At 38.9% G+C, this 144,179-nt stretch overlaps 1 protein-coding gene across 3 annotated transcripts; it reads left to right on the top strand.

Annotated features, from left to right (window-relative positions):
• Positions 1-37,041: 37,041 nt before the first annotated feature.
• On the top strand, positions 37,042-136,750 carry wwc2.S (WW and C2 domain containing 2 S homeolog). 3 transcript variants are annotated; one of them, XM_018243193.2, is made up of 23 exons: positions 37,044-37,655; positions 79,326-79,435; positions 88,575-88,778; positions 90,499-90,575; positions 91,349-91,428; positions 95,673-95,802; positions 95,934-96,080; positions 99,295-99,368; positions 102,183-102,425; positions 106,014-106,103; positions 111,341-111,936; positions 116,485-116,608; positions 116,938-117,009; positions 117,101-117,184; positions 120,457-120,649; positions 121,780-121,938; positions 123,107-123,219; positions 123,489-123,684; positions 125,765-125,929; positions 131,694-131,786; positions 132,489-132,731; positions 134,361-134,488; positions 135,933-136,750. In XM_018243193.2, the coding sequence occupies exons 1-23, from the start codon at positions 37,528-37,530 to the stop codon at positions 135,997-135,999; spliced, it is 3,516 nt and encodes a 1,171-aa protein (XP_018098682.1). In that variant the 5' UTR covers positions 37,044-37,527; the 3' UTR covers positions 136,000-136,750. The 3 variants fall into 3 exon arrangements, with proteins under 3 accessions (XP_018098683.1, XP_018098682.1, XP_041435444.1); XM_041579510.1 differs by lacking the exon at positions 37,044-37,655 and adding an exon at positions 76,733-76,791; XM_018243194.2 differs by lacking the exons at positions 134,361-134,488; positions 135,933-136,750 and adding an exon at positions 133,821-133,938 and having other exon boundaries at positions 37,042-37,655.
• The last annotated feature ends 7,429 nt before the right edge of the window (positions 136,751-144,179 follow it).

Here is a 144,179-nt window from a genome sequence, read left to right as displayed (position 1 = left end):
GACACTGGGAAAAAACCCGGTGGGGTGTCGGGGCTCGCGGTAGAATAGAAGATCTGTGCATGCGCACTAGCCCAATGAAGCACGCCGGAGCGGCAGAGGGGGGCCTTGGGGCAGTAGCCACGGTGGGCCCCAAGCCTCCCAGTCCGACCCTGGGCACAAGGTATGGTGCCTGTCAATTTCACTTCACTATCACTCTTGCGTTTAGGTTAATTTGAATAGGACGGGTACCTAAAAGTCTTATGGACGTCTTTATTAGTAATGTTGGTGCAAATGTCTGAAACACATGTCCAGTGAATCATAATAAAGACAGAAGAGATTCTCTAATTCCTAGACATGAGCCCATCCTTAAACAAATGTGCCATGCCCCTCAAATTAGTTTTAAAAAATTGTTTACACATAAATCTTTAATAGTTCGGACTTCTGAAGGCAATCCCACCTTAAAAAAAGAAAAGTTGCCAGCGTTTTTAGTGCATTTCCGGCATACAGAATATGATGTCACTGAAATTAGATTGAGGAGGATGTAGCTACATCTTATCAGTTCGCCTGGTCTGAGGCAGCAAAGGAAACAGGTGAAAGGGGTAACATTCAGTAAAATTCGCATCTTAGTGAATTTGCGGAAAAACGAGCGAAAAGTCACCTGGCGATAGGATGCGAACGAACACTAACAATGGTCCTGTTCGCTAAGGAATTGTTCTCTGCGCCTGTTAGTATATTGGTGATGTCCCTGCGGATGGGATTTCTGACGAAATTTCGCTAGCGTCAGCCAATTTACACTTTAGTGAATGTGCCCCTTTGTTTAAACCTGGAACTGAATTAGGATAATAGGAGAATAGCTTTTTTCTCCTCAAATGGAATCTCATCCATAAATTGTCATGTGATAATCCATAAAAATGTTTTCTCGTCGATTTGAATCTGGCCCTATGTTTTATTCCCTTGTCTGCAAAGTAGCTACAACTCCCAAACTCATAAAATCGTACTGGCATCAGTTTAAAGGAGTTTACTTTTAGTATAGTGTAGAGAGTGATATGCTGAGATAATTTGCAATTGGTTTTCATTTTTTATTTTATGTGGTTTTTGAGTTATTTAGCTTTTTATTCAGCAACTCTCTAGTTTGCAGTTTAAGCAATCTGGTTGCTAGCGTCCAAATTACCCTAGCAACCATGCACTGATTTGAATAAGAGACTGGAATATGAATAGGAGAGGCCTGAGTGGAAAGATGAGCAGTCAAAAGTAGCAATAACAATACATTTGTAGCCTTATGGAGCAGTTGTTTTAAGATGGAGTCAGTGGCCCACAGAAGAAGAAGGCAAATAATTAAAATCTGTAATAAAAAAAAAAATTGGTCATTCTATAATATACTAAGGGGCAGATTTATCAAGGGTCGAATTTCGAAGTAAAAAATACTTCGAAATTCGACCATCTTTGAATATCGAAGTTGAAGGAATTTTCACTGAGTTTGGCAATTGAACGATTTTAGCGTACGATCGAATGATTTTACTTCGATGTGTGAAGACTTAGAAAATGGTTGTAGAAGGTCCCCATAGGCTAACATAGCACTTTGGCAGGTTAAAATTTGGCAAAGTATTGAAGTCAAAGTTTTTTTTAAAGAGACAGAACTGCGATTATCGAATATTCGAACATTCAAATGATTTTTACTTTGAATCGAAGTTGAAGTAAATTCGAAGTTGTAGTATCCTATTCAATGGTCGAAGTATCCAAAAAAGGGTTGCATTTGGCAGCACTGCAAACAAACGGGTGCTCCTGGTAACCCTTATATTTCCCCAGTATCACTGTACAGTGAGACCTCCTCATTACAAGATATTAACATTATGGGGGTTATTTATTATGTCCATATGCCAAAAACGCAAAAAAAAATCGGATTTTTTTTGTGAAAAAAAATTAAAAAAATTTCAGGATTTATTATACCCCAAAAATGTAAAAAGTCTGTATCTGAAAATCCGGCATCTCAGACCTACAGAGGTTGTATATAGGTCAATAGGAGAAGTCCAGAAGATATACTGATCTGCGCTGGGTTTAGTGCAACAATCCGAAGATTTCATGGTTTTCAGGCAAAAATCAGATTTTCCAAAAAATTCGTATGATTCAAAATTTCGTATTATTTTCACAATTTTTTCGAGTTTTTTCCCCAAACTGAAATTTTTCAGGAAAATTTATTGATAAATAAGGGGAAATAACTAGATGCAGATTTGGTCAGAGCATATTTCAGAAAATAAGATAAGATGAGATAAATTCGGATTTTGATAAATAACCCCCTATATAGTACAAAACTGCATGCTATGAGGAACACGTCTTGCATTATATTATACCTATTAAAACAGTCAGTGTAAGTCAGAATTATAGATAAGGATTTGGCAGTTTGTAGAAAAGTTTATGAGACTTGTATCTAATCTTTATTTAAAAACAGTATATGTCAAATAAATGTGCTATTGCTGCTTATTAACTACTGAAAGAAGAAATAACCTGCTATAAAATCACAATGGCTTACCTGATATAAACCCCTGCTATTTTCCATTACTGAGCATAAAGGACAGTTAATTCCCCATGGTGAAAACTGTTAAAGGTGAAATTGAACAAGTTCTCCGAGTCCATGCCTAATGCAGTAATTAAAACTCCTTGAATACCCGAACAGTTAACTTCTACAACCACCAAGGATCTCTATAAAATGAAATAGATTTCAGTAGTCATAAAAAAAACACAGTATGAAGTCATATACTGCAATACGCTGAATATCTTTACGTATTTTATGTGTTGGGCACTGTACAGGTATAGGATCCCTTATCCGGAAACCCGATATCCAGAAAGCTCCGAATTACGGAATGGCTGTCTCCCATAGACTCCATTTTATCCAAATAATCCAAATTTTTAAAAATGATTTTCTTTTTCTCTGTAATAATAAAACAGTAGCTTGTATTTGATCCCAACTAAGATATAATTAATCCTTATTGGAAGCAAAACCAGCCTATTGGGTTTATTTAACGTTTAAATTAATTTCTAGTAGACTTAAGGCATGAAGACCCAAATTATGGAAAGATCCGTTATCCGGAAAACCCCAGGTCCAGAGCATTCTGGATAACAGGTCCCATACCTGTACTGACAGTTTCTTTGCCATAAACTTGCTATTCATCTATGAACCATAACTCCGTATTATCAATAACATATGAGCGTGGATCTGTCTACTAAGCACAAAGCAGTAACGTTTACAAAGATGGCTGCATAATAGAGGGAAAGTAGGCACTCAATAAAAGAAGCATACACAGTAAGTCAGCAAGGTTGATAAAAGATAAAAAACCATCAGGAGGCCAGCTGGAAATTCATGTTTATATAGGATCAAATCAATTCTTGCCTAACCCCAAAAATTGTAATCAAAAGCTCTCTCTTAAGTACATCTGGCTGGTGCATTGATAAAGTCATACAGACAAGGAAAGCTGTCTTGTCTATACAGATAAATACCATCAAGCTATGAAACCTTAGGTATTCCCCTAATTCTCTACGGTGGTCCGACAAATTATACACTCAGGACAATGTCTTTACCAGCAACCGTACCATCTCCAGCCACTTGTCCCTATCAATCATCCTTATCTTACTTCTCCTCTTTCCAAAGCAGTGTGTTTGATCATTGTATGCGTTTCAGCAAAGTTAAAGATGGGCAGTAAAATGTCACGGATTTCATGATTCTCCCTTAGGAAAGTGGCAATTAATTTCAGTTTTGTGTCACTGTTGCACTGGAACTTTTGTGAAAGCTGACAGGCAAAGTCAGAAAAATCTGCTAAAAAATCTGAGAATTTATTAGTGTCCTAATGCCGAACAGCCCATACGTTGCATGTCAACCAATGACAAATGTTTAAATCTCTGTGCCATTCACTATGGAAGTCTCTGTCTTATTTTAAACCTTTGAATTTAATTCTTATCCTGGTTGTTCAGCTGTTTGGCATTCCATGGACACCTTTTCTTTTCTTGAATGTCTTCAGTTTCCGTAGTATATTTCACATTTATGGTTCTTATGGTGCAATCAGTGTACTCTCCTCTCAGGGTTCTGAATGAACAGCTTCTTTGCTCACTTATAAGCCCATATTAGACTAATGTATATACAGTACATATATACTGTATATATAGAACAGGGAATCTCTCTCACATAGGTTACTTTTTACACCATAATCAAATGGGAAGTTTGAGTCCTATTATAAATGTAGTCGACTGTGGCAAAAACAGTTTTTCCTCCTACACATTAGTTGTGCCTTTACTTTTTTCTACTACTGCTTCTTTCAGCCATTAAACCCTTGAATCATCTGCCTTTTTAATATAGAATAGGTTCCAAAAACGTAAATCAATGATCCAATCATTGATCCATAGGTCAACGATCAACTCAACTTGGTCAGGCATGACTGTTGGAGACCTTACCTAATAAGTGGATCTGGTGTTTGGCCAGCTTGAAACAAGAGACTCTTTGATCTGTACAGAGCCCCCTCTCAATTATATTTCTTGCACAATTTATTAATAATTTTATCCAAGGCTGCAAGTTTCTGGCCTCTGCAGCCTTAATTTTTTACCGGCATGTTTTCATTTTCTAAACATACCTTCTTGGCTTCTCAAAGGAACAAAAACACATTGCTCCCCTTGCATACTTGATTCTAAATGCTAATATTTATTCTTGCAGGCCGTTTAATAATTGTATAATTGGGATCTAAATGCTTATATTTCTTCCTGCAGGCCATTTAATAATTGTGTCCCAGCTCTGCAAAGTTGTTTATGTTCCTGCTTTATTTTACAGGGCTTAGAAGATCATATAATAAATATGTTAAACTTCTCTATCTGTGAATTAAAAACAGAAATCTGCCATTTAATATCTTTGTGCATAATGTATTCCATTTCAAACATCAGTTGTTTTACAATGAGTTTGTCCAAATGACCACTAGATGGAAGCATTGAGTGGTAAAAGGTTTTATAGAAAACAGATCAGAATCCTTTTCATCTGAGCTGAAAATCAAATAGGTAGAATATATGTAATAGGTGTAAAATTACTGAAACACAAATAAAGCTTACCTAGATACCTAAAAGCATGCAAACTGATTTAACCTGTTAAATAGAGCTTACAATCTAGAGCAGTGGTCCCCAACTTTTTTATCCGTATGTAAAGAAAGTTGGAGAGCAACTTAAGCCTGCAGACAGTTCCTGGGGGTGCCACATTTGGACTGTGATTGACTATTAGTAGCCACTGGGAGCAACGGCAAAGGGGTCGGAGGGCAACTTGTTGCTCATGAGCCACTGGTTGGGTATCACTGATCTAGAGAGTGCTGAAAATCATTCTCATTTTCTGATTGCATTGTACTAAAGCATATACTTATCATTCGATGAACATTGAAATTTCAGTAAAATTTGAAGGAGGGAAAAATATGCAAGAATATTAAAAATAAGAATGGGAATATTGACAACAGTATGATAGTGTTTAAGGCTCTACTACCCAAGAATTCTCTGCTTTCTAATAGGATGTCTGGCACTGGGTGGGTTTCATCATTGACTATGGACAGTTACCGTATTTGGGGCAGGTAAATAATAACTGCAGCAGATGTAGTAAAAGGACATTTTCTTCTGTCTTGCCTGAAGTACTGTATTAATCATGCAACAACATTCCATTAAATCTTTTGCTTCCATTGGATCAACAGGAACAGTGTACAGCTTTCCAATAAAAATGGAAATTGGGTTCAGTGGTTGCAGCACAAGCTTCTTCTTCTTTCTTTTTTTTAAATAATTTAACAATTTTTTTTTTTACAAATTCACTCTTTTGTAACTCCACTATACTGTATGGCTATCTTTAAAGTTACTATTGCAGAATATTGCAGGGAGTCCGTCAGTTATAAAACAGCATACAATCTGTATACAGTCCTATCTTTCAGATTTGTTATCCAGAAAGTTCTGAAATACAGGAAGGCTGTCTCCAATTGTAATGAAATATATATTTTTTTAATTATTTCTTCTCTATAATAATAAAACAGTAGCTTGTATTTGTCTCAACGAAGATATCATTAAACCTTTTTGGAGGCAAAACAATCCTATTGGGTTAATGTAATATTTTAGGGGCACATTTACTATTGGTCGAATATCGAGGGTTAATTAACCCTCAAAGTAAAATCCTTCGACTTCGAATATCAAAGTCGAAGGATTTACCGCAAATGTTTCGATCGAACGATTAAATCCTTCAAATCAAATGATTCAAAGGATTTTAATCCATCGATCAAAGGATTTTCCTTCGATCAAAAAAAGCTTAGAAAGCTTATGGGAAAGGTCCCCATAGGCTAACATTGGTGCACGGTATGGTCAAATAGTCAAATGATTTTTAGTTTGAATCGTTCAATTCGAAGCCGTAGTCGAAGGTCAAAGTAGCCAATTCGATGGTCGAAGTAGCCAAAAAAACTTCGAAATTCGAAGTGTTTTTCATTCTAATCCTTCACTCGATCTTAGTTAATGTGCCCCCTAATGTTTTTTTTAGTAGTCTAAAGGATTAGAGATCCAAATTAAGGAAATAACTCTTATCTGGCAAACCCCAGATCCCAAGCATTCTGGATAACAGGTCCCATACCTGTATAATCAAGGCTAATAAGTAGAGTGCACTTGAAGTGTTCTTTGTTACAGTTGGTTCCCTGTGCAGCTGTGTAAGTCAGACCCCGACTAAAGGCTAGTATTGCTTAATAACACACAACAGGAGGCTGCTGCAACATACTCAAACAAGTCCAGTTCTTGGCAGCTAGCTCCCTGTTTGGCTCAAAACTGACCATTTTGCTCTCTGACATCATCCCCTGGAATTAAAAGGCCCACCGCCTGCTGTCTATTCAAGCACTGCAAACTGGAAATGGAAATAGAAGCAATTATCCCATTCTGAACATATTACCTGATGTTTCCCCTTACAATGACAACTAGGATATCTTTTTTTTTTTCCATTTTTTTGTCCAGTAGCTTTCCTGCAGGAATTTACCTGATTTCTGGGCTCTCTGACAATAGCAACTAGTGGGTTGTATAAATGGCAGAACGGTGAATGAAAAAGGACCACACTAGCTTTCTTTTCAATTGTGTTTATTAGTATTTCCAAATAAACAGCATGAGCAAAAAGAACAACAAAAATTGACATTAAATCCAGTCCGTTAACAGAGTAGAGGAAAAGATAATAATATGTCAAACGAATGAAAATAAACATCAAATGATGTCTTTGAACAAAAATACTTCAGAAAAATATATCAATACAAAATGGAAATAAAAATAAATAAGAATAAAAACATTCTCTCTATCTGCCCAATAAAACAAGTAATTATAACATAAGTGGAAAAGATTAGCACATAACCCATTAGTTATTTATTGAAACTTTTCAATAATAACCTTATCCTCAGATTCCAATAAGTTTTCCCTAAAATCAATGTTACAATATATAAAACGTATTGCTTCATCAACGCAGAGAGACCTAAGATAGGACAAGATGACTTTCAAATCCGGGGGGTTTTCCTGAATCCAAAACAAAAAAATTGCTTTACGGGTAGCAGCAAGGGCCATGAATATAAAGTGTTTATACTTATTCTAATGTGTCATCTTGTGAGAGAAACCAGCAGAGGGAGTCGCCTGAGAGTCAAGTAATGCCAATTCAGGAGACAACTTAAGATCAATGTCTAGTTTATCTTTTAAAAAAATTACCAATTTTACGCCATAACTCTGAAATAAAAGGACACTCCCACATACAATGAAATAAAGAAGCATAGTTTGATTTACATTTAGGACAATCCGGGACTATAATACCTTCAGAAGTCTAAAATCTAAAGGGGCAGATTTATCAAGGGTCTAAGTGAATTCGAGGGAATTTTCAAAGTAAAAAAATTCTAAATTCAAAGAAATTTTTTGGATACTTCCACCATCGAATAGGATACCTCGACTTCGACTTCGAATTGATACGAAGTAAAATCGTTCGAATATTCGACCATTCAATAATCGAAGTACTGTCTCTTTAAAAAAAACTTAGACTTCAATACTTCGCCAAATTTAACCTGCCGAAGTGCTATGTTAGCCTATGGGGACCTTCTAGGGCAGTCTTCAACGTTTTTTGAAGTCGAAGAATCGTTCGATCGATGGATGAAATCCTTCGAATCGTTTGATTCGAAGGATTTCGAACTTTTTTTGGTCGAAGGATAATCCTTCGATCGTTGGATTAAAATCCTTTGAATCGTTTGATTCAAAGGATTTAATCGATCCTTCGATTGTTCGATCAAAGTATTTGCACAAAATCCTTCGACTTCGATATTCGAAGTCGAAGGATTTTCATTCCCCAGTCGAATATCAAGGGTTAATTAACCCTCGATATTTGACCCTTGATGAATTTGCCCCTAAGTAAGGGGTGTAAATTATCAGGATAAGACCTGAGACAAAAGTCAGTGATATACAGGGGCCCTCCACCAATGAGGCGAGTTGATCCACTCACCTCAGGCGGCAGCGCCCCCAGCTCTTCTAGTGCAGAGAGCGCAATTGCACTCTTTGCACTAGCGTCGTGCAGCGCCCCCACCCCCTCCTGGGTAAAAAATGTGAGCAATGTGAGGAGGGGTGGGAGCGGCAACGGAAGGCCGCCTCAGGTGACATAAAGGCGTGGATCGGTGCTGGTGATATAAGATATTCTATTAAAAGCAGGTTCCTTTTTAATATTCAGAATCCCATTACAAAGAGGAAGTTGGTCAATAGTTGGCCAATAGCAATATTCCTCCTAAACCACATAAGGACCACACTATCAACTGTCACATTCAGTCTGCTTTATGGTTGCTGGTTGATTTAAAGGTGAAATTCCTCTTTGATTTTTGGTGTAAAGCTCTAGGACTTTAGGTGGAGAACTTAATTGGATGTAGTAACTTATTGCAACAAACTAGAAGGTTGCTTTTGTAGACCAACTATCATTGGTACATTAGTCTCTGTGCTTGTGAAGGTGATAGTGAAATGCAATTATGCACAATGGTTAGGTTTAAGTAATAGAATTTCCGCACAGTTCAAGCTTTTTAAACATTGTATAAATTGATCCAGTGGAAGACGATCTACAGTTCAATGAATTTCAGCCTCAGGGGGAAAAACTTTTTGCCAATCCTGAAATGATTTGCTAATCATGACATACCTTTTGCATAATATTGGCTATTTTTGCAAATTAGGTTTTTTTTTTGTTAGAGCATCACGTTTTCTAAAATCAAATGTTCAGGCATCTAATCTCGTTTTTCTGCTTTTCTTCTGCTGCCTTTCGTCTAACTTCCAACTTCTTAATAGCATAGTCAGGCAAGGAACAAGATGGATTATCCTTAAATTTTTCTTGTAGAGATTCAATTTCTTTGCAGACCTTAATTAACTGGCAGCCTCTATATTTAATGAGAATGGCCATTAAACGATTCGGACATTGATCAAGTGATTCTTGTAATTCTGCAGTATTCAGTGTAATACTCTTTTGTCTGTGAGCTGATTGTATTAGACACCACCAAGAAGTTCCATGACCATATGAAGCCAGAAAGCTGCAGTCCAAACATTCATAGCCAGGTCATAAAAATCCAAGGTTGAGTATCAATATCCTCATATTTTACAACAGGGGGGGAATAAATTGCTTGTGTACTGTTATAAATGGATATATCAAGTGGATTCTCTACATTCCGCATGAAAATGAATATGGGCAAGTACAGAAAAAGAAAACAGTACCACAAATTTATAACAAAAGAAGTGCAGGAAGTAAGAACTTTTCTTATACAATAGTAACATAATAATATATTTTTCTGAAAGCAGGGGAATATTTTTCACTATTAAAAATCTAACGAAAGAAATCAATTAAATGAAGATTAATATAACCGAATGGTTATACCGAGAGTCAACAATAATTACCTTCACTCATTTTAAATGAATATCTCATGGAAACCTATTCCATCATTCAAAGATCTAATTAACTTCACTTGTGTTAAATAGACTTTTGTCCCCTAATTGTCAGATAAAATGTAGAGGTAATTATTGATAAAAAAACATGCGTGCCATATATATTGAGGGAATACAGGGTTATGGAAGTTGAGCCAGGGACTGGTCCAATTGCCATTTTGGAGTCAGGAAGGAATTTTTTGCCTTCCTCTGGATCAACTAGTAGTTAGGCAGGTTAAAATAGAGTTAAAAAGGCTGAACTTGATGGATATGTGTGTAGTAAATTACTATGTTACTATTTATATTACTAGTGTTAATATTCATATAAATTGAGGTACAGTTGCCTTAAAAATAGTACTAGAAGAAGGTTTTGTTCTACCAGGTGTTGACATCACAGGCACTTGCCAAAGTCTTTTTAGAAAAGGGGGTGCAATTCTCTGAAAATCTCTATTGCTGTTTATAGCAATTGTATTGTCTTCTCCTATTGTCAGCGTCTTCTTTCTTCTCGTGGCTGAGCATGCGAGGTAGCGCAAAAGGCAAACTTTAACAAAAAAACTGGCTATTTTATTCAACTGCACATGCGTCTTCCATGGGAAATTTGAAAAAAGAAGATGTAGGAAGGCAATTGTTCAGTGATGCTCGTGGAATAACCCTGGGCCGGTGCAGTTTTCTGCTGATAGGAGCAGCGGCCTAGTGTTTCAGGTAAGTAGATTCAATCTCTTAGGGGTGCCTAACTTTTGGCACCAAAAGTAAAAATGTCTGATTGGAAGGACCCGGAACACGGGGATCCCTACACCTATTACCACCCCCCATTCACAGTCATGATGGCGCATACCTCTTCTCTCCACCGCACCTATCTTGTAGTCTTCATTGCAGATGTGGTTGGGAGGGGAGGCCAGGGAAAAGCACAAATGTTCAAGGTGGGTCTGGGTCATTTAGGCCTACTGGGCTTTTTACCAATGTCCTGCTGGCCCTGTCTGACCCTGAAGGAGTGAGAAGAGCCTCTAAAAATCTGGTAACAATGCTTTGTTTTGGTGTGTACTGTATGTATAGTATTTAGTAGTAACAAGCATATATATATATTTTTATATATATATATATATATATAGATATATATATAGATATATATATATATATATATATGTCCAAAAGTCCGCATTAAGAAATAAATTAATTAATTTAAGCTATTTGAGCTACAGACTGATGTTTTAGCCCCAGACAAGGCCTTTCTTAAAGTAAGTCCTGTGAGTGCGGATTATGTTGGACGCATTGAGATTAATTTGATGATCTTGCACCCAGGCACATTAATGACTTTTTCAAGAGTGCCAGTATCACAGTGTATATATATATATAAAACCTATAGGGCACTCTAATGTGAATTAGAAAACTGGATTGAAATAGGTCTGCTTCCGATATTAATTATTCCTCCTTGCAGAAGAACTGGGTCTCAAAGGGTATAGCTTAGTGAGTCCCATCCACAATGGGTTGGGAGAAAGGCAAGAACACTGAGGAGCAGCAAGGTGTATGGCTAATGTAGGTGTTTTATGCAATGTTTTATCCAACACAGCAATTACGCAAGGTCAATAAATATGTATACAAACCTTATAAAACTAAGACCTGGGTGCTCAAGTGCCAAGTCCCTCACACTAAAACTGGACAGACGTCAAACATACAACAGTTACTTCTAATCTGAAATACAGGCTGGAACTAGCCAAATGATGTTGGTTGCTCAGGTGCAGCAGCCCTGAGCCCATAGGAAGGGGAGAGATCCAATACATCAAACGTGTGATCTTGCACCCAGGCACATTAATGACTTTTTCAAGAGTGCGAGTATCACCGAGTATTATATATATGTAAAACCTATAGGGCACTCTAATGTGAATTAGGTTACGCTTTGCCAGACCACTTACCAAGTTAAAGTGGACCTGTCACCCAGACACAAAAATCTGTATAATAAAAGTCCTTTTCAAATTAAACATGAAATCCAATTTCTATTTTTTATTAAAGCATTCATAGCTGTTGTAAGCTCATTTAAACATCTCAGCTGTCAATCAAATATTGTCTGCCCTTCCTCTATGCCATGGGCATAGAGGCGGGGCAGGCAATTACTTTCACTTTCCATTCAGCACTTCCTAGATGTCATTGCTCTCACCACATATCCCTGTTCTCTTTAACATGAAATTGTTTAGCCAGTGCATGGAAATGGACAGCGGGTCCCCCATTCTGATGCACAAACAAGATTCTGAGATGACACAAAGCTTTCCTTAAAAACAGTGTCCACAAAATGGCTCCTGCCTGCTTGCTATCATTTTGAATTCCCAGACTGAAGGAAACAAGATTCAAATAATTTATATAGTGTAATTAAAGTTCATTTTGCTTGACTAATGTGATAAAATAGGATTTTGAATAATTTTTTTGGGTGACGGGTCCCCTTTAATGGTTAAAAGACAAAATATTTATTGGAACATTTAAAACCATATTTAAATGCTTCAGGCGTTTTGTGTCCTGCAAATCTTTGTAAGCATAAAAAAACAAATAAAAGCTCTGGGTTATAAAGGGAAGTGGACCCAAACCACGCCCCTTTCTCCAATCACATCACACAAAAGAATTAACCCTAAACTTTCATAGAATTAGGCAGTCCCAACACCTTACCTTGAAAAAGATCTTTTTTTTACATCTTCCCCAAAGAAGATAGCAAACACATTTATTTATCATAAAGTACAGGTATGGGATCCATAATCCAGAAAACATGTTATCCAAAAAGCTCAGCATATGGATTTTTGTCCAAACAAACCATATTTTTGAAAATGATTTCCTTTTTCTCTGTAATAATAAAACAGTACCTTGTACTTGATCCAAACTAAGATATAATTAACCCTTCTTGAAGGCAAAAATAGTGTATTGGGTTTATTTAATGCTTACATGATTTTCTAGTAGACGTAAGGTATGAAGATCCAAATTACGGAAAGATATGTTATTCGGAAACCCCTATGTTCCATGCATTCTGGATAACAGGTCCCATGGCTGTAGTGATATTCAGCGTTTGTTATGTAACTCCTCTTGGACTCTTAGGGGCAAATTTATGAAAGGGTGAAGTGGCTAATGCTAGCGAAAATTTGTCAGCGTGACGTCATTTTGTCACTTTGCCGATTTACTAACGGGTGCTGTCGTAAATTTGCTAGCGAAGTAGACATTATCTAGCAGGCGAAGTTGCGCTCTGGTGAAGGGACGTAACTACGCTAATTCACTAAGTTGCAGATTTTACTGAACGTTACCTCTTGCTCCAGACTTTACTTCGCCAGCTCAGACCAGGCGAAGTGCAATAGAGTAGATAGGAGTTTGTCAAAAAAAAAGTTGAACATTTTTCTAAGTCCCAAAAAACGCTGGCGATTTTTACTTTTTACTGGGTGATAGGCTGAAAAAGATCGAAAAAATTTTTGGGGTTCCCTACTTCCCCCTCACATTTGGCACCTAAATTATATAGTGGGCACATGTGTAGTACAATATAATACCTCTATTAAATTTTATTAAGTTTCCCTGGCCTTGTGTAGTGAAATGTAGTTGCTGCAACAGACACGTCCATTGTACTTTAACTGCATGCCGTACTAATTAGGCATCGCTAGCGTAACTTCGGACTGCTCATTGTATTATCGCTAGCGCAATTTCGCAAACATTCGGTTACCTGTGCACAATTTCGAATCTTCGAGAATTTGCGTAGCCCTGGTGAAACTACGCCTAGCAAAGTGTGGCATAGGGCGGCAAAGCCGTCGCTAGCGCATTTTAGGTGTATAGTGAATTTGCCCCTTAGTCATCAAGGTGGATGTATATTTAGTACTGCTGAAAATTGTCCACATCAGTTTTTTATGTGTTTTCATAGAGTGAAATCAAATGAAATTGGTTCACTATAAACTATATATAAGACTACATAAAGGACAGCCATGCAAATTGGTCAGGAAAACTTGTTTAGGCTTTTACTGTTGAAGATTTTTGAGAAAACTGTATATGTTGTAGCACTGCTTTTATATCTAGTTGTTCTTCGCAAGTAAATGGCTTTAGTAACATAACACTACACTCCTGGCATGCCTCATATGCTGCTGAGTCAGAAACCTCTTCACTGCATATGCCATTATACTGATACTCTATTTCACTTGTCAGTTTCATGGAGATAAGTTGGGCATAAATTTCAGAACTATGAAATGTTTCATTGCATTGAATTACATTTGGTTGAATGCCTTAAATACAGCTCTGTAGTAGAACATAGTTAGTAAATCACTGTTAGGGGTTTTATACACTGAAGTTAGCGTTAAATTCAGTATACACAATGAAGTTATAATAGAACACAATAACGTTTATGTATTCGGCCTCAATAAAAACTAAAAATGCCAGCTGGGTCACCTGTATTGAAAGTATTATATTTCATATTTATTCTTCCTATAGATTTATTGGGGCTATGTGGTGCAGTATTTCTACTGACATTTTAACTGGTGTAGTAGAATAAATTATATTATATATATATATATATATTTTTACTGATTCTTCTGTTAAAGAACTATAGAAGATCCTGCAAATGTTGGGGGAAGCAGAAGTTCTCCACTAACTCAAAGGAAATTTATTTTTAGGGATGCACCAAATCCAGGATTTGGTTCGGGATTCGGCCAGGATTTGGCCTTTTTCAGCAGGATTCGGATTCAGCCGTATCCTTCTGCCCGGCTGAACCATATCCTAATTTGCATATGCAAATTTGGTTCTTAAAGGGGCAGTATATCCCTTGTTCAGAATAAGTTCAATTAATAGTGCTTATTCTGAACATATTTGATCTTAGTCATGGATAATTTTGAGCTTAAAGGGATCCTCCTGCAGAAGTATCAGGGAGCTGCTATCTTGTTACCTACCCATTGTTCTGTTGCTGGGCTGCTGGGGGTAAGAGAGGAGGGTGATATCACTCCACCTGCAGTGCAGCAGTAAAGAGTGACTGAAGTTTATCGGCACACATGGTTTAGGGCACCTGTGAAACGGTCATCATGTTTAGCCCCATGCCAAATTTGAAAAAATCTTTTTGCTCTTTTAAAAAATGGATTTCAGTGCAGAATTCTGCTGGAGCAAAACTATTAAGTGATGTGGATCAACAGTTCTAAGGTCTGGTGGTGTGACCTATTTGGAAGGAGAGCACGTTATTCCGCCACTTTCCATTAATTTCTATGGAATTTTGAAAGGCGTATTTATCAAAGGATGAACTTTCACTTTCACCCCATTGATAAATACTCTTTTAAAAATTACATAGAACTGAATGAAGAGTGGCAGAATTTCATTCTAGGGGACTGTGGCGACCTCTAACTTCAATCCTTGATAAATATACCCCTTAGAAAGAAACCTGAATGTTTCAGAGTGCAGGAGCCACTCTGTATCCTGTGCACCTCAGAGAGGGGAAAATATGAATGTGTGATTGTGAAACGAAGATGAAATTTATTCCTGTGAATTATGTGTAAATTATGTTGGGAAAAGCATTGTGAAATAAACCTGTGTTTGCCTGAAGACTGCCTACCATTGCTAAATTACCCCAAAATTATGTGTACAGGCAGCCAGCTTGTCACAATATATATTTTCACTTATATCAATAAACTGAATTTCAAATTGGAATTGGATTGGAAACTATACCCCCTCGAAAAGGTGGAGGTGATCAACAATTGATAAGGGGTTGTTCACCATCAAACACTTTATTCAGTTCAGTTGGTTTCAGATAGTTCATCATAAATAAAGACTTTTTCCAATTACTTTCTATTTTATATTTGTGACCGTGTATCTAATATTGAATTGTAAAGTTTCATTTTTCACCTTCTAAAGTAGGTTTATATATTTGTGACCGTGTATCTAATATTGAATTGTAAAGTTTCATTTTTCACCTTCTAAAGTAGGTTGGGGGGGGCACCAACTCTCTAACTGTTCTAAATTGATTCATTAGTTGATACGTTTGTTATCTTTGTCCCTGTTGAGCAGAATCCCTGAGTTTCATTAAAGGCAGCTGTTAGAATTGATACAAGTAACTGCTTTGGCCACATTTTATTTATTTTGTAATGAAACTACAGGTCTATTTGTTTCTAATTTGTTTTGTTAAATTTTTTTTGTTTATACAAAAGAATCTTTGAAATTTCTTCACATGTAATTTTCTTTCTCTTGGAAATATATGTATTTTATTTTGTTAAGTCATTGTATTTTATTGAAACTTCAATAAAAAGAATTTTAAAAGAAGAAAAGAAAAAAAAAAAAAAGAATTGATACAATAGTTGGTAATATACCACAGATGCTGCTGAGAAATGTATCAACTAATTGTATCAACTAAATATAGCAAATTGTAACAGTTCAGATGCTCCTGGATCACTGAGCTAGAGTCATGCGCGGTTCCATTTTTTGGAACCCGTACCCGACCCATACTCGCAACCTGCAATCCGCAACCCGCATTTTTACCCGCTTGGACCCACTACCTGACCTGACCCACAAGTACCCGCAACCTGGACCCGCGACCAGCTGACCATTAAGAATCAGGAAGTGCTGTCACTGTAAACCAAAAGTGACATAATCGGAAGTATGCATGGTCAGAAAAAAAGGAGTAAACCAGGAAGTGCTGTCATTGTAAACTGGAAGTGACATCATCGGAAGTAGACATGATCAGAAAAAAAGGAGTAAAAATCCCTATTGAGAAGACCCGCGGACCGACCCGCTACCGGCAATCCCACAGAACCGCAGACCCGCGTCTATACCCGCACCCAGAACTTCTACCCACAACCCGCAGGGTTTTTGTGGGTAACCCGCTGGTACCCAACTTGCTGCAGGACTCTACACTGAGCTGCCAGACTGAAACACTGGAGACATTAAAAATTTCTTCCCTCACTAGAGCCCTCTCACGATAAAACAAACCAACTAAAAAAGTGACTAAATAGACTCAACCCAGGACACAGATATCATTTATACCAACCAATTGAATTTCAAATTGTATTAAAAAAAATGACATCATTACTGCTACTTATTGCCCTCTTTGAAATGCATAACAAGCCATATAAAAATCCATCCTAAAATGTGTTATATGTAGACAAAACAATAATAAAGTCTACATTTAATTAGCAATTTTATCATAACTGTTTATAGAGTGGCATAAATATAGGAAAATCAATATATCAGTCAAACAAAACTGTACCAAATAAAATGACCAGCTTTGATGCATTTCATTCTGGGCCCAGTACGAAGCTATGAACCTGAAATATTAGACTGATGTAAAATTGAAAATGAAATGTGTAAGTCTGAACGCTGTGTGACATATAACTGACACCAAGGAGACGTTAGTTAAAAAAAACATAATTATTATGAATATCAAGATTATAGAATATCATCGATGCTCATGCACATAATGCAATAATCATATAACTATTCTCCATATTGTATTACTGTACAAATAAATTACAAAATGTGATTCATGCATACAATTGGTAATAAGATATAGCAATATAATTGAAACTTCATCAAATCATACCTTAAGCTGCAACGTCTTGTTCAGCTACGATGCTTCTTAATCAAGCTAAATCTTCAAGCTATAAAATGTAATATGAAGGAAAACTTGGAGGAATTCTTCTTAAAGGAGAACCAAACCCTTGCTAATAAAAAAACCCTACCCTACATAGACCCCCTTCCCTGCTCCCCCCAGCCTAGGTGCTACCTTTGGTAAATGCCACCAACTCTTTACTTACCCCTCGGTGCAGATTCAGGGCATCAGATTTCACAGGCACCATCTTCTTCTCTTCGGTAATCATCGGGTCTGTTTCTGGCGCCTCAGCGTGACTTTCGGTGCATGTGCAGTTGTCGTGAAACAGAAGATCGCTCCAACTGCACATGCGCCATTACACTGCTCTCTTCCCGAAGATTACTGAAGAGAAGACGATGTCGCCCATAAACTCTGATGCCCTGAATCTGCACCAAGGGGTAAGTAAAGAGTTAGGCACACTCTTTGCAGAAAGAGTGGACCATTTCTCTATTGCAGGACTTGCAGAAAAGGTTATGTTGAAGTGCTCACATCTTGAAGTAAATGGGAGTTGCAGTCGTTGACATTTTGCCAGTGTATAAAAACCCAACTGCATCAGATCTTCGTAGAGTACAAATTATATCAGAGACATACTGTACGAAAATGAGTATTCATTTCAGCCAGTTTTTGAGATATAACTGTTCTACAATTGAAATTTACGACGACCAGTCTATGGAGGGTATTCTGTATTACTAAGTCAGCATACTTGAAAGCTGACCCGCGTCTATACCTGCACCCAGAACTTCTACCCGCAACCCATAGGGTAAGAGTGCACTTTTAAACACTATTTTGGATTCGGCCGAACCCACAAATCCTTTGAGAAAGATTCGGCCGAATACCGAACCGAATTCAAACCCTAATTTGCATATGCAAATTAGGGCTGGGAAGGGGACACCATTTTTTACTTCCTTGTTTTCTGACAAAAAGTCACGCAATTTCGAACCGAATTCGAACCCTAATTTGCATATGCAAATTAGGGCTGGGAAGGGGACACCATTTTTTACTTCCTTGTTTTCTGACAAAAAGTCACGCGATTTCCCTCCCCAACCCTAATTTGCATATGCAAATTAGGATTCGGTTCGGCTGGGCAGAAGGATTCGGCCGAATCCGAATCCTGCTGAAAAAGGCTGAATCCTGGCCGAATCCCAAACTGAATCCTGGATTCGGTGCATCCCTACAAAAAATTGCTCTAAACTAAAAGCAGGTAGACCCTAGAATGACCCATATTCTTTGTGTAATCCATGTTGCAGATAACCATGATAAAATAATGCCATGCAAAGATCCTTAAGCATATCACAATTATCTATATTAATTACAATTCTGTACTTGCATCTAATTAATATGTAGTTTCAATAACATGGTGCTGCAAAAAAATAAATAAAAAGCCTAGTCCTTGTGGGAGAATTTGATGTATTTAAGATTAAAGGCAGGTCCAAACACTCAGATCTTGAGAACAATACAACTGTATAACAACTTGATTTTCATGGGTTTTGTGTCCCTTCACGCTTTCATTAAAACAAAGTCACTTTGGCTGCAAATTTAATGGTCCTTGCCATAATTTGTTTAATCAAGTCTGCTAATTTCCTTGGAAAACCTCAGCCACAAATCACCATCTTGCTGAGCAAAGAGACCAAGGAACCTATAAAGAATGTGATGAAAATGCATATGTTTCACAATGGGATCATTTTATTTGCCAAGCCATGAAGATTAAGTGACTTTTCTGGTATTGAAGCTTGCCTTTGGATTGAAATAAAATTTGATTAGGAAAAAGTGTGATTTGAATTAGCATTTAAGTTTTGATTCTTCAGCAGACTGTCTCATTCTTCACCTATGTCTGGCCAACACTGAAAATCTATCCGGCATTGCCATCTGTAAAAGAGAATTTGCCATTTATCTTATAGAATATTTCTAGTTTGTAAATAATTCCAATTAACATACATATAGGGATAGTGATACAACATTGAGATGTTTCTAATTCAATTAAACTTGTTTCTTAAAGGGATTCTATCATGATTTTTATGGTGTCATTTTTATTTCTAAATTGCGCTGTTTACATTACAAAATATTCCATTTTTATAGTTGTTATATTGGTGTGTAGGCAGCCATCGCAGGTAATTTAGCACAAGTCAAGAGGGCACCTGGTAAACTGAGAACACGTCTTGACTTGTGTTCGATTTCAAAATTAAATATAAAAAACTGATTTCAGTGAAGAATTCAGCAAATGCAATAAATGTCACAAAACAGTATTGAAGTTGATTAGTAAAACAAATGCCCCATATATTTTGTATCAACATGTTTAGTATATAGAAAACCAAGCCAGACCAGTGTACCAGGTACATGTGTGGTGACATTAAAGTGAAGTTGAAGTTATGAAAGAAATTGATAGTGTAAACGCATATAATCATGAACAAACACAGGCAAAATTTGTTGTAGTCCTGCCACCGCCTGGTTGCTGTGGGCTTCAGGGCCCCCTAGAGAGGAGAAACTACTATGAGCTGTAATATGTATAAAGCCTAAACCCTTAACACTTACACCTACGGCAATAAGATTTGAGCCACCAAATATTTTGGTACGTTATTTTTTTGGTTCTCAAATTGCCTTTATTATTATATTTCTGTATTTATCTGAAAGAAGTCACAATTGTTATTGTTATCCATAAAACTCACATGAAATGTAATGTATATTGTCCAAGCTCTATATCAAGTATGTGTTAACTAGGTCTGGACTTTCAATTTATCTGATGTGTCTCTTACCTTCTGGCTTCTGGGAAAACCTGATTATCTATATTTCTGTAATTGCTGCAAGAATATATGATATAACCTTGTGAAAAGTAACAGTTTTGAAGAAGCCGTGACTAATTCATTAAAGAGATGGCTTTGCACACACCTTAAAGGGATACTGTCATGGGAAAACATGTTTTTTTTTAAAAGAGCAAACAGACCTTTTTATATTCAATTTTGAAATCTGACATGGGGCTAGACATATTGTCAGTTTCCCAGCTGTCATGTGACTTGTGCCTGCACTTTAGGATGGAACTACTTTCTGGCAGGCTGTTATTTCTCCTACTTCATGTAACTGAATCAGTCTCTGTGGGACTTGGCTTTTACTTTTGAGTGTTGTTTTTAAATCTACCGGGGAGCTGTTATCTTGTGTTAGAGAGCTACTATCTGGTTACTTTCCCATTGTTCTTTTGTTAGGCTGCTGGAGGGGGGTGATATCACTCCAACTTTCAGTATAGCAGTAAAGAGTGATTAAAGTGAGTGAAGCACAAGTCACATGACTGGGGGCAGCTGGGAAACTGACAATTTATCTAGCCCCCTGTCAGATTTCAAAATTGAATATAAAAAAAACTGTTTGCTCTTTTGAAAAATGGATTTCAGTTGAGAATTCTGCTGGAGTAGCACTATTAACTGATGCATTTTGAAAAAAACATGTATCCCTTTAATCACAATGGATTCACATGGTGCGTGAGAAAAACTTTAATTACAATAGTTTTAACAGTCAGTTTAATATAATGAATTTGTCCTTAATGAAATAGTTGAAAAAAAATCTAATTTATCTATCTCATGGACTATAGTACAATTAATTATCATGTATGAATTTGTTAAAATTTGTGGTTACTAAATTAATTATGCCCTTTATGAATCTGATTATGTATTGTATTGATGAATTGTATACAAATTTCTAAACTGGATATGAACTGATTTGATCATAATTTATCTGTATTTTAATTGATTAAAGTGATCTCAAGTCAATAATAACAAATGAATTATTTGGGAAAATCTACTGAGTGTGAGTGAAGAGACACTTTCTCTAAAGGCATACTGTCATGGGAAAAAAATGTTTTTCAAAATGAATCAGTTAATAGTGCTACTCCAGCAGAATTCTGCACTGAAATCCATTTCTCAAAAGAGCAAACAGATTTTTTTATATTCAATTTTGAAATCTGACATGGGGCTAGACATATTGTCAATTTCCCAGCTGCCCCAAGTCATTTGACTTGTGCTCTGATAAACTTCAATCACTCTTTACTGCTGTACTGCAAGTTGGAGTGATATCACCCCCCTTCCTTTTCTCCCCCAGCAGCCAAACAAGAGAACAATAGGAAGGTAACCAGATAGCAGCTCCCTAACATAAGATAACAGCTGCCTGGTAGATCTAAGAACAACACTCAATAGTAAAAGCCCATGTCTCACTGAGATACATTCAGTTACATTAAAAAGGAAAAACAGCAGCCTGCAAGAAAGCATTTCTCTCCTAAAGTGCAGGCACAAGTCACATGACCAGGGGCAGTTGGGAAATCGACAAAATGTCTAGCACCATGTCAAATTTCTAAATTGAATATAAAAAAATCAGTTTGCTCTTTTGAGAAATGGATTTCAGTGCAGAATTCTGCTGGAGTAGCACTATTAACTGATGCGTTTTGAAAAAAACATGTTTTCCGATGTAACAGTAGTTTTGAAAAGTCAGACACAGCTGAGGTCAAGGGTAAAACATAAGCCAAAACAGGTTCAGGGCAGGCAGGCAGGCAAAAAACAAGCAATATGAGGAAACAACTTAGTGAAGGGCATTTGGCAAACACTGAACAGTGTGAAATAGAAGAACATAAAAACCAAAATAATTGATTTCACAGAGAAACTTAGAAAGCAGAGAGCTACATATTTGGTGGCATTACAAATGTTTATCTACTTTAAGTTAATGCCTAAACTGGAATTAGGGAAAGGGCAGCTCCAGAACAACCCCAAAAACTTTCTGATGTAATTTCACAATGTTTTTTTAATAATTTTATAAATTAAAGTGGACCTGTCACCCAGACACAAAAATCTGTATAATAAAAGTCCTTTTCAAAGTAAACATGAAATCCAATTTCTATTTTTTATTAAAGCATTTATAGCTGTTGTAAGCTCATTTAAAAATCTCAGCTGTCAATCAAATATTGTCTGCCCCTCCTCTATGCCAGTGGCATAGAGGCGGGGCAGACAATTACTTTCACTTTCTATTCAGCACTTCCTAGATGTCACTGCTCTCCCCACATTCCCCCATTCTCTTAACCATTTAATTGTGTAACCAGGGCATGGAAATGGACATTGGGTCCCCCATTCTGGTGCACAAACAAGATTCTGAGATGACACAAGGCTTGTCTTAATAACAGTGTCCACAAAATGGCTGCTGCCTGCTTGCTATAATTTTGAAATCCCAGACTGAAGGAAACAAGATTCAAATCATTTATACAGTGTAATTAAAGTTCATTTTGCTTGACTAATGTGATAAAATAGGATTTTGAATAATTTCTTTGGGTGACGGGTCCCCTTTAATTGTCTGACTAAGGGAATCCCTTCTGTGACTTGAGAGTTCAGTGAAACATCCTTTTCTACTACACTGACTAATTGCATTTCATGTGTATGCCTCTGTGTCACTTATTCTCAGGGTTGCAAATTAGCTGAGGCTCCAGTCTACATCGTGACTGAAAGTAAAACATAAGGAAATAGCAGGTCGGGCAGCCAGCAACATTCTAGGGAGTCTGATTAGTCAACTAACTTAGGATAAAGTTGTAGCTTGGGAGACCAAACAAAGTGTAGCACACAGGATAGGGGAGAAGCAAAGTCAAATGGATCTGGGTCGGGGGCCAGCAATGTTCTAGGGAGACTTATTAGCCAATTAAGGGTAAAGTTGTAGACTAAATTTGGAAAACTGTGTGTTATGACTTACCAGGAGGTATTAAGGGTTGAGAGCCTCACACAGTTCTTAAACACGCTTGAGGTTTGTACAGGGAGCTAGGGAAGATTAAGAGTAGCTTGTGAGGCCAAACAAGGTGTAGCACAAAGGACAGAGCCTCACACAGTCCTCAAACTCACTTGAGGTACTTGAGGTTAGTACAGGGAGAAAGAGAAAATTAAGAGTAGCTTGTGGGGCCAAACAAGGTGTAGCACACCGGATAGGGGAGAAGCAAAGTCAAATGGATCTGGGTTGGAATGGCCAGCAACTTTCTAGGGAGACTTATTAGCTAACTAACTAAGGATAAAGTTGTAGGCTAAATTGGGAAAACTTTATTTCATGACTTACCAGGAGGTATTAAGTATTGAGGTTAAGTATTGGGAGCATAGAATATTAAGAGTAGTTTGTGGGGCCAAACAAGGTGTAGTACACAGGTTAGGGGAGAAGCTAAGTGAAATGGATCTGGGTCGGTGGGCAGCAAATGTTTTTTAGTGAGGTACCAGTCCAAAGTCAGAAGCGGAGACATGTTAGTCAGGCACATTTCAAAACCAGGTAAACAAACAACTCCGGTGCAGGCTATGCTCCCAGGTAAGACCAAGCTAACCAGGCAAGAATTTAAAATTGAAATTGTCAAAATGGATTTAAAGAGCATAAGAATTTGTGCCTTGTATCATGATGGGTCAAATGTTGTGCTAGCGAGTTGCCATCACAGGCAATGAACTGTAAGTATGCTTATACTTTTTAATGTATATGTTGTTTACCTATAAGATTGACTGTTTTTTCATTTACAAGACATAAGTGTCAGGCTGTGCTCTGACTTTGTCTTTCTGGTTCTTCGCCCTCTTCATCCTGTGTAGTCCAGTCCTTATCTTCGCCCTCTCGTTCCTGTTCCCCTCTGCACCTGTTCCAGTCTGACTCTTTACATGTTCCCTAGGCACATACAGCTCCTGCCTTAAGGACTCACCCTTCCTTCATCAGTCTCCACAGCGCCCCCTACCTAATCCTTGACAATAGGGGCAGATTTATTAAAGGGCAAATTGTCGCCAACGACTGCTTCGCACACATGTCCGGAAATCCATTATCCAAAAAGTTCAGAATTACAGAAAGGCCATCTCCTGTAGACCAAATTTTTAAAAATGATTTCCTTTTCCTCTGTAATAATAAAACAGTAACTTGAACTTGATCCAAACTAATGTACTGAATCTTTATTGGAAGCAAAACCATCCTATTGGGTTTACCAAGGGGTCTGTTTACTAAAGTGCGTTAAAAATATTCGCACAAAATATAGACAGAATTTTCGCCAAATATGTTATCGCCAGTTTACTAACCTGCGGTAAATATAAATTTGCAAATTTTCTTGCGCAAGAATAATTGTTCGCCAGTTATCGCATTCACTGAAAATAACGATACGTACACATTAACGCCTGGTTTACTAAACAGCGAAATGTGCTAAAGACAAAATTAACACCAGAATATTCGCAAACTTTTACCGCCACCTATGTAGTGGCGTAAAAGTATTTTTTTCACCAGAAAATTCTCAAGGGGCAGGAAATATCCCATAATACTTTTTTTTTTACCCATCATGGGTGAGATCTGTAGCTATTGCTGACAGGATGTTTTGGCTTCTGCTTCTATCTGTTGCAACAGCAGCAGTTTCAGCTCAGAGTCGTATTATTGGCAGCGGGCATCACAGTCCAAGGATTCGTCAGCCTCTACACTTTTTTGGTTTCATTGTGATTGGCTACATTAAACTGTGCATTTCTATAAAGCAAAGAGATTGACTGGTATGATTTCTTGTTCCTATGATTCTATTGGCAGAAGGGTTTATATGATGCAGACATGTTTGATTGGTGTTACTCTGGTAATGTTGTTGGATGGTATAATCATCAGTTAATAAAGTTTATGAGTTTTGAAGATGCATTTCTGGCCATAAATGTCACAGTAAAAATTGCCATAATAACCGCCATAAAACAAGACTATTTTATAGCATAAATATTCGCAAAAACGTAATTTTTCGCCAGAAAATTCGCAACTCGCTAAAATTACCGCTAACGTAAGCTGGTTCCTTAACGTAGTTACCGCAAGTGATCGCAATGACTTCTGAGCGCATCGCTGTTTAGTAAACTTAGTCGCTGCGAATATTCTGGCGTAAAAATATTCTCAGTGATAACATGCGGAAACTTAAAGTCAGATTTACCGCACTTTAGTAAACGGACCCCCAAATGTTTAATGGATTTTCTAGTTAACATAAGGTATGAAGATCCAAATTATAGAAAGATCTGTTATCCGGAAAACCCCAGTTCCCGAGCATTCTGGATAACAGGTCCCATACAGTACCTGTATAAGAAAACCTTTACAACCAAATTTGTTATTGTTGTGCACCTATGTTCTTGTCCCAATAATAATACATTGCAAATCCTTTCACAGCTTAGTGCAGTAATATTATTGTTTTCTTTGATATGCACAAATCCATCCTACAACTAATAATAAATCTGCTACTTAGGGTTCTAAAAGTTATTCTCCTACAAAACACGTTTTACAAGACTGCCCTAAAGCAACAGCTGAAACCCAAAAAGTATACATTTCCCAGAAGCAGACAATATAAATGTATTTAAATCTTCATCTTTAATGAAATTTGTGTTCTTTCAAAGGTCGCTAGAAACATGCAAAAAGTTGTACAGCCCAGAATCTTACATACAGCAGATGAGCTCACAGTAATGGGAGCTCCAAATCAACAGTGAAGCCTCATAACTGTCTCCATATCAGACACAATGTTCAGCAGGAAAAGTAACCCACTAAGTTTTCATTTACAAAAAGTTACACATACTCAATTCAGCATATTCTACTCAGCTACTGCCACTGCATTAGTACCCCCCCTCTCACTTCCAGTAGTTACACTAGTGGTGCAAGGTGCAAAGTACAAGGCAGACAGATACAAGGGGGTAAATTTACTAAGCGGTGAAAATTCGCCTGTGACGGCTTCACACCCATCGCAACACTTCGCCAGGAGAAAATTCGCTGGGACAATGCTAATTTACTAAAATGCGAAGTTTCATCCTGCCCTACGGACGCTGGCGAAATTTTGCTAGCGTTACTTCGGCAATGCGAGCAAATCAAATCAAAGATGCTCTAGCGTTCAATTCTGCCTAGAGCAAATTCCTGAGGTCTTGCGCTCAGGCTAATTTGCATACAGCGGGAAATTTAAAGTTGAATGGACGTCTTTATGTTACATGTTGCATCTAATACATAACATTGACACTGATAACTAGACATGTCCAGGGAACCTTAATAAATTCAATAGTTGTTTTAATGTCCTACACATGGACCCACTGTTCCATATGTTAGAAAATGTATAAGGGAAACCGGTTACACACAAAAAAAATTTTTTAGGACTTTTGCAGCCTATCACCCTGAAAAAAGGAAAAGATGCCAGCATTTTTGGAACTTATATGTTTTTCCAGTCACAAAATATGATGTAAGTAACTGAAGATTGAGGAAGTTCTATGCACTCCATTGCACTACGCCTGGTCTGAGCTGGGGAAGGCAAGTCTGGCGAAAGAGGTAACGTGCAAATCACCGATAGCATCTATTTCCTTCGCTAGCGAAGTGACGCCTGTGGCAGTAAATCGGCAATGTCCCTGCTGGCAGTAATGCTGGCGAATCATCACCAGCGTTAGTCAATTTGCACCTTTGTAAAGGAGGAGGTATTTCAGCTGTATATTGCTTCTGCACATGCAACTGACTTTCATTTAATGAATCGAATGCTTACACTGTTTCCCAACCCTATATCTTTGCCTAAACTTGCACCTGATTTACTAATGTAGACGTTTTTCCAGCTGCAAGTTCCTAGGCAGCCATCTTTTAATGGGCAACGGTCAATTCAATGAAATGTGTTGTCCTGCCTATTTTATGAGTAGTATCAATACAACAGCCTTTGTTACAACCAGTGCAATTTGTGACAGCTCTTGCATGACAAGCTTATGCTATGACAGGGCTGTTCAACTGGCGGTCTGCATGTGGCCCGCGGCCCCCCCCCTTCTGTGGCCCCCCACATGCTGTGTTTGCTTATCATATGTAAATTTAAAAGGTATCACTACAGAGATTAACTGATGAAGTGCCCAGCTATGGGGCATGAAACGCGTTAGAATTGCACACCCCCCACTGTAACTCCTTTTAATGTGCGAATAAAAGCCGATATTTGATGATAACTGTGCCTGGATTCCTGAATTTTTGGTCAGCGCTTGACAGCGACTTGTGGTTTGTGGATTGGAAGCATTAGCCGGTGTGGAGTGACCGGCCTATCGCGAGAGCTGCGACCTAGCAGGAAGGCATGTCGGTCCGGACGAGCTCCGCCATTGACGCTCCGTGAGTAAAGTGTTGAGAGATTAACTGGCCCCTGCATTGTTTAAACCTTAAATTCAGACTAATCCCCTGTATTGTTCACACCTGTAATCCTCCTGCATTGTTCACCCTTGTGACACCTCTATTGTTTATATCCTAAAGGCCTGTACTCAGCGCCGGATTTCTTTGTGGGCCGCCCCTAGGCAGCGCGGTCCGACCAGGCGGCCGCGCGTTCCTAGCGCCTGCCTACACATCCCCTTCCCAAAAAACGCCGGCGCAGCTGGTGTAATTGAATGGGGACGCACACGTCCCCATAATGCGGCTGGGCGGCATGCCGCCCCTATTTTTTGCCGCCCTAGGCCCGGGCCTATGCGGCCTTGCCGCAGATCCGGGCCTGCCTGTACTGTTCACACCTGAGACCCAGACTGAAACTGCCCACATTGTTCACCTGTCCACACCTTATTCAAAATGCTAATGGGGCACCAGCACTGTGTCACTGTATGTAGTACATATTAGAATGATAGCTTTCCCTGTCTCCTGCTCTGTTCTGCCTTCCCTCCCTGTGTGTGCCATTCTCTGCTTGTGTACTCAGTGCTGCTTGTGTGTGCTTTTCTCTGCTTGCCCAGTGCTGCTTGTGTGTGCAATTCTCTGCTTGCCCAGTGCTGCTTGTGTGTGCCACTCTCTGCTTGCCCAGTGCTGCTTGTATGTGCCACTCTTTGCTTAGTCAGTGCTGTTTGTGTGTGCCATTCTCTGCTTACACAGTGCTGCTTGTGTGTGCCATTCTCTGCTTGCCCGGTGCTGCTTGTGTGTGCCACTCTCTGCTTGCCCAGTGCTGCTTGTGTGTGCCACTCTCTGCTTGCCCAGTGCTGCTTGTATGTGCCACTCTTTGCTTAGCCAGTGCTGCTTGTGTGTGCCATTCTTTGCTTGCCCAGTGCTGCTTGTGTGTGCCATTCTCTGCTTGCTCAGTGCTGCTTGTGTGTGCCATTCTCTGCTTGCCCAGTGCTGCTTGTGTGTGCCATTCTCCGCTTGCCCAGTGCTGCCTATGTGTGCCATTCTCTGCTTGCCCAGTGCTGCTTGTGTGTGCCATTCTCTGCTTGCCCTACGCTACCTGTGGAATGTAAGCCTGTTAGAGGTTTGTTCTTGGGGTTATTAGCATTTGGAAATTGTTGTTAAGGGCCCCTAAGGTGTTTAATCATGTGTTGGGGGGTTGGTGTATTATCCACAGGGGAGGATGAGGCATATGGATTTAAGGGTATGTTTTAACATGACTTCAATTTTTCACAAATGAGTGATGAGGGATTTCCCTGCAGTGAGCACCAGCCATTTGGTTTTTTGGTGTGCTACCACCGTTAATGTGGATATGATCTTAAAAGTTCTTGTGGTAATATGGGTGTGGTTTATCGTGGGTGTGGTTTAAAAGGGGCAGTGGCCAACACTGACTTCTATAATCAGCCCTCCACCACATAAACCAGTAAAATTTTGGCCCTCGGTACCAGAGAAGTTGGACAGCACTGTGCTATGACATTAATAATATATTCAGCATGGTTGAGCTTTGGATGACACCCGGCTAGGTGCTATTAATGTAGTGTGGTGTACCAAAGGCCTGAGTGGAAGACAAATTCTTGAAAATCTATTGGTGTCATGGAGTTTTGTGGTTAAAGCCTTTAATTTGCAAGCCATATTGAGCAGGGCCCTCTTTATATCTTGTATAGGTTTTTAGTTGTATATTTACATGTGTAGATCTGTATGTTTAATGTATTCACTTATATATTGCATAGTGCTGTGAAATATGTTAGTGCTATTTAAATATGTGCTTTATAAATGGTTAATATGTATAGTGACAATTCTCTGCATGTAGCAATGTTGTATAATTTTTTAATCCATAGCTGAATATTTTTCTTCTGACATTTTGCTAGAACTCTAGGGGAAACTCACTTAGAAACAACACCTGTTACTGGTATTTCAAGCAACGGTATCTTGTTTTATGTGCAAATGCTGCAAATAACGACCCCAGAATAGAGAATTTGCCTTTCACCTCTGAAGTGGATGTCATCATTAAGGCATGCTGTGTGCTCAAAAAGAACTTTGTTTAAAAAAAACTAGAATGGAATTTGTAATACAAAGAAATAAGCTGATATTGTGCTGAATATCATGCCCTTTGCTTAGAAAGTTATATGAAATGCCATTAGTATTTTAATTTTATGCTGTATGGTGCAGTCTACATGAATCCTGTTAAATTGAAAACATTTCAGAAGGGGAATAACCCCTTTAAACTTTCAAAAATCTTGCCCACCACAGATGTCAGGCCTAAACACTAAGTGCCAGGCTGAGAATACAACTCTTTAAATATTGGAAATTCATAAGCTTTTCTGCAGTCCATACTTGAGGAAAGAGAGTGTGAAAAAACTCAGAAAAAGTGCCCAGGCTAAAACTTTCTTGTCTTTTGCCCCTCTCATGAATTTAAATGCCGGTCACCATTGATTTTTAGCCAGAAACTAGCCACAAACTAGTCATAAACAGTGACAAGTACTATACATTAGACAGTAATATTCTGAAACAATTTACAATTGGTCTTTTTTGGTATTTATGGATCTTTTTTTATCTTCTTGATCAACTCTCCAGTTTGGTGTTCCAGCAACTATCTGATTGCTAGGGTCTAAATTATCCTAATAATCAGGCAGTAGTTTGAATGAGAAACTGAAATATGAATAGGAGAGGCCTGACTAGAAAGTCATAATAAGTAACTAACAATAGTTTTTTGGTTGCTGGGATCAGTGACCCCCTGTTTGAAAGCTGGAAACAGTCTGAATAAAAAGGAAAATTTATCAAAAACTATACAAAAAAAATGAAGACCAATTAAAAAGTTGCTAAGAATTGGTCATTCTATAACATACTAAAAGGATGAACTACCCCTCTGAAGTAAATGCTAGGCTTCACAAAGTGGTATTGGGCCTTTTCAAGCGGCTGCAGTAGAAAAGAAACATTAGGCAGTGTAAAAAAGGCATAATAATTCGTAAAAAACGGTGTAAAAATGGCTTCATTTTTTTACATGCTTTTTCTTCCACTGGAACTTACTTACAAAGGTCTGAAGCAATGTGAAAAAAAGACGGCAAATTTGGCATTCGCATGGCGTAAAAAACACACCTTCATAAATTCTCCAGTTAGTTTACACAGTTTTTTACACAATTTTTTCTACAAAGTTTGTTTTACATAGAATAATGAATAGGCCCCTAGGTGTGTCATAGTTGTCTTTCCCATTTTTAACCAGGATAATGATTCTTTAAGGGGGTTATACACAGGAGTTTGTAACTGTGTTCCTGTGTGGTGGCTTTTTGTTCAATTCAGCTCAAAGGAACGCGGTAGCGTGTGAAGTCCAGTTTTATCAGCATTCAGAGTTTAAATGGCACCAGTATAGACCCCATAAAGAAGACTCAGGTCAGTTAACTCTTGCTTTCCCATGCAGTGGAATGCAATAGAATCCTATTACACCTAGATGCACCTACTATCACTCCTCTATACTTGCACTGTGTGCCAAAGTGTGTCAGAATGCCTGTTGCACGTATGTACTGTAAGCGAATTTGGTGCAAGGTGCAAAATACTTTGATACAATGGATTTATACCTGCTTTAAAGGAGAAGGAAACCCCCTGGGCGCAAAAATCCCTCCCCCCTCCCCTGTGTTGCCCCCCCCACCCTCCCTCCTCCACCCTGGCCTTACTGTCCCCCCGGGCAAATGCCCCTAACTTGTTACTCACCTCTCTGCACAGGTCCTGTCCACGGAGTTCACAGGCGCCATCTTCTCCCAAGCAGTCTTCTTCCTGGATTAATCGGCATCTTCTGGCGCATGCGCAGTAGGAGCATTTACCGGTACGGATCTACTGCGCATGCGCTGAATGTCACAAAGTGAAATCGGAAAACTTGACTTTTGGTGCATGCGCAGTAGATCCATACCGTAAATGCTCCTACTGCGCATGCGCCAAAAACGCAGATCAAAGCAGGAAGAAGACCGCTTGGGAGAAGATGGCGCCTGTGAACTCCGTGGACAGGACCCGCGCAGTGGGGTGAGTAACAAGTTAGGGGCATTTACCCGGGGGGACAGGTAGGCCAGGGGGGAGGAGGGGGGGCAACACAGGGGAGGGGGGAGGGTTTTTGCTTTATTGATGCTCTGACATGCCTCCATTCCAACGTTACCAACTAACATTCTTATCTAAGACGCCTGAAAAAAGGTTTTTTTAAAAAAAAAGCTTGTCATCTGCCACTCATGTGGCAAGCTCAACTGTGTATCAGAACTTCACATTTACACCATTCCCAGTCCAGCATAAAAGAGAATATGTGGGAATGGAAACACTAGTGTGAGCATTAATAATACATAAGGGAAGCACTTATTTTTAAAAAAACGCTTCTCAAGAGCATATAGTGGTTCTTTCAGAGGGCACTTTTTTCTTCTAAAAATGTGTACGTGAATCACTACAGCCTTTCAAATGTCGGTCACACCAACCGTGGCCTTAGTGCTTTTAAGGACATATTTATTATGTTGTGTAAAACGAGATTATTTGAATTCAAAAACAAATTCAAATAGTGTATTTTTGCATTCCTAGTATATATATATATATATATATATATATATATATATATATATATATATATATATACACATACACACACACTGTCCATTTTATCTGGAAGCATGCTCTGCCTTTATCACATCACAGTAATTTCAACTTAATCATTTAATTCATCAGCAGGTGGCAGTTTGCATACTATTTTGGTCAGAGGCGTAGATAATAGTGTAGGGACCCATAGGATTAAATCCCCTTCTGACTCTGGGACCTCCCCTACAGCAGGCGTCCTCCACTCTTTTTTTACCCATGAGCCACATTCAAATGTGAAAAGAGTTGGGGAGCAACACAAGCATGAAAAAAGTTCTATGGGGTGCCAAATAAGGGCTATGAATGGATATTTGGTAACCCAGCAGGGCCGGAACTAGGGGTAGGCAGAGTAGGCACGTGCCTAGGGCGCAAAGCTGGGGGGGCGCCAGGCACGCACCTCCTCTGTCGCCTACCCCCAGTCCGGTGCCCGACTCTTTGTGGTCTTTACTTCTTCTTGCGCTCCTGCGCATGCACCCGAATGTATTTCTCTGCAATTTGCGCATGCGCACATTCGCGCAATTCGCGCATGCGCAGAAGCGCAAACTAAGTAAAAACTACCGATCTTCTTGCGCACGCGAGTGCCACCTTGCGCATGCGCACTTGGGCTAAGCCGGCGACGCGTCCGTCGGCTTGCCTTGGGCGCCTGTGCGGCGCGGCCAGGCCCTGAACCCCATGTGGACTGGCAGCCTTCAGGAGGCTCTGATTTGCCATAAAACTAGTTTTTATGCAACTAACACTTGTTACATGAAGTTCAAACAGTTTGGGGCCTTTTTCTGATGTTTTATAGACGATATCTTCTTTATCTGGTTAGGCACAGAGGAAATGTTGAATATGTTTGTGAATGAGTTAAATGGGTTGCAAACACCGATAAGAATTCACACTAAGAAATTAATCTCCTGGATGTAACAGTGTATAAAACAGTTGAGGCTTTGCAAACATGCATATACACTAAACCAACAGATAGAAACACTCGGCTTCACTACAAGAGTCATCATCCAAAACAATTGCTCAAATAGTTGCCTAAATCGCACATGTTGCGTGTCATACGCATAGACAGTGACATGAGAAAGAGGAAAGAAGATTTAGATCTAATGGGAAGAAAGTTCTTAGAAAGGGGCTATCCCCGGGATTTGATCATGGATACCATCAAGTGGACAGGACACAGGTGTGTAGAGAGAAAAAGATTGAGAAAAGGGAAAACGCACTTAAAGAGAACAAAGAAATGTATTATGTCAGCCAGTACAATGTTAATAGCAATAAAGTAAGGCAAACTGTGCTTAGACATTTGGACATTATACAAACAGATGACCAGATGATGAAGAAGGTCCCCAGACGGCCACGTTTTAGTTACTCACGGGCAAGGAATTTGAAGGAACAGTTAAGCCCTTCAGATTCAGTGGATAAATATTCTAAAGAGAGACAGGAGCATTTTTTGAGCCCGCGCCCAGGGGTATACAGGTGTAAAGGATGTGTGATGTGTAGTAGCCTGATTCTAGGCACACACTTCACAAACCCACAAACTGGGAAAAAGTATAAGATCAGGCACAGGATGACATGTGAGACAAAAATGGTGGTCTACATTATTAAATGCCCCTGTGGACTATTGTACTGTGGTAAAACTGTAAGGCAATTAAAAGAAAGGATAAGTATGCATAGGTCGAGCATCCGGGCAGCCCTAAATCCAGATAGAGAGATCAAAAGCAGTAAAGGCAAAAAGCACCAAGACATCGCACAGCAACCAGTGGCCAAGCATTGGGCAGAGGCTAAGCACACTGCCTCTGCATTTAGGTGCATGCCAAGAGATCTGATAAAGCCACACTACAGGGGTGGCGATTTTGAAAATGAATTACTAAAGAAGGAAACATTCTTGATTCATGAACTGGATAGTGTGGCCTGAATAGTAAAAATGGGTATGGTTGCTTTTTGGTATAGAATAGAAGGAAAACGAGGTAATTAAACTTTCCAGAAATATCTGACAAATTGAAATAATTTAGACAATATAGAAGACATATAGAGAAATGAAAGGACATTAATGAGAATGTCTTTTATTGTAACATTGTAATAGATTCTTATAATGTATTTTGTATCTTTTTAGGAGGAAACATGCACAAAGATTTTATGAAACATTTTTATTGACACAATGATACACTATTGACACAATGATAGCATTCAGTGAGTATGCATCTAATTGCACTTTGAAGGAAATTTTTCCTTTTTTAATATATTTAAAGCACTATGTTAAATGCAAGCATTTTTTGATTGGCTATGTATCACATGCACTATGATGTTTCAAACTATTTAAGGCTGATTTGCACAGTATATGAATATCCTTGAGAAAGGTCCCAGAGTGGACCGAAACTTTGGAATACTATAACGTGTGCATAAATAAAACACTATTAAAACACAGAAAAATGGGAGTGCTGATCCAGGAATGAATTGTTTCCAAGATTTATATGTATTCTGAAAATTGATCGTGCACCCCGATTTAAAGGAAGGATCGAGTGCGGACGCTTAAGGAAAGTATATATATATATATATATATATATATATATATATATATATATATATATACAAAATAGTGATTGGCCAGAGATCTATGTAAACGCTTCTATATACTGTATACATTTATGCAAGCTGCAGTTAATATATAAATAACCCATATTGTGGTCTATTTGTCCTAAATATTAATTGCAACTTAAATAGCCTAATAAGTGGATCAGCTGCTAAAATAAAATGTAAGCAAGAAAGGAAAACTGTGAAATGTATTGTGTGTTATTATGAACTGCTTTTCATGCTAAGGAGAGTTGTTAAGTTGTTAGTCTTAGTCGACCAGCAGCCTGGATGACAAAGATGGGACCATCTAGCTCAGAACTTTTTTTTCTAAGCACAATGTACTAGCTCTGTCTATAATGGGTACCTAGGTGGAACTGTTGCCTAAAGTTGGCCTGTATGCAATTTATTCTGATTTCTGTGGATGCAGAAGTGCCACCTGCTTTCTTCTCAAATTCACTGCTGATTTGGGGTTATGCTAGGTACTTTGGGAGTACAGCTGAAGAGCAGGTGTAATGTGTAGTGTGATTATATCTGCTAATTTATCCAAATAATAGAAGAAGAAAATAAATAAATAAATAAATATTTATACGACTGAATGTGGCTCGTGTAAAAAAAAAAAAAAAAAAAAGGTTGGGGTCCCAAAGGGTCCATTGTAACCAATATGTTGGGTTTGGTAAGCCAATACTGAAATTCAGGCTAAAATAGGGGGGGTACAATGGGAAAACATGATACAGGTAAAACGCTTTGAGGTTCAACTTCTTGTTTAACCTGCACTTTGTGCTTGAACTTTAGGTGTGCTGTTTATCAGAATGCAGCAATGAACATGTTAAGGACTACGGCTCAATTACTTGCCTTTAACTGGCACATTTTATTCTTTATGAAACAACAAAGATATCATAACAAACATGAAGAGGATCAAGAAATTGGTGCATTACCATAGAAGGAGTGCCATTATCACCAACTACAGCACAACAGGGCAAATATTTAAGGCTATTGGCATGGGTGTCTGCAGAAGGGGGCAGTTGGCCCACCCAGACTTCTCCAGCTAGTCCAAAAAATTCTTTGTAAATGTAATTCCCAACAAAACAAAATGTGTAATTTTGATATATTCTGCATTGTCATGAGAAGGTTCATCTTCAGTGGGATGCTAGTATGCTACCCTATGTGATATTAACTTACTTCCCCCCTCCCCCGGAAAATGGCTACTGGGGGACACTGGGAAGAAATGGGGAGGGGGGAGGCGACCCATAACCGCTCCCCTTCTGAAACCTTGTGTTCTGCCCCCTGACCCTCCAGTCTGATGCTGTGAACCTGTGTATATAAAGTACCATCCTTTTCCAGACGATAGCATTTTATTCATACGAATTACCTCCAAATATTGATAAGAGGTAAAGAGGGTCCTGCTCAATGCTACAGCGCACTGCACAAATTGTGTCATGAACTGACAGCCTTTATGTTTACGGGGTAGTTACGTTTAAGGGGGTGCTAATGTGAGGGGGCCTGTGCTGTTTGTGCCTGTGACTGTATCTGTGTGTGACTGTATGTCTGTCTGTGAGTGTGTCTGTGTGACTGTCAGTGTGTGACTGTATGTCTGTCTGTGAGTGTGACTGTGTGCGTGACTGTATGTCTGTCTGAGGGTGTTTGTGTGAGTGTGACTGTGTGTGTGAGTGTCTGTGTGTGTGACTATATGTCTGTCTGAGTGTGACTGTGTGTGTGTCTGTGAGTGTGACTGTGTGTGAGTGTCTGTCTGTGAATGTGTCTGTGCCTGTCTGTGTGTGACTGTGTGAGTGTGTGCCTGTCTGTGTGTGTGTCCGTGTGTGTGACTGTATGTCTGTCTGTGTTTGCGTGAGTGTGACTGTGTATGTCTGTTTGAGTGTGTGTGACTGTGTGTGTGTCTGTATGCCTGTCTGTGTGTGAGTGTGACTGTGTCTGTCTGTGTGAGTGTCCGTGTGTGTGACTGTATGTCTGTCTGTGTTTGTGTGACTGTGTATGTCTGTTTGAGTGTGACTGTGTATGTCTGTTTGAGTGTGACTGTGTGTGTCTGTGAGTGTGACTGTGTGTGTGTCTGTATGCCTGTCTGTGTGTGTGTGACTGTGTGTGTCTGTGTGACTGTCTGGGTGTGAGTGTGTCTGGCTGTGCGAGTGTGTGCCTGTCTCTGTGTGTGACTGTATGTCTGTCTGAGTGTGTTTGTGTGACTGTGTGTGAGTGTGACTGTGTGTATGTCTGTGTGTGAGTGTGTGACTGTATGTCTGTCTGTGAGTGTGTCTGTGTGAGTGTGTCCGTGTGTGTCTGTGAGTGTGAATGTGTGTGTGTCTGGCTGTGTGTGAGTGTGACTGTGTGTGTTATAGCCGGAGTTGGCCGGCAGGCTGGGGGCAGAGCCGAGGTTGCGGGAGGCGGAGGGTTAAGCATGAGGAATGCGGGAGAGTGGAATGTGCATGTAGATGAGACGGATGCTAATCTCATGCTAATGAGTCTCTGGCTGGGAACAGGCCGAGGTTATTGGCTTCCCCGGATCTTAATCCAGACGACTCCTTGCGATCTCCAGCCGTGGAGCCGAGTTGGCCAGACCCCCACGCTTCATGCAGCCGGACGCTCATCGCGACATGCTGACTGGCGAGCCCGCGGAATCCCTGCCTACGGTGCGAGCTCTTAGATAAAGGCCGGCGGGGTTGTGCTGCTGCTGCAAGGGTGGGCTTTCCTGCTTTTATCCCCTCCATAAAGACATCGCTAGCTCCCCTCCCAGCCCTGTTCTGTACTTATGGAGGAGCTGGCAGAGGCTGATCATGCCTAGGGACGGGAATGGGCAGCTGCCTTTACCGGATGGCTGGGAAGAAGCGACGGATTACGACGGCAAAGTCTTTTATATTGATCACAACACCAAACAGACCAGTTGGATTGACCCAAGGGACAGGTATGTGGCGGCTCAGTCCCCCCTCGAATCCATTTGTAACACCCCCTTTGGAATGAACAGTCCTACTTTCCCTCTTCCTCCTCCCTGCAGAGTTGGGGATTAGTCTATGTGGCGTCTTCTCCCGGGGGGTTGACTGGTGCAGACCTCACACTCACTCACACAAAGTTGTGCTGTAAGTTGTGGTATAATCAATATTATTATATAGTTGCCAGTTGTGTAGTATGTGTGTTTCTGGAAGGGGGAGGGAGTTTGGGGAGGAGGAGAGCTGTGAGGGAAGGGGGGAGGCCTATAAGTGGCAGTCACTTTGGGTAATGAGGGTGGGGGGAGGAGCCAGCTCAGGAATGTTGGGCTCTGCAAGGAGGAAAGAAAGAAAAAAAAAAAAAGAGAAAAAATGTGGTGAAGCAAGAGTGAGGCTTAACCCTGAGGGGGTGGGGCATGGGACTTTTTTTTTTTTTTTTTGCCATACTAAAGAGGCCGCTAACTTTTTCCCACACTCTCCCCATTATTATTGATCTAAAGTGGAAAACACAGACTGCTTCCTAATAGCAACTGTACAGGTAGTTGCAGTCATGTATTACCTATTGGCTGCTGAACTACAAACCCCAGGGACAAAGCAGGATAGTAACCAGTAACTTCCCAGTGGGTAAATCCTGCAATGGTTAAACTGTGTCTGCAAGAACATACATTACATTCCACTGACTTGCTTTTGGGGGTGAAGAATGGCTGACCCATATTCAGACCCATATGCCCACAATATCGTCTTACTTTCCCTCCTCCTTGTGCAGTGTAAAGTACTTGTGGGCATGACGTGGTTAAGAGCTGTGTTTCATTATCCTGGGGGACAGGGAAGTACAATGGCTTACAGTGATAAAGTTCCTCATCATGGAAACCAGGGCATTTGTAAAAGAAGCCTTTGGTTGTGGTATGTGAGGCGCTGGCAGCTAAATAATGGCTCCTTCCTTCAGTGGCTGCTTATTGGCCCTAAGCTGTTTGGTGCTATCAATGCCTGGAATGTGTTTTGTCACTGCATGGGTACAAATACCGGTGGTGCAGGAATTTGCAGCTTCTCTCTTGTATCAGGGAGAGGAGTACGCGTGCCACAAGATTCAGTGTGAGAGCCATTGCTTACAGTGAGCTTGTACTCATTAGTTTGTCACTGAAAGTTCTGTATTTTTTGTTAGTTATGCTGTGTTTTTGGACAGTTAAAGGGATCCTGTCATCAGAAAACATGTTTTTTTCAAAACGCAGTTAATAGTGCTACTCCAGTAGGATTCTGCACTGAAATCCATTCCTCAAAAGAGCAAACAGATTTTTTTATATTCAATTTTGAAATCTGACATGGGGCTAGACATGTTGTCAATTTCCCAGCTGTCCCTGGTCATGTGACTTGTGCCTGCACTTTAGGAGAGAAATGCTTTCTGGCAGGCTGCTGTTTTTCCTTCTCAATGTAACTGAATGTGTCTCAGTGAGAAATGGGTTTTTACTATTGAGTGTTGTTCTTAGATCTACCAGGCAGCTGTTATCTTGTGTTAAGCTGGCCATAGACGCAATGATCCGATCGTACGAATCAACGTACGATCGGACTTTCCCATCTCCCGACCCTCCACTAACCATTCAGATCAAAGTCTTTACCATTCCGATCAAATAAGAACAGATCACCCAATGTTCTGCCCCTGACAGCAATCGTACGATACTTATGTCTGACAACAATAGTGACAGTCTCCCTCTGAAAATCGTACGATCGGCAATACACGCAGAGATATTATCGGCAGCCGACAGAAATTTTCTAACCTGTCCGATCGACCAAACGACCGATCTCCGACGGACGAAAAATGTCGGGACTCTCCACACATGGTCCGAAAATCGTACGAATCCACGATTCGTACGATCGGATCTTTGCGTCTATGGCCAGCTTTAGGGAGCTGTTATCTGGTTACCTTCCCATTGTTCTTTTGTTTGGCTGCTGGGGGGGGGGGAAGGGAGGGGGTGATATCACTCCAACTGGCAGTACAGAGCACAAGTCACATGACTTGGGGCAGCTGGGAAATTGACAATATGTCTAGCCCCATGTCAGATTTCAAAATTGTATATAAAAAAATCTGTTTGCTCTTTTGAGAAATGGATTTCAGTGCAGAATTCTGCTGGATCAGCACTATTAACTGATTCATTTTGAAAAAATGTTTTATTCCCATAACAGTATCCCTTTAAGGCTTGGAGTTAAATTGAGGGCCGCAAGCAATGGCAAAAGTCTGCCCGTACCTTAAAAGGAGGTTAGAATTTCATATAGCAAAGATATACACCTTTTTTGTTCTCTAGCTATTGTTGTATTATATCTCTCCGCATCTCCTGCTGGCAGTGTTGGTAGCTGTAGTTCAACAGCAGCCAGGGGTGTCACAGGGTACACAACCCCGATGAATATGCTGAAAGCTAAGAAGTGCAACACAATATTATATGATCCTTGTACTTTTAACTAAGTTTGCCCTCACAGGTTTACTAACTGGTCCATTAAAAGTTTAAACATGAATGGTTGACTGGTAACTGTCCTGGTGCAATTTAGCATATCTTTTAGTAAATCAGCCCTTGTTTGTTTGATGGGTAGTTTTGGAATATTTAATAAATGTGTTTTTATTTTTTTTTCCCTCTGAATTTTCTCAAACTAGCATTTATTTTTCAAATGTATGTTGATCAGTGCTCCCCAAAGCATGGAATTGACGGCTCTAGGGGTAACCAGTGCAATGGAAAGGGGGTAGCACCCACATGGGCCAGCAAGGTGATGTGAATGGTTATTTACTGTTTTAAATGCAAAATACACTGCCCTGGTTTCCTATATATATTTGATGTACACAAATTCTAAACTTAAATGGCTTTATAAGGAAAAGTCGTTGCAATTGAAAGCAGTATTTGTTTACCTTGCATGGTTTGTCATTGTTTCAAGAGTTAGAACCAGCAGTGCACAGATGCTATCAACAGGTGAAAGTTACCTGCAGGCAATAACATTAAGTTTGTTGGACTTCCCAGTGTGGTGTCTCAGGTATGATTCTAACTTACTATATGCAACAACTATGAGCACATTACAGAATGTTCTTTGCTTACTAAACCTTTAGGGTGAAGACACATGGAGTTACTAGTACAGGTAGCAGCTACTTGTTGTGGCTGCAGAATGCCAAAAAACACCCTGTCATAGACAATACTGAGGATTGCTCCTGCCAAAACACACGTAGGGGCACATTAACTAAGCTCGAGTGAAGGATTATAATGAAAAAAACTTTGAATTTCGAAGGTTTTTTTTGGCTACTTCGACCATCGAATTGGCTACTTCGACCTTCGAATCGAACGATTCAAACTAAAAATCGTTTGACTATTTAACCATTTGATAGTCAAAGTACTGTCTTTTTAAAAAAACTTCGACTACCTACTTCGCCACCTAAAACCTACTGAGCACCAATGTTAGCCCATGGGGACCTTCCCCATAAGCTTTCTAAGCAATTTCTGATTGATAGAAGGAAAATCGTTGGATTGAAATCCTTCGAATTGTTTGATTCGCAGGATTTAATTGTTCGATCGAACGATTTTTCTTTCGATCGTTCGATTGAAGTAAATTCGATAAATCCTTCAACTTCGATAGTCGAAGGATTTTACTTCGATGGTCGAATATCGAGGGTTAATTAACCCTCGATATTCGACCCTTAGTAAATGTGCCCCGTAGTGTCTTATCAAAGTCAGTTATCACCATTGTAGCTGTGACAAGTAGCTTCTACTAGTAGTTCTGTGTGTCTTCACCCTTATAGTCTGTGTAATTGTCCGTTGTACAGTATCTCCTTTCACCAGTGTTTCAAATGAAGTAGATTTGAAAACAACTTGCTGAAACTTTGTATATCCGTCTTGTTTTATGATTCATTCATTTCTGCCTTCTAATCTGCATCAGTGTAATGAAAATAGCCACATGAAGAAGAAACCGTTCTAATACCAGCTTTCAGTATGAGTTGTAAAGACTTTGAAAATGCTTTCAGTTGAAGAACATTCAGTTCTTTATATATAGGATTTTTATTACCTAAAGCAGGTCATACATGGGCCTAATAGAAGCTGCTGACTCGGATCATCTTGACAGTGTTGGCAGCATATTGGCTGTATGCCTGGCCAATTTATATCTGGTAGGTTTAAAAATCCAGATGGTAAGGTCCTCATATGATGGCGTCTATGTTGGCCCTCAGTATGATGGTTGGCTCCTGGTCCCCAGCGTGTGTATGGTCTAATTGTTTGAGATCCCACATTAGCAGATCTTAATATGTATGGCCAGCTTAAGAAGTAAAAACTGATCTGAATAGAATTGTTTAGGTTCAAGTTTGTTGTCTAACATTTCTGTCTAACATTTCTTAAGGCCACCCTGCAACTCACAGTAATGTCAAAGATACATGAAAATGTTGGTGCATTTCTGAATAATCTAGTACCGCAAATAATCATTCACAAAACATCTCAATTAAATGTTTACACTTTTACAATGCTTTGATGTTTCTTCTCTGAAATATCAGTTTTGCTGTTACATGTTAGACCAGCATCTATTTACATATCTAATAAATACACCTTGTGTTGGAAAATGTAAGGATATTATAAATTACAGAAGAGTTCCATGGTCTTAAATGGTATGAGGCTGCTGTCATGGATCATGGAACTCCATTCTTACATCTAATATCCTTATGCTGTAAAGTACAGAATTAGTTATTTATTATAATACCCAGGGTCAGTGAATTGTGTGACACTAGTTACATCACAAAGCACGGTCTGCAAGGCTCTATATTACAGTATATTTATGGTCCTTATATAGGAAATAATAAACCCCTATTTTATAAAGAATATTATAAGTCATCTAGAAGTTTCATGGCTATACTCCGGGCTACGTGTTTTCTTATACAGGTCATAAAACTTTATCATGACTTCTTATATCCTCATATTTTACAATTGCAGGTACAACATTTTTTTTTTTTGTAAGTTAAGTTTCAATGAGTCAGTAAGCACACATTTTAATTGTGAATGGAATTTACAATGTGTTCATGGCTGTTGTTCATTATAATGATCTAATGACCATTATTTGTTTCGGTTTTTCATTTTCTATGTGTTCTGCTGTAACATTCCTAGAAATATATGGGTTAAAGGAGTTCAATACTTGGGAGAATTAGTTATCTGATACTGTAGTTTCCTGTGCACTCCTCACTTCCCAATCCGGAAATCTGTAGCATAATGTATAAAGTTGGAATGGAATGCCGATAAGTGTTGGTAAGGTCAGATATAAGTTTTTTTTTCTCCCAGTTTTGGAATTACGCCCCACCTGAGATCACTCATGCATGCTTTTGAGTCAGTAATAAAGATGTAAATATTACCAACTTGGAGAATACTTGCCCCTCACTAGGTGGCTACCTTCTGTTATTTTGGAGCATGCTGGGAGATGTAGTTTATTAACAGCAGGAGAGGGTAATGGCTGTTATCATAAGTGCCTCTTATAACAGCCCACATCCTAGAGTACCTCATTGGTAGGACACACTTTGGTGCATTACTGGTAGTATTAGCACTAAAAGAAATGCAACTGACTCTATTTGACACACTGTTCCACTGTAAAAAAGATAATAACAATAATTGCTTACAATTTGCTCTATTAAGCTGATGTCGTTAATACGTTTCTTAGTTTCCATAAAAAAAACTGTTCCCTAGGGCTAGTTTCTAAAAAGTAGCACTAGCAGAGTTTACTTTTATGCTTGCTCATGTGCTGCTCTGTTTTCGGCCCGCTTATTATATTACAGAGACAGAAGCTCTCTCAGTAATTGGTTACATGTCAATCATTTATTTATCATGGTGGCAAAGGAAGAATAATTTAAGGAGCGTGTGCCTAGAAATAGGCTTTTTAAAATCTATTCTAAACACTGCATGTATGTATGTGTGTGCTTAAGCTATTAAATAATATCTTGGTACTTAAATGTAGTAATAATGATCATAATAATATTGTCACTGCTTAGGGACAGACCTTGACAGTATTGGAGCTAAAGGTGAACTAGCCTTTAGCATACTTCACAATGGTCCTGTTGGTTTTTTGGGACGGTCCCACATTGTGGACCTGAAAAGGAGACATATGCGGTTGTGTTTGCAAAGGTCATGGGGTATTCAGGTGTAACTGGCCATAGTGAGGGGTGTCTTCTTCTTTGTCCCTCATTTGATGCTTCAAATGTTGTGAGATTATGTCTTGCATACCTCCCAACATTTTGAAAATGGAAGGGACAAAAGTTTTACCGTGTGTAGCGTGTCGAAATTGTTTGACAACGCCCATTTTATGGCTACCCCCCCAATTACCGTGTCCATTTTACAAAATTTGTCAGGTTATGGAAAATTTGGACACATTTCTGGGGGGTTTAGGTTTTATGTTTTATTACAGTTTTGCTAATGAAGGTGAATTTGCCACTAAAGCTGCAAGTCACAGTTTCCCCAAGAGACCACTTTTCTTAAATAGTTATAATTTAAGATAAGCAAAGAAACAAATGTAACAAATGTATCTAAGTGTGCCTGCCTGTATTCTGGGCTCTCTGCCAAAAGCCAATTAAGTTTTGGAAACTTTGTATCTTTTTCTGGCTATTCAGTGCAGGAGATCAAACAGAAAGTCAGGACAATTCAGTAACAATCTGGAACTGCAGACTGAGCTGTCAAAATCAGGACTGTCTCACAAAAACAGGACAGTTGGAAGGTATGGCCTTGGATGTAGAAAGTGCTAAATGATCTCTGTTCATGGTGGACAAAAAATATGGTTTTTGGGAATGACTCTAAGGGCAAAGACACACGCTGCTATTTCGGGAGATTAGTCGTCCAGCGAAAAATCGATTCTTCTTCGGGCGACTAATCTCCCAGAACTGCCTTCCCGTCTGCGATTTACATTCTAGCTGGCAGGAAGGCAGTTTGTGGAGATTAGTCGCCCAAAGAAGAAGCGTTTTGTCGATGGGCGACTAATCTCCCGAAATAGCAGCGTGTGCCTTCTGGTACTCTGGCCAGGCTGACCCTGGAAATGTGACCCGCACCTTATGAAATGCTGACAGCCATTCATTATTCATGCACTCCCTTTGATGGCTTAGAACTGTAGTTCAATAATATTAAAACTACTGCAAACTCTTTAAAGAGTACAGAAAACCCTTGGGGGTAAAGCCTCTAACTTTAAGTTAAATTAAAGCTATAAGAAATTTTGAATGGCGTCAAGAAACCCCTAGCCCACGGAGAAAACTTCTAGCTTTCAGATAAATGCAAAATGAAATGAACATCGTTTTCTATGGGGTTTGATTTCCACTGCTGCTACTGTTTCAGGCAAAACATTCTTTTCAACTACAAACAACATTTTGCACCTGATCAAATATTTAGTTATTTCAGGAATTTGGCCATGTAAAATCTGACCTTGTTTTTATTTTACTTCAAGTTCAACTTGCCCAAATGCAAAACTGTACGATACTGCTTGATTTCAGCATACAAACTGATTTATAAAGAAGTGGAAAGGAGTAGCAGTCCTACTGTCTGAGTCTACCACTACCCTCACAAATTTGGAAAGGCCATTTTCCAATTTCTGCTTTACAGCTCAGCTACTGTATATGTTAATATATAAGCAGCTCTCGTGGGGCCATTCCTCCTCAGATAGCAGTTAGTCAGATAGAAAACTGACCTGCTAGTGCTTCATCCCAGAATATGGATGGTGGAGGAGGTAGTCCCTTCAGATTCGTTTCAGTTTGAGAGGGGAGAAGTCCCTATGGATTTGGTTCAATTTCACTCATTAGCGCCAATGACTATGTGGTTGGCCATATCAGGCAAATATTCAACACATCAGTCAAATAATACTTGTGTATTCCCTATTATGCACATTTGTGGGAAGGCTTAGTCACATCAGTGGGAAGGATTCACAGACCCAAGTTTCTCTTTGTAGAAAATTACTTTCTTTCAAAACTGCTTTGTCAGTGCTACATCTGACATTATACTAAAGGACACCTATTGCTTGAAACGATTTCCCCCACCATTCTGTATGGAGGAAACAGTAGAGAAATGCACCCCAGCCCAGTCCTGTGTTGGCCCTCACTAGCTTTCACCTCCCAGGGCTGAAGGCCATGCCGAGCGAATGTCCCAGACTAGGAACCCAGTACGGGCCACCACTGTAATAGCCTTAGAGGTATACTTTTTAACTATTGTTGTACTATTGTTTCTCGCTGCAGTGGTGGAAATAATTTTTATGTGATAGGTCCTTAAATTGTTTCCTGATAACATTTTCCCCAGTGTGTTCATATGATAAATTTAGATTGTTATGGTCCCCATAGACGCAAAGATTTTTCTTGCCAAACGACCGATTTTAGCGAAGTCCGACCAATCCTTCGAAATTATTGTGTGGTTAGTGGAATTCTAACCATCGTACATCTTACGATTTTTCGGCCGACGTCTGTCAGAAAATTGATCAGCCAGTTTAAAAAATCTTTATTGGTCCCAGTGCAATCTATCTATGTTTGCAGGGACAAGCAGGCAGCTACCTTTTGTTTTCATGGCAATATCATCTGAAACTGTCTTTTTAGTTGATGGACAATTCGTACGATCCTTTCGAGATAATCGTGGTCTCACGATGACAATCAGATCTTTTAAAAATCTTTACATCTATGGCCAGCTTAAGCTCCACAGGGGTAGAGACTAATGTGCCTAATTAAATTATTTGTAGATCTCTGCAGAACATTTTTGATAGATCTGGACCTGTCAATCATTCCTAATGGGGGCATAGTCTGAACATAACAGGGCTTCGCTAGGGCATTTCAGCTCAAAACAATGTGTTTCCTGGGAATGCCTTGGCCAAAAATCTTCCATGTAGATGTGAGTAAAGAGTAATCACTCTTGCTACTAGGGCCATCTTAATTGCAAGATGATCTTAAGGGTCAGTCCACACAAGCAGATTCGGGGCGATTTAGTCGTCTGGCGACTAATCGTCTCTTCTTCTGGCCGACAATCTCCCCAAACTGCCTTTGTGTGTCTTCAAGTCTGCTATAATGAAAAGTCGCCTCTGCTAAAGCACATTCGACTCTTTGTTTTTCGAAGTCGCCCGAAGTTTTCTCATGAGGCAACTTCGGTCGACTTCAGAAAACGAAGTGTCGGGTGTGCTTTAGTGCCTGGCGACTTTTCAATATAGCGGACGGGAAGACATGCAAAGGCAGTTCAGCATTGACACCCCGAGAAGAAGAGGTGATTAGTCGCAAGGCAACTAAATCTCCCTGAATCTGCTCATGTGGACTGACCCTTAGAAAGATCTGACGCATAAATGAGTGATAACTCTATATTTATGCTTGGGTTTTTATTGCTATAACCCACCAGGCACATGTACAAGCATATAATTTCTTTTGATCTTATGAGAAAAAGGGAAAAGCCACAAAGTGTGTGAAGTTCCTACATTCTTAGATTTCCAGCACAAAGGTTGTCATCTTCCACAAAAGCAGTGCACTAGTGCACCGTCAGCAGAACACTCATTATCTGCATGTTACAAGTGGCCCTAACCTTTATATTGTGCAGTGGTTGGAAAACCTCAAGTACACTTGTTTTTACTGATTAATAGAAAAGTGACACTTTTACCCGTGTTCATATTCCTGGTTTTCCCCTTTGTTATCTCAGATAGATAACCGTTAAAAACACATTCCCCTGTTTCACAAGCTTCTTAAGGTATAGAAACTCACTGAAAGTCCTGACATGTCTCTTCTCAGTGAGAATAAACTCCTGGGAACAACACAAGCCCTATTAAAAAAGACTTTGGCATGGACATGTGATAAGTCTTTTCTTTCTAGGTAAAAATGTTAAAATCATGTTCACTTTCACCAAAAAAAAAACAAAAAACAAGGGAAAGTTGTGTGTGTATATGGATATATATATATATATATATATATATTCGGCCGAACCCCCGGAATCCGTCACAAAAGATTCGGCCTAATACCGAACTGGATCCGAATCCTAATTTGCATATGCAAATTAGGGATGGGAAGGGGAAAAATGTTTTACTTCCTTGTCACGCAATTTCCCTCGCCGCCCCTAATTTGCTTATGCAAATTAGGATTCGGTTCGGCCAGGAAGAAGGATTCGGCCAAATCCGAATCTTGCTGAAAAAGGCCGAATCCCGAACCGAATCCTGCATTCGGTGCATCCTTAATAAATAAATAAATATATATATGTATATATATATATATATATATATATATATATATATATATATATATATATATTTTTTTTTTTTTACAGGCAGTCCCTGGGTTACATATGAGATGGGGTCTATAGGTTCGTTCTTAAGTTGAATTTGTATATAAGTTGACACATATACATTTACTTATTAAAGGAATAGTTCAGTGTGAAAATAAAAACTGGGTAAATAGATAGTCTGTGCAAAATAAAAAATGTTTCTAATATAGTTAGTTAGCCAAAAATGTAATGTATGCGGGCTGGAGTGAACAGATGCCTAATAAAACAGTAAGAATCCAACTTCCTGCTTTTCAGCTCTATAACTCTGAGCTAGTCAGCGACTTGAAGGGGGGCCACATTGGACATTTCTGTTCATTGAGTTTGTAATTGATCCTCAGCATTCAGCTCAGATTCAAAAGCAACAGTTATGACTCATTTGGCTACCCCTCAAGTCTCTGATTGGTTACTGCCTGGTAACCAGGGTAACCAGTCAGTGTAAACAAAGAGAGCTGAAAAGCAGTTCTGACTGATATGTTACACATCAAATCACGCCAGCCTTTATACATTACATTTTTTGCTAACTAACTATATTAGAAACATTTTTCATTTTGCACAGCCTATCTATTTATCCAGTTTTTATTTTCACACTGAACTATTCCTTTAAATGTAATTTAGACAGATGTCTGTCTTAACATAGTTAAACCATATAGATGGTTTATTAAAGCTAAATGCTAATAAAGGCCAAGCAAACCACAGTACATTACTGTAATAGCCTCTGTTTGTAAGTACGATTTGTATGTAAGTCGTGTATATGTAACTTAAGGACTGCCTGCATATTAAAGGCCGCCTGTCAGAGTGAAATTATAGGCAGGCTAATGAAGATTGCGCTCCGATTGGGAAAAGAGTAAATGTTGTTTGCTGCATTAGCGTAGTCTCATATTGTGTTTACCTGCACTGTATTTTCATTAGATTGCATGTCTTCTGTACTTGTGCCTATGTGATTGCTTTCCCACTATGTAAATAACCCAGAACTTTGTAAATCACACAAGGTGCTATTCAGTGGTGGGTGTTTCTACCATTTAGGGTAAGGGCACACAAGCAGATTCGCCCTGGCGACAACTCTCCTCTTCTTCGGGGCGGCAATCTCCCCGAACTGCCTTCCCCTACCTTCCCACGGCTATAATGAAAAAGTTGCCAGCGGGATGGCACTCGCGGTGCTTCGTTTTCCGAAGTTTCCTTGTGAGGCGACGTCAGGCAACGAAGCGCTGAGAGTGCCATCCCGCTGGTGATTTTTCATTATAACGGGAAGGTAGAGGAAGGCAAGGAAATTTCTCGCCGAATCTGCCCATGTGCCCCTACCCTTATATAGAAGTCACGACTCTCTCTTGCTGTCAGTTCTTGGAGTGACAGTATGGGTAAATATGAAAATGACATTGGCGAGCTTATAATATTATTCTTCGCTGTGCATAGCAGTGCTATTAAAGCAGTACGCCAACGTATGCATTATAAGCATTTATACACTCATACTATGAAGTCTAGCCTATTAAATCAATGTGCAAAAATAATTTCCATGTATAGATGTGTAACTACAGGTCACAACAGACATTGTTCACCAGATGCACCGAGACAGCCATTAGTTTATCCTTTACCCACCGTAGTAGTAGACGGGAACCTGTGTCTGATTTCAAGATTGCGGGGCAGAGATTCATCGAACTGAGTGCATGATTAACAAATAAAAGAAAAGGAATCGGTGGGGTACACAAGCACCTGACCCCCTTGTTTTTTTAGAAGAGTTGGAAGGGTTTGGAGAACTCTCCCATGAGCAGAATGCTGCTGGGCCCAGTATGAACAGAGCACTTTCTTTGCAGCTACATCTAAAGGAAACAGTATATATTTTGTAATACCTTTATATTTCAGATGCTTATTATTGGTCATTGAACTATGTTATATGGGATTGTCTGTGGATGTGATCTGTGATCTGTGGACCTAAAGAATTCAATGGGGAACACTAGTTATTATTTGAAGAGTTTAGCATTGTTTGGCACACATGCCTTATAAGTATTATCTCAGTAAAGTATGTATCATATATCCATGAAAGTTTATAAAGGGTCACCGCCCTAGTATGACACACAATTCTCATGTAAAAGCAGTGGCGTGACTAGATCTTACTGGGCCCCACAGCAAATTATTTTTCAGGCCCCCAAAATGTCTAGAGGTCGACCAGTTTTACCAATATTTATTAGAATTGTATATGAATTAGGTCCTCATGGGGCCCCTGTACCTCCTACCCCCCCCCCCTGCAATTGGTCTCCTTCCTCTGTAGTTACGTCCTTGTGCTTAGGTGTATCTATATTGTTGCAACAATCAGTCATAAGGGGTTGTGTCTCATGTAACCTGCAACAGGAAAATGGCCCAGAAAGTCTAAAGCTGGCCATAGACGCAAAGATCCGATCGTACGAATCCTCGATTCGTACGATTTTCGGATCATGTGTGGAGAGTCCCGACATTTATCTTGCCATGCCGATCGGTCGTTCAGGTCCTTCGATTGTAAAATGTGCTGGGACAGGGTCTGGTGTGAATAATGGAAATCTCTGTAAAGAGCCATTTTCATTTGCCATTTCATTTGTAGTTCATGAGGATGTATGTTAGGCCAGCTCAAGCAAGCTACTTTTTTTTTTTATAAATGTAAAAAAATATTTATTAAAGGTGCAAGGGATACTGTGATTACATTTACATGAAATCAATGTTAAATATTGTGTAGAGTAGTGTAATTTTGAAAAAAAAACAATGTTTATTTTTTACTGCTTTAAAAAGTATGAGGGCGGTGTATTATTTTGGTATTTACTTGCCTATTTCTATTTCAAACACAAAACCCTCTCTTGTTTTATGACAAGGGTTTTAGATGTGCTTACCGGACAAATTAGCCTTTATCTGAATGGCTCATAAACATTTACTACATATCAATACATAAAATCTGAAACTCTAATGTAACACAAAAAAAACAAACTTTAAAAGTTTATGTTTAAATGGCACTGCTATAAGGGAGGTGACACGATAAATCTTCACTACTGCAGGCATGTAATCTCCCCAAATGCCTTCTCATCGACAAGAATGTGAATTGACGGTGGGATGGCATGTGCCACTTCGATTTTCTGGAATAGCCCAACGTTTCCTTGTGAGGCAATTTTGGGCAATTTCAAAAACACACATCCTACTGGTGATTCACATTCTTCCCAGTAGAAAGGCATTTCGGGGGGCGGGGTTAGTTAGTGAAGATGTATTACTTGGCAACTAATCCCCCCCCCCCTTGTGCCACCACCTTAAAAGGGGTCGTTGCGTAGGGGCTGTATTCTTTTAACGTTTTCCGTATCTTAAGAGGAAGAAATCAGTAAGGAAGCAGATTATAGGATGAGGGAGAGAAGTGAAAAAACTTTAAGGATTAGTGAATATGTAATTCCTCTTGACAGGTTGGTCCACATGGTCAATGACATGGTCATTTGGCTTATCTCTCCTTAGCACAAACAGGGGGATCTTTTGGCCCTAGGACCAAAACAATCAGATTACAACGTTGGGTATACAAGCGGTTGGAGCAAGGATCACATTGACTAGTCAATGTGGTCCTTTAAACGACAGGAAAATCTAACCTGCCTGATCGACATCTGTCAGTGTTATGGACAGATATAAGTCGGATGGGCCCCTTGAATGCCACCATACACTGGCAGATAAACTACGAAATTGGTCTAAAAGGCCCAGATTAAATCTCTTGTGTATGGCCACCTTAAGTGAGTATAAAGGTGACCATAGACGCAGAGATCCGCTCGTTTGGCTATGTCTGGATTTTTTAACTTGCCCGATCGAGATAGCTATAGATCGGGGAAGCCCATTGGATGGCCCCACACACGGGCCAATAAGCTGCCAGCATTTGATGCAGTCTTTGTTCTTGATTTACTACTCCCAGAGCCACCATATAGACTTTAAGGGGGAAATTTACTAAAGGGTGAAGTAGCTAACTCGCGTGACGTCATTTTGGCACTTCACCGATTTACTAACGGTAGCTGGTGTCATTTCGCCAAGGAGATAGACTCTGGCTCAACTTCGCACTCTAACGCCAGGCGAATTTTTGGTCTGGCGAAAGAGTGTTACTACGCAAATTCACTAAGTTTTTGATTTTACTGACCGTTGACTCTATCGCCAGACTTGCCTTCAGACCAGGCGAAACGCAATAGAGTAGATAGGAGTTCCTCAAAAAAAAGTTGAAAATGTTTCTAAGTCCCAAAAAACGCTGGCGTTTTTTCCTATTCAAAGGGTGATCGACTGAAAAAGATCGTAAAATTTTTTTTGGGGTACCCTCCTTCCCCCCTATATTTGCTAACATATGACACCTAAACTATACTGTGGGCACATGTGTAGGGCATTATAACAACTTTATATAATTTTATTAAGGTTCCCTGGCCTTGTGTAGTGTAATGTATTTGCTGCAGCATATACGGCCGTTGTACTTTAACTGCACGTCGTATGCTAATTAGCCAACGCTAGTGAAACTTCGAACTGCTGAGCGTAATTTTGCTGGCGTAATTTCGCCAGCGTTCAGTACCCTGTGCACAACTTCGGATCTTTGTGAATTTGTGAGTTAGTGGATTTGCCCCTATGTGTTTAACTGAGGGGTGGCAGGACAACCACCCATGAATATGATGGTTTTCAAATTGTCCTGCCTAAAGTTTACTTGTGTGATGGTGCTTATCCATTTGTAAGCAGGTTATTTGTTTATTGGTAACTGGGGCTAAGCATCGTGTCTTCAATTAAGGGATTGTAGACTGCCACAAGTAATGTGGGTAGCCCCAAACATACACTTTCCCTGTTGTCTTCCATAACCTAACGTAATACTGCACCACTGTTCTTATAGTGGCCCATCTATTCGCTATGCTACATGTTTGGAGTTCATACTATATTAAATTGATGATTTTATTCAAAAAGATCTGGGGAGCTCTTAAGAAATCTGAGGCCTATGAAATCCTCTTGGGGGCCACATCTGGTCCACTGGCCTTCAGATGAAGAGTCTTGACTCAGAGAATTCTGATTTTTGAAAGAAAAAGTATGGTATATAAGAGGTGAACATGCTATTTTGTTTAAAGGGGACCTGTCGTCCTACAAAATAATTTCAAATCCTTTGTTGTGGTGTTAGTCAAGCAAAATAAACCTTCACTATGTAAATTATTTAAATCTGGTTTCTTTTAGTCTTGGATTCCACAATTGCATCAAGCAGACAGACGCCATTTTGTTATTAAGGTAACCTTTGCATGATGCCAAAATCTTGTTTATACAGTATGCCAGAATGGGGGCACTGATGCCCATGTGTATATACAGGCTACACAATTGGATGGGAAGGAGGGAGGGGATAACGGGGAGTGCAGTGACATCTCGAATGGAAAGTGAAAGTAATTGTTTGCCCTGCCTCTATGCCTAGAGGGGCAGGCATTATATGATTGACAGCTGAGATTTTTTTTTATAACAGGTATGGATGCTTTAATAAAAACAAGAATTTGGGCTTCATATTTAATTTGAAAAGGACTGTTCTCATAAAGCATTTTATGTCCCCCCAGTAAATTAACCATCTTATGAAACAAACAATAACTGTGTTCTTTTAAAACACTGGGACTTGCCCACAGCTTTAATGTAGTGCTTTAAACTTTTAGAAAGTTTAATCACTTCAATTAAGAAAAAGAAACGTCTGCCTCCCTAATTATTTTGTTCAAAGAATCTGTGCAAGACTGTAATTCGGCAGAACAAAGTGTATGGTCATAGCACTGTGAAATTGGGTTAATTGAGGTTTTTTTTTCTTTGCATAATTTTGCATATTTTTCCTTTATGTGGAACATGATGTTTGTGCAAAACATGAATTAATAAGTAAGAAGCAGCATGCTAAAGATAAAAACAGCTAAAATAAATCGACAAACTCCGGATCGGAAACAGGCTCCCCCTTCAGAAGTTGTCCTACTACAATTCTTACCACTCCCTAACCTTCAGTCTTGCTTGCGACAAACTCTGTCCTTGCCACTTAATAACACCCCCCAAATTCCACAGGCTTTAAGGAATGTTAATGCTTTAAAGTGACTTGCTTTTTTTGACCTTCAAAGATATTTGGGTTAAGTTTTTATGAAATGTAGCAGAACAAATGCATATCGAAAATAGTTTCAAGCAGGCTGTAGAGAACAAGTTTTTCTGCACTGTTTATTCTGGACAGTTGGGTTTTATATTGTGACAATTTAAGGCATTTTGTCAAATATTTTCCAGTTCAGCAGGAAGGCAACAAAATACTTGAAATCTTCCCTTATTCATTTCAATGACCATCACCTTCACTTGTGTTAGGAGATTGCCATTAAAAAATGCTGTCTAGGGCAATTTCAAGTGTCACTTGCTGGAGCAGGCATTTGCCCCTGAAATAAATATGCATATGCAAATTAGCGTCAGGGAGGGAAATGGCGTCACTTTTTGTCACAAAAAAAGGTAAAGTAAAAATGTTTTCCCCTTCCCACCCCTAATTTTCATATGCTAATTAGGATTCGTTTCAGTATTCACCCAAATCTTTCGCGAAGGATTCTGGGGTGGATTCGGTGCATCCCTATCGCAGAGGGACCAAGGGCCATTTAATTAATAATAATAATTACATACCTTCCAACATTTTGGAAATAGAGAGAGAGAAGAGGGACAAAAATATTTGACCATGCCCGTTTTTGTGACCACACCTCCTAATTACCAATTTGGCAAGTTATGAAAGTTTGAACACATTTCTGTGGTTTTTATGTGTTATTACAGTGTATGAAGCTAATGAAGGTTAATTTCCCTTTAAGATGCTAGTCTCTCCCAAGAGACCTGCATATCTTAAATTGTTACAAAAGTATCTAAGTGCACCTGCCACGTATTCTGGGCTCTCTGCCAAAAGCCAATTAAAGGGGACCCGTCACCCAAAAAAAAAATATTCATAATCCTATTTTATCACATAAATCAAGCAAAATGAACTTTAATTACACTGTATAAATTATTTGAATCTTGTTTCCTTCAGTCTGGGAATTCATAATTATAACAAGCAGACAGGAGCCATTTTGTGGACACTGTTATTAAGACAAGCCTTGCATCATCTCAGAATCTCGTTTGTGCACCAGAATGGGGGATCTGATGTCCACCCCCATGTACTGGTTACACAATGAAGAGAACTGAAGAGGTGAAGAGAAATGGGGGAAAGTGTGGAGAGCAGTGACATCTAGGAAGTGCTGAATGGAAAGTGAACGTAATTGTCTGCCCCGCCTCTATGCCCAGGGCATAGAGGAGGGGCAGACAATATTTGATTGACAGCTGAGATGTTTAAATGAGTTTACAACAACTATGAATGCTTTAATAAAAAATAGAAATTGGATTTCATGTTCAATTTGAAAAGGACTTTTATTATACAGTTTTTTTGTGTCTGGGTGACAGGTCCACTTTAAGTTTTAGAAATGTATCTTTTTCTGGCTGTGCAGTGCAGGAGATAAATATCCAGGACTGCTGGTTGAGCTGTCACAATCAGGACTGTCCAGCGAAAAACCGGACAGTTTGGAGGTACAGTATGTAATTATGCCTCTGTTGGTAACAGTAAGAAAGTAAAAGAAGTCAATTCTCAACAGAAAACTTTCATTTACGGATAAAAATTGTAATCAATAAAGTTTGTGTATGCTGTTTTATGTCACAGTAGATAAATATTTCAAACATAAATATCGAATCTGTTTCTAAACACTAATGTCCCACAAAATGCCACACTGGAGGGGTTACATGATAGAATAACATCCATCTCCTTTATGTGGAGCATGGCATTCTGAGTAAGTTATTTTTGAATCTGGCATTCTCTTGCAATTGCTGCACATCCTAATGGCTGCAGGTTATGCCTGTGCATTGCTACAGTACTTACAGTGCCGTGATGGTCGTTACTTGTGAATTTTTTTCTGAGTTCTAGTATGTTTTTCACTTGACTGGAAATCTAAGACATGTTTTTTTTTTAAGTAACCTTGTGAACTTGTTATGGGCTTGAACGCCAGTGTTCATGTCGTCTCTGGACTCATTAGCAGGATGCTGTCAGATGAGAATTATGAGAATTAGTGTCTTTACCCTTGAGGCAGCACTAGGACTTACGTTGGCCTTTTCATAGTGCAGAACTTTTTTTTTTTTGGCGTACAATTCTTGAAGTCACATTTTCCTTCTTTGAAACAAAACTATTTGGTAAATCTGATTACTGAAAGGCTGTTTGGTTACAGTCCTGAAATGCAAGCAGAGAAAACAGTGATTAATACCTGGCCTCCTGCTTCATAATAGAGTAGAACCCCCCGTTTTACATTTTTCAGGGACCCAGGAAAAAATTATGTAAAACCTGGAAAAATGTAAAATCAGGGAAATGTGTTAAAGTAACTTATTCTTCAAGTACTGAAAGGATATAAGCACAAGAGTCAGTTTTAATTTGAGATACAATATTTACTGTGTTCATAACAAGGGTTAAACATTGCAGTGTTAATGTTACCCTATGGGGGGCATGTGCAAGACTCTCTGTCAGTCACATACACAACCTAAAGCAATAAGTGATTAGTGCAGGACTGTATAAGGGACAGACTAATTGCAATTGACATTTACAGGCAGAACCATGGTTAGTATTTTAAACCTCTTTATTTCACAAATAATAACATTCATAGAAGAAAAAAAACAGTTTTTTGGGTACATGAGGACAACATTTTTATGTAAATCCTGCAAAAAGTTATTTAAAATCAGGGAAATGCACCCATTGCAATGGATTATAAATTGGTGGGACCACAAAAAAAATGTAAAATGCAGGAAAACTTAAAATCAGAGTACTTAAGGTAAGGCCACACTGGGCGTTTTGGGGAGATTTAGTCGCCTGTCGACTAATCGCCTCGTCTTTGCGGTGAGCAATCTCCCCAAACGCCTTCCCTCACTCTGCGCTGGCTAAAATGAAAAATTGCCAGCGCTAATCACACGCAGTGATTCGTTTTCTGAAGTCGCCCGAAGTTTCCAGAGGCAACTTCGGGCGAGTTTGGAAAACGAATCGCTGCATTTGATTTTAGCCAGCAAAGAGTGAGGGAAGGCGTTTGGGGAGGCGTTTTGGTCGCCGCAAAGACGATTGATTAGTCACCAGGCAACTAAATCTCCCCAAAACACGTGGCCTTACCCTTAAAGGGGAACTCTGGCTTCCAAACCAAAATTTGATAAAGAGGCCCACATAACACAGAAACCCCTAATATACCCATCATAGTTACCTGCGTCTTCAAAAAGTACAAATGAATGTCTTTTCTATGCTGCAATCCAACAGTTTAACAGTTCTTCTCTTTCTGCATCATTTGAAATCCTGGCAGGGAAGGAGGGACTAAACACTGATGTTACAAATTGTAACAACGTCTCCACAGCTTACAGACAGCATGCAGGAACTACATAACCCACAATGCATTGCACTGTGATGTTCCGTTCCTTATTGAAATCCCATGTGCAGGGAATTGTGGGGTTTGGAGGATGCAGGCTGAGGCAGATAGCTGTTGATACAAAGCAGCAGAAGAGCAGGGGGCAAGGCTTAGGGAACTGTCAGAAACAATTAAAAATCATGAAGTCAGAATATTTTTTAATTGATGTATATTGCAAAGTTGCTTGAAATTTACTTTTCAAAAAGCTTATGTTATGTTTTTGTGGAGCCCCCCTATAAAATCGAGGATTTGCTGTATGTTTTGTTTTTTTAAAAGTGGACCTGTCACCCAGACATAAAAATCTGTATAATAAAAGTCATTTTCACATTACACATGAAATCCAAATACTTTTTTTCATTAAAGTGTTCATAGCTGTTGTAAACTCGATTAAAAATCTCAGCTGTCAATCAAATATTGCCTGCCCCTCCTCTATGCCTTACTTTCACTTTCCATTCAGCACTTCCTAGATGTCACTGCTCTTTCCACATTCCCAATTCTCTTAACCATTTAATTGTGTAGCCAGGGCATGGGGATGGACATCAGGTCCCCCATTCTGGTGCACAAACAAGATTCTGAGATGATGCAAGGCTTCAAACAGTGTCCAAAGAATTGCTTCCGCCTGCTTGCTATAATTATGAATTTCCTGACTGATGGAAACAAGATTCAAATAATTTATATAGTGTAATTAAAGTTCATTTTGCTTGACTAACCTGAAAAAATAGGATTTGGAAATTTTTTTTTGGGTGACGGGTCCCCTTTAAAGACGCATATCCATTCTAGCCCTTTGCAAAACTCAAGAGAGTTTTAGTTTTTGTCTAGCAATCAATAGTTCAGCCACAGTCTATTTTCTCTGTGTGCACTTCCTATAAAAAAATATATGTGTAATGCTTCTTTGCTGTATACGTTACTTGCTCAGTTAGATGCCTTCTGGTAGTATAATGATTACTCTTTTTCACAGTATGAGTCACTATATGTTTTAAATTCTTGGTCAAAGATCTATAAGGATGTGAATTAGCAGGGCTAATACAACTCTGCCACTTGAAAGAGGACAAAAATAAAACTGAGCCCAGTAAGAAAATATACTGTTCAATATACACTAATTACACATTTTTAATTCTTTCAAATGGAATTAGCAGTATACATCTGTTCCTTGCTATTCTCTGCTCAGCTGAGCTTCTGACTATTGAAATAATGTAGTAGAAGTCAGCTCTCCAAAGATTCCAGTTACACCTGGATAAACATCTGGGCAACGATCTGGTGTAGTTCTTATTCTAACTTATTGATTTGTGCACTGTAGAGAGATGCTTGTGTGAAAGTGTTTAGTACATTCTGAGTTGCTTACTTCATGAGCATTTAATGCCTTCCCAGAGCATCATCTAAACACTTTCTCACTTCTCATAATTTATGCATAGCCTTTCTAATGGGGAATGTATCCTACAGTGGGGCACTGAATACAAAGCCAATGCAGGGAGCCATGAAGTAGGAATTATTTATTTGTTATTGCTTTCATGACCCGGGCCTGAACTTTCCAATGTTTGCCGAGCAGGTTGGTTGTGCAGAACATTCCAGGAGTTTTTCATGCATGGCTATTGGCTATTGTATTAACACTTTCATGGCTATGACAGACTTGGGGGCTTCTTTTTCTTTAGTTCCAGTCTACATTAGTGAGAGTGGCAGTTATAAAAGTAGTAACAACAGGGGAATGACATTTCTAACAATATTATGTTACAGCAGTTTTTTTTTATTTCATTGATGATCCCAATAAAAAGGCCATAAAGTTATGAGCTATATTTGCTTAAAGGGGACCGTCACCCAAATAAATTGTTCAAAATCCTATTTTATCACATTAGTCAAGCAAAATGAACTTTAATTACACAATATAAATTATTTGAATCTTGTTTCCTTCAGTCTGGGAATTCATAATTATAGCAAGCAGGCAGCAGCCATTTTGTGGACACTGTTATTAAGGCAAGCCTTGCATCATCTCAGAATCTTTTTTTGTGCACCAGAATTGGGGACCCGATGTCCATCCCCATGTACTGGTTGCACAATTAAACGGTGAAGAGAACGGGGAATGTGTGGAGAGCCGTGACATCTAGGAAATGCTGAATGGAAAGTGAAAGTAATTGTCTGCTCCGCCTCTATGCCTCAATGTTTGATTGACAGCTGAGGTTTTTAGATGAGCTATGAATGCTTTAATAAAAAATAGAAATTGGATTTCATGTTTAATTTGAAAAGGACTTTTATTATACAGCTTTTTGTGTCTGGGTGACAGGTCCACTTTAAGTAGGGAATCTCAAGGTACTGTTTATATTGTATTATTTTTGTCGAATTCTTTGCAGTCATTTTATTTATCTGTAACATCATTGGTGTCGTCAGGTTTTCCAAGCTAGTTATTTTCACTTGTTTTTTCATTCAAGACTCTTTGGGTTCATTAATCAGCATAGTCCAGAATTTAATTTGTACTTTGAATGGCAGCAATTTGCACATATCTGAATTATTTGCATTTTTCCTCTTGTATTGGGGTCCCAGCCTTACTACAATTCCCAGGGTTCCCTACATGCTTCAAATTAAGCCCAGGAAGGTGATAGCTGAAGGTTGGAAATATTACTGTGATGTAATGTGCTTTAAGCTGGCCGTACACCGTTTCTTCGTTGGCAATTGGTTGTTTTGTCAATCAGACAAATTGGAAATGATCGGATAACGATAATATCTGTGCATGTATTGCCTACCTGACGATATCCATTGGTGACGTAGAATGTATGTCTGGGACATGGCTTTCATAAGTTGTTGTCTGGCAAATATTAATGGTCAAAAAATTGTCAGTTTTGTTATTTTTAGGACTTACATAGTTGCATTAAAAATGTCTGATCGGTATCAGAACGTTCGTTGTATGAAATCTGAACATGTAGGCCAGCTTTAAAGGAGAATTCAACCCTAAACTTAAAAAAATCCCCTCCCTCCTTCCCCCTAGCCTAAGTGTTACCCCCGGCAAATGCTCCTAAAAGTTATTTACTCCTAGGTGCAGATGCAGGCATCGGAGTTCATGGCCGCCATCTTCTTCTCTTTAAGTTTAGGGTTGAATTCTCCTTAAAGTACCGGTAACATTCTTCTCAAAGGGCCCCCTTAGGTGCTATGCAAAGTTTGTGAATCTAGAGCACATGCCTATTCTGTTCTACCCCCAAACCTTTTTGTCTTTCCTGAACCTTACGCCAGAAACCTTATTTTACTGTTCTGATGCAGCAAAGAATTTTGTATTTCCTTGGCACCCCATATACAACTTGCTGTCTGCATACCTACCTATGGATTCATTGCGCACCAATAGAAAAAAATAAACTCACCTCACAAGGGGATTGCCACTTCAAAATTTGTGTTCAAAAGCAGTGTGTATTGTTCAGCAAACTACACCAGTGTTTCACTTTAATTGTGGTGTCATTTTCAGGCTGCAAAAACTGTATACGTTTATATATTTATTTGCCATTGCTGAATCAATATTTAAAGGAAAAATAACATTACATATTTTACTGAAAAAATCAAAACTACACCCTCCAAATAATACCCATGTCCTACTGTATGTTACATATTTACCTTGCATGTATCTAAAAAGTCCCCAATAAAAATCATCTCCATGCTCTACAATCCATCTTGAAAAAAGGTGATCGGGTGACTAGCCCTGCAGCTATGTAACTACGTGCACACCCTGACAGCTCTTTCGCTTACTAGTAAGCAGTATGTAGTAGCATATTTGAAGTTATTAATGTAAGTTCAATGATTGGGACTGGGCTCTCTAAAAGATGTTACTGGTCCTTTAAGTCTGACTATCTCTAGTACCATTCTGAATTCCGCTGCTCTGCACATTGTGAGACTAAAGTGTAAATTCAGCAACACCTGTCAGTGGAGCTAACCCTCTCCTGTGCTGTCATGCACTTAGCAGATCCAGATTGGCAGATGCTTTTTGCATAGAAAGAATGGCATGCTTGCAGTTTATTTCCACCATAGCTTTTAAATTGTGTTAACCCTCCTCTGTCCTTTATTTAATTCATCCTCAGTAATCATAAGAGTGATGTAAATTTTGAAGACAAACGCAAATCGGCACGATGATGATGATGAGTGACAAATTAATGTGATCATGGTGGAAATGAGCAGCATGTTTAATATAAAAAAAGACAGTGGTGGATTAATCCCATCAAGAAAAAATCACTATAAGTACAATATTTGCTTTCTTGTAAGCATGTGGACTTCTAAACGACCCTGTTAGTAGGATATTGGGATTTGAGTGGATGGGCCAAAGGTTGCCCAACCTTGGAACCAAGCAGACATATCAAATATATTTGTTTTCTTTAAATGGGCAATTTACTTTTATATCTCGGCGAGAAGCACAGTGAGTGTTCCAGTCGTTTTTTCCAGACGTATTGGCAAATGGCTGTCTTCCGAAATGCCTCGGGCATTTTATAGCAGCATAAATAAATACCTTGCGCTAGTTTACTTTTACTACGTATTAAAAAGAATGATTAAGCCAAGGCATTCATTGATCCCTGAGCGCTGGAATTCATTCACATCCATTTATATTCTCTTGCTACTCTGCAAGGAGTCATTTAGCCACCGTGGGGTTTCTAAACTTCACATTTACTGCTCTTCTTTGAAAATTAAACTAGTCAAACCTTTCAGGGATGTTCAAATTGCAATCCTCCAATAGCGAGGGACTAACATTAGGGGTGTTGGGAAATGCCATTTAAAGGATAGAAATTTTACCACAGGGGCAGATTGGTAAGCATTGCTGGCTTGCAGTACTGGGGTGCTAGGTTTGATCCCAGCCAGTGCACAGCTAAAAGGCTTTTTAAGTGCTTCATTGGTTTTCTACTACATTCCAAAGACACACAGGAAGTTTAGTTGGCATAAATGCAGGCCAATTATCACCCCCTACGCTGGCATCCATCTAACCCTGTCACTGAACCCGGAGCCACTATGTTGACCCGGCTGCAGGCAAATGGAGCTGATTTTGGAGCCAAGAATAAACCAGGTGTGACAGTAGCCTAATGGCACAGAGGGCTAGGGATCTTCCACTTTTTACAAAATAAAAGGCAGGTGTACCTTCAGTGATCAACACACCATTGGCCTGTGGACAGGCACACAAAGCCAATTTTGCTGCAAAAAGGCATACTTTCATGTTACGGTGCCAAAACTCACTTCATGTGTCTCTGTGTGCTGGCCGACGCTGATCACGGATTGTAGATGCACAGATGCAAGAAGCGAATAGAGCAGATCATCTTTCTTTGTGTGCTTTCAAAACCGTGAAAACTATATAAGCTGTGGATAGGCCCTAATCCATCATAGTCAAATACAGGCAACAAATACAAAAAGCTGATATTTTTTTCTAATGATATCATGGAAACAGTAGGGACCCAGACTGTGGACATTCCTCCCTATATTATATTCGGCTGTTTGTTATTAACTTATAAAGTTTGCTTCCATATTTGTGATTAATTAGTGTCTTCAAAAGTATATTTGTTGAAATACGCCACTTTGATGCCTTTTACAGGTACTTGCACAAACATTAATCTCCGTCACTGGCTTGCTTACACTGTGAATTGAAGCGATGATATTTCCTTTTTTAAGCTTTGGTTTCCTTGACTTGGTGTTTTTTGTGTTTTATTTACTCAGAAAATGCCTTCACTCACCATAACAAGGTATTTTTTCTGTTGCTATGACACGGATATAAAGAAAACCGGGATGTTCTGAATTTATTCGCAGCCTTTTTTGTTTATACAGAAAAGATTGACTTTTTTTCTTCCATTGGATCTTGTATGTTTATCTGAACAGGATTTCATATTTTAAATCACAAAAATACTATCATGCACCCCCCCAAGCTGTTTTTGTGTTAAAGGTGGACAATGACATTTTAAACATAAAAATTTAAAAAAAAAAAAAAAAACAAAAAAAATGTAAAAAGCAACGTAAAAAAAATAATGAATCCTTATTGGAAGAAAAAACTGTTAATTGGTTTATTTAATGTTTAAATGATTTTTAGCAGACTTAAGGTATGAAGATCTAAATTACGGAAAGATCCATTATCAGGAAAACCTCAGGTCCCGAGCATTCTGGATAACAGGTCCCTCCCATACCTGTACTATGCACACTTTCACTTAACTGAAAAGGTGTTTGGAATGTGAATATAGCAAACAGCAGAAATCCAAGTAAATAATCTTGCCTTGTTTTATGCTGTAGAACAAGTTGGGTAACTGTCAGAAAACAATGCGCCACCATTTCTTTTTGGCAGGAAGTAGATCAAGTCACATGTCCACCTGTATTGACGCTTCTCAATGCTTGCAAGAAAAGGGGTTGTATCATTTAATAAATACAAGTATGCAATACAAGTATGCTATGTAACTTGTTACTGCATTATCCAACTTGGTTTTCTATACATAAGATAGTAAACAACAGAGTTCTGTATTGATGAATAAGTTTCAATATAACAGAAATAGATAATGATAAACTCTGTCTGTCTCTGTTCTGTGGACACAAAAGTCAGAACTTTGGCTCAGGTGACCTGACATGTATGTGTGCCCTTGGTTTGTTTGTGTGCACCGTGACTAGTAGGATCCCAGAGGTCGGCCCTTATATCTCAAAATAGAAATTTTCTATTTAGGGCACATACTACTGAAAAAATATATTATTATGAAAATGGTTTATTTACATGAAGCAGGGTTTTACATATGAGCTGTTTTAGACAATATGTTTTTATAGAGACTTACATTGTTTGGGTGGGCGGTATAGTTTTCCTTTAACGTTTGAAGCCCTTCCTTCTGCTATATCCCACAAGATGCCTGTGTGCCACTATGCTTATAGGTTTGTGACTCAAAGGCATGCATTACCTTTCTATCTGTGAAAGTCAACCATCAGTTTAGACTCCAGAGATTTCTCCTTAAACTTAGTTGTCCTGCCATGGGTTTGGTTATCAGCTATGTGGGTATTAGACAGGTAGGAGGCAGTTAAATGCAAGTTGGATCCAGCACAGCATTTTATTCTATTTTCTTTTCTCTCAAATCTGTTTTCTGCCTTCCTTACAGTGGTTACCTGACCCAGGGTAGATCTAAAGTTATTTCGAGTCATCTTGTGAATTTAAGCAGATGCAGATTATGGGTTGAATCAGTTAGTACCATGCAGGTCACTGTCAGCCACTCTAAGTGCTGATCTAGTGCTGTATTTTATTTACAGAACTTAATTTACCAACCCAGAGGCTCAGCAGTCCAATAACAGTAGTGATCTACATTTGTCTACAGCAGCTTCCCTTCTTTGTCCCTAGTTACATCCTTTTGTGTGCCACGGGCATTGCACATGCTCAGTATGCTCTGGGCAGCGAAGTTTTTTGGGGTGTTTATTATTTAAAAAGCAGAAAGTAAGGTTATATGTTTCCTAATAGCTGATGCTGCAGCGGTGATCAATGTACAATCAGAACACACTGGTTTCTATGCTGCCGTATAATATAAAGTGGAATGAATGAGCCCCGTATTGTGCATTTATTATTGTGTATGTACTGCATATTGTGCACCCGACCCTAACCTCAAGTAATATATATATTAGCCCAGAGCATATGCCATGAATCTATAGTTAAGAAGAGCTACTGGGGGCATCTTTAGTGGAATAGCTGAATAGCTTGCATCTTTGTCTGTGCTGTAAATACATTATAAGAAATTGCAGCCTAGTAGAAGTGATTCACCGCAATTATAACAAGACAATCTACAACCGTTACTTACTTATTTAACAGTTAGGTGCTAACATCAGAGGTGCTGAGAGTTACAGTTTAATAGAAAAGGAATTCTACCACAGTGGAATAGTGGTTAACATTGTAGCCTTCCAGCTATGAAGCTCTTGGTTTCAGCCAAGCAAGTTAATTGTCTTGTGATGAGAAATGGACCTTGGCTTGTAAGTTGCACTGGAGTGAGACTGATGTGAATGGTGAACATTAAATGTAAAGCCCTGCATAAATGTGTCAGTGCTGTATAAATCAGGGGCAATAAATAAATTAATATCCGGTCCTTACGAAAGTGCTTCTAACACCTTGTGTAGGCAGCTGAATAGCAGGGTCAGACCTCAGCTTGCCTGGCTAGTTTGTTTACCTATGTGAAATAAGGAGTAGACTGGTATGTAAGGAATGAAGAAGATAAAGAGCATTATGGATTCCATTCTGATAAGGCCACGTTTTGCACAGCGGTAAAACCTTGAGTGAAAAAAAGGTCAGATGCTACATGAAGGCAGCTATTTGCACTAGTAGCCAGATTTGTTGCCTTATGTGATAATTATACCTTTAATGTTCAGCTTCATTGCTCAAAACTAATTAAACAGACTACCAAGAATAGCACCAATTATTTATCTCTGTCATACAATTAATGTTCATCATTTATGTTGTCCTTTAATAATTGGTGTGTCCTTCAACATATTGGGAGTAGGGTCCCAACTGGAATATGAGCTCCCAAATGAATGTGGGTTTATTATTTCCTCTTATACAGGTAGGTTCATTAGCTTTTTCATAAAATTGTCCATAGTGTGTGTGAGCGGGACCTTAGATTGTAAGCTGCACTGGGGCAGGTACTACAAATAGGGAATATTGTGGTGCTGTATAAATAAAGGTAGGGGAATAGTAAAAATTACAAATTTCAATTACAAGTTTCCTTCAACGACATCCTGTGGTTTCTATGGTACAGTAAAGGATAAATTTGCTCCTGTTTTTAAAACAAGCCTAGTAAACAGACTGAGACTGCCTACTCTTATAATTTCACAAAAATGTCCAGATTCCTCTTTAAGGACAACATTCCGGTCACTACAACTCAAAGACACTATTAGAGAAATATTTTTCTTTTGAAGTCTGAACACAGCAATGCAGTTTAATTTTTTTTTCAACAATCCAGTTACTGCAAATGCAACGTTTTTTTTTGAGGATCCTGACCAGTACGAATGTAGAAATGATATAAAGGACATATGCTGAACAGAAGTATAAAGCTGACCACTTTATAGGGAAGTACATGGAATTCTTTGTCTGTTTCGCAAACCCTCTAAATAATTTGTCTGAATTTAATCCCATGCGGTCGCTGCCTATGCAGAGAGTTACAGTGTTATCTCGTGTTCTTTAGAGTAAGAGCAGTCACAGTCTCCGTATTTGATACATGTTAAAACGATACAATTTCCATTTGTTCCAAAGAGAGTTATTTTTAAAAATGCAAAGTGATTAGACTCTGAAGTTCTATCAAACAGACCAAATAATAGACAAACTGAAAGTACCTTCTGATAAATGAAATTGTTACACTGATGTGTTTTTTGGTGTACAATTGGAAGCTTATTTTCCAATTGTACTGCCCCTTTAAAGCCATATTGGATAAAATGCGTTTTGTGTTCAGTGCAAACCCAACAGAGAATTGGTTTGTGATTAATTAAATTTTCATAGTTTTTTGGTCTCATGCAAATGTGCCTTCAGCTATTTCTTTCTTCTGGCAAACAGAAAGCAACCGTTTGCTCTTCTGAAGAAGAGAGACTCCACACAAAGTCTGTTTGTTGTCGGCCGCATAAGGGCACAAGTCTCTGTTGGGAAAACACTTTATCGTTGTAGAACTTATATTTAACAAGTTATATTCAGAGAGAATTCTGTAAGACTTGTTGTTTTTTTACAGACACCTACACAAGGTACAAACTAAACCCTTCCACTCTTCACTCTATTCTTATTTTCTTTTCAGACCACTCTTCATATACAGCAGGGGTCCCCAACCTTTTTTACCTGTGAGCCACAATCAAATGTAAATAAATGTTGGAAAGCAACATAAGCATGCAGACAGTTCCTGGGGGTGCCAATTAAGGGATGTGGTTGGCTATTGGTATCCTCTATGTGGATTGGAAGCCAACAGGAGGTTCTGTCTGGTAGTATACATGGTTTTTAAGCAAGTAAAACTTGCCTTCAAGCCTGGAATTCAAAAATAAGCACCTGCTTTGAGGTCACCGAGAGTAACATCCAAGGGGTCGGAGAGCAACATGTTGCTCCAGAGCCACTGGTTGGGATTCACTGATATACAAGTATGGAATCTGTTATCCAGAATGCTCGGGACCTGGGCTTTCCAGTTAACAGATTTTTTTTCTGTAATTTGGATCTTCATACCTTTAGTGGGTTTAGGAAAACACGACTAAACTCACAAACTCCAAAAACCACGAATGTCACTGAATTTTTTAAAAGATCTGAATATAAAAAGTGCGCATGAAAAATAAAAAGCACTAAACGATGCGTTAAATATCCGAGTACCTCTAAAAATGAAAGTTTTTCGGACAATTCCTAGTGGGGGAAAAAATCCGAAAACCTCTAAAAGTCAGATTTGATTAAAATCGGTCCAATAAGAGCAGCGCAACTTCATTGACTTCTAAAGCACCTCGACAACTTTTGCATTCAAGGTTTTCGTGGTTTTATCACTTAATAAATCTCAAATTTTTAAAGCTTTTAAGAAATTTAAGAAAACCACAAATTTATCAAGATTTATGGCAAACTTTGCAATTAGATTATTAGTAAATGGGCCCCTAAGTCTGCTAGAAAATCATGCAAACATTAAATAAACACAGTGGGCTGGTGTTGCTTCCAATAAGGATTAATTATATCTTAATTTAGATCATGTACAAGGTACTGTTTTACTACGATAGAAAAAAAAGGAAATCTGTTTTTTAAAAGTGGGATTATTTGCATAAAATAGGACTCTATGGGAAATGGCCTTTTCCTAATTCGGAGTTTTTCGGATAACGGCTCCATACCTTTACAAGGAAAACAGCTTGGGAGTCATTGATAGACCTAGGGGCAGATTTATCAAATTGTGAATTTAGATCTCACCATAGAAAAGCCCATGCTCTATTCTTTCATATGGGCTTTTTAAAAGCATATGTATCAAATGGTGAACTCTATTGATAAATATGATTCTAAAAATCCCATAGGAATGAATAGAACATGAGTACATTTTTCTGTGGTGAGTTATAATCTCACATTGTGATAAATTCTGCCACAAAGTTGACTTAAGGCATTACTTTATAATGTTCTAGTATATTTTATACCAGTTTTTGACTGGACCCCCCAGGGCCCACTATAGAACCTGAATTACAGAAACCACTTTCACAGCAAATAGATGTACCTACTGCTTAATATTATATGTGAAATATAGACTAATGTTGGTACTTAACCCAGTCTGGGGCCTGTCTGGAGATCTGGTAGACCAGCCCAACTATAAAAAATTACACTTGACAGTTGTTGTTTCAGCCTTTGAGCATTTAAAATTTTTTAAATTTTTTTAAATTATTTTAAATATCTTTGTATGATCAGAAAATCCTGACCGTCTAGCAGTATAAAATGATTCTATCTTAATTTTCGGCAATTACTGCAATCTGTCCATCGCTCAAATATGTTGTACTGCCTGAGCTGCTACAGTATTAAAAGTGGACACTGTAACTACTGGCAGGGTTTAAGAATTTAGATTGCTTAGATGGACCTTGACAGTCAGCCCAAAAGCCTTCTATTTGCAGCTAAAACTTTTGACTTGCTATAAATCTGCACAGGGGTGTCTTTTTTTTTTTTTTTTTTGCTCATTTAATGAAGCTACATCAAGTGGCAGATTTATCAAGGGTCTAATAGAAAATTCAAATTTTTGAATAATTTTTAGGGTGAAAACTGTCAAATTCAACTATGGAGTTATCCAAATTCAATTTGAGTTTTTTTTAGAAAATTCGAATTTCCAAGATTAATCATACTCTGGCCCTTTAACTGTTCGAAATCGACTATTCGCCACCTAAAATCTGCCAAATTACCGTTTAAAACAATTGGAGAGGTGCAGGGATCAATTTAGAGATGTTTGCAGCCTTCCTGAGAAAAAAAACTGGTAATTTCAATTCGTCCGAGCTGGAAAAATTTGATTTTATTAATACATTTCGATTGGTCGAATTTAGAATTTATGGGAGTTTAAAAAGAAAAAAACTCATTCGAATTCGAAAATTTCACCATTGATAAATGTGCCTCCAAATTGGACTATATTGTGCATTTTGTTTTTGTACTAATTATCCCTTGTGTAGGGCCTCTCTAGATCCTTCTGAACATATACACAGAACCGAGTAGTTACAGCAATGAGAATTTTTATAAATATGCTTAATTTTTAAGGAAAAAAATAAAGGCAAAAATAAACTAAAAACATTGTTTTTACCGTTTGTTTTTCAAGGTGAGTTAAGGGGTCACATTGTCGTTTAATAACTTTCTCCCCCCTCCCCTCATACACATGTAAAGGAAAGACGATATAACAAATATTTATCTAGTTCAAGGTCTCATTACTGCCTAAAGTTCACCAAAGGTTGTATTGGAATTCACTAAGACTGGCACTTTCCACTGTTTATTTGTAAAATGTTCAAGAGCTGAAACAGTTGTTTTCTGGAATTATCTTTTAATAAAATCATCCGGGCTGCTTTAGTTGTTTTTAAAGTTGTGACTTATTTTGGTGTATGTCCAGTATGGATAGGAGCTCATAAAAAATTGAGGGTCTATTCCTGTTTTCATGTCTAGAGTTGCTCATGAATTTTTCAGCACTCCTCCAGGTTAATCATGTATCCTAATCCATTGCTTTATGTGAGTAGCCAAGGCCTGCTAAAAAGAGTTAAAAGTGAGAGTCTAAAACCGCAGTAGCTGGGGAACCCTTGCAACCACGCCAGCACTATCCAGACCTGACTAATACTTGTTATGGAGACAGCAGAAATCGCCAATTACTTTCTCTGCATTTCAGGATTTTAGTTTTTACATTCTCAATAGCAAGGAGAATATATATATATATATAGATATAGATATAGATATAGATAGATAGATATATAGATATACTGTATATATAGATAGATATATAGATATATAGATATACTGTATATATAGATATATATATATATATATATAGATATATATAGATATATAGATATATAGATATATATAGATATACCGTATATACTCGAGTATAAGCCGATCCGAGTATAAGCCGAGGTACCTAATTTTACCTACGAAAACTGGGAAAACTTATTGACTCTAGTATAAGCCTAGACACAACTACAGCCCTGTCTCCCAGCAGCGCACCTTCCGCTAAAGAGACTCCCCCAGCGATCGACCGGACTTCTTTGCAAAGTTGATGGTGACAGAGAATTGTGCAGAGAGTGCTGTGTGTCATAAAACCATCACTGATCTTTCGTATAACCAACAGATGGCGCTGTGTGATATTGCCATCACTGTTAATCCTTTATTCAACCAACAGATGGCGCTGTGTGATATTGCAGTTACTGTTATTCTTTGATATAACCAACAGATGGCGCTGTGTGATATTGCAGTCACTGTTATTCTTTGATACAACCAACAGATGGTGCTGTGTGATATTGCAGTTACTGTTATTCTTTGATACAACCAACAGATGGCGCTGTGTGATATTGCAGTTACTGTTATTCTTTGATATAACCAACAGATGGCGCTGTGTGATATTGTAGTCACTGTTATTCTTTGATACAACCAACAGATGGCGCTGTGTGATATTGCAGTCACTGTTGTTCTTTGATATACGGTAACCAACAGAGGGCGCACTGTTATTCTTACATAAAACCAACAGAGGGCATTGTGGGATATTGCAGTCTCTCCCCAAGTGAACTGTTGGTATAGGAATGATTAAAAGTGACTGCAATCTCGGCTACTGTCTGCTGACCCGAGTATAAGCCGAGGTAGACTTTTTCAGCACATTTTGGATGCTGAAAAACTCGGCTTATACTCGAGTATATACGGTAGAGATAGAGATATAGATATAGATATATATATATATATATATATACACACACTAGACCAGTGGTCCCCAACCTTTTTCACCTGTTAGCCACATTCAAATGTAAAAAGAGTTGGGAACCAACACAAGCATAAAAAAGTCCCTTGGGGTGCCAAATTAGTGTTATGATTGGCTATTTGGTAGCCCCTATGTGGACTGGCAGCCTACAGGAGGCTCTACTTGGCAATATACTTAGTTTTTATGCAACCAAAACTTGCCTCCAAGCCAGGAATTCAAAAACAAGACCCTGCTTTGAGGGCACTGAACGCAACATCCAAGAGGTTGGAGAGCAACATGTTGCTCATGAGCTACTGGTTGGGGATCACTGTGCTAGACTATAAGGGGCCGTGACCGCTAACAAACCTAATAGGCTGGAGAAAGTGAAGACAAACCAGTTTTATTTCTTCTCTCCTGTTTTCTTCCCCATTATCACAATTCACAAAATAGTCCTAGGGTTCCCTGCAGTTATGCTTACAACAAGGTAATACATTATGTGCTAGTATAATACGTATAATATCATCCCACTCCAAACCAAGTTCAGTTTATGGGACTGTGTATGGGGGCACTCTGGGGCCCAGTATGATCCAGTCCTTGGAACTGCACATTGACCAAACTGGGTAAAGAGACAATGATTTGGTGACTTTACAATACAATCTATTGACTCCTTGCTTTATGGGGCTATACATGGTGCCTTAAATTAGCTAAATAAGTCAGATGATGTATCTATTGACATTATTTTTAAAGTGTTTTTGAGGCTTTTGCCACATCTATTGATTTTTTTAATCCAACATTATGTTGGAGTGTGTTTTATATTATACAAATGAGTGAACGTAAAGCTCAACTAAATCCGCGGCCGACCTTGTGTTCTACTTTGTTTGTGAAATAACATGCACACATTTTTTATTTTTCTAGCCAGCATTCTAGCCAGTTTAATGAACACTGATTTCAGAGTCACATTCTTGGCCTTCTTATGTAAGGTTCATAGGTCAGCTGATTTTATTTGGCTTGTCTTATGACCCTTGTACCTTGAAGATCTGCCAGAAATTCCTATCGGTCCATTGCATTAGTAAGAAAGCTTCCTGTAATTAGGTGGAAGACCTGTATGTGTAGTAGTCGAATAACATAAACACCTGATGTTTCTTATTGCACCAGGATATCTTGCTTTAGTCGGTCACTGGGGATTGTGTTTCAGTTCCCCTTCGCATTAATACAGTAACATTAGATATAAGTCATGTGCAGAATACTGTCTTGTCTATCTTATGGATCCTCCCTTTACTGCTCTGTCTCTCTCTCTTTCCTTTGACCCCTGATATATCTTTTATGACCAACCTTTGGAGTATATTGGACAAGAAAGGAGGCAGACTGGGCTGCAGGTACTCAGAAGGAGAAACGCTATACTATAGAAATAGTATTATAATTCATAAAGAGTTGTGTAATAGGCATAAAAAAACCAAAGAAGATGGCCAAAGTTGCCTCACGAGGAAACTTAGGGCGAATTTGGAAATCAAAGTTTTCAGAGTGCCGGCGATTTAGATTCTAGCTGGCGGGAAGGCATCACAGGGAGATTAATCGCCCGAAAAAGAGGAGATATGTCGCTGGGCCTGCCCTTAAAAGCATTTTTTCACCTTTAAATACACTTTTAGTATGATGTTGATAATGCTGTTTTAAGGGAATTTGTAATTGGTTTTCCTTTTTTTTTTACTATTTACAGTTTTCTAATTATTTCGTTATTTTATTTTTAGTTCTTTATTGTGAAGCAGCTTTCCAGTTTGGCATTTCAGCCACTATCTGGTTGCTAGGGTTCAATTTAACTTAGTAACCATGCAGTGATTAGAAACAGAAACAAGAATATAAATAGAAAAGGGCCTAATTAAAATAAGAGTAATTAAAAGCAACCATACAATTTAGCCTCACACAGCAATAGTTTTTTGGCTGCTGGAGTAGGTGGCCCCCATTTGAAAGCTGGAAAGAGGCACAAGAGGTAGGCAAATAATTGAAAAACTATAATAAATAAAAATGAAGACCAATATAAAAATTGCTTAGAATGGGTCAATTTATAGCATACTTAAAAATAATCTGAAGGTGACCCACCTCTTTTAAGTGAAGGAACAGAACTGTAATGTCCAATAGGAATTGACATGGATGTCTAACCTTTTCATAGGTAGAACAATCTTTTGTTCACAGGCCCTTTTTTGATCATGCGGTATGCCTGCAAGACTCCTGTATAAACCCTCCTCCTGTATAAAACTCATTTATACCCTTAAAGCATGGTGCTCTAAACTGCGGAAAAGCCTGTTATCCAGCACAACCCAGATCCCAAGCATTTTAACTAATAGATTGCATACCTGTACTGCATTTTTAGTAGCTAAGCTGCTCCAAGCCAATTAAATCCTCAGGACTCTGCTATACAAGATTTTTTCTCATGGGACAACAAGTGACAAACCACACCATACTTACAAGTGCAGATAGAATTATCTCTTACATAGATTTTTCCGGGGTGGGGGGGAGGCTATCTCTTGCCCAGTCACTTGGAGTAACAGCCCAGTCGCCTACATGATCGTAATTTGCATCTTACACCCTGATAGAGGAGGCCCTTGAAATCCTCAAGAGCAGGGGATGCAATCTCTGGTTGTGGATCTCTTTAGATTATAGTTGGTATCTCCAAAAATAACTTAGCATCAAAAAGCTATACAAATCTGTAATAATAAGTCAAATCAACTGGGCTTGCTGTATTTTTTCTTTTGAAGACATCTCTAGATCAGGGATCTCCAACCTTTTTTTACCTGTAAACAACATTCAAGTGTAATAGGATTTGGGGAGCAACACAAACGTGAAAAAAGTTCTGGGGGGGCCAAATAAGGGCTGTGGTTGGCTATTAGGTAGTGTGTAGAATGGCAGCCTACAGGAGGCTCTGTTTAGCAGTACACCTGGTTTATATGCAACCAAAACTGGCCTCAATGGAATTCAAAAATAAGTACCATCCAAGGGGTTGGTGAGCAACATTTTGCTCACGAGCTGCTGGTTGGGGATCACTGCTCTAGATATAGCATGACATGGATAAATGAGAACCTTCACAAGCTAAATAAAGTTTTGCCATCACAAATCATGGTTTTCATGACTGTGCCATGGCTAATGCATGCTGAATCTTAGGATTTGAAGAGAAAATCATATTGAATTATGCCTGATATATTTACCTACATCCTTTACACAACTACACCCATTTCTGAGACTTGTTAAAATCCTTGCCCCACTGAGACTTAACATTAGTTTTTTTTACTGGCTGTGCATGTACCATTAAATTAATGCATTTGTCTAAATATACTATGGATGTAAATTGGGTAGGTTTGGAAGTTTATCTGCCAGTGCCCCATGTTGGTCTGAGAAAGTGAATGTTCTCCATCCGATGGACCTGTAAATGGCCACCTTAATAGTAGCTTCACAAGTTGCTTTTCTAAAAACAATGCACTTGCGCTGCTATTCTAGCTACAAACGTGTTTCTTTATCTTTTTTAATCAGATTTTGCCTAATAAAACTGTAGGCAGAAGAGAGAATCTTTCTCTACGGATATGAAGAGCTGCTAATTTACACATAGCTGGACCATCTGTCATGAGTGATGACATGTAAATTTATTGCTGTGGCTTCCTTCTGCTTTTGTAATGCAACATTTTGTTTTGGGAATATGAATATATATTAATAAATTGGGATGAATGCAGCCTTTCTATGATGTGGTCAAGTTAATCTTAGGGCTGAAGGGATCTAAATCAGTGTCTAGTGTGGTCAGGCATTGCTGTTCTCTAACCTTTCTCTATGTTGGGATTTTATATTGACATTTATTTATTATTCTGGAGAGACTATTAGTAAACCTTTCAGTTAAAGGAGTGGTTTAAATGTTCAATTGGTCTCATAATTTTATTTTATTTATTTTTTTATTTGCCTTTTTCTTCTGACTCTTTCCTTTCTAAAAATCAAATGCCCTCTAAGGCTACAAATGTATAGTTATTGCTACTTTCTATTACTCCTCTCCTACTTTGGACCCTAGCGACCAGGTTGCTGAAATTGCAAACTGGAGAGATGCTGAATAAAAAGCTAAATAACTCAAAAGCCACAAGTAAAAAAAAAAAAAAATTAAAGCCAGTTGCAAATTCTGAGAATATCACTCTGCATCCCTTTAAAGAAACCAGAGAAACTATTTAACCTGCTTCCACACACACATAATTGAGAATCACCAGAATGCCTACCCCATAGAAACTATTTCTCATAAATTCTTGTTTCTCATTTCTGTGTGATGGAGGGGAGGGTGCAGAATTTAACTCTCCCAACTGGGGCATGTAGCTAACTGGCTTCATATACATGATTCTCAGCATGAGTGAGACACTGGTATCAGATAGACTGTATAATGTCTAACAAGGCAATTCCTGTGTATCGCTGTTCAGCGCTGGCCCATCCACATCAAGATTCGCTACACTTATTCTTTGAAAAAACGGCTTTATTCAAATTCCATAAGTGATAACAGGCAGTGGGTAAGTGGTACGAACTAACGCGTTTCGTGCCCTTTCTATTGGCACTTCATCAGACTCTGATGAAGTGCCAATAGAAAGGGCACGAAACGCGTTAGTTCGTACCACTTACCCACTGCCTGTTATCACTTATGGAATTTGAATAAAGCCGTTTTTTCAAAGAATAAGTGTAGCGAATCTTGATGTGGATGGGCCAGCGCTGAACAGCGATACACAGGAATTGCCTTACAGATGCCGGCTTGGAGTTGCCAGAGTATCGCGAGAGCTGCGGCCAACACGCTACAGGAAAGGGTGAGCTCCGTTTAACTTTCACTACCCGTGTTTTGCATTGAATAATGTCTAACAAGTCTACCTCTTCTTCACTATGCAGAGAGTGCCTCACCGCTCGTTACTAGTTTTATGACTCTCCTATATGTCAGTAGCTTTAGGGACTGGCCACACGGGCAGATTCGGGGAGATTAGTCGCCAGGCGACAAATCTCCACTTCTTTGCAGCGACTAATCTACCCGATCTACATTCCCCTTCCTTCTGCCGGCTCAAATGAAAATCGCCTGGGGGCAGGCACTCGGAGTGTTTAGTTTTCTGAAGTCGCTCATAATTCCCTAACGAGGAAACTTCGGGCGACTTCGGAAAACAAAGCACACCGAGTGCCTGCCCCCAGGAGAGTAGATTAGTCTCCGCAAAGAAGAGGAGATTTGTCGTCTGGCGACTAATCTCACCAAATCTGCCCGTGTGGCCAGACCCTTAGGGCAATGCTATATAAGACAACTTTAGACTGCTAATATACCATTTCAACTACTGCTGACTCAATTGAGAAGCCTGTTATTGCTTTCTGTTTACAAGCTGCTTGTTAAATTATGCCTCCAAGTGTCTTTCTAAGCTTTGTTTGGTGTTTGTTTAAATGTAGCACTGTAGTGATAATGTAATGTTTACTTGCACCGATTAGGAATTTGACCAACTCCTTATGAAATTGGGACTTTCTAGGAAGGTCCTTTATTTGAACTTACAGTAAAGTAATATTTATTTATAGGTGTGTTATGTGCATTGCAGAATGTCAGGCATGGAGAGTGATTTATCACAGGTAATTATGTGATTTCTTAACTTCTCCATGTAACAAGCTGTTTGGGTCTTTGCACTACAAATGGAGCTGGACTAACATGCTGGTGTGGACCCAGCCAGAACTATTTACTGGAATGTGGCACTGACTGACCTGTGCTCCCTAGTTCCCTTTATGCAGGGGAATATTGATTACACTTTTGGCTCCTGCCCTATGTTTTGCAGGCCGTACCTATGTATAGCATTACCCAATGAATAGGTCACTGCAAGAAGCTTGGTTCAGGGGTAATTTTCATCTCGTACCCCTTTCTCTTTTGCTGACTCCAATCTATTCCCTTCACCTACTCCTTTAGGAGCCACCAAATGCAGAGAATAGATATGACAAAATGATTGCCAGCTCTGTGCCACACCCAGCTGTCTTTCACGCTCTCCACCAATAAATTTCTGTTGAGTCTGTTGAACACTGCCCAGAATAATTCTTTTTCAGTATATTCTTTATTTTTATTTTTTCAAAGATTTGAAAACAAACAAGGGGATACAGAAAACAAGAGAGGATGGGCACTAATCGTCATATAACTTTATTTACAATGGCTTTACTTGACTGCCCAGTATAATTCTAATGAGGCTGAAGCTGAATGGCTAGCTGAACAGTGGAAGGTTTGCCTTTATACCATGGCCAGTTGGCAAGCTATTCGCTTAAACCCTCTGGGTGGCACTCAACAACAGAAATACTAAGGGATATTTTTGCCGAGTGTGACAAGCTGCCATTGATAAGTGCATTTTAAAAAAAGCATTAACATACAAAATCAAGTGATAAAGGGAGGTATCCCAAAACATGTTGTGCTCCACACAATGAAGGTGTTCTGCAGGTTGGTAAATGCTCATTGTCAGCAGTTTTCATCTTTTATACTTGAATGTGAAAGCAAGCAAAAATGTGACAACATACAGGCCCCATTTTTTTAGAGGAGAAGGAAAGGTTAAAACTAAGTAAGCTTGAACCCTGAAAGGAGAACTAAAACTTAACTAAAGAAGTAGGCTAATGTTGTATATTATGTTTTGGGCGTCTGTACCAGCCCAAGGCAACCACAGCCCTTTAGCAGTAAAGATCTGTGTCTCCAAAGATGCCCAAGTAGCTCCCCATCTTCTTTTCTGCTGATTCAGGCACATGCTCTGTGCTGCTGTCACTTACTGAGTTTAGGGACCCACTCACAATATACAATACACATAGAATATAAATGTCACAATATAAGGCTTATTAGTAATTAATACAAGTACTACATGCAAACCAGTGTAACCAACATCCGAATTTAATAATCAGCAGTTTATATTACAGTCCAACCTAATTTTCTGCTTGATTTGCGACAATTCCTAAGATTAGCTGCTCAGAGCCAACTGAGCATGTGAGTGTCACAGACACTTTTCAAGATGGTGACCTCCTGTGACAAGTTTGAAGTCCTGGATCATTGCTGCTATTGACAAGCTGAAACTTTAGGCTGGTGCAATAAGGTCATTATATATATATATAACATATGGGATTTTTACCCATATTTATTTTTATGGTTTAGTTCTCCTTTAAGGGTTGACATTGCCTTATGCTATGATCATTCTGTATCACTGATGGGCAGCTGGCAGCTTTCTAGATGTTTGGAATTGTGGTTGAATCATATCTGAGGTGGACACTGGTTGGCCATACAACCCTGTATCTACAGCCAAACAGCCCTATTTCTAGAACCAGTGGCTTTCCAGCTTGTTAAAAGCAAGTGCCTTCCAGCAGCTAGTGGCCTGTCATCTAGACTTGGGATGTCCAGCCTGCAGATCATGCTCCCTTTCACCTGTTGAACCACAATGTTCACCATCCCATTAGAGAACAGGGTTGCCCAAGCATAGCTGAAAAGGTGTTTTAGGGGTTTTCCATTGCTCATGCACCACAGGCTGGAGATTGAGAGACTTGAGAGCCTGGTAGTAAATAATTTGCACAGTTGTGGACTTGTCAGCTTTTTCAACTCTTCAATATGTTTTGAACGTTTAGAATTCCTTGTGAACTCATTATTTGCAAGGAGTGAGACAGCGGTGACAGCAGTTCCATCACTAAGGTTCTCTGTATTCCTCACATTCTCCTGCACAGTGCGCTGCAGAATGGATCGGCTTGTTTTCCAGACATGGCACTAGCAATCCCTCACTGAGATTTATTGAGCGAATTACATCTGCTTGATTTTATGTACGTTACCATTCTGTAAATAATGTATGTGTTTGTTATTCTTTTCTGCAACTTGTAAGAAAGGAGTAAGTGGTGTCAAACTAAAATTCAAGCAAAAAGCATATGTATGCTGGCACCCACAATTCCCCTTTTATTCATAGATTTAACTATTTTACTGCAGTGTATAAGAGAGTTCCTTCCTATAGAGTTGCCTCCTATCCATGAAATGCTTGATGGTACTAGATTTATAAGGTGTTGCCTAATGATTTTGTGGAAGAGTCAATATGTACATACTGTATACAGTATTCATCTAGATCTTTTTTTGATATGTATATTTTTTTTTATTTTTCGTTATCCTGCAGGCTGACTAAACCTTTGTCATTTGCTGACTGTGTTGGCAATGAGTTGCCATTGGGATGGGAGTCTGTCTATGATCCTCAGATTGGAGTCTTCTTTATCAACCATATTAATCGTAAGTCATTTTACTCTTCATTTATAGCCATACCAATATTTGTCCAAAGTGTAAGTACATTTCTCTAAAGTGTAAGCTTCTCCTACAGGGGTGTAACCAGTCAATTTGCTACTTAATTTTCAGGAGCCAACAGCAATATTGGCCCCTGATTTCATTTAGGAAGATGGTCTGTTTCACAAACACCTGTTGATACTGTGCACCAGATAGGTCCCCTCGGTGTCAGAAAATTCCTCCACTCTTAAACATTTGGCCTATTTTAATCTCTTTCCTTATTTTTGTATGGGCACAAAGGGGGCAGGATAGATGATAATACGTAAAGCAAAGAGATTATGAGAATAAGGAGGTTAATAAGAGTTTAGTTTAGAGAATGGGATTCCCAGATTGGAAGTCACAAGTCTAAACTGCTCCTACTGAAGCTTCCAAGGCATCATTCCTGGCCCTGTAATGCTTTTTAATGCAGATAAAATCCCAGCATATATTATTGCTAATAATGGCTGCTTTGGTCCCGGAAATGAGAAGGGCAAGTGCTAACCAAAATAATTAAGTGGGCAGTGGCAAAACATTCTGATTCCCATCACTGCCTTCTCCAACGCTTGAACAGTATGAGCTACGGTTTTCAGGTGGGCCCTTGGCATCCCAATCCGACACTGGGTCCTCCACTATTGTGGTTCTGCTACTACTTTTAATAATGGATTATGTTGGTCCTTTGCCATTTCTCTTCCCATGTGTAAGGTCAGAGACACACGGTCAGATTCGGGGAGATTAGTTGCCTGGTGACAAATCTCTTCTTCTTTGGGGTGAATAATCTTCCCACCGGCTAGAATAGAAATCGCCGGCGGGATGGTAATTGGAGCACTTTGTTTTCCGAAGTCGACCGAAGTTTCCTCGTGAGGCAACTCCGGAAAATGAAGCGCTCCGAGTGCCATCCCGCCAGCAATTTTCATTCTAGCCTGCGGGTAGGCAGTTCGGGGAGATAAATTGCCCTGATGAAGAGGAGATTTGTTGCGGGACGACTAATCTCCCCGAATCTGACCATGTGTCTCTGCCCTAAAGCATAGAACTCCTCAGACATCAACCTGTTTTTTTTTTTTTTTGGCAGTAAAGCTGTTTCTGTTTGCCTACAGAAAGACTTAGACATTTTCTCCCTTCTGGTTATTGAGTATTACAATTCTAATAGATAATTTGGTTAGTTTACAATTTCTGGGACCAGTGACTCAACATGAAATTAGGCACAGCCGCCAACCACGTTTAATGCATATAATTCTCATATACCAACTTTCTATAACTGGAAACAAGAGGAACGTTTTCTTTGAAAACCAGTCAAGGCGGTTGTTCACCTTTAAATTTGCTTTTAGTATAATGTAGAAAGTGCTATTCTGAGACAAACTGCAATTGGTATTCATTGTGTAGGTTTTCATTGTTTAGGGTTTTTGAATTTTTTAGCTCAACAGCTCTCTATTTAATTTATTTTCTAATTTCTATCTAATTTCACTATGAATAAAGAAGGGCCTCAATAGAAAAATAAATACTAAAAATAACAATAAGCATAAAATTGTTTTGGCTGATGTGGTTAGTGACTCATATTTGATAACTGGAAAGAAATATAAAATGAACATCAACTAAGAATAGGGCACTTTATAACATACTAAAAGTTAACCTCAAAGTGAGCCACCCCTTTGAATAACATACAAAATATAGCATATACCTCAAATATTTGATCCCCAAAGAGAGTAATTGGTGACTTGATAATGCTCTACAATGTTTTGTTCAGGCCTTTTGTTGTCAATCAGTATGGATATCCACAATATGAATGAGATAAAGTGCAAATAAAAGAGGGGAGCTGAAAGGCAGTCCAATTATGTCTCTTGTAGAGACTATGGGGCACATTTACTTAGGTCCGAATGTTCACTTCAAAAAGCTTTGCCATACTTCGCGCAGCTACGTCAGATGTTTATTCACTACAACCAAACGTGTTCATCAAAGTACAAAAAAATCATATCGGTAAATGAACGCTGGCGTATGTTCACTAGCAACAATTCATCAGTGAGACATTTCTTAGAGAATTTTCTCTAGCATTACTTCTTCCTAACAAAACTTCATTAGCAAGCTTACACTTTCAATTTGAATATGGCGGCTACATAAAGGTCATATGAATGTATTATGTTAGTGATTTTGGGGAAATTGCTTTAAGTGGCCACTTATTATTAAAAATGCTCAAGGAAGCAAAATAAAGACTAAAGAGACACTCTATTGTCCTAGACATAAGCCCACCCTAAAACAAATGTGGCATTACCTTCAAATGGTTTAAAAAAGTGTAAATAACGTATATTTAACAGTTACAACTTTTAAACATGATCCCACATTAAAATATCAAAAAAACGCCAGTGTTTTGTTTTTTTTATTACTTTTTTTGTGAATACAGGATATGATGTCACTGACATAGTAATGCTGAGCATGTAGCTTCATCTTAACAATTCGCCAGGTAGATCCAAGTGAAGTAGACTTTGGTGAAAAGAGTAACGTATTGTAAAGTTTACACTTTGACAAATTTACGGATTAACAATTTATTCGCCTGATCGAAAGAGAGATCTCTAGCACTGAGGTTTTTCACTAGCGAATTGTCCTCTTCGCCATTTAGTAAATAGGCGATGTCATGGCGAATTATTGCTAAACATCCACAATTCGCCATATAGTAAATGTGGCCCTAGATCACCTACTGTAGCTTATGCCAGTACTGCTGAGAGACTGGAGTTCAACCAAAGGTCCCAGATACTGCCAATTTGTCAGTGAAAGCTCTGGTCCAATATGTAAATTTGGGAATTTCAGACTATTGAAGGAAAAGCTCTTTCAATGTAACACAACCAAGTAAAACTGATATGGATATGTTGTACCGGTCCTTTGCAAATAGAGACAGTGTTTTATGGCATGCCCTGGGCAGCTTATTAAGAAATAGGAATATTTTAATAAATATGTTGTTTTCCATACCTGAGCAATTCTCAACAAAACATAAAGTTTTCATGTTTTTGCCTTGTAGTGATTGTTGACGGGAATTACTCATCACCGGATATTAACAATTACAGTCATCACCGGATATTAACAATTTTAATTCACAGAGACACTTAATCATCCTATTGTGCTAGCAGCATGAAGATGCTGGATGAAGCTAAACCTACGCACCATGCTGAGTTAATGCCTCATCGCTCTCTCCATATGACTCGCGATATGCGAATCTGACCCGTTTCTATGGGCGACAATTTTTTTGACGCGTGACAAATCGTGCAACACATTTTTAACTCACAACACTTTTTCTTAACCCATTAGAGTCTATGGGCGTCATTTTCAAGGCGAAACTTGCTGAAACATTTTGCTCATCACTACATATGACCGGAATGTCAGTGATTTCTAGATTGAGGCAGTAGCTAATTAAATGAGAATCTGGTTATAGCATCGATCAAATTAGCTCACATTCTGAAAATAAGAACACGGAGCTGCTGTTTCAGCTAGTGGACAGAAACCTTTGCAAAATGTGGCATTAGGACTATTGATTCGTTAACCAGAACTGCATATTCTTTTTTAATATGGATCCTTGTGGATTACTGTCCGTATTTACATCACTGCTTATGTGTTGGTACAATGTAATAATTCGATGGATACCCACTGAAAGTCGGTAGTGCAGATTTAAAATTTTTTTATGAGGCAATTAGATTTGCATACAACTTCTCAATCAATACATATAAATTAGAGCAGGAGACTGAAAGATATCCAGAGTTATTCAGAATGCTCGGGACCTGGGGTTTTCTGGATAATGGATCTTTCCATAATTTGGATCTTCATACCTTAAGTCTACTAGAAAATCATGTAAACATTAAATAAACCCAATAGGCTGGTTTTGCTTCCAATAAGGAACAATTATATCATAGTTTGGACCAAATATAAGCTACTGTTCAATTATTACAGAGCAAAAAGGAGATCTTTTTAAAAACAGATCCCATATCTTGGTGGAAAAAAAACACTGATACTAAGACACATTTTCCATTTCATCCAATTATTTCTGAGAGTTTATATTTAAAACTTGTTGGAAAATAAATGTCAAATACCCATTTTCCATGAAGAAATATCTTGGGTAACCACTTGCTGAATCATTGTGCCGCAAAGTGCTGCCTGATCTAAAGCTGGAGTGAGCCGTGCAGGTAGTGGGGGAGGGTTAAACACTTTGACAAATTTACAGATTAACAATTTATTCGCCTGAGCGAAAGAGAGATCTCTAGCACTGAGGTTTTTCACTAGCGAATTGTCCTCTTCTCCATTTAGTAAATAGGGGATGTTATGGCGAATTGTCTTTTTGGCGAATTATTGCTAAACAGCCACAATTCGCCGTTTAGTAAATGTGGCCCTAGATCACCTACTGTAGTTTATGCCAGTACTGCTGAGAGACTGTACTATGTAAGTATGGGTTCAGCAGATCATAAAGTTTTTGTGTATGAATATTATACGACTCCTATCATTCCTTTACCAGCTGACCTTCCAGGATGGTGGTTGGAGTTGTATTTTAGAAACATGCATTATTTCACTATTATGGAAGGGATTTCTAAGAATATTGAGAGTTTATCCACTAGATATGGAAAAAGGGTTGCTGTAAAGGTCAGGACACACTCTCAGATTCGGGGAGATTAGTCGCATGGTGACAAATCTCATCTTCTTCAGGGTGACTTATCTCCCTGAACTGCCTCCCGCCGGCTAGAATGTAAATCACCGGTGGGATGATGCACGGAGCGCAAGAGATTAGTCACCCCGAAGAATAGGAGATTTGTTGCCGGGGTCGACTAATCTCCCCAAATCTGAACGTGTGCCCTGACCCTAAAGGTTCTGGAACCTTTCCCTCTGTACATCATTTTTGCTGAGCTCACTAAAACCACAGCCTGTCATATTAAAGACCACATCCTACTATAATATCACTGTTACTGCTTCACTTCTTAAATGGCACACAGGAGAAAAGTGTTGAAACTTGTGTAGCAAAATAACCTAGAAAAGTAGGAAAGACAGGAAACTGTAACCTAATAATGATGGTCTAAAATAGTGTTCTCAGTATGTTAGGCCTCTTGCTCCGTCCGTTCTAGACATTTTGGAATTGAAAGCTATAATATGAACTCTTATGGGGCACAATATAATAAATGCAAAAATGTGTTCACATTCTATTTATGCATGACACAGTTTTTTTTGGCAGCTTCCTGCTGTAAGTCTGTGTATATGAGCATTTGACCATAGGAATATAGACCGTATGAGAGGGAACAGTAATAAAAACCAAGCTTAAAAACCTTGGTACTGGCTTGAGTAGGAATTTAAAAATCTAGTATTTTGGCTCTCCTGCTTCTGGATTGCCATTGGCCTTTGGCTTAAGGAGAAAACCTTCAAGATGACTGATAGAAGCAGAAATACATTTGGAGAGAGACTGGCCAGTGAGCTGTATACACACAATCACTGGTAAGGTTGAAATAAGGGGTTCATGTGCAGCAGAAACCCATTATATATATAATGTTGCTACAGAAGAAATACTTGTGTGTTTAAAAAAAAAAAAAGTGAATATAGCTCAAAATCCTTATAAACAGCTTTTCTTTCCATACATGCAAATGCATTGGGAACACTGCACGTTCTATTGCAAATCATAACATGAAGAAAAATGTATCAAATTTGTGTTTTTCCTTTACAGAAAGTGAAGAAAATTGAATATTAGGCTGTTCCAAAAAAAAAAATAGCAGTGTCTGCATTCTTCTATACAAATTCAAGATTTTGCTTTTCTTTGAATCACTGAACTAATATTTAGTTGTATAATCAGTGTTTCTGAGAACTGCTGCACATCTGTGTTGCATGCAGTCCACCAACTTCTGGCACCTGTTACATTCCACAATTCTTCTGCATTTCTTGGTTTTGCCTCAGAAAAACCATTTTTGAGAGAAACGCACTATAATCAGCATGCACAAAATTTGCTGCCTTCCTTCCTTAAATAAGGGCCGTAATTGACACCTGTTTTTTCACAGAATGAATGACCTCACTAATTGAACTCCACACTGCTATTATTTGGAACAAGCTATTATTTTGAACACTGCTATTATTTGGAACAAGCCTCAATGAATGATTAATTTACCAGAATCGGCAGCATTGCATGTCATGACTGTTGGTTTTCTATTACTCTACTACACCTACTAGTAAATTATTTGCCATGTGGAAATATTATTTTTACCAAAAACAGTGATTGATCAGGTTTGTGATGTCAGACTGCTATTATTCTGCTCTATTTTCTATATGTGACATTTTTTCTATTATTGAAGTATAAAGTTTAATTTCTCACCTTCTAAAGCAGTTCTGGGAGGAGACGGGGGTCGCTGTCTCTTTAACTGTTTTAAATTAATACATTTAATTGATACATTTGTTATCTTTGTCCCTTCTGAGCAGGATCCCTGAGTTTCATTAAAGGCAGCTGTTAGAAATGATACAATAGTTGATAATATTCCACAGATACTGCTGAGAAACTAAATGTAGCAAATTGTAACAGCTGCCAGACTGACACTAGAGACAGGAACACAGAACTTTGAACTTAAAATTTTGGGAAAACGGTAAAAAATAAAAGATGGAAAGCAATTGAGAAAAGTCTTTGTTTATGGCGAACAATCTGAAAACATCTGAACTGAAAAAAAGTGTTTGGAAGGTGAACCACCCCTTTTAGACAATGCAAATTAGCTGCAGTGGAATATGAATACGTTGTCCAGCATGCCACAGGATAGTAAAGGAGGGGCTAAAGAGAAAAAATGGCTGCAGAGGAAGTCTAAAAAGAGTGCTTTTATTGAGAACAGAAAGCTTTGCTTTATATATTAGGTTCCCTTCATAAGCTCTTGTAAATCTACCCCCTATAACAAACAAAATAGGGTTAATGAAAATGGTTAACAATGTAAGCATTTTATCCCTTTCAGGTAAAAATTAGGGGGTTTGCACATTCTTGCAGTTATTATATACTAACTAGCAATGTGGAAAGCCGGTTGGTCCTCATTGCACAGTTACATTTTTTGAATATTTACAGACTAGAGGTTAGGGATGGGCTTGTGAGAAACCTCCCGAATAGGCTTGAGGTTGCTAGGCACAAAAAAATCTCTGCTGCTGTTGTGCTGTTAAACAAGAGACAACAAAGGGTATCACTAGTGCACCTGAAAAACAACAATCATTATCAGGCAAGACGGCTCCTTTTCGTGTTCGCCAACAGAAAATATGCAATTATATGAGGCTGACTTGCAGCAATTTTTTTTCCCTAAACAACTATAGGAAAAAGCAAAAACCCTGTTTCATAAAAAGTTTTTTTTTTTGTCTGTCTACTCCATGTGGACGTCTTTACATTCCATTAAATGGACATTGTATAGATTCATTGGACAATTTGTAAGCGTTAACCTAGGTTATTATTCTTTATGTGGTAAAAATATATTTTGCTATGATTTACAATGATTTTTCATTATTTTTACAAGTCCCTGTCCCAACAAACCTAACAATCCAAGCTCCTTACCACACGTGGTTTTAAGTGAATGAGTTGTTCTAATACTCCCCATAAACAGCTTAGGGTCTTGTTTTTTATGGAACCCCCTGTGTTTATGGTCCTGAAGTTAAGAAATCCTGGAACTGAGTGTCCAGAATTGATCTCGGGACCCCAGTTATGCAAGTAAGCAATGATAACCTATGTGCTCCCATCTTGCCTTATGCACATGGACATAATCAGTAGACTAAGCTGACACTGCGACTGCCGAGAGGCCCAGGAGCGGGGCCCCAACTGATGTTGATTATATGTTTGTGGAACAGGTGTTTTGTGATCTAAACCGATTTTTCTGTGGGGGCCCAGTAACTTCTAGTTAGGCCACTGGCTTTCAGCCATCTGTGGATTTGATATAGAACTGAATGGCCTGTGCTTTTTGTCTTCGGGAAAGAATTGCCATCATACCTTCATTCATAGGCAAGGCAATATTAAAGCCACTCTGAATCCATGTCAGCAAAAACCAAGGTTTAGGAACCTTAGCCACACAGATTAATGTTATGCTGTGAAAAGCATAAGAGTCACTTATTGGTGTAGCTGTGTCATGATGCTGTCTGCTATTAAAATACCATCTTTCCAGAATAAAATTATTAAAAAAAAAAAAACTTGGAATAATAAATAATGTGGCTAAAGTAGGGTTGCCACCTTTTCCCCCGACGTACTCCGGGGGAGGCAGGGCTGTGATGTAGAAGGCGGGGCCACAATGTCATAGAGGCAGGACTGTGATGTCACAGTCAGGGCTATGACTTGGCGATTGGCCGATCGCCACGTCAATCCCAGGTAATCCTGCCCGGTTTTCCTAATTTGGAAAACTGGGCAGCCAGTTTTGACCCATACAGTCCTGACAACAGGTAAATATAGTCCTCTTTTTAACTCGCCGGTAAGTACAGGTACGGGATCCTTGAAATCCTGGGAAAGGATTTCCCCCATAGACTCTCCCATAGACTCCATTTTAATCAAATTGAAATTTTAAAAGATAATTTCCCTTTTCCCAGTAATAATAAAACTCGAATCTTAGCCACAATATAATTAATCCTTATTGGAGGCAAAACAATCCTGTTGGGTTTATTTAATGTTTGAAATATTTTTTAGTAGACTAAAGGTACTGCGGTCCAAATTACAGAAAGACCCCTTATCCGGAAAAAAACCCTGGGTCCTGAGCATTCTAGATAACAGGTCCCATACATGTATATGTTTCTTGGAAACCAACGCACAATAGCATTTTCCATATTTCTGTAGGTGAATAGTGGGGCCTGTTTGCTTTAACTCGCTAAATTCCATGAGTGGGAATGTGAATGCTTCAGTCTAGAAATATGTCAAATATTATATTCTCATGAGCATGTAGGAAAGAACTTTGAGTACATACTGGAAAAATAAATCCATAATGCTAGCAACCAAATACATTTTATGGTTCTCTCTGTCTCTGAAGCCCTGAACCTGTGCCAGTGTTACATACAGACAAAAAATGGCTGCCACCAGGGTGCCCATTCACACTGACAACAACCTTATATAGCCAATCCTATTACAGTTCAGTGTTTTGTGTAGAATTAATACTATGTGTGCCTATTATAGAAACCACACAGATAGAAGACCCACGGAAATTATGGAGGAAAGAACAAGAACGTATGCTTAAGGATTACCTCATGGTGGCTCAGGATACCCTAAGCACACAGAAGGAACTCTACCACATCAAAGAGCAAAGGCTGGCACTTGCCCTGGATGAATATGTGCGCCTCAATGATGCCTATAAAGAGAAATCCAGTTCACGCACAAGCTGTAAGTAATGGTTCAATCAATCCTTTTTTTTTTTTAGGCCCTTAACCTAATTTTCTTTTTTAAATAAAAGATAACAACACTAAGCTGCTTGGTTTTGTATATATTCTTGTTATCTGCTGAATAAAATATTGCTTATAAATATCCAGCAGAGTTCTCAATTAAATAGGCACATGAAACTAAAAATCGAAGGTCATTTTTTATTAACCTTTGTCCCGAGATGTTGCTAGTCTATGAATTCTTCAACATATAACCAATGGTAAAGCATGCTGGGAGTTGTAGTCCACTAACATCTAATGCCTGTGGTAAGAGCAGGGTTGAGCTGCGCATTCTTGCATCCTTTGAGTAATCTCAAGAGAAAATTTTCTGCATGGTTTTTCTCAGTTTGTTTAGGACATGCCACATTCTGATTCACAGTGTCTAGACGGACCTTGAAAGATTCATATTTTTTTTTTAACATAACAGATGAAAATTGTTTTAAGCAAGTCACTGCTTCAAATTCTTCACGATAAAGGGAAAGTAGAGGTTTCCCAGCAAGTTTCGTCATTTTGCTATAATTCATTTTTTAAAGGGCAAATCAACTCCAAAATAAAAATTTACACGATAAAAGAAAACTTAATTCTAAGCAACTTCCCAATATATATATTGATTAAAAAAGTCAGTGCTTTTAAAGTTATGTGTAAAAACAATTGCTATTGAAAGCAGCATTTGCTTAACTCCTGGTTGTTACTTTTTAAACAATGTTGCAAAAGTCTTGGTTCCCCAGCAAAGACAGGTCTGTTAATCAGCTGCCTTGTCTTACATTTTATCAACAGTCTTAGACATCAGGACAGAAAATAGAAAGGAACAGACAAACACTGCTTTCAATAGCAATACATATACAAATAAGTTAAAAACCAGAGAAAATTTGTAATGAATGTATATTGCAAAGTTGCTTAGAATAATATTTTCTTTTATTAGGCAATTTTTTATTTTGAGGATGACTTTCCCTTTAAGTAAAACATGTTATTTACTTCCTGCATAATATGTTCTAAAACTTTTTAAAATGTATTAAATATATTATTATGATCAATTTTATAAATATTAAGGGTAAGGCCACACTGTGATTAGCGCCGGCATTTTTTCATTTTAGCCGGCGCAGAGTGAGGGAAGGTGTTTTGGGAGATTGGTCGCCGCAAAGACCAGTTGTGTAAGCACAATATCCAAGGTTATAGTGATCTTAACATCAAGTTAGTTTAAGTATAGAATCCCTTACCCGGAAACCCTTTATCCAGAAGGCTCAGAGTTCCAGAATGTTTTTATCTTATAGACTCCATTATAATGAAATAATTCAAAGTTTAAAAAATTATAAATTTTTTCTTTGCAATAACAAAAGAGTATTTTGTACTTGATCTGAACTACGATATAATTAATCCTTATGAAGCCAAAACAATCCTATTGGGTTTAATTAATATTTAAATGATTTTTTTTTTAAGTAGACTTAAGGTATAGAGATCCAAATTTTAAAAAGACCCTTTATCTGGAAAATCCTAGGTCCTGAACATTCTGAATAACCGGTCCCATACCTATGTATGCGTATTTGCCACCTCTCCTCGTCTTCTGGTCCAGACAGTGTCATCAGGGTTCGGGAGGGATGATGTTTAGGGGCAAGGTGGTGACGTCAGTGGATGGTGCAATGGACTTTTATCTTTTTATCCTAAATTAATCATATAACTTTTCTTAGTATTCTCAGGCTCTTCATCAAGTACAAAATATGACCCCGATATACTTAAGGCAGAGATATCTACAACAAAAGTGAGGGTAAGGCTTCTCATATATTAAATACTGTCAGTTGAGTAACAGCAGGAGGGAGCAAGTTTTTGCCATAGGTTGAACAGTTAATATACCTTTAGCATTAACTCCCTCTTGTTTGATATGAATGAGACCCCTAAACCTTTAATATGTCTAAGCATAATTTATCTGTGCTCTGTGAGGGGAAAAAGGCAATTTCCACTACCCCCACAATGACTGCAGATTCAAGGGGAAGTTAATGTAAAAATCATGACCCAAGACTTGGCCAAATGCATGTCCAGTAGAAGCCCTAGTTGCTTTGCTAATGTATATATTGCAACACTAACTATCTACTATGTTGGTCCACTGAAATCATTTTCTTCACCTGTATTTGTAGTCTGGTGATTGGTCCTCTGTTTGTAATCAAGGCACGGTATTGGGTCATCAGCACACATGAAGTGGACTTCCAATAACTACTGTGCTTCCCCAATAATTGACCGATAATAACATATGATTTTTTATGTGATCCCCTGTGTCAATCACAAAACGTAAAGACTCCTCTTTCCACGAGGGATCTGTTCCACCTAATTGCCAAGCATCAGATCTGGGAAATGTTTTCATCCCCTCAGTTATTTGGCTGGCTTTAATGTCTGGATCTGTAAGGCCTCTCTATTAGAATTATTTGTTTCTAAGGAACCAGACATGCGTAGGTCCTGCCTGACTCCATTGCTGCTACAGTGTATTATAAATATTAAACTTTCTCTACCCAAAGCTCATACAACCTGTGTTTGTTTTGGCACCAGGTTAAAAAGCTGAAGAGGGAACTGTCGCAAATGAAACAAGAACTACTTTACAAGGAGCAAGGGTTTGAAACGTTACAGCGGTAAGTTTAAAGCAGGTCTTTGTTCTGTCAGCACCTCGTTGAACATCTTGGCACAGCACCCCCTTTTATTAACCATTACCTTATTACTTAAGGACATGTAAGAAAAATAAAGTATGTTTTTCTTCAAAAGTCATGAGATTCTGCCATGTTTCTAAGCCTTGAAATGATAATCCCCTGCTTGTGACATGACACTTTTTTTCTAATGCCGTAACAAATTGTGAAGTTGTGAGCTGAAAGAAGGTTAAAACACAATATGATCTGATAATAAAACACAGATTAGTTCTACTCTCAAAGACTAATCTCCCACATATCTGCTGACATTATGACATTCACAGTCATTTTAAGGGAACGTACAAGACATGCCTTTATTTTTTTGTTGTTGTTTTTAATTATTTGCTTTTAAAATATGAATGTCATGAGAAGTCACAGTTTCTTTAGAATTTATACAGGCATAAACAGAAATGTTTGTTCTGCAATTGCTCTGGGAAGAGGTTAGTAGCAATATGGTTGATGTGGAGGAGAACTGAGCTTCATAGGAGAACTGAGCTTCATAGGAGAACTGAGCTTCATAGGAGAACCTATGCCTTGTTGCTTCTGCTTTTAAAGGGCACCTGTTGCCAAAAAATATTATCCTCAACCAAAGGTGCGGCCTAAAAGAGCCTGCACTCCGGTTGGGGATAACAGTAGTTTTTTTTTTTTTGCTTTGTTTTTTTTAATTCTCCCCCACCAGCGTTAGGACACTCACACTTGGAGCAGCCTTGTCGGTCAGAGCTAGGGTTGCCACCTGGCCGGTAGTAAAATGTTGCTTGATGCCATTGTTATTTATAGGGAAAAACCATAAAAATATAGGAAGGCCAGTATTTTTTTCTAGACAAGGTGGCAACCCTAGTCAGAGCGCATGTGTATAACACATTTATGACGTCACATGCATGCGCATAATGGGTAAATTGCAGCATTCGCTCATTATGCGCATGTGTGTGCCCCAAAATGGCTACTCGCACTGGGAGCTCCCTCCCGGTGCGAGTGGCCAAGCGCTGGTGAGGGGGGGGCAATTTTTTAAAATAAACTACTGTTACCCTCTATTAGCCCACACCTTTTGTTTTGGATAATATTTTTTGGCATTGGGTGCCCTTTAAAGAAAGCCCCCATCAAGTGCTCTGAAATTTGCATTGTATCCTATGTCACACACACATGCGCATAATGAGCAGGATGGTACACTCTCTCATTCAGGAGCCTATTTATTATGCTGTGTAAAGAATAAAAAAACTGCAGTGATAAATAAAAACAGGCATTGCTGTAAATACTTATATTTATCAAACTATGTATTTCTTCTAGGTGTGAAATACTGGCCACATTGGGCAATGTTTTTTTGCCATCATTACGCCATTTTTTCCTCCATTCACATTTCCTTAAATTGTTCAATTAAACAGATGAGCATATAGAGTGGCACGTGCACATCACTAGAGGTAGAGCTACTGCCACATAATGAATAGGAGCTTGATACTTTCTCTGATAAGATAACTTGTAATACCTTTAGGTTTTAGAGAAAAAGTGGTAATTAATTAGACTTCGCATCATATTCTTCTGCTGTGGTAGCTTCTTTCGGTCTCATAAGTGGTGTAGAGGTTAAAGGGCTCCTTTGCATTTCTTTGGGGACATTGCCATTTGTGTTAAAGTTTAACCTTACTGGCACATTAGAATTTTTGCTGGCTATCTTTTAGATTTGTTATCCTAAAATAACATCCCTTTGCTTTTACAGGTGGCATGGGGTTGAAAAGTGAAGTATTTGGGATTTTTTTGTGATTTTATTGCCTGTGTGCCAGAATAAGGTCAGACATGCCAGCAGGACACATTCAGTGGCCTAGATTTTGCCTCTTTGATTTCGGATCATTATAGAAGAGTTTAAGTCTACATCCTCTGGGCCCTTGATTTTTTTTTTCAAGCTTGTGCAGATTTGCTTTCAGACAGGTCATTGAGCTTCATCTAATCTAAGCAGCAATCTCTGGCACCATTAGGAAAATGGTCTCTTTTTAAAACTGTTCACAGTTTTATGTTTTTCATTATATAAGTGCATTCTGTTGTATTGCAGTGGACACTGTTTGTGCTTGAAAGCCGATATAGATTCTTTTATGAGAGCAAAAAGTCATGGGTTTGTTAAAGTTTACTTGATACAGAAGTTGCATTTTACACATATTTTTCTGCTGTTGGGGTTTAGAGTGACTTGCATTGTGGACATTCAATATGTACAGTACTACATGTTTATGAAATTGGTTGTTTGCAGACAAGTGACATTTGGTTGCTCACCTTCCAATATAGGGATGCACTGGATCCAACATTCTGCCTTTTTCAGCAGGATTCAGATTCAGCCGAATCCAAGTGCCTGGCCGAACCAAATCCTAAAAATCATATGACTTTATCACACTAACAGGGAAGTTAAAACCTTTAACTTAATTTCATCCCTTCCTTTTCTTAATTTGTCCTGCTGGCATGTCTGTCCTTATTATGGCACACAGGCAATAAACCAACATAAATAATTCAAATTTCAACCCCACGTCACCTGTCAAAGTAAAGGGATGTTATGTTATGTTATGATGACAAATCTAAGAGATAGCCAGCAAAAAAGCTGGGTTTGGATTCAGTTTGGTATTCAAATGTTTCCTGAAGGATTCTGGATTTTGCCACATCCCAAACAAAATAATGGATTTGGTGCATCTCTACTCCAGTGAAATATGGCTACAAAAGGGGCCACAGGGTGTTGTTATTCTGAACAGCTATAGTGCAGAGAGTTTAACATGCTCTTGTTTGAACACCCGCCTTTTAATAGGCATGGGGTTTTTCAAGGGAACAGTATTATTTGTGTATGTGCGCACTGCGGTTCTCTGAAGTGGCACAGAATATAAATGTTTGTGTTTGCTTGGAATGTCATTCATTCACAGTAGTAGAGGAGCATCTTATTATTCTGCCCCTAAAGCAATAACACCTCATTCCAGTGGGCCAGGATTAAAGGTTAGCCAAGCACTCTGTTATTATTCTAGCAGTGCAACAAAGATGCATTGTTTTAAATAGGCTTGCTTGCAATCAATTTTGATAGGAATCCAAAGCATGTTTGAGAGACTATCAACAACATACCATATGGGAACAATGGGCAGTTGTTAAAGAAAGTCAGGCGGCCACACTGAAGCAGACATCATACCATGGACTTCAAACAGGAGGACTGAGAGAGACTAGGGCCAGTATTCATGGCGTTCCTGCCACAGTTAAAAGCCTCTCTGTGCTTGGTGCTCTTTGAGATTCCTAAATAAGCAGGGCTGCAAACCTTGCTCAGGAATGGAACACATATCAGGACGTCTTAAAAGAGCATTAATGCTAATATCATTCAAAGTGCTTGTAGGATATGGGCAGTATAATATTTTTTAAAGGGAGTATATTTTTTTCTGATTTGCATTTTGCACCTCTTTAAAAATGCAGCAGCAGTGCATGTTTAAAAGCTCCACAACTCAAATAGGTAGATTTCCCCCAATATGGGAATTGGCTAGGGGCAAGGTGTGGTGAGAGCAGTATCATGTCCATGTTCAAATTCCTTGGTGGATTAGCATCTGATTCACTAATTGATAAAAGCTAAATGAAAGGCTATACAGATGTAGAAGGTCATAATATTGCATTACAGCTCAAAGCAGTGCAACATGTGGTACGTCAACAACTGAAAAAGTAAATTATTGCTCAATGCACGGTGGTTGCTCAGCCTGTTTGTTGGATGGACATCACAAATGGCTTCTTGGAGATTCTCATTATAACGGGCGTCTTAGAACTGAATACCTATTATGGCTGATCGCCAGTGAAAGCTAACCTTTTGCTATTGCTGCCAATTTAAATTTTTACAAAAAAAAGGTTGTCATTTGCTCTAATAGTATCTCACATTTCTTGCGTTCCTGTTGATTTGCTGTTTTGTTGGGTCAAATAAAGGAGGGGGTGTTAATTATTCTTAACCAGTCTCCCTTTGGCGTGTTATGCAATCAGTACTTTAAATTCAGGCACCTTAATTCAGCACAACAAATCCTGGGTTTGTTTTGTAATTAGTGGTCACCAGGAGCTTGATAAATGTGGGGCAGAGAAGATTGACTCTTTGGCAGAATGGAATCAAGTATTGATAAATGCTATTTGTGTAGCTTTATTTGACCGTTGTCTTAAACCAATCTAGTCATTCATTGATGGTTTTTGTGTCTAAATGTTGGATTTTTTTGTAGCATTGACCAAAAAATGTCAGGTGGCCAGAGTGGCTATGAGCTGAAAGAAGCAAAGGACATCTTGTCAGAACTGAAATCCATAAGAAAAGCCATCAGCACTGGGGAAAAGGAAAAACAGGACTTGATGCAGGTAAGTAATACATTTTATACCCCCCCCCCCCAAATAACACTTATGTTTATGTTCCTGCTACAGAGTACTGCAACAATATTAGCTACCAATGTATGCTGAATAATTTAGTTTTTCGTTTTGTCTTTGTACAGAGCCTTGTTAAACTCAAGGAGCGTTTCCATCTTGAGGAAGCCAGGGGCAGATCTGAACCAGACTTGAGGTCCAATCTCACAAACTCCCATTTGTCTCTGTCAAGACAAACTCTGGATGCAGGATCTCAAACGGATATTTCTGGTGATGTAAGTTTAGCTGAGTATCGTTCGCTGAGTATCATTCGCTGAGTAACGTTCGCTGATATCTCCCTAGAGGAAAAAGTTCTATTCCGTAAATCAAGTGTCCTCCTCTTCACTCTGGCTTTAAAGCTGGAAACACGTGGAACACATTAGCTGCTATTTAGTGAACAAAGTAAGGTGCCCTCTTGCACTGAACACCATTATATGTTGCAGTTCTTTCTATATGTATTCTCTAAAAATGCTTGTTAGTTGGCTTTTCCGCATAACACTCTTTCTTGCTTCTGATCATATACATTGTAGGGCTCTCTTATTCCCACATTCCTATTATTTTCATATCATTCTCTCTTTAGAAACCCCTTGACTTTCTTTGGTTATTTCTTTTCTCCAAGTCTCAAAATATGTGGTGAGAATGCAAGTCACAGGCAGGTCAGGCAAGCAGCTAATCTTATCGTGGAGTGAATTTTTTTCTTACCATAAATCACCTGATACATTTTTTTCACACTTTGTGCCAAACGTGTATTAATTACATGCAGATGATTTTGAGAATGTCTCACTTCTCCTCTTCGACTTATGCAATAAAGGGTTTAGTTCCTAAGATGGCACAGCCCCTAGATCATAAACATAAGAGGGTACTAGTCAGACTGTAAAGCACCCATGTTGCTGGCACCCCAGAGGTGTTTTCCTGTAAGATCTGACTACAGTATGGCAATACAAGATTACAATCTAAATTGCTTGGATTCATTATTACCTGCTGTTGGATGCAATGTTGACTGTGGGAATGATGCCCCATTTCTGCCTCTTATACTGGTAATGAAGTATGAAGGCATGAGATGCGTGCCCAGAATATTCAGTCTCTGACGATTTCTGTTTATATGGATCAGTAGGAACTGCCAGATGCTTTCCAATGTATGGAATTCTCCATAGATAACAATCCAACAACACTCACAAAAAAGATAGTGCTCTTTCTGGTGGTGCCAAGGCAAGCAATATAGTGCCTAACGGTGCACATAATATGCAAGGTGTTTGTACTTGACTAATTATTTATATGGAAATGAATTATAGATAAGCCAGGCAAGAAAGACATAATACATTTTCCTTTAACACAGCAGACTAAACTTGACCAAAAACTGGCTTCTAACCAGACAAGCAGGTATAGCAAACAGTAGATTACCTTTATTCCCACTGCCAGGGCCCCCATACCCAGCTGTCCCTATTATGATCTTGAATATCATCTCTCTGATAAACAGAAGTGATCTGACTCCTTCTCATGGTCTCAAACTCATTACCTGAATGTGTTTTCGGCACCTGTTAGCAATGGTAAGAGGAAAGAACTAATATTTTTGACAAAATAGAACAATGGTTTCTATAGGCAAGGCTGTATCAAGCTAGGGTTCACTATCAGCCATGCTTCACTGCCAGTAGAGAACCTATTGCTATGTTTGGGATAAAAAAGAGCAAACAAGTAAGATAATTAGAAAAAGAAAAAGCACAAAAACATTAAAGCCAAATCGGCTTTCACTTCACAAAGTTACTATGTAATGTTATTATATTATACCCAGGCGTAAACTAAACAATGAGGGCACCAGGAGTTCTTTTCATCATAACTGCTGGATCCATATTTATTTCTGCACTGTCTGCACATAATATTTAATTGCCTAAAAACTAATTAACCACCACCTCTATCAGCGAAAAATGCAATAAGAGGAGCAGCTATTAAAATAGATTATTCAGTGCAAAAATTACATTGTGGCTATTAAAGTAGCACACAGAAGTGTATTCTGTCTTCACTTGTGCACATCTTTTTGTGGGTTAATATACTTAAGTGGCTTTAATGGCATTTGGGTGCAGGAGTAGAGCCAGAGCCCCACTCTCCATCTGGATGTGTTAACCTTTGCACTCCTGGACTGTGACCATCCAGCAGATGCATTAATGATTGTTCTTTATTGCAAGGAGACCCATAATGCATAAAAAATCCCTGGTGCTTGAAGACTGAACATTTTTGGGCGGATTTTATATATATATATATATATATATATATATATATATATATATATATATATATATATATATATATATATATATATATATATATATATATATATATATATATAATGAAGGCACATATAGGCACTCACGATATAGTAGTCACGAATGCCTGGGTGCTGTCCTCAGTATAGATATATACAGTTGCAAAGATGAAGCCGCACTCGCAGGTCTTATGAAGAAGAAATCAGATTTATTTGGCAATTTAGTTTAGATTTAGTTGTGCCAAATAAATCTGATTTCTTCTTCATAAGACCTGCAAGTGCAGCTTGATCTTTGCAACTGTTTTTATATATATATAGAGATATAGATATAGATATATCCACAGGGCTTGCATTACATATTCAGACCTTTATCAAGATGCCTCGTAGTGTACAAACAACCGTCTAAATACCCAGTACAAATGTTGGCCCAACCCAATATAAATACACAAAAGCCATGAATATCCTGTAAATTATATCCTTATAAACAGCTCTTAGTGATGTCATCAGTTATAAACAGAGCTTAGTGATGTAATTTCTGTCACATGGCTCACTAAAACTTCTTTATTATAATGAATATGGTACCCCTTGTTGAAAAATATGACGATATTAGAAACCTCAGAGTTCCATTACCTGTATAAAAGCACTTGGCCTTAGACCTTGTGCTTTTATATGGTCATGGAACTCCTCGGTGACTTATAATATCCTTATATTTTACAATAAGGGGTACTTTATTATAATACACAAGTTTTAGTGAGTCATGTGACAAAAATGACATCACTACTTAATGTTTATAACTGACTTTATACTTAATTCACTATGTATGTATGTATGTATGTATGTATGTATGTATGTATGTATATGTGTATTCGGGGGTTCTATCTTTGTATAAAGATGGTTGATCTTTCGTTCATTTTGATGCTTATTTATTACAAATAAGTCCGTAACATACGTGGGGTAACAGAAACATACGTGGGCCCCTTTTAAAAATTTTTTTTTTAATTCCATTAATAGATTCACTTAATCCTATTCATAAGTGCTAATCTACAACCGTTGTTTACATACTAATGATTCTTGGCATAGCTTGATTAAAATCTGACTTCCCTGGTATGCTTCATGTGATGCTGAAGGTATGCTTTATGTAGTATTTTCTGCAAGAAATTAGCTGCTTAATTTTTTTATTTTTTTTATTTTAGATTGGAGTGAGGAGTAGGTCAAACCTGGCAGAAAAGGTCAGATTAAGCCTGCAATATGAAGAAGCTAAAAGAAGGTAACTTACTCATGGTTCCTGCTACTCTAGTAGATGTTCTATCAGAGAGTGAACTGTGAGTGACATCTAGTGGTCTCTTGCAGTATATAACCCTAGCGAGAACTGTGATTATGGGGAAACATTATTAGGGATATAAAATCGATTCTATAATCGCATTTTATAGTCTTTCTTTGGAGGTGCTATCTTATAAAAAGCTGAACTGATTATCATGTCATCAAGTGTGCTGTCTAAGGATATTAGATCCAGCTGTCAGTTGCTGCCGTTCTATAATCAATAAAAAATCAATTAAATAAAAAATAAAAATCCACCAAAATATTTGTTTCTGATGTAAAGTTCTTACACCTTTCACCGTTTGCATTATTGAAAGGTATAAGTACTTTACATCATTGATATCAAGTTTGTGGCTCAGTCTGGCCACCCAGGATCTTTTTAGAGACCTGTTAGAAGGAGGCTGCCCCATGCAAATGCACATTAGCCGCAGATATAGTTACAGTGCTGACATAGTTACTCTGTGCCTTACAGAGATTATAAATATTCACATCATTTCTTGCTGAGCTTCTTCGTCTGCATCCTGTGGCCTCCCAACTGTTGATGCAGTAGCCATTAAAGGAAGCAGCTGTTGAGGGCTGTCATCGCCATGGGCCAAATAATGGAGACCATGGCATTTACTGCAACCTGCAGAGAATATAATGATATGTGGCAGACTGCCTGGGGACCACTCAGGGAGATCCTCTTATTCTCACCAGCTCTGCAATCATGGGGTAAACGAGGAAACTTCAGGCGACTTCGGAAAGCGAATCGCTCCAAGTGCCATCCCGCTGGCGATTTTCATTGAAGCTGGCGGGAAGGCAGGGGTGGCAGTTCGGGGAGATTAGTCGCCCCGAACAAGAGGAGATTTGTCACCGGACGACTAATCTCCCCGTATCTGCCTGTGTGTCCTGAGTTGGGGGCAAATCCTGGCACCAAGATGCAATTTGCAAAAAAACGTGGTATTTGTGTGTCTTCCTAACACCCTGCCCATCAGTTGGATTTATTTTATGTGTTGTTTTAGTAGAGGACTGTGAAAACCATTAAGTTTAATTTTAGCTTTTCATTTCTGTTAGTCTGGCATGCCAATGAGAAGGGGTACTCAGTAATATTGAGTATTGAATATTGATTTATACAATGAAAATCAGCAGAACATGGGCCATGGAGCAGGTGTTATAAATACAAATTATTATACTAAGCATATGCAAGGTATGTTGTGGGAAAGAATTTAACATGTTCATAATGGCAGCCATCAGATCCCATGTCTGTGTTACTGATTGCTAATTTTCATTTGGGGGGGGGTTTATCCATACAAACAGATACACCCTTTTCTTTTTAATGGCTGTTTGATCCCAGCATTGTGGTGACACATAATTGGAGTGTTTCTGTTCTGTCTTTTTGCCGCTTTAAGTGTCCATTGTAGGATTTGTTTTCTAAAGCTGAGAAACAAGAGCACCAGTATTTTTTTTTTTTTTTTTTTTTTTTTTTTTGCTGTCATTGCAAGTAAAAGCATTGCTTCATGGTTTTTGCCTGTAAACCCGATACTTTAACAATCACACTCACGGCGGCTAATGGGGATTTTGTGCTTTCAGGGGGCACTTCTCAACAATTCCAAATATAGCTGCTATTGATTTTATTTAACACTCAGCCCCATGTTCTCCAGCCGCCAGCAAACGGATTGACATTTATGGTCAGCAACAAGTGATTTTAATTATACTGCCTATAAACACCTTCACGCACACAATTATTAAAGGGGAAGTGCCATGAAACCAAGGTCCATTTACTAGTACTGGAGCAACATGTTCAGTAAAGACGTGTCACATCATGCAGTACTTTGTGTGTTTCAAGGCACCGGAAGGCAGGAGTTAACTGGCATGAGTCTCTTCTATGGAGACTCAGGGTCTCTTGGGTCATTTAAAGCAGGGATCCCCAACCTTTTGAACCCGTGAGCAACATTCAGAAGTAAAAGGAGTTGGGGAGCAACACTAGTATGAAAAATGTTCTTGGGGTGCCAAATAAGTGCTGTGATTGCCCATTTGGCAGGTTCTATGTGGATTGTCAACCTATATTGAGGCTCTGTTTAGCAGTGCACCTGGTTTTTATACAACCAAAACTTGCCTCCAAGCCGGGAATCTTAAAATAAACTCCTGCTTTGAGGCCACTGGGAGCAACATCCAAGGGGTTGGAGAGCAACATGTTGCTCACAAGCTACTGGTTGCGGATCACTGATTTAAAGTAACAGTAACACCAACAAATGAAAGTGTCTTAAACTAATAAAAATATAATGTACTGTTGTGCTGCACTGGTAAAACTGGCATGATTGCTTCAGAAACACTACTATAGTTTATATAAACAAGCTGCTGTGTAACCATGGGGGCAGCCATTCAAAGCTGAAAAAGGAGAAAAGGCACAGGATGCACAGCAGATAACAGATAAGCGCTATAGCATACAATGGGATTCTTCAGAACTCCTCTTATCTACTATGTGTCCAGTGCTTGAATGGCTGCCCCCATTGCTATTACACAGCAACTGTGTTAGTTGTGTTTCTGAAGCAAACACACCAGTTTTATTAGAACAGCTTTATTATATTGTCATTCCTTTAAAACACTTTAATTTTTTGGTGTTACTGTTCCTTTAACTCCTGTATTCCCGTCCTGTGTAACATCCATTGCACCCATATTTAAGAGCCATGAAAAGTGTTCACTTTCCCAATTAAAATCTCTCAGTTGGAGCATGTACATTTTTGTCTGCCTCCAAGCAGCAGCTTTGACATCCCTGTCTTTCTAGCATGGCCAATCTGAAGATAGAACTTGCAAAGTTGGACAGCGACGCCTGGCCTGGGGCTTTGGATGTAGAAAAAGAGAAGCTAATGCTGATCAACGAGAAGGAAGAACTTCTAAAAGAACTTCAGTTTGTAACTACCCGAAGGCGCACTCGGGATGAGATCGAGCGACTGGAGGCTGAAAGGAGGCGGCTGGAAGAGGAACTCCTTTCTGTGAAAAGCTCTCCTAGCAAAGCACTTGCTGAGCGGTGAGTACTACTTTTGTTGTATTGCATTTTTACATTTAAAGGAGAACTATCATGGGTGCACCAATGACAGGTATTTAAAGGTCAAGGAAAGCCATTCATATATCCTACATCCCCTTCCTAAACTGCCTCACTCCTCTATACTGCCATGGCATCCTTTATCCAGCTCTCAAGTGCAATTGTTGGCCAAGAAGGTGTGTCGTGAAAAAAGTGACCAGATCGATTTTACCTGTACATGCTATTGGACACCAGAGAGCAGTATGGGAATGAGCAGGTGGCGTGGTTTAGGAATTGAATGGAGGGCATCTTAGGGGAACATATGTTTAAAGGGATACTGTCATGGGAAAAAATTTTTTTACAAAATGAACCAGTTAATAGTGCTGCTCCAGCAGAATTCTGCACTGAAATCCATTTCTCAAAAGAGCAAACAGATTTTTTTATATTCAATTTTGAAATCTGACATGGGGCTAGACATATTGTCAATTTCCCAGCTGCCCCAAGTCATGTGACTTGTGCTCTGATAAACTTCAATCACTCTTTACTGCTGTACTGCAAGTTGGAGTGTTATCACCCCCTCCCTTTTTCCCCCCAGCAGCCAAACAAAAGAACAATGGGAAGGTAACCAGATAACAGCTCCCTAACACAAAATAACAGCTGCCTGGTAGATCTAAGAACAGCACTCAATAGTAAAAACCCATGTCCCACTGAGACACATTCAGTTACATTGAGAAGGAAAAACAGCAGCCTGCCAGAAAGCATTTCTCTCCTAAAGTGCAGGCACAAGTCACATGACTGGGGGCAGCTGGGAAATTGACAAAATGTCTAGCCCCATGTCAGATTTTATAATTGAATATAAAAAAATCTGTTTGCTCTTTTGAGAAATGGATTTCAGTGCAGAATTCTGCTGGAGCAGCAATATTAACTGATTCATTTTGAAAAAAATTTTTTTCCCATGACAGTATCCCTTTAAAATTTAAAGCACAGTATCTCACTTCAAATATTTATTTGTGCAAAATCACCAATAGCAATATAAATAACATTAAAGGACTATAGGATAAATTTTTGAAAAAAACTAATTTTGTAGGCAATTATGAGTAATATATAGTTTTGCTTTAACATGGTGCTAAAAATTTATATTATCTTTAAAAATAGCCCCTTTATTGGCGCTACCTATAGATGTTCTCTGCTCCCTGTCTGTGTTTCAAATGAGGAGTGGGCGTGTCCTAATGGTCCCTGCCAGAAGCACAGTTGGAGGGGGACAGCCAATCACAGCCCTGCAGTCACATAAACACAGACAGGCGTCAGTTCCCTATCAGGTCCTGCTAGCTGCTGATTGGTTCCTGTCCTATAGTGCAGTGAGCTGAGAGCCGCCGGCTCCCCTGCACAGCCTGGGAATTCAGGGAGCAGGAAGTGGAAGAGAAGGGAGGGATTATTAGGGTTTTTGCAAAAATATTCAATAAATCAGCCTGAAACACTACTTTTTTTAAGCACAATTCTTCTATATCTAAATGAGTATAATGCACTGGTACATTTTTATTTTTTTACACAAAATGTCTCCTTTAAGTCATTGAAAAATTCACATGAAAACATTCCCCCCATATCACACCACACCATCATTCCTCTGATGACGCGCCCAAAAGTGCGAAATGCGTCAGGAGGGATTGGCTGACATGAGGTATGCAGACCTGGGTGGGGGCACTGCCTTGTGGTGTGATATGGGGGAATGTTTTGATGTGAATTTGCACAAATAAATGTTTGGAGTGAGATACTGTGTATATCTTTAAACTTTAAACATATGTAGCGTGGTAATGGACCCGTGCACAGTGCTCACTGGTAGATAACATACCCTAATTAATACGTTTTAGAGCTTCAGGGTTTTTTTGTGTGTGTTTGTGTGTGTGCTATAGGTACAAGCTGCACACAAATCCAGCAGAATGTTAACTACCAATCATAGTACATCTTTATGCACATAGCAGGGTGCTTGGTACTTACCTTGAATACTGTATAACTGCAAAAATACCTTGCATTATGATTTAAATTTTTCATTTGTACATTTTATGTCTGCAGAGCGTTTATCTCTCCCCCCCCATATGCTTCAAACCCCTATTCTTCCCTGTGATCTAGAATAAAAACTAACCAAAGAAAATATTTCTCCGTTTGTGATTGTTATTGAGAAATATTTAAAATTCTCCCTAATTGTACTTTAAATGTAGCCTTAAGAACAAAGCTGCCAAGTCTGTAAATTACTTTTACAACTATTATTTTTACTGTGCTCTAATGATGCTCTTGTCACGACCTGCAATAGATTCTCTGTTTATTAATTCTCTTTTTTTTATTCAGAGATACTCGCGCTGTATTTTTTGATGTTGGTCATTATGGTAACACTGATTGCTTGTGGAAATACATACATTATTTATGAGCAGCCGGAATCTGAATAATGGCACATTACAATTTAAATTTTACATATGTATTAGTGATCTTGGGTCATTGATAGGTGAGGCACTAATTGCAATACAGCAAGGGAGGTGGTGAGTTCATTTTTGAAACTAGGAGGAAGCGTTTTATTTTTGGTTGCTCTGTGTAGCAATGCTGTGCAGGTGAGGAGCCTATTATATGGAAACTCGTTATCCATAAAGCTCTCATTTAAATCAAAAATTCTTCATTTTTTCTAGTTTGCTTTGTCTTTGCAATTACACAGTGACTTGTACTGGAAATTAAATTGACTAGCATAGATCAAAGCAGAATATGATTAATTAAGCTACAGTAAGGCAGGGTGCTCCAAAGTATAGAATGATCCCTTATGTAGACATCCCCAGATCCCAAGCATTACTCATAAGAGGTCTTAGCTGACTTGGGGATGCGGGAATCTGTAGTTCAGGCTGTCACACATGAGCCAGTATGGTTGACAGTGTCATTAAAATGGTCGGCCAAATTTGGCCCATCACATTAACCATTGGCCAATTGGTGATATTGTTGAATGAAGCTACTCATTTATCTTCATCATGCCAAGACAATATATGCTATTCTTTAACCAAATACCTTATAAGTGTGAGAGAAGATTTGGGGCTAATACAGCATATAACAACTGGTGCCTTTGGGTCTAATAATTGGGAGCATCCAATCAGCAGATAGCAGTAACTGGGTTGTTTCATGAATACAAACATCTGCTTTGTTGCTATGGGCTAATAAACTCCTGGGAATAAAATCTTAATACCGGTATGGGATCCATTATCCGAAATCCCATTATCCAGAAAGCTCCAAATTACAGATAGGCCATCTTCCCTAGACTACATTTTATCCAAATAATCTAAATTTTAGAAAGTATGTCCTTTTTCTCTCTGTAATAATAAAACAATACATTGTACATGATTCAAACTAAGATATAATTAATCCTTATTGGAAGCAGAATCAGCCTATTGGGTTTATTTAATGTTTACATGATTTTCCAGTAGACTTCAGGTATAAAGATCCAAATTCCAGAAAGATACATTATCCAAAAAGCCCTGGGTCCCGAGCATTCTGGATAACAGCTCCCATACATGTACTCTTTTAGTAGCTGACTAAATCATTAACTATGTTTATCTGATTCAGATTAAAAATCCAAGAAAAGAAGAAAGAGCTGGTAAAGAAACTGGAAGAAGTCACAAAATCTGCCACCTATTTGCATTCTCAACTGAAAAGGTATGTCTGGGATTTGGATTGCCACCTTTATTGGCGAAATTTACCAGGCAACAGTGGAGGGAGGTGATATAACAGGGGTGGATCAGCTCTTGACCAGCTATACCAACTCTACTATACACAACTGATTACTGAAAAATAAAAGCCAGCGCCAAAAGGCACGGGAGACAAACACAGAGAGAAAGATATAGGGTAATATTGTTTTACAAAGTTGCCACCTCTTGTGCACAGCAAAATCCAATATCTTTTACCATCTAGGTGTTTCTCTCATGTAATATTCTCCACCACCAGAATAAAATTTAAACACTTTCCTTAAAAAATTTTTTTGTGTATAGGTGGGTACTCACAAACACATATTTTTCAACTTGCATATAGTAGTTCGACGAAAAGAACCTTCGAATCGATAAAGCGGATGCTTAACAGCTCACATGCAATAGATCTTGAGGAATATCCGGGTATATACTGTGAATTAACATGCAGCAGCGATAGTGTAAAATCTTTTTTAATTTAGAATAAAACAATTAAAATGCACTCACATGGCAAACAATGTTAAAAAGCATATCTATGCATCACCGTCTTGAAGGCTTCCCTTGTGCAAAAAAACGTCCACCCACTGAGTCCACCAGGAATCTTTAAGATGGTAAAAGTACAAACGCTGGCGTTTTTTCGCCGGCTTGTTTTCACTGGCGTTTCTTTCTCCTCGTGTACAGGACGGGGCGCACTCTGAAGAAGTCGCACGACGAAACGCGTTAGGCAGGTGACGTCATTGAAGTACGCCCCGTCCTGTACACGAGGAGAAAGAAACGCCAGTGAAAACAAGCCGGCGAAAAAACGCCAGCGTTTGTACTTTTACCATCTTAAAGATTCCTGGTGGACTCAGTGGGTGGACGTTTTTTTGCACAAGGGAAGCCTTCAAGACGGTGATGCATAGATATGCTTTTTTAACATTGTTTGCCATGTGAGTGCATTTTAATTGTTTTATTCTAAATTAAAAAAGATTTTACACTATCGCTGCTGCATGTTAATTCACAGTATATACCCGGATATTCCTCAAGATCTATTGCATGTGAGCTGTTAAGCATCCGCTTTATCGATTCGAAGGTTCTTTTCGTCGAACTACTATATGCAAGTTGAAAAATATGTGTTTGTGAGTACCCACCTATACACAAAAAAATTTTTTAAGGAAAGTGTTTAAATTTTATTCTGGTGGTGGAGAATATTACATGAGAGAAACACCTAGATGGTAAAAGATATTGGATTTTGCTGTGCACAAGAGGTGGCAACTTTGTAAAACAATATTACCCTATATCTTTCTCTCTGTGTTTGTCTCCCGTGCCTTTTGGCGCTGGCTTTTATTTTTCAGTAATCATTTTTTCGGACTTGGAGGGATACAAGTAAAAAAAGCCGGCTGGGAATAGTGGACTCAATTGGACATTGGTCATTCTTTCCTTTTTAGGATTTTTCTGTGTACTACTATACACAACTGCTGCTCTTCAGGCTGTGACCTCTATTTGTAACTCATACAGACAGGCCAGACCTTAAGGAATGTTTGCTGTTATTATGTATGTGCTATTATGTAATTCTTACTTGTATGAAGCTGATTACTGAAAATCTTTTAAATCCATGTGCCCCCTTTTAAAGGAACAGTTCAGTGTGAAAATAAAACCTGTGTAAATAGATAGGCTGTGCAAAATAAAAAATATTTCTAATATAGTTAGCCAAAAATGTAATGTATAAAGGTTGGAGTGACTGGATGTGTAGCATAATAGCCAGAACACTACTTCCTGCTTTTCAGCTCTCTAACTCTGAGTTAGTCAGTGACTTGAAGGGGGGGCCACATGGTACATATCTGTTCAGTGAGTTTGCAATTGTTCCTTAGCATTCAGCTCAGATTCAAAAGCAACAACTTGATGAACTGTCTTTTTCAACCCAATTTAACTATGTAACTATGTAACAGATATGACCCATGTGGCCCCCCTTAAGTCTCTGAATGGTTACTGCCGGGTAACCAGCGTAACCAGTCAGTGCAAACCAATAGAGCTGAAAAGCAGGAAGTAGTGTTCTGGCTATTATGTTACAGATCCAGTCACTGCGGCCTTTATTCATTACATTTTTGCCTAACTATATTAGAAACATTTTTTTATTTTGCACAGCCTATCTATTTACCCAGTTTTTATTTTTACACTGAACAATTCCTTTAAGAGAAATCTAATCATAAAGGTATTGTTATCCTGTAAAAACTAGGGATGCACTGAATCCAGGATTCGCCCTTTTTCAGCAGGATTCGGATTTGGCTGAATCCTTGTGCCTGTCCAAAGCGAATCCGAATCCCAGGGCCAGAACTAGGGGTAGGCAGAGTAGGCACGTGCCTAGGGCGCAAAGCTGGGGGGGCGCCAGGCATGTACCTCCTCTGTCGCCTACCCCAAGTCCGGTTCCCGACTGTCTGGTTGTTATCGCTTCTTTTTCGCTTCTGCGCATGCGCGAAAACTCCATTTCGTGCATGCGCACGCAGGTTCGTGCAAGTGCACGCGAGCGCAGGTTCGCGAACGTAGATTCGCGCATGCGCAGATTTGTGCAGGCGCAGCTACTGCCCAGCTTGCCTAGGGCATCTGGCCAGCGTGGCCCGCCTCTGCCGAATCCAATGTAAATTAGGGGCGGTAGGGAAATAACATGACTTTTTGTCACAAATTAGCATATGCAAATTAGGATTCCGTTCGGTATTCTGCCGAATCTTTCACCAAGGATTCAGCCGAATCCAAAATAGTGGCTTCGGTGCATCCCTAGTAAAAACGAGTTCTTGCATTCCTAAGACCCCCTAACATGAAAATACTGTAAATTCCTTGACAAATGAATAGCGATTAGTAAGCCATACTGTATCCCTTACTTCTGTTCAAAGCAAACACACTCCTGCAGATCCCAATTATGCTTCACACAACTCCAGCCATTCCTGCATCATCGGATATAAAGGAGACTGTGTAGAGCGGCCACGTGCATTAGAGCAATGCATAGAGAGAATGAAATCAATCCCTTTCTCTGCTTTATTAGTAGGCTGGTTAAAGAAGCAAAACTGTAGGATTGCTAAAGCTCTGTACTGATATTGAACCAAGCAGTTAATAAATTATAGACTGCACACTACTGAAATATTTTCCTGATCAATAAACCATACATTCTGTTTGTGTTTGGTGGGAAAATGTGCAAAGTGCCTGTTCTTTCGGACATGACCGTTATATACAGTAGGTGCATGCTTACTTGCTCACAGAATATTGGTACTTTTATTACTATAATGGTCTAGTCTCTGGGCATGTTTATATTTTACAGCAAAAAAGCATATACATTATTTCTAAAACATAATTGGGTACAACAGTGCTCATGTAAGAAAGGCAACAACCACTTTGTCTTAATTTGGTTTATGTATCTTTGTTGTTTTAGCATTGTGCTCTGTAGTATTAGGCATTCTTTATTTCCTTGCATTTGAATTATCACGATTCGCGTTCAGGTTACTTCATAGGGATGGGACCTTGCTATGTTACAGCTCAGAGCACAAAGGGGTTTGAATCACAAATGAATTCCCTAGTGGTGTTTTGACTAGGGGGTCTGCCTGAAACCTAATCATGTGCTTCACAAATGACACATCCCCTTTGGATAATTTAAGAAGTAGTGATAGGCAGACAAGGCTTATTTAGACCACCACTCTTTTTTACAACATGGTGCAGTAGTCAATATGTATAGACAAATACAAGAGTCCTCTGCACTCAACCCATTATCAATATATTTAAGACAGAGACATTTTGTGCATACTGCTACTGAAAAATGCCTTACCCTTTAAACAAAACAGGGATTGTTTGTCCATATATTGCAATATATTTAAGCTGGCCAACTACGTCAAAGTCATCCCATATCTGGCCAGTCCTATGCTCAATTTTCATTTGATTCATTAAGAATTCTATGGTTTCATTATACATTTTATAAAAGGGACGAATACGTTTTACCTGCAACTTACTAGCTGCTTTCAAAGTAAAACTCCCAAACTTGGCTGCCCTTTTATTAGACACCAGTGGGATCACCTGACTATAGTTGGAGGGGGTGGGAGCTACAACATGGAGCTGGTCACTGCTCTTGTAGAACTATAACAAACAAGGGAAAGTTGTGCTCACCACTAGTTTTTAAAATCATTAGGCGGGGGTGCAATGAGGCTGTGACCACAAAATACATATAGACAAATACAAGAGTCCTCTGCACTCAACCCATTATCAATATATTTAAGACAGAGACATTTATTGATAATGGGTTGAGTGCAGAGGAATCTTGTATTTGTCTATATGTATTTTGTGGTCACAGCCTCATTGCACCCCCGCCTAATGGTTTTAAAAACTAGTGGTGAGCACAACTTTCCCTTGTTTGTTATAGTTCTACAAGAGCAGTGACCAGCTCCATGTTATAGCTCCCACCCCCTCCAACTATAGTCAGGTGATCCCACTGGTGTCTAATAAAAGGGCAGCCAAGTTTGGGAGTTTTACTTTGAAAGCAGCTAGTAAGTTGCAGGTAAAACGTATTCGTCCCTTTTATAAAATGTATAATGAAACCATAGAATTCTTAATGAATCAGATGAAAATTGAGCATAGGACTGGCCAGATATGGGATGACTTTGACGTAGTTGGCCAGCTTAAATATATTGCAATATATGGACAAACAATCCCTGTTTTGTTTAAAGGGTAAGGCATTTTTCAGTAGCAGTATGCACAAAATGTCTCTGTCTTAAATATATTGATAATGGGTTGAGTGCAGAGGACTCTTGTATTTGTCTATATGTATTTTGTGGTCACAGCCTCATTGCACCCCCGCCTAATGATTTTAAAAACTAGTGGTGAGCACAACTTTCCCTTGTTTGTTACAGTAGTCAATATGTGCCATAGGAATAGGGGGCTGCTGATTACAGCTTGAGTCTTGCATAGAGTATCCAGTAAAGAGGCATCGTTTTGGTCACCGAAAATAGGAGATAGTAGAAAGTAGGTATTAGAGACAACCAGACGAAGAAGAAGAATTTTGCTCATAGCTTTTACAGAGAGTTATAATAAAAGGATGATATTGCTGGTACTCTCCTGTACTAAAGTCAGTTCAGTAGGAAGATTCTGCCAAACTCAGGGCTCCAGCCAAACAGAACAGTAAAAACCATAGCATTCAGCAATTCAATTTATTGAACCAATGATTGAACATTGTTGTATTTCTTATCAATGTTACAGCCTCTCAGCTAGCACGTTATCAGTGTCTTCTGGAAGCAGTCTTGGCTCTTTAGCTTCAAGTCGTGGCTCTCTGAACACATCAAGTCGCGGATCACTCAATTCCCTGAGTTCTACTGACCTGTATTACAATCAGAATGAACCAGCAGCAGACTTGGACTATCAGTACAAATTGGACTTCCTCCTACAGGAGAAAAGTGGGTACATCCCATCTGGGCCCATCACCACCATACATGAAAATGAAGTGGTCCATTGTCACGAGAGGATAGACTACACCAATTGCCCTACTGCCCAGCAGGACACGCAGGATACCAAACCTCCTAAATCTGTGACGTCACTTTCTTCTCTCTCTTCACTTTCTTCACTGTCCCCACCAGGCTCTCCCCCAGTTTTGGAAGGGGTGTTCTCCTTATGTACTCAGGACTCTCTCAGGACAAGTTTTGACATTTCAGAGCTTCCCGAGTCCTTTGCAGGTATGAATTTAAATGAGAATCTGCAACTGATGGAATCTATTGGAGAATCTCAAGCCCTGGTGGAGAGGAAGAATACAGGGGAAGGCTCGAGGCACCCGTCTTCAGCATCGCAAGAAGGAAGGACAGGTAAGGAAAGAACACATTTCTTGGCCTAGAACAGTTGTTGTGGATGAAACCTCTTTATGGTTACTGGAATAGGAGCAAGTTTTGCATGTTATTAAATTTCCCTTTATTATTATATGGCACAGAGCTGCTTCTTGACGAGGCAAGGATAAAATCTACATTGAAAATTTACAGTCTGTACTGTGATGTACTGTACACTCAGGTATATAAGACAGTTAGCACTTTGTAGTATTTAGACATCTAGATAATTGGGAATACAGACTGTGTTTTGAATAACAGACTGGAAGATGATTTGAAGCAGGACCCTTGGCATTGGACCTTCCCAGCTCCTTCCCTCATCAATCGCACCATGTGCAGGATAGTCTGTAAAAGCGCAAATAGTGCCCCTCTCAGAGTGGGATTGAGAAAAGCTAGAAAGTAGGGATGCACCGAATCCAGGATTCGGCCAGGATTTGGCCTTTTTCAGCAGGATTCAGATTCGGCCGAATCCTTCTGCCCGGCCAGAACCGAATCCTAATTTGCATATGCAAATTAGGGGTGGGGAGGGAAATTTTTGACTTTTTGTCACAAAATAAGGAAGTAAAAACAGTTTTCCCCTTCCTACCTCTAATTTGCTTATGCAAATTAGGATTTAGTTCAGCATTCGGCCGAATCTTTCGCAAAGGATTCTGGGGTTTGGCCGAATCCAAAATAGTGGATTAGATGCATCCCTACTAGAAAGGAAAGAATTCTAAATCCACAAAATAAATCGGATGCATCATTATTAGTGTTGTGATATTGATGGTGTTTAATGAAGCTCCCATACAAAGATTTCAAATAAACATCTTTCAGAAATGCACTTGATAATGGTCACTGTGCCTCTCCTAGCCCCCTATTGTCCAGGGGCAGAAAGAATCTTGCAATTTAACTTACTCAGAATTGTCAGAATTAAAGCAAGAAATTGTGAGGCAATTTCTCTTCCGATAACATCACCTTGTATAGGTGCAGCAGCACTGAGATTTGCCATCTAATGATCTTATTAGTGTAGAAATAGCAGAGGAGACGTGTTGTTATGCAAAGACAAACAAAGGCAGGCTAAGTGACAGTTACTTGCAGTGCTTGCCTGCTAAGCAGCCGTTTTGAAACCCTGTATTGCTGAGTGACAAAAAAATGCAGCTTGATTTCTCATTGAATAGACCCCCCACTGCATGAAAACTGTGTGAATTTAATACTTCAGCTTATTTGGGGTAATTTGTGCTTTAAAAAGAGAGAGAGAGAGAAAAGGAAACAAGAGAACAAGGAAACATTAGCTGTGCTGCTCTGCCATCTATTGACCAATAAAGATATTGTGGCTATTCTAAACAACATGTACAATGTCTACAGAGTCAACACAAAACAGTACAGTTCTTTTTTAAAATTATATTCTATCTACAGCAAAAAATACCTCCAACACACCTTTTAGTTTATACATATTTAATAAAATAATATTCCAGACTGCAGCTGGCGCAGCAAACATGAGATATTAGTTGGAGTTTTCAGGTTTTTATCAGGACATCCATAAAGGGAAACTATCGCGAAAATGAAAATTTAATATAAGCTTCAGCATACTGTAATTAGGAACTTTCTAAATACAATCAATTCGAAATTCTGCATCGTTTCTGTAATAATCAAGTTTATCTTCACTATCCCTCTCTCTGCATCTGTTTCTCTTCATTCTGTCTTTATGCAGCAGTTGGGGGTCAGATAGTCATTGACAGTTAGATCCAATATGTCTTATAAGGGGACTTCCTTTCCTAGCAGATGAATTAGAGCTTATTCAAATAACTGATTCCAGTACAAACAAAATCTAACAAAATAACTGCCTTTTGTACAAATCTTGCATGTAGAGAGACATATTTTCTGGTGGTTTAAATGATACATCTTCTAGGCAAAAGGAGCCCCCCTATAAGACTTTTTGAACAATTTTTTTTTTTTTTTGAACAGACCAACTTTTAAAGAAATTAAATGTAATTTGCATATGTTAAGTTGTGTCCCTCTAGCATGGCTGTCTACTAGGCACAATAGTTTTTATGCACATTCATTATACACTCAATATGCACTCAATGTACAATTCAAAGAAAGCACTAGTCTGGGAATGTAGTGGTGAGTACTGCTCATATGGGAGGAAGTATATTTAGGGATTCATTTTTGCCTATACAAGCCAATCCAACAACCTTGGCAGTTGGAAGTATATATATATTGCAAGATAGGTATGGGACATCTTATACACACTGTTTAGGACCTGCGGTTTTCCGTAGTTTGGATCTTCATACCTTAAGCCTACTAGAAAATCATGTAAACATTAAATAAACCCAATAGGTTGGTTTTGCTTCCAATAAGGATTAATTATAATTAGTTTGGATCAAGTACAAGATACTGTTTTATTTTTACAGAGAGAAAGGAAATATTTCTTTTTTTAAATTTGGATAAAATGGAGTCTATGGTAGATGGTTTTTCTGAAATTCTGAGCTTTCTGGGAATCGGTTTTCCAGATAATGGATCCCATACCTGTACTTTATTTGATTTAGTAATAGGAATGCACCAAACCCTGCCAAACCAAATCCAAACCCTTTTTCTGCACCTGAAAAGCTGGCACACAGGCATAAATGCACAATAAAAAGGATATCAAAGGTTCCGGTAGTCCGCTCCCTCTGCTGGTTCCCAAAGGTGTCTGTTCTCCCTCAGACTTGTACAGAAATCCAATCCGAAATTATGGAAAGAAACCAGCGCTCATCCAGCACGAGGTATAGACAAACAAAGGGGCAAGAAAATAATTTCCAATATAGTGTAGTATTATTGCATGAATTTAGTACACCACTTTGTGAGATTAGAGTACTTCTAAAAAAACACAGGCATAAATACCCAATGCACACACTCTGATTTTTTCACTTATATAGGGTTTGGATTGAGCTCTGCCAGGCTCTTGGATTGAGCAGAATCTAGATCCTGCTAAAAATAGCTCATATCCGAACCAAATCCGGGATTATGTGCTTTGCTTTTTTAGTGGTCACTGAATGGCATTGCCTAGAGTTACACAATTATCTACAAAACTCCCCATTTCCTTCTCCGTTAAGAAGGCATGGAACTTTGGTTTCACACAATTTATTACTGTGTTATGAGCAAAAATAGACTGTTTCTAAAACCTCGTGATCGTTCTAAAAATAAATTAAAAATCAAAGGACCAAGGACAGACCCCTGCAGTACCACCACTTTTTGTAATCTATCCTTCAACCCGTTTTCTGTCCAAGTAAAGCCTTGATTGTAACTTCTGCAAATAGGCTTGGAAGGTAAGTCCGCTATTTTAGTATTTTCTATCGTGGCGTCTTGTACAAAACAATGCCCCAAGCTTGAACACCTAAGGTGAACTAATGCAATAACCGCTAGCAAGACATACTGTATTAATTCTAATTGCATTCCCGTGAGTCTGCATTGATTATTTTAAATATATCTAAAGGTTAACTGTTAATAGCACGTACCAAAACTTTTCAGTATATGTGCCAAAGTCTAGTGCCCTTCCATAGTTAATCAGAAATTCTTGTGTGTCCTCTCTATCAATTTGTCGGCCAAAACGGCGTCCCACTGGTAGGATTTCGGGGGCAATAAGTGTGAAGTCCTTCCAAGTCCGCAACTGTTATTGTCAGAGCTTCATGATAGCTGAGGTTATTCCCAGGGGTAATCAATAAATCACGTCACCGCCTTAACTCCCAGTACAAAAGGGAAAAATGAAAAGCCTCTTTATCATGAAAGCGGGGAGAAATCAGCATTTTTCTGTAATACCTTAAGAAAAGACATTCAACAATCAAATCAGCAATCTGAGGCTTTAATACTTGAAACATCTTAACAAGATCAGCTCAGAAGGGGCACATGGTGCATGCCAACACTCTTTGTGACTTGTGGATGAAAGGCCCACGTGAAGCTTCTCAATACATCTTTTAAACAAAGGCACTTGCCACACTGTAGGAGACACGTGTGTGAATATGGGCTTCAGATAAGTTAAGAGGTTCAGCACATGGTGGAATATATTCAATGGGACAAGAAAGCTTTCTTTTAGACTCCATAGACATAACCCCTAAGGACGTTTTATGAGCTTTCATGTTTCAAATAAAATAGCGTTCCTAGTCATGTCAGTGAAGTTGCTCTCTACCAAAACCCAATAAAACTGAAAAATGAATAGCAAGCTGCAACTTTACCAAGAAGGCTGCGTGGGTGAACTGCCGATATATTTTGATCTTCTTTTGTTTTTTGCAGTTTTAATGTTTTGCATAATCTGTTTAACTCAATGTCTACTTGCCTCCCTTGTCTATTCAGCCCTTCTGAACATACTATGGGGTTCAAAATCACATTATATATTTTTATTTAAACTTTCACTAATTTTCACCTTTGCTTTTTGAACCATTGATTAGCTCAGCAGTTAAATATTAAGCAGTAGAAATAAGGAACCAGTGGGAAGTAGTTTGTATAGATAACCACTGAATAGCCTGGGGAAGGGTCATAAGAAGATGTGAGTGAGATTGATTGTCTGTTTCCTTATAGATGTCGAGTTTCCAAGGAAGAACCCGGACAGTGTCCAGGAGGAAAAAGTTACGTGTGTATCTGCGGCCGTATCGGACGAGTCGGTGGCTGGAGACAGTGGTGTATATGAACCATCCGTGAAACCGTAAGTACCCGCAGGATGCAAACTTGAATCCAATCCAACCTGTCCTGTATTATTCCTTTTATGGAGGCCAAAGCAACCAACCGTTGGTTAAATGTACCTTACATTTTAAAAGTAATTTACTGTTGACTTACTTTTCCGCATGCCTGAGAATTCACAAGTGACCCGTGACCCTTTCCAATCAAGTGAATGTGAAGCAATGTATCCATTTGATAAGCTGCCAAAATGTCGCCAAACGAGCGGATCTCTCCGTGTATGGCCACCTTTAGAATATTTGAACGATTGTTCCTTTTCTTTTATGTCTAAGAAACATATTTCTCTTTATCCTACAGTGCTTGTGAGGATGCAGTGTTTAATGATGATTATTCTATTCTTGGAGCAGCTCAAGCTCAGTTAATCCTTAGGTAATGTAATTTACAAATACTACGGTGCTACAGTAATGTGGTATCATAGACCTGCAAACCTAATCTCTTATCTCTATTGTTCTCCTTCCAGATATGATTCAGGAAATTCCAGCTTTGTGATTATAATCGTCAAGGCACGGAACAATCTCTCCTATGTCCAGTTTGGTTCCAGAATGTAAGTGAAAACTTTTGCAGGTGTTCTGCCCACACTGGTTTCCTCTGTTTTCTTGACAGGTCCATGTATTTAAAGGGGTGGTTCACCTTTAAGGTAGTTTTAATATATTATAGAATAGCCAATTCTAAGCAAATTTTCAGTTGGTCGTCATTATTTGTTTTCTATAGTTTTTCAATTATTTGCGTTCTTCTGCTGACTCTTTCCAGCTTTCAGTTGGGGGTCACTGACCCCATCTAAAAAACAAATGCTCTGTAAGGCTACAAATGTAGTGTTATTGCTACTTTTTATTACGCCTCTTTCTACTCAGGCCTCTCCTTTTTATATTCCAGTCTCTTATTCAAATTAGTGCATGGTTGCTAGGGTAATTTTGGCCCTATCAACCAGATTGCTGAAATTGCAAACTGGAGAGCTGCTGAATAAAAAAGCTAAATAACTCAAAAACCACAAATAATAAAAAATGAAAAACAATATCCCCCTCTACATCATACTAAACGTTAATTTAAAGGTGAAGAACCCCTTTAAGTTCTGTGCATGGCTATGGACAGCCTATGAGCATTATCAGATTGCAGTTGGTTACCTACACAAAAAATCCAAGCTGTCTGTGCCTCTTTTCAGTGCAAGTGGAAGGTCTTACTTAAAGGAACAGTAACACCAAAAAATGAAAGTGTTTTAAAGTAATGAAAATATCATGTAGTGTTGCCCTGCACTGGTACAACTGATGTGTTTGCTTCAGAAACACTACTATAGTTTATATAAACAAGCTGCTGTGTAGCAATGGCGGAAATTTAAAAAAGCCTATAGGCACAGGTTAAATAGTGGATAACAGATAACACCATTATGTTCTACAGAGCTTATCTGCTGTGTAACCTGAGCCTTTTCTCCTTTGAATAGCTGCCCCCATGGCTACACAGCAGCTTATTTATATAAACAATAGTAGTGTTTCTGAAGCAAACACAGCAGTTTTACTAGTGCAGGGCAACACTGCATTATATTTTTATTACTTTAAAACGATTTAATTTTTTGATGTTACTGGTCCTTTAACAGGAAGAAATCAAATCACCTTCTTACTTCACACATTACTTTGCCCAAAGAGCTAATCAGACATCTGTGTATTAAGAAACGATTTATACAGGTACAACATTTGGTATATTTCAGTGCTGTCCAGCAGATAGCACCTTTTGAAGAAAATGGTCTTATTTATCCCTATGTATTAATAGTTGAGTTGGACAAACACAGAATACATTAATATCCCTAAACAAGCCTAACTACCATTTGGTTGCTCGCTAATATTGTTAAATCCTCAAATTAAACAAATTAATATAGAATTGCTTAGCATACACATTTCACATTTTTCTGGAGTGACTGGATGTGTAACATAATAGCCAGAATACTACTTCCTGCTTTGCAGCTCTCTAACTCTGAGTTAGTCTGTGACTTAAGGGGGGCTACATGGGACATAACTGTTCAGTGAGTTTGCAATTGATCCTCAGCATGTAGTTCAGATTCAAAAGCAAACCTTTATAACCCATGTGGTCCTCCCTCAAGTCACTGATTGGTTACTGCCTGGTAACCAATCGGTGTAAACCAAGAGAGCTGCAAAAGTGTTCTGGCTATTAAATTAGACATCCAGTCACTCCAGCATTTATAGATTAACATTTTCTATTTACCCAGTTTTTATTTTTATACTGAACAATTCCTTTAAGAGAACTATATCCAGTCAAAATGACCAGCAGGTGGTGCTGTTGTCTATTCATTATAGTAAGAGTCTAAAAACTACTAATATCTTATCTAATGGTTATGTAAATTGCAAAAGGTGCTTAGAAGAGTGCTCTGAGCAATTTTACAATCATTTGTTTTCAGGGTTGACATTAATATGTCAAACTGAATGTTGTTTTGCTTTACTATGACTTTGGGGAATATTGTTTTGGTTTGTAAAAAACAAGAATAAACTACAAGTAGCTTTCTCAATTCCCTCCATATGTTGTTTAAAAAAAAAAACCTGCCTATTTTCTAAATGATAGATGTGTAATCAGCAAACCCCCCCCCCCCATCTGATTGGTCCTGATCACTGGGACAAGTGTTGCTCTGAGAAACCGGTTACATGACTTGAGAATGCTCAGCTTCACATTGACTTCTGTTGATAATCAACCTTCAGGAAGAAAGCACGCATTCCCTTTATAAGCCTAGTTAAAATAGAAAATTTCCTCTCAAGTTCTGAGTACTTTTTGTTACAGTAGATCTACAAGTTCAAAGGGGAGGAATGCGATACAATGGAGACCGCTGTTTTGGTTGATGTCTGATTTATCTCTTTCATCTCGATATTGCCTTCCCTAATTGCAACTACATAAGCTCTTCTTTTCCCTTTTCTCGAGGATTAAAAGTCTCATAAGCGCTTTCAAAATATAAAAGCAGCGGCGGTTACAGAAATTGGCATGCAAGTTCTTCAATAGCTGCCTGGCATGTCGTGCTCAGGAGACTGTGCTGGGACACACAAATCTACTTGTTGACACAGACATTAGAACAACGCCATTTTCCTCGAGCTTTGCAAATCACTATCCCACTGCGTTCTTCTGCCACAAACACATTCACATCACATTTGATATTCCTTTACTTTACTAGGAACAATGTATTCACATGAGCCCCCTGAAACCCTTTTTTCTGTGCCGTTCATAGAATGGGTCTGGTTTTTGAGATTAAACTTTGGCGAATTTTTGTTTGTGAGCACTTTTGGATGTTCTTTAAACTGCTGTCCCAGAAGAGTGAGGTGTGTAGGTTTGTTTGTTCATATTAGGGATGCACCGAATCCACTTTCAAATTCCTAATATGCATGTGTAAAATAGGGATAGGAAAGGAAAAAGTGGGAAAAAATGTTTCCTGTTTTGTGACAAAAAGTCACATGATTTGCCTTCCCGCCCCTAATTTGGATATGCAGATTCGTTTCAGGCATGCACCAGGATTTGTCCTAATCCTGCTGAAAAAGGCCGAATCCCGAACCGAATCCTGGATTTGGTGCATCCCTAGTTGGAATCTGGTCTACAAAAACTTGCCTGGTCCCTAAACATGTATTTAAGAAACATAAGCAAGATTACTTTTTCCACATAATATGGTTGTAAGGGTATTAAAGTCTAATAAGAATTTCTACAATATGATATTTTGTTCATGTAGTTGACATTGGATGGTATGGCACACTTTACCAAATAAAATCCACACAATATAAACATATTTCCTTTTGTCAGCTTGAGTCACCCTGTACAATGCTATAATTGTTGCAGATATTTCCGAGTTGCTGTTCTTCCGTCCTCAAGTGATACCAGCTGCCTCTTCCGGACCAAAGTCTACCCCGCGACTGAGTCTGTCTTATTTAATGAGCTTTTCCGGGTATCCATTTCCCAGACCGCCTTGCAACAAAAGACCCTGAGAGTGGACGTGTGCGCTGTTGGCATAACACATCGGGAGGATTGCCTGGTATATTTTGAACTACATTTTTAATGTTCTATTTAATTTCATATTGACTCCTATAATGTACTGGTTATCACACATGTCCTGAGGCAACCATTCAGTGCATTTTGCAAGGGACATACATAACTGTCACACCCTGAGGCTGCACATACTGGTTTGAAACCACTCTTTAGATTCCATGAAAAGCATCAACATATACGCTTTACTCATCTCAAAAGCTTTCAGACAATAAGTATACAGAATAACCATAAGGTTAGTGCATCTTCACAGTGGTCCACTGATCAAATGGAGGTTTATATCTTCCAGGCAATCCACAGTAGTTGGATACATTGTCTGTCCATGACAATTTAGTGTGACACAAGCATGAGCAACACCTTAGTAGCTCCTCCTTGCAGGGTTGGAGTACTAAATGTAGGCTACAACAGGCCAGCAGATATATATGCTTTGTAAAGGCCTTGAACAAACGTGTTCTTGATTGTGTGTCCCTCCTAGAAAAGCAATGTCCATTGCAGAGCTTTAGCAGGTCACAGATATATTTTTGTACTTAACATAATTGTCAATTACAGGCAAAGGTTGGGTAATGTCAGGTTAGGTAAAAAAAGCTTCAGGAAGATCTGTACTTTATGAAACCTTTGTAAGGACCTATTTGACTAGATTTATGTTTTCATAAAGGCAGCTTTTTAGGCTATTTTTTAGTAACGTAAATATTATATAGAATGCAGTTCGAAGACATGGGCCCCAGGTTGTGAGGCGGCTGCACTTGCATCTCGATTATCCAGCGGCACAGAATGATGCTCCACAGGAATATTTTGGATAGCAGTAAGCACAGCATAATGCGCTACAGGAATCGGTTCCCTTCACATAAACCCAGTTTCTGATTTTATTGATCGTAGCATGTCTGTTCGCCGAAAAGAGTGAAAATACAAATTATTCCTTTTGACCTGTGTGGTGTTGAGTCCCGATCAAATGTATTATAAATGCACTTTGGTTGTTTTTTGTTAAAATTGTCTCAAAGATGAAAAATGCATTTCAGTTGTTGAAAAAAGGCTTTTACGGCTGCTGACTGCTTAAGGGAGCAAAAAAAAAAAAATACAAAGAGCAGCAAAATAACTCATCATTTCAACTTTCCTTTGTAGGCTGGAACTCAGATCAGCTTGGCAGACTTCTCCTTCACTAATGATGTCCATACTCAGTGGTATAACTTGATGCCTTCCAGAACCATTCCTCTTCATAAGGAGCAGCTTGAGAAACCAGTATTGAACGCAAGCAATGCCCTCCCTGCAGCTTTGGATCTGGTATGTTGGGTATTCTTCTTAATAACTTCAGTATATTTTGTGACACTGCATCTTGATTCAGAACATAGCCATCCTCCCTCCACCATGTCTTGTGTGTTGGTTGCTGATCTTGGACATTACAAACAGAGTTGAGGCATGGCTATGCGAGTGGTGTTGCAATGAAAAAGTAAATAGCTTATCAAGTTGATTGTGTGGTCCAGGTGCACCAGCCTCAGACCCCCAGATTCAGGAAGCGGCAAACTGATATACAGAGTGAAAACATTGGGCTATCTGGCGCTCAGAATGATCTGCAGGGCCAAAAGTACAGGTTAAAAAACGTCTTTATTGATCATAATTGAAATTATGAATGCATCTCCATAGGCCCTATGCGTGTCGTACCTGCATGGTAACTAGTCATATGCAAATGGTGTTCCCAACTGTCACATTACAGTCCAATAAAAATGTACCGAATCCTTGATTCCTAAATGTTCAGCCAAACTGTATCCAACCCCTTAAACTTGCATCACTTTAAAGTTCCGAACAAGTGAACATGACAACTCGTGCAATGTTGATTTTTCTCCAATTTAAATACTTCTAGTCTTCTAATTTATGTTGGTATTTGGCCAAATCTTTTGTGGAGGATTTGGTATTATGGTTTGTGTGCATCCCTACAGTTCAATCATTCCCGAGATAATAGTTTAATGTGGCCAGCAGTGATTTAATGTGATTTAATTTTAAGCATTTTTTTCTTTTAGAATAAAAGTTGTTCTTATATGAGCGTGCAATAGGTTCAGGTATATCCAGAATGCTTGCATTCCATGATTTCCAGATAAGGGATCTTTCCATAATTTGCATCACCATGACTTAAGTCTGCAAAAAAATCCAATAGGATTGTTTTGCCTCCAATATTGCCCTTAATTCAGAACTTTCTGGATAACGGGTTCCCAGATAAGTTGTCCCATTCCTGTACAAATAAAATCTGGCAAATATATATTGCTGCTTAGTAAACTTTTATAATCGCTGTTATAACATGATTCATTGAAAGGGATACTGTGCTACCTACCCTAGAATATCAGGGTATTATTCCTTATATATAATCATATAATATATTTTCTTTTTAGATATTAATGCTGGATCACTATGATTTGTTGTCCTTTTATACTGATTGCCACCTCTCTGTACCTGTTAGGATGCAGTATCGGCATTGCTGGAAATGACATCTGCAGAGCTTGAAGCAGTGGAGCAAGAACTGGCACAAGAAGAAGATGACGATCAGAAACAATTATGCCCTGGGGATGACTGGTATGTAGTAATACAGTTATAGAAATCTATATATTTTTTTTTTTTTAATACATCACAATATTCTAACATTTTGAAATGGGGAACTTTTTAACGCACGCACGCACGCTTTTTTGTGCATGGAAATAAAAGAGCTATTGTAAGGATTGTGAGCTTTATTCAATTTTTTAAACACACTGCTATTATTCTGAACACAACTGTATATACAGTATGTATGCATACAGTAAGCATATTTTTTTCACATTCACCACCATTTATATCTATATTTCTAGGCCAGAGATGGCACCAGAAGAATCGTTTGGTACCCTGGAGGAACATGAGGCAGGCCTTCTGCTCAGTGGTGAATACTACGCCATGCCGCTGCAGTTGTCCACTGGCACACCAGAGAAATCCGAAGAGCTTTATGGAGAAGCAAATAACTGGGACTCTGCTGACTCTCCTGTCCCTCAAGCTGAGCCTCCAACTCTGGTACTGTTTACATCTGACATTCTCTCTGCTTTTTCTTGCTAAATAATTTGCAGTCAGCTCTGCTTCTTAGCCAGACAAGGAGAGCAACAAGAGCGTGTTACTTACTGGAAATAATGTGACTAGCAGATTTAAAGTCATTTGATTTGATTCATTGAAAATGCCAGCAGGGCCTCAAGCTGGATGTTTGCACACAAGGCTTTTTTTTTATTCAAGGGGGTGTTTCTTGAAATCCTATTTATTTCCATTGACACAACTAGTGTAACCTAATGAGGAACATTGCCTGGGCAAGCTCACCTCAGCACAAAACTCTATCTGCACACAATGACAACAGGCTAAATCAGTACTGAATGCCACCATGCTGTTCTGGGTCCTTTGTCGGATAGAATTCTATTTTTTCAGTAGAGGCTGTCATTTCCTTGCCCAGCTTATCTTCAAATAACAGCCAAGTGCAAGCTGAGAATCATATTTTTGTGCAAGGTAAATATCAGTTTAAGCAATATTAGTTTATCTTACTGTAACTTAATCCCTATCCCTGCAGCTGTTGCAAATGCCAACTCCCTTCAGCTAACTATTGACTGGCAAAGTCCCCAGGAGTAAAGTTTTGAGGCTTAGCAGCACACCTAGCAATATTCCTGTGCCCCAGCTTGCTCAGGCCTTACTTTATTACCCAACTCAGTGTTCCATTACACTTGTCTTTTGATATGATTGTCATTCACTTTAATGGAATACAATAACTGCGATGAAATGTAGGCTTATTGTTTCACCAGAAGAAAATACAGACTGTTCAGAATTTTCCCATAAACCAAAAGCATGTTATTGTAAAATAAGTTATGAGTTTATGTTATAACAAATACAATTTTGATTCAGGCCTAGTGTCTTTTAGCAACTATGAAGAGATTTGCTTTTAAACAGCAGGTCAATAAAGTCTACGTGATTCTACACCATCCAAATTAGAGAAAGATCCCTTGTCCAGAAAACCTCAGGTCCCAAGCATTCCAGATAATAGATCCTATACATAAAATAAGTTACGACTGGAACTTTCCATACTGATGCTGGAGTAATGTGTTGTTTCCACTTTAGAATTTACACCTACTATAAAAAAGCATAGTGTTTAGCATAGTAAAATAGCATATATTTATGGGATACTCTCACAGGAAAACTGTTTTTCCCCCCCCAAAAATGCATCCGTTAATAGTGCTGCTCCTGCAGAATTTTGCACTGAAATACATTTTGTAAAAGAGCAAACATATTTTTTTTTATATTTAATTTTGAAATTTGGCATGGGGCTAGATATATTGTCAGTTTCCCAGGTGCCTAGAGGCCATGTGACTTGTGGTCTGATAAACTCCAGTCACCCTTTACTGCTACAATGCAAGTTAGAGTGATATAAACCCCCCCTTCCCTCTCCAGCAGCCCATCAACAGCCTATCAATAGAATAATGGGTAGATAAACAGCTACCTGACACCTCTGCTGAAGAATGTGTTTGCATTTATAAATGCTCCCTTTAGACATGAGAATAGCACCCATGCAAAAATCTTGCTTGGGTGCTATTCTCCTGTCTACCACAAGGCAGCACGACCTAGGTTGTGGTGTAAAACAATCGGAAGGAGATACACAAGTGCTGTCTCTAAGCAGTTCCATCTTGAACTGCTGGCTCCTTCTCAAAGCCTAGAAATCTGGCACAACGCACAGACATGGCTGCCTCTACACCAATATTGCATTTGTTGGTTCAAGAATAACATTTTAAATGGTAGAGTGAATTATTTGCAATGTAAACCGTGTAATTCAGAAATAAAAAGCAAACCATAAAATTCATGGCAGAATCCTTTTAATAATACAATAGTTTTACTCAAAACAGTGATACTGACTTGCCAAGTTTGTTATAATTGCAGTACCTTCAGGGGGCAAGAGCCAACTATCGGTGAACAATTCAAACCTCTAAAGTAATCCTTAGAATTAACATGAATCCTTTGTATTTGCTAGACATGCTCAGTAAGCAGATACAGTAGCCCAAACGATGCTGCCTATCTGTTATTCACACAAAACTGATCATTTATTTACCTTGATCTCCATTGACAGGTTGACAAGGAAACTAATACAGAAGAAGCACTTCGGGAAAATCTTTCAGTCCGACCAAAAGAGAGGGCTAACCTTGGATCCAGGCAGCGGCCTTTTGTTCGAAACAGCATGATTGTACGCTCTCAGACATTTTCCCCAGGAGAGAAGAACCAATATATATGTAGGGTAAGGCTGCAATTAAAATATTTAATTGTTTTCATGCATTAAAATAAGTAATATTTCTCAGCAGACAGCCAAGGATGCAACTCCCTACTATTATTTCATACCTATAGAACTGTAGGGTATCAGTATGGGCATTTCATGGGCTGTTTAGGGTGGACCCCAGGTTAATCTATCTCTGCAGTTTGCAATGTTTTATTGGAGATGGGAGCAGGACAGTAGCAATTGAGAGGTATTAAGTACATAATTTTGCAGATATGTTGCACTTGACAATAAAGAGGTGTGTACATGATGCATGGCTGATGAACAGTCTACATGCTACAGAATACATTCATTTCAGTGTTGGTATAAGGTTAGCCATTATTTTAGAAGTGTCCATTATTGTAAAGGCATACCTCAAATGAATTCCTGTTATAAGTCATTATATAGATTTATCATCATTTCAACCAATTTGTCACTTTGTTTAGAAAAACCCAATTGTGGCTTAGCACCTAGCAGGACAGATCATACTGGATAGGGGAAACAGTAAGCCAAAAATAAAATATGCATAAATGCCTTGTGGCGATTACTGTTATGTTTCACATATGAAAGTAGCGCGGAGAAATAGAAACACTGATATTTATTATATGATCTTGCCTAGTAGGACTGTGTGCTTGAGTCTGATTAAACACTAAGCGGTGCTTATTGTTTCTGGCTAATTAAAGTAAGTGGAGAAGAGAGAGGCTGTAAAGCCAGTATAACTTTTCGCATGTTTCTTGTTTTTAAGAAACTCGTAATTGTGGCTCATGATCCCCTCTGTGATTTAGTCACAAGAACGGACATGACAAGCCCTGGCTCTTAAAGGAGAACTATTGTGAAAATAAAAATTTACTATAAGCTTCATCATACTGAAATAAGAAACTTTCTAAATACAATCAATTAAAAATTCAGCATAATTTCTAAAAATAATCAAGTTTATCTTCACTATCCCTCTCTCAGCATCTGTTTCTTTTCATTTTGTCTTCCTGCAGCAGTTGGGTGTCAGATATTCATTGACGGTTAGATCCAATATATCTAATAGGGGGCTTCCTTTCCTAGCAGATGAATTAGAGCTCACTCAAATAACTGATTCCAGTACAAACAAAATCTAACCAAATAACTGCCTTTTGCACAAATCCTGCATGTAGAGAGACAGGATTTCTGGTGATTTTAATAGAGTGAGCTCTAATACATCTTCTAGGCAAAATGAGCCCCCCCCCCATAAAATATATTGGATCTAACTGTCAATGATTATCTGACACCCAACTCCTGCATGAAGAGAGAATGAAGAGAAACAGATGCTGAAGGGATAGTGAAGATTAACTTGATTATTTTAGAAACGGGACAGAATTTTTAATTGATTGTATCTAGAAAGTTTCTTATTTCAGTATGATGAAGCATATATTAAATTCTCATTTTCACGATAGTTCCCCTCTAAAATTACAAAACATTAGCCGGTAGCTCTAAGTGATTCCTCACATTACAGTCCCTGGCATATACCCACACCACCTCAGTAGAAATCATTGTGCAAGCTACAAAACACTTCCAGGAAGCTTAGAAATCAGCTATACTAATTGTATATAGATCAAATATCAGCAGATAATCTGCATTCATTTTCAGGGAACATTCACAATCAACCACAGTGGCGTAACTACCGGGGGAGCAGGGGGTGCAACTGGGCCAGGGCGCATCCCCTCAAGGCCCCCCCGGCAGCTCGCGCACCACTGGATTCCGGTTGAAAATATCGTACGGAGGGGGGCGGGGGGCCCGGCTGCGCTTCCTGCGCCAGGGCCCATCCCCCTCAAGTTACGTTACTGATCAACCAGCTCCCCTACCGCATGAATTTGCCGGAAACGTCAATCAGACATTGATAATCATTTGTTCCTCTTGTAAACTGATCGGCTGGATCATGACCAGAAATGGCATTAATCTGCCCCAAGATTAGGACGCACCTCTCATATCATAAGCATCGGCATTAACTCTGATTATAGCTTTCTCCCTCTGTACAGTAGATTTCTCAGATAAAAGGTTTTACCAGTAAAGCACAAAGTATAAGTGCTCTCATACATCATCTGTATGAGCAGCAGATAATAGCTTTAAGGCTACTGCCAGAAAGGGCTGAAACAGCCAATGCACTGGCTTTTGCTCCCTCCTGTGTCTGCAATGAGAGGCACTGCTTTGGCGTGCGTGTAGACACATGGGGGCAAATTCATCTACGGGCGAATTTTCATCAGCGACCGATTCGCTGGCAAATTTTGCTAGCGTTCATTTCTGCCTCGCGAAACTTCGTTAGCACTCTTGCGCTTAGGTTAATTTGAATAGGGCGGGTACCGAAAAGTCGTATGGATGTCTTTAATAGTAATGTTGGTGCAAATGCTTGAAGTGGCCACTATTTAAAACACATGTCCAATAAGCCAAAATAAAGACAACAGAGATCCTCTAATGCTCTAGACATGAGCCCACCCTAAAAGAAACGTGCAAACTGACAGGCTTATTATTGTAAATTATTCTTTCATTTTGTCCAAAGCAGAAAAGATGGATCCATGTTAATATTTCCTTCATGCAATTGTCTTCCTTACTAATAAAGAATGAAGATAATAATATTAAAATGTTACGGAGGATGTTAAGAGATCTAGGTTTACATTTCTGTTTCAAGCCTCTTCCATTTGAAGTTGATGGCTTTATCCCTGCTGATGCTCTTCATTTTCCCTTACAGACATCACAGCTCTGCATTGCTACTGATATTGCTATAGGCTGTCCTTTGTAGTAATCCTTCCCAGTATAATGGCTTAGTGCAGTATACTTCAGTGTTTGTTTTAAAGGAACTGTTCAGTGTGAAAATAAAAACTGGCCAAATATATAGACTGTGCAAAATAAAACAGGTTTCTAATATAGTTAGTTAGCCAAAAATGTAATGTATAAAGTCTGAATTGATTGGATGTCTAACACAACAGAAACACTACTTCCTGCTTTTCAGCTCTCTAACTCTGAGTTAGTCAGTGACTTGAAGGGGGACCACATGGGACATATCTGTTCAAGGAGTTTGCAATTGATCCTCAGCATTCAAAACAGATATGACCCATGTGCAGGCCCGGACTGGCAATCTGTGAGTTCTGGCAAATGCCAGAGGGGCTGCTATAAGGTCCCATAGAAAGTCACTATTTAGTGGGCTGGTGGGAGCTGTTTGGGCCTCTGTGTGGGCTGATTGGGCCTCTGCGTACCTGAAATGCCAGGGCCTATTTAATTCTCAGTCAGGACCTGCCCTTGTGCCCCCCTCAAGTCTCTGATTGGTTACTGCTTGGTAATCAGGGTAACCAATCAGTGGAAACCAAGAGAGCTGAAAAGCAGGAAGTAGTGTTCTGGCTATTATATTAGACATCCAGTCACTCCTTTATACATTACATTTTTGACTAACTAACTATATTAGTGTAACGACCACTTGGCTAACCCCCCTGGTGCCAAGGTCATACCTGCTTACCAACTCGAGTCCTGAGTCCCCTTTGCAAGGTGAAAGGGTACTGGGAATGCTTCTCTGGCAGTGCCTCCACCTAATGGGATCTGGGAATACACCTGCGGTGGCCCCATTAGGACAACAAATCAATCACTAACTTTATTATATAACAAATATAACTTTTATGCAAATTTAAAGGGGAAGTAACACTTTACAATCACATTAATAAAAATGCCCACTACCCTAGGAACCTGTAGCAGTCCAGTCCTGGTAATTCCCTGCCAGGAAAAGTCCCGCACTACTCCATTTTGGCAGCCCAAGAGTCTCATTCCCTTGTCCCCAAAAGAGTACCAGTCCTAGGTAGCGCTACCTGCCCACATACTTTCCCGCTGGAAAGTATTTTCTCCCACGTGGCAGGCACACAAACAGCCTGTTTATCCAAACAGGAGATCACTGGATCCTCATCCTTTCCTACCCCTTCCCTCAGGTAACACTCACCCCAAAGGAGTCACACAGACGGGTAGTCTCACACTGAGCTGACAGGCATCCACAGCGATGACATCTCTAACTCCAGGTTCTCCTAGCTGAGCATATCACCTGCTTGATCCATTTGCTGAACTGTAGCTCCCAGTACTGTCTATAGCACAAGCCTTTAAAGTCCAGTGTCTGGCATCTATCTTCCGGAATATCAGGGTCTAGTTATCCCTGAGCCCACACAGGGCTGTGGTGTGTCTCCATAGCCTGAGGTCTGCCACTGCAGCACCCCAGCCAACGATCACTCCATCCTGCATCCAACTCAAGATCCAAATCAAGATGATTGTGTGAGCACATGGCATTCTCCTTTTATATTGGTGCACAGCGACACCTCGTGGCTTCCTTTGGAATCAACCAGGCTGCACCAATCCAAGAGCTCTGCCCCTGGAAACTCTAGGAAACCCCACTCTCAGCCATGAGGCTCCGACCAAAGGGGAAATTAACCCTTTCGGGTCCCTACATTAGAAACATTTTTTATTTTGCACAGCCTATCTATTTACCCAGTTTTTATTTTTACACTGAACAATTCCTTTAAAGAAATTTACATCAGTGCGTCCAGTGTCCAGTATCAATGAGCCTTTTCTGTGTATCTTAATTTATAGTAGACTTAATGTATGGAGATCCAAATTATGGAAAAGCCCCTTTATCCAGAAAACCCCAGGTCCTGAGCATTCTGTATAACAGGTCTCATACATGTATTAGCAATTTTTTTACAACGATAATATAATAAAATTGAAACAGCACAAGTCTGTTGGTCGACCAGTAGATGGTGGTGTTGTTTCAATTTCATATCACTGTAATGATCTTAATGTCTTCAAAATAGTTTTTTTTTAAAAAAAAAAACTTAAAAAAAATAAAAAAAATAAATAAAAATAAAGCCTAACTAAAGGAGTAGGGCAGGAAAAAAAGAGCAGTAAAAGATCTGTGTCTCCAAAGATGCCCCAGTAGCTCCCCATCTTCTTTTCTGCTGATTCACTGCACATGCTCTGTGCTGCTGTCACTTACTGAGCTTAGGGACCCACAATATATAGTACAATATAAATGTAAATATAAGTCTGATTAGTAATGAATACAGATAATTACTACATGGCAGCACAGAAACCAGTGCAATTAGCATCAGAATTTAATAATCAGCCCTGTAGCATCAGCTTATATTAAGGGCCAACCTCATTTTCTGCTGGATAATTTGCAGCAATCCCTAAATTTAGCTTCTCAACAGCTGCTCAGAGCCCACTGAGCATGTGAGTGTCGCAGACACTTTCCAAGATGGTGACCCCCTGTGACAAGTTTGAAGTCCTGGATCACTGCTGCTATTGACAAGCTGAAACTTTAGGCTGGTGCAATAAGTTCCATATAAAATATGGCATTTTTAGCCATATTCATTTTTAGGGTATAGTTCTCCTTTAAAAGAGCACTTTTGCAGTGTTTCAGTAAATGGGTCATTGCGTTCAAGATAAGCCATTCTCATTCTGTGTTTTTTCATTGGTGTCGGGGGAGAAAACCTAAACTCAGTGCAGAAATAATGGCTCTTATGCTTATTTACACTGGCGTAATTACAGAGGAAGCAGACACTGCGTGGGCCCCGGTTTCCTCTATAGCATTGAAATCCCTGCTGCTTTCTTTTTCTTTAAACTGACAGAGAGCAAACGGCGCAAGCGGGGTTTCGCTATGCGGTGCGGCCAGGAGTACAAAAATTTTTATGGTAGCGGGGTCTGGCCTGCTGATGTTACCCCCCTGTTTATTTAATGCATTATTCTCTCTTCACAGCTGAATCGAAGCGACAGTGACAGCTCTACCCTCGCCAAAAAGTCTCCATTCATTAGGAATGCCAATGAGAGACGGAGCTTGAGAGTGAAGCGGGTAAGTGGTATGAGGCTTTAATTCAGTGTGTACACTGTAGACATTTACATATTTCATAATGAAGTATTGTAGCTGTGCCAGTCCTGCTGTGGTGCAACAAAAACAACATCTCATGCTGATATTCAAGCAGACACCCAGTTATCTTCTTCTCCTGATCTTACAAGGAAAGCAGACAACAGGCAATTTTCCCCATATATGGAAGAATATTTTCAGTGCTGCTAAAATCATACAAGAAGCCTCCATGCAGAAATCTAATGGCATTCTGGGGGGCTGCAGAGATTAAATGCTGAGAAGGGTAAACCCTAAGTACTGCACCCCTTGATGTTAGTCTTGTAGAACAAAGAATTGTTGTTAGAAATGGGGAGAGCAAGGTGTAGCTCCCTTAAAATCTTTAGTGGCAATGTCTCTGTATGTGCATAGCGATCAACTGCTCACTCTTTACTAAAGTTGTACATTGTTATTCCTTAGCAGCCCACTCGCATCAGTGATCTATGATATTGAAATGAAGAGCTCACATTATTTGTGCTGTCAGATGAGCAAAGTTGGACACTGAATATATGTGTTTATGAGTAGAAGGTACTATATTTTATGCCTCAATGGACACCTCCTTGTAGACGCACAGCAATCGTATTATTTCAGATACCAGTGATAGATACTGCCTGATTAAGAGGTTAACAAAAGACATATTTCTTCTGAAAATAGCCCATCTGCCAGCCGATGACCAGAAGAACTGTGCATGAATGCCGTGAGAGGACCTCTATAGACTTGGAGCTGGATCTTCAAGCATCGCTTACCAGACAGAGTCGGCTCAATGATGAGCTTCAGTCTTTACGAGACCTAAAGCTGAGGCTAGAGGAGATGAAAGCCAGAGGAGAGACAGAGTTGCCTACATGTGTACTGGAAGATGAGCGTTTCCAGAGGCTCTTGAAACAAGCTGAAAAACAGGTACTTGTTGAACAGATCAATGTGAGATTAATTCAATTTTTAGGTACCTTCTAGTAACTGCTGCTAATCTCTGTATCATAAGCCTTAAAAGGGAAGTACACCCCCTTTTCAAGTTGAGTGCAATGAGTGTTTTTAGGCTTAATCTAAGATAGTTATCTATGTCACAAGGACCAAACATAGAGTAGCTTCAATTTCCCTGTTCGTCCTCATAAGATAAAGAAATAACAAAATCTGTTGATTATATGTGATTAAAACAAAAGGGGGGTATACTACCCCTTTAAGCAGGTACATGCATCCAATATTTCCACTAGGATTAAATCACGTTTTTTGTTATTTACACATCCATCCATAACATATTGTGTTCCTCTACTGCAGTGATCCCCAACTAGTGGCTCGTGAGCAACATGTTGCTCACCAACTCCTTAGATGGTTTCAAAGCAAGTGCTTATCATAGAATTCCCTGCTTGGATGCAAGTTTTGGTTGCATAAAACCAGGTGCACTGACAAACTGGGCCTCCTGTAGGTTGAAAGTCCATATAGGGGCTATGAAAGGGTCAATCACAGCCCGTATTCGGCACCCCCAAATCCTGCGTTGCTCCTTAACTCCTTTTATATCTGAATGGTGCTCACGGGTAAAAAAAGGTTGGGGACCCCTGCTCTACTGTTTTGCCAAATCAGGAGCAGAAGAAATTGTCAGGAAAGAGTTGTTTGCTTCTTTGATTGTGCTTTGTATCTGACAGGTAGAGGATACAGTATTGTAGTTTTTGTTTACTATACAATCTGAATTTTTAGTGGAAAATTTTTTTTTTTAGATTTATTATACCCCAAGGCTGAAAAAAGTCTGAATCCGAAAATCCTCCATCTCAGACCTGCCAAGGTTGTTCTGTATATAAGTAGATGGGAGAGGTTTTCCCTGATCTGATTAAATTAAGCTTTTTTTTTTTTTTTTTTTTTATAATAAATAAGGTCAAATTGTAGATTCTAGTTTGGTCTGACTTTTTTTAATAAAATAATCCAAAAAATTCAGATTTTGATAAATAACCCCTGTAATGTCTTAATAGAATGCTAAGCATTTTTGTATATCTGTAGGCTGAACAGTCAAAAGAGCAACAAAAGCAAGGTCTGAATGCTGAAAAATTGATGAGAAAAGCTTCAAAAGATGTTTTTTTTAGATTTATCATACCCCAAGGCTGAAAAAAGTCTGAATCCGAAAATCCTCCATTTCAGACCTGCCGAGGTTGTTCTGTATATAAGTAGATGGGAGAGGTCCCTATCCCATTTGGAAGTTTCTGTCTGTGCTGAAATTAGCCCGAAAATCTGACTATTTTGGGCTTTTCGGGCAAAAAGCCAAAAAAATTCTGGCTTTTTGGGAAAAAGCCCAAAAAATTTGAGCGGTTTGGTGAAAAAATCTGAAAAAAACTGTACAATTCTGATTTTCACTCGATTTTAGCGAGTTTTCCCTGATCTGATTAAATTAAGGTTTTTTTTTTTTTATAATAAATAAGGTCAAATTGTAGATTCTAGTTTGGTCTGACTTTTTTTTAATAAAATAATCCAAAAAATTCAGATTTTGATAAATAACCCCTGTAATGTCTTAATAGAATGCTAAGCATTTTTGTATATCTGTAGGCTGAACAGTCAAAAGAGGAACAAAAGCAAGGTCTGAATGCTGAAAAATTGATGAGAAAAGCCTCAAAAGATGTTTGCAGGCTCAGAGAACAGAGCCAGAAGGTGCCTCTGCAAGTTCAGTCATTCAGGTGAGACTCTCTCTCTGTGCCGCACAGTCAAACATTGCCACGTTACTGATTTATACCTCTCCCAGGGTTAACAGTGTCTAAAACTTTACAGGACCAGTAAGTTTGCTGTTATTCTTTGTCTATTTAACATTTTCACATTTCACACCTTGCATCTGATGTGTCAACTCTAGCTCAAAAGTTGCATCTGTTTCATATATTCGGTGCAAATTGCATTGGCGCAATTCAGCTGGTGCATAGGGGATTCCTATTGGTGCAGCACATCAGAGCAGGTGGAACGTTCAGGAGCCTTTGTGCCACTGCATGCTTATGCCTTATTCCCCAAAGGCAGAGCAAGAAGCATTTTGGTGCACAGCATAATATAGAGGGCACCTAGTGTTCTGCCTTGCCATTGTAAATGATCCCTACTATATTAAAGGACTCATTTACAGATCCTCATGGCACAAGTGATGGAGTGCTAAGGGGTGCAAGGAGCAGAACACAGAGTTAGTAGGCACAGGCGACAATACTTGCAGGAATAGCTGGCGATGTATTGCTTGTGTATTATACAAGTTTGTTCTGTGCACTCCACATAGAGGGAAATCTGTACCCCACAGTTAAAGGAATCGTTCAGTATAAAAATAAAAACTAGGTAAATAGGCTGTGCAAAATAAAAAATGTTTCTAATATAGTTAGTCAAAAATGTAATGTATATAGGCTGGATGTCTAACATAATAGCCAGAACACTACTTCCTGCCTTGCAGTTCTCTTGGTTTCTACTGATTGGTTACCAGGCAGTAACCAATCAGTGATTAGAGGGCAGCCCATATGGGTCATAACTGTTGCTTTTAAATCTGAGCTGAATGCTGAGGATCAATTGCAAACGCACTGAACAGTTATGTCCCATGTGGCCCCCCTTCAAGTCACTGACTAACTCAGAGTTAGAGAGCTGCAAAGCAGGAAGTAGTGTTCTGGCTATTATGTTAGACATCCACCCACTCACTCCAGCCTTTATACTATTATACATTTTTGCCTAACTAACTATATTAGAAACATTTTTTATTTTATTATTATTATTATTATTTTATTATCTATTTACTCAGTTTTTACTTTTACACTGAATTTTTCCTTTAATGGGACATGTTGTTTTATACTAGGGATGCACCGAATTCACTATTTTGGATTTGGCTGAATCCTTTGTGAAAGATTCGGCCGAATAACGAACCATATGCATATGCAAATGAGGGTGGGAAGGAGGGAAAAAAGCCACATGCGCAGCTAAAAAATGTTTGGCTTCCTTGTTTTGTGCCAAAAAGTAACATGGGATTTCGATTCGGTTCGACCAGGCACAAGTTCACGTCCGTATCCGAATACTGCTGAAAAAGGCTGAATCCTTGCTGAATAGTGCATCCCTATTTTATACTAGGCAATAAATCAGTGATTAACTGAAGTGTTCCTTTTATTGCAGAGAGAAGATTGCCTACTTCACAAGAGCAAAGATCAGCATACCATCCCTGTCAGCCGATGATGTATAGTCATATTCTATTTTTTTTATAGCTGTATTTTTCCAAACCTCCATCTTTTTAGATGAACTTTTTTTGTAGCATCGCTATATCTACTTTTATTGGGGAAAAAAATATTTTTTTTACACTAGCCCATCATTTGTAAAATACTGAATTAATATACAAATGAGAAAAAATACCAAAACGAAAAAGAAAAAAAGAAATATGCAACCAAAGTAGGCTAATTTGCTACACTGATGGTAATTTTGTACAGTTTATATTCCTGTTTTCCTAATATTTTGTAAAATCGGCACAAAGAAACATTGGGCGTGTGAAGTAAGTATCACTGCGATCGGAGATACTACATCTACAATGTGGTTTAATGATTTCGCTCTTTTTTTTTCATGTAAGCTGACTGTGAAAATGGCAAAACAGCCATATATGTATAAATATATAAATATTGTTTGTTTGTTTTTTGCACCAGAGACTGACTTGTTAAGTCAAAACCTTTCTCCAAACTAAAAGGCTGCCTCTTGAACCAGTTGCTTGTGAGATAGCTCAGCGGTGCTTTCTTGTTGTTAAGAAGAGTTCAATTTGATTGTAGTTGTAGAGCTGCCTTACCATTGAAATGATAGTGAAGCATCAAGTTACCCTCAACCTAAAAGGAAAAAGCATTACTAAAAATGTAGACAGTTGTGCTCTAATTGGGCTTAGTCTGACTTCTGTAAAAATAGGAGCATAAACACTGAACTGCTTTAAATATATATTTATTTTTACAAAAGGACCATTCCCATTCCTCCTCTTTGACTGGAAGAATCATTCAACCCCTTCATGGCCTTTAATGTTGTAAAGGTGGATTCTGGGACTTCAAGGCATTCTGTCACTGGAAAACTTTTATTTTTTTAAAGGCATCCATTAATAGAGCTGCTCCAGTTTCTGCACTGAAATACATTTTTTAAAAGGCCAATAAGGTTTTCTTTTTATAAATTTTGAAATCTGATACGTGGCTTGACATAGTTTCCCAGGTGCCCTCATGTGATTTGTGCTAAAAATTAGAAAAGAGGACACCCTTAAAAATATATAATGCGAGGTGCTAATCCAAAGGGAGACTCCCCATATGGGTCTCCAAATCTCACAAATAGAAAATATGGAAAGGATTGCACACTCAATTTAGAAAAATTAAATCATATATTTATTACTTAAGAAAAAAAGAAGAAACGAAAAATATGCACAAATTAAAATGAGCCCAATGCGTTTTCGACCATATTGGTCTTCCTCAGGGGCACAAAGAAAAAAAGGCAGGATTGTTATTTATGCTCTGATAACCTTCAGTCACCCTTTAGGGCAGAGACACACGCTCAGATTCAAGGAGATTAGTCACCCAGCGACAAATCTCCTCTTCTTCGGGACGACTAATCTCCCGAACTGCCTCCCGCCGGCTAGAATGAATGTTGCCAGCGGGATGGCAATCGGTGTGCTTTGTTTTCTGAAGTCGCCCGAAGTTGCCTCACGAGGAAACTGCAACTCATCCAGTTATATTGAGTAGGAGAAACAATAGCTTATCTGAAAGCAATTCCATTGTGAAGTGCTGGGTCCTTCTGAAAGCATAGGATCAGGCACGATCATCTGAGATGGCTGCCTACACACCAATATTACAACTTAAAAAATACATTGATTAGTTCAAAAATAACATTTTATATGGTAGTATTTCTAAATTACACTGTTTACATTGTAACTAAAACGACACCATAGAAATCATGACAAAATCCCTTTAATTTCCAGAATCCATTACTGCAACTAGGGAAGGGTTGACTAAAAGCGACCATATACGGACCAATAAAAAACTGCCAGACTCAGCAGCTTATTGCAACAAGCATGGGACCCACCAGCTGGGCTGCCCGACAGATATCTGGCCAAATATTGCCCATATATTAAACAACCAGGTTTGAAGATCTGATTGCCCAAAGGACCTCTGTAGGCCTCACTGTATGAGTTTATTGATTGGTTGCAGGGCCAACTTTTGGATCTCATTTGTCAACCTTGCTAAACTGACAGATCTGACAATGAATTACCAGCTCAACTCTTCCAGGAGGTTGGCTAAATGCTAATTAAGAGTCAAAGGTTTCCTTTCACCCTGTGGAATCATCATATATTTTTGTACCTTTTCTATCTAAGCCTAGCTGGATGGGCTCATGTCATAAAAAGGGAGTTTGTTTTCCCTTTAAATAAAGGCTTCACTCATCAGTAGGTAGAACAACATTCATTATATCGTTGGTCTAAATTTTCCTTTATCTCATGGAATATTAAAAGAAAATGCTTGTAAATTGCAAAAGTACTTAGTACACTGGTCAGTTTTACATTCATTCTTTTTAAAGGTTTACATTTCCTTTTTAAATAGCAATATGACATTATTACAATTTTGGTTATAACCATTGGAAGGACCTTATGAAATAGTCCAGCATGAAATACACCATGTTTGCATGTATTTGTTCCCTCTTAGTTCAGCAAGGGATGGGCACATTATTCTGCACAAGAGGCTTCTTCTGTATATTTCTATTGCTTGTTGTGTGGGAAATATAGCCCTACAGTGCCTTTTTTGTCTTCCCCATACTGTCCACTAAATTATTATTAAAATGAGAAACAACAATTTTGGGGGGGGTGATCTTTGGTAATGCTTTCCCTTTTGCAAAAAGCCAGCTGATATGTGCATCACTCACAAAGGTCTCTGTATTTTGCAGAAAGCTTTTGTAGAGGGTAACATACACTGTAGCCATTGTGACTCAACAGAGCTAGCATTTTGTCTCAACGTTAGCCCTCCAGCTGTCTTCTATAAACTCTCCCATCATTAGCCAACGGGATGCCTGATAAATATGGGAGTCCTAGTGCTAAAACAGCTGAAGGCTAACAGCTGGGAATCTCTAACCCCCCTACTTTTATTTGTTAGTTGTGAGGCAGCAGGGTGGCTGGTACCTGATACTCAGCTTGGATACAAATTTATTTCCAGATTTAGCCTTTGAAAACAATAGAACAGGGTAAATTAAAGCAATATAAATATGACAGTAAACAGGTTGGACTAAGGGGAAGGACACGAGGTATGAGGAGGTTCAATCTGAAACAAACCTTTGTAAGCCAGGTTGTGGTTGCAACTAGGGATGCACCGAATTCACTATTTGAGATTCGGACGAATCCTTCATGAAAGATTTGTCCGAACTGAATCCGAATCCTAACTTGCATATGCTCGGGAAAGAAAAAAATATTTTGACTTCCTTGTTCTGGGACGAAAAGTCACACGATTTCCCTGTCCGCCCCTAATTTGCATATGCAAATTAGGATTCAAATTCAGTTCAGGCACAAGGATTCAACCGAATACCAATCCTGCTGAAAAAGGTTGAATCCTGGCTGAATCCCGAACCGAATCCTGGATTCGGTGCATCCCTAGGTGCAACAGAAGAGGCAGGACATTCCTGGTTCAGGCAACCATGTTAGGAGGTGTAACACTTTTTACCTAGTGCTCAGGTATAACTCTATCATCTTCCAACTGTTGGAAGGTGGAAGCCCTAATGGCATTGATCAAAATATCCTTGTAGTTTGGTATCAGGCTGTGGCCGGAGGACTGAAGCTAAGTGCCGCTTACCAAATGGTCTGTACTAAATGCAAACCTGCACCCTAGTCCAGCCTGTCCCTCTCCATCATTAATTGTGACGTCCCTGCTTTTCAACCTCTGTATCATATACAGTAGCTATTTTGCATGAACGTAATCTGGTTATATAAGCTTTAGATGAAACTGTGCACTGCTCATTGCTTTGGTGATGAAAGGATATAAGTGTGCAAATCACGCCTCCATGTGACTGTGCAATGACAATCAAGTATTCCGTATTAGCAAGAACAGAGTACGTTGGATCCCAGGAAACTGGTTCATGGCAGCAACACTCTTAACTCTGACTGCATTGAAGACTACTAGCGAACAAGCCGTGATCTACTCGTAAGGTCAAAAAGAAGTTTGGGGATGAGGTGTGATAATAAATATGAAGTTATTTAACCCTTCAGTGCTAAGGGGTGATTGTAGACCCCTATCAGTAAAGGGTTTCATGTAAAGGTTTAATGAAGGTTGCCTGTTTTTGTTTGTGTCAGCTATGATTTTTTGTAAAATGTAGAAAAACCGTGTAGAGCTGTTGTACGCTTTTAATGATTTATTTCCCCCCCATTTATTTATTTACTTATTTATGTTCTGGTTTTTTTTTTTATGTAGTTCAGTTCTGGTCATTTTAATGAAGCTAGCAGGATAATTCACAGCTGGAATTACACGTGGGGGGCTGTTACTTTATTTATACGTTAAACAAAGTATTACAAAGGGGGATGGTCTGGAACAGGCCAGTCATTCAGAAGTGCAACCCGGCAAATCCCTTGTGTTGATCTGGTGCTGGTACTGCAGGGGGTGCGATCATCAGTCCTACAGTTATGTTTGCCAGTACATGTGTAGAAATTAAATCATAAAACTTACTGTTTTTTTTGTTTTTTTTTATTAATCCTAGAGAATTGGTTTCCTGCTTCTTAGCATAAATGATAATCAGTCATTACATTATCTGCAGCTGTGATGTGCAGGTCGGGTTTTTGCTGACACTAACCCGCCCTCCCTCAGCCACCGTCCGCATCCGACTTCCGGGTTCCCTTTATAGGCCTGTCCCACCTATGATGTCACAAAAGGGGTGGGGCAAGCAGGCGCGCGGCTATAAAGTCGGAAGCTGCTCGTGGGGCCACCCGCGAAGATAAGTGCGAGGTCAGCCTGAATCCACCCAACCCGCGGGTATCGGGCTGGTCCACACATCTGCAGTGCATTTATATGCATTACCAGCACTAGGGCTAGTGGCATAACTAGATATAACTGGGCCCCACAGCAAATGATTTATTAGGCCCCAAAAAACATCTAGCGGTTGACTTTTTTTACCAATATTTATTAAATTTGTATATGAATTAGCGCCTCATGGGGCCCTTATACCTTCTGGGCACCTCTGCTTCCTCTGTAGTTACACCCCTGACTAGGGAATAGGAATTAGGGATGCACCGGATCCTTCGCTAAAGATTTGGCCGAATACTGAACCAAATCCTAATTTGCATATGCAAATTAGGGGTGAGAATGAGAAAACCGTTTTTAATTCCTTGTTTTGTGACAAAAAGTCACAAGACTTCCCTCCCGCTCCAAATTTGCATAAGCAAATTAAGATTTGGTTCGGCCAGGAAGAAAAAGGTTGCTGAAAAAGGCCGAATCCTGGATTCTGTGCATCCCTGATAGGAATTCATAAATAGTTCATATCAATATAAACATCATATTATCATAGTGTAGGAAGGTGGAGAAATTACCTATATCAAGCTGTCCAGCCCACAGCCATCATGCTCCATGCATGCTCCCTCCAGCCGGACACATTCACGATTACTTCAATGGGTACCTTCATATATATATATATATATATATATAATAAATATAAATGGCCATGAAAGGTATATGCTCCAAAATGGTTTGATGATAGCATCCCTTTCATTTTGTTTAAGTAACTACAGACAGCAGGCCACAGAAGCCTTTGCAGTATACAGCACACAGACTGGGGCACTGAACTACCAACCTATCTCTTACTTATACATACATACATACATACATACATACATACCATGAAACATTTTGACTGTCAGTATATGACTGGCAAAGTAGTACAGAAAGCCCATGAGCCAGGGAGCACAGATGACACTTAAAAATGTATTTTAAAAGCAAAGCAAACTTGTAAATTCAGTGTTGCTGCAAGAAGAGCTAGCAATCTAATTTCAGCCCATAGCAGTTAACTTTTTGTTTGTTTATAAACAAGCTCTTTGAAAAAAATAAAATCTGCATCCCATAAAACATATAGCGATGAGTGGATGTTTAAGTTTTTCTTATAACTATGTAACTCTTATCCTTGGTAAAAGCACAATATTATTCTTTTTACACGTTCACTGTTATTCTTGATATCATACTACTATCATTATGTTATCAAAGTATTACGGGCACACAAGAAAAATGTTTTTTCAGTTTTGGTTTTTTTTTTTTTATTAGCCAAATGAACAAAGTTGTACTGTAACAAAAATCAAGTTTTTTTTCTTTTTTTATTGTAGCTCTATTCTTTGTAAACTGTGTTAAATGTAAAATGCTCAGAACTGAACTCGATATGTAATCAGGTTAAATTCTTGAATGTGTCTATGTTTTTATTTTGTCTGCTGTCATTAATAGTATGGAAATGCTACATCACTTAGATTAACGTTGTCTCTGCACTTTCTGTGTTTTTCAGTGATTTGAAAAAAACATTTTTTTTAACAAAACACCCATTGTTTGTGCCTCATTTTAGAGAATTAAGCAACTAGTCGATGTATTTGTGTGAATATGTACTGTATAATATATTCAGATCTAAATGGGCAAAAAGCTGAATTACTTTAACTTTGCAAGGGCAACGAGAGCTGTAAGCTGCATTATTTGGAACATGTGTCTTGTGCCCTAGAAAGAAATTCATATTGTTGCACATACCGAGTGGGATTTCATGTAGGGTTTTCACCAGACAGTCCGGTTTTTGGAAGGGATGTCCCGGTGAAAACTGCCTGTCTGGATTTCCAGAAACACAAATCAAAGGAGGGCACTCCAAATAACAAAAAAGATCATTTTAAGTAGTAATATACCAAATGTAAGAGGTGCTGATAACCCAGGGATACCACCAAGTAACCCAGAACTCAATATTGCATTTAATGGGTTTATAAATAATATACAAGCAAAAGGTGGTAAAGTAAATTTCTTTTTATATATAGATATGAAATGTACATCAAGGGGCAGATTTATCAAAGGTAGAGGTGACTTTTCAAATGAAAAAAAAACTCAAATTTCGAGCTATTTTTGTGTGTAGTCCAAATTAGATTCGAATTTGAATATAGAAATTTATTATGTACTTGCTCTTCGACCATTCGCCATCTAAAACCTGCTGAACCTATTTGGAGTCAATTGGTGGTTTGAAAAATCAAAGTTTTTTTGAGGGAAATACTTCCAATAGAATTAGATCGAATGCGCTATTCCTTTGATTCGTACAATTCGAATTCGAACAAATACGGGCCTATTCGAACGAATACGGGCCTATTCGATCGAAAACTGACCTATTCGACCAAAAAATACTTAGACTCTATTTCGGTTGGTCTTTTTGAATTCAAATTTCGACGTTTTTTCAATTCGAAATTCGACCCTCGATAAATATGATACAAGATGATTTATACACAATAGTACTGACAAGTATATGCATACCACCAATTTCAAAGTAAAAAATTAAAAAACCACAAGGGACGGATACACTTTGCCAAAGGATGAGAATACCCCTTTCCTGGATTTCCAGATCATGAAATTGGTGATCACCACATCATCATATTGCCCCTGACATCACCCACCAATGATGTCATCAGTTCTGCCCACGACATCACCCACCCCCATCCGGAGTTAATTAATTCCCGGGAACCGATGAGTGTAAGCTTACAAGCTAGGATTCACCAGAGGAACTGAAGAGATTTGTACTTATCATATGACAACCAGAATAGGGCTGCTCTGCCCGTGTTGTGCTGTCTGGAACAATATGGTAGAAGGTGACGAGTGCAGCCCACATGCTAGAGGTGCAAATGTTCCAAGCGTGAGACCTAAGGGGTTCAATTTTGCATGCCACTTGCACCTCTACCAATGAGCTTATATGTTTTACTGGACTTGCTAAGTTAAAACATGGTACTTGCCAGGTTACATCACATCCACATGCTTCTAAATTTGGTGATACACAGAAGCTTACAATCGTTATTGTACCAGGCGAAAGAAAAAAAAGTGTCATAGCCCCTTTCTGTCCACCAAAGATGTATTAACCAGCATTGGGGGAGGGGTGTAACAAGAATGGGGGGGAATGTACCAACTCCTTCTTCTTGGGTTTGTTTCCTCTGTCCTCCTACAGACTTAAATCCGCTATACATCCCCATATTTTAGTTGCCATGTTGTGAGTTTTATTCCAACATGGCTAAACTCTTTCAGCGTATGGGCACCGGCTAATGAAAGTCTATTCCAACCATAACAGTCATTTTAAAAACATTTTATTTAGTTTTTCAATAAGCAAACAGATTACAACATGATATATAGTAATGCAGGTTAAAGAACATGAATCTGTATCTTTGTCTGCAAT

The sequence above is a fragment of the Xenopus laevis genome, chromosome 1S (genome assembly GCF_017654675.1).
Source record: "Xenopus laevis strain J_2021 chromosome 1S, Xenopus_laevis_v10.1, whole genome shotgun sequence".
Lineage (NCBI taxonomy): Eukaryota > Metazoa > Chordata > Amphibia > Anura > Pipidae > Xenopus > Xenopus laevis.
Note: the sequence above shows the minus strand (reverse complement) of the source record. Positions and strands in the feature narration are given on the sequence as shown.

Bases quoted from the DNA above. Each gene is read 5' to 3' on its own strand.
- wwc2.S (XM_018243193.2), top strand. From the start codon at position 37,528: ATGCCTAGGGACGGGAATGGGCAGCTGCCTTTACCGGATGGCTGGGAA. The intron at 88,779-90,498 runs GTAAGTAATGGT...AACTTTTCTTAG, and splicing joins ATCCAGTTCACGCACAAGCT to TATTCTCAGGCTCTTCATCA. The intron at 123,220-123,488 runs GTATGTAGTAAT...CTATATTTCTAG, and splicing joins TTATGCCCTGGGGATGACTG to GCCAGAGATGGCACCAGAAG.